Raw genomic sequence first — 115,918 nt, forward strand, 5'->3', positions numbered from 1 at the left:
AACAACAGCCAGCCAGTTTCTCCGGTAACAGACAGCAGTCACAGCGGGCAGTAACTGAGCTCAAACAGCTCTGCTTCACTTGGCCACGTAAGCCGCCACTTCCTTCTCCAGACTCTGGGCGAAGCGGTGGTTGAGGAAGAGGAGCTGCCCGTGAGGAAGCAGGCGGCTGAGCAGAGCATCCACGCGGTTGCTCCTCAGCAGGACCTGCGGGGAAAGCGTCGCAGACTCGTTTTTTAACGATCAGATTTAGTTGCAGATGATAAAAGAAACATTAACTGTTGCCTGTGTTTTTGTAACTGCTGTTTCCTGAGCGTATAACGAGCGTCTCGGTGAGCAACGCTCCACGCGCCGACAGTTCTGTGGAGATAACACTCTGCTACAAAAAGGTTTCATTTGAATAGAATATCATTAAAGCTGCACCTGTAAAATACACCATCCAGTGCAGCAAATGTTACTCAAACAGGAGTAAATAGTTCATTTTAGCCGGGGACTACTTTCAACAGCGGATTAATACACATTTATCGAGTATTTACAGCAGCAGGACGATGCATGTAGGAGAGCAACAGTGTTTTAGAGCTCACAGAGGAATACCTGCTCTACAGTGTTGGTTTTGGTCTTTTCATTGGATGTGTTGAAAATCACCAAACTTCTCCTTTAAGACCAAAAATAAATAAATTGTGTCTGAAGTAGCAGTGACAGAGCTAAACTCCCTGCTTCACAAACACAGCCAGACTCTGCTACGTGTTGAATAGAAGTACAGTTGAGCTACGAATACCTTGATCATGGCTTCTTAAGGGGTACATTTTAATGTGTCAGCAAGTCAAGCGGCTGCCTGAAGATCTCAACAACAAGGCTGAAGATAATAAGTTCTGAGATAATAACATAATAATGACACAAACATGCGCCAGAAAAAGCTCTAAAGCATCTACTGAGGAACCCTGAAAAAAGGCTTCCTAAATGTGCAACACACACTGGTTTCCCGTGTCTGTGTGGTGCTCACCTCGCTGCCCTGCCCCAGCATGTGCAGCGTCTCCAGGCAGTGTCGGGTCAGGTTGTGCAGGGTCCCCTCGGCCAGCAGGAGGTTCTCGTGGGGCTCGCAGACCAGCGTGAAGCCCAGACTCTGGACGCCCAGCCACAGAGCGCTCATCTCCTCAGAGTAGGGGTCTCCAGCTCTCAGACGCACCACCCCGCCGTCGGCCTCCTGCAGGGCGAGCGCCTCCTCGCCGGGCTCCGTCTCCACCAGCAGCCGACCCGAAGCCTCCCGGGACAGAGAGACGGCGCTCCGGACCTGCCTGAGTCGCAGAGGATCGGAAATATAGAAGCAGGCAGTTAACCAGACTTCTGAATCATCGTAATCATAATTAAGATTCTGTTCTCTTCTGATCCTGTTTTGTGGCATGTTTGTATCATTTTGTGTGTAAAAATAAAGACAAAATTCCCATCTAAAATTATTAGAACCTCATGTGACATCAAATTATGTCTGAAAATATGATATGAAATAAAGAAAAACTAGAAAAATACTATATTTGAGAACTTGTCCGCCCCACTGGATAAAGATTCCCTGCCCAGCTGCCTACTTTTGATCTCACACAGCGCAGAAATGTCTCATTAATAACTTGAGTATACATTAATAACTTAGTACAACTGAGGTCTTTTACTGTCATTCTTTCCCAGCGCACATTTCTTCTGACAGCAGTAATCAGTAGTTACAGGCTGCCATGTGGGAGAGGAGAAAACTACACACACACACACAGACATACTGTGAAATGAATCCTCTTTTGCTGAAAACAAATCAGGCGAATGCTAAAGAAGATTGACAGCCTCCACCGGCTTTCGTTGATGCTTTCGACAGTGTGTGCAATCAGTGAATCAGCAGGAAGCAGAAAGGAAGTGGATGCAATACAGTGGAAACCAGGAGGAGGGTGCTGTAGGCATTGAACTATTGCTTGTATCCTGCATCCCTTCTATTATTGATGCTGTTCAGACAAAGCTAGTTAGAACAGTTATGCAGTTGCCTACATTGAAAGTTTGTATTTCCTGACTTCTTTCTTGTTGGTGACCAGGTGAAGCAGTCTATTGGTGTATCAGTCCAACTACACTGGAGAGTAATGCAGATGGCAGAATGTAACTAAGTATCATTTACTAAAGTACTGTTCTTAAAGGTACCTAACATTTGTCAAAAGTCAATAGATTTGGAGATACATGTTTTTCAATTGACAGGAAAAGTGTGACAAAGTGTAATTCGTTAACAACGACTCACCTCGCCACCACAGAGGTCTTCTCCTTCTGCAGGAGGCGTCTCTCCTCCGGGCTGAGCCCTCGGTCCTGGTCGGACAGGATGCCCTCATCTGGACCGAAGACCCGGGAGTAGAGAACCCGACTCTCTCCGGCACCAAGAGCACCGACCGGACAGACGGTGTGGATCAGGAAACAACGAACCATGTTGTCACGTGTGAACAATTACGTCTCACGAGCAGTGTTTACTAATGTCGCTACTGATTCCTCACTTCCGCGTTAGTCAGCTGACCGCTCTTGGTGATGGTTGATACGCGTTGTTTGAACCACCAGATGGCGCTCACATTATATATTATATTACATTACATTATATATTATATTACATTATATTATATTATATTTTATCATATTATATTATGTTATATTATATTATATTATATTATATTATGTTATATTCAAACCTAGACTAACAAATGTAGGGAGAAGCAACATCTTAAGTAATATTAAGGACCTCTACAAGATGTTTAGGGCACACAACATAAAGATATTCAATATTTTTTCATAGAATACCAGAAAAAAAATGCATTTGTGAAGCTGGAACCAGTGAATTCTTTTATAATTTTTTTTCTTGAAAAATATACGAAAAGGATGAATTAATCTGATCAGATCAGATCGACCTCAATTGAATTAGAAAGAACCGAAAGACTGAAACTGATAAGAATTTGAGAAAGTGTGTCGTTGTGTGTAGATGTGGATTAAAACAGGCGAAGGCGGCTGCAGAGAGGTTGAGTGAGAGATCAGACCAGAGATTGTTTCAGGGGTCTCAGAAGACAAACAGAGGCAGCTGTTAATCCAACAGCTGCTGCTGGTCACGCTTCTGTACTCTGAGAGGCCCTGTTCAGTGTGTGTGTGAGTGTGTGTGTGTGTGTGTGTGTGTGTGTGTGTGTGTGTAGGGGGGGAAGAAAAGAAAAAAGACATTCACTCTACCGTCCTGTTAACCTCCTCACCCTCTGCCCTGCACAGATCTGCTGCTGAGACAAGACCTGAGGATGCGATGGTTCTTGTTGTTTGTGGGATTTCATTTTTTTAAGGATTAAAATCTTTCTTTATCTGACATTCTGCTCTGCTTCTGTTTTACAGCTATAAGACGAGAGCAGCAGTGCATACGGTTTAATGGCTTTAGGGATAGCGATGTCTGTCTGTCCACTTTGGTCACTGAAATGTCTCAGATTAATGGGCAAATTGCCATCAAATTAAAGACATTCATGGTCCCCAGCAGATGAACCTGAATGACTTTGTTCCTCTGACTTTTCATCGAGTGCCTCGAGCAAAGTCCTCAGCATTGCATTGAATTAACTGATTTCCTGGAGGGCCATTAGAGCTTCTTCAAGACTAATGAATGCTTAAATTGAACCTCTAAGGAGTCAAGTTTAACTTAAAATGAATGTTGTCTGATTAGAAGATTTAAATTTAACAGTGAAATACTGTACCTCCAAATCTACTAGATGGATTTGCATGAATTTGGTAACAACACCTGACTTTTTCTCCATCTTACATCTTTTGGATGGATTGCCATGAAACTGGGGACAAACATTTAGCCTTGTCTTGAATTAGGGGATGGTTAGTTGTTGTTTTTCAGCACTAACAGAGAATAAGTTGAATTTAACTCGAGGAGTCTTGTTTGTACTGCCGCAGTGACGACCGAAAAGCTCGACCAGCAAGTTCTGTCTGATGCTCGATAATTGTAATGAAATACATTTTGCGTAACATGTTAAAATGCTATAAAGCGTCTATTGCTAGAACGTAGAAGTGTGTAATCGTCAAATTTGTCACAAAAACGAACACCAGAATCCCCTTCTGTAAAAGCTACTGTCCCTTTGAGCTTTGTATCATGTTCATTAATGTGTCTAAATTAAGTCAAGAATTCGTAGCTGATGCTGATTTAAGTTTCAAAAAGACACATTTTAAAAGAGTAGTTCGACATTTTCTCATGACTGTACATTTAATATGAAGCTCCAGCCAGCAGACAGTTAGCTTAGCTTAGCATAAAGACTCTAAACAGGGGGAAACAGCTAGCCTGGCTCTGTTCAGGTTCTGCCTTCAGACAAGGCCAAGCTAGCTGTTTTCCCCCTGATTCCAGTCTTCATGCTAAGCTAAGCTACCTGCTGACCGTAGCTTCATATTAACCGTACACACATGAGACTTCTCTGCAAGAAAGCTATTATTGCCTACTTTAGATTAAGGTTGGGTTTGATGTCCAAACCTCCACTTAATGTTCAGTCTGGCTTGTGTGAAGCTCTTCATCTGAAAAGGTGTGGCCAAGAAGCTGTGTGTAATAATTAGCCCAGAGCACTTTGCAGGTGAGTAAATGAGCGGGATCTCTGGAGGTAATGATCAGCCACAAGCAGTGTGAAAATGCAAAGCGAAAGCGAAGCCAGATTTCCAGAGCGTTAGATTTTCACTGCAGCAACGGCACGTAGGTGATCAGATTGTCAAAAAGCAGGGAGCATGGAGGATGTGCAGCCGTGAACAACCACTAAAGTTTCAGTGGTTTTTAACTCTGAGTCACAGCTCCCTCTGATGAAACAAACCAGCTGAATAAGAACAACAACAGGATGTGGGCGGAGGGGAGGACCAATGACAGCGAGGCCCACGAGTTTGAAATAAAGGAAGCTGAAGACAACAACGTGCGACTACAATATCTTTCTCAGCAGGGGAAATGAAAACATCCTGAGCTTATGGTGAAATCATCTCGATGTGCAGAGAGCAGAAACACCAGCAAGAGCAGAAAAAAAAGGCTTTTAATCCTCCATAACATTCAAAAAGAAAGTTCACTTCCAAAAAACAAACAACCCCCCCGCCCTTCCTTTTGAAACCACAGAGTTGCGCTCCGTGTTTCACCGCCCTTGCCAGGTTGCTTGGGCCTTCTTTCACAGGCCGGTGTGTCAGTTTACTGTCAGTGTCAACGGGTCAAAGCAAACGGGGGTTTAAAGGTGACACCAAGGCTGGAGCTTTGTGTGAGGACACCTCTGATAGAGCCCTGCAGCTGCCTGCAGGACCCCGGGGTGGGGGTATGAAACAGAACAGGCCTGGGGAACAGAGTTTTAGGGCAACTCTGCCGGGGGTTGTTGCTGTAATGACGGATGGACAGATGGATTTGTATTTCTCTACAGGGAGAACAGCCCCCCCGATGCTAAACGTGACGCTAATCCCCATCTACACCAAATACCAACCTAGTGACTCATCACAGGTCGTACGTCAAGTTAAAAAGCTACGAGTCAAAACATGCAGCAGGAGTGGCTCAACATTCGGGGAAGATTAAGTTTAGATCAACAGGTGGAAACCATCCTCATTCCTGTATGGGAGCCATGAACCAGCAGTCGGTTAGCTTAGCTTAGCATAGGGAATGGAAACAGTTAGCCTGGCTCTGTTCCTCTTTTTTTGAGAACTTTATGAGAATTATGACCTTTAACCAATAAACTGAACACTGAAGACTTTCAGACAAAGTTTGGCTTCTCACTACAGCAAGTCACAACACTTAATATCCAAAACAATCTTTTTATATGATGATTTTAAAGTTGACAAAGTATACATGAAAGAAGCAAGTCAGAAACAGCACACATTAACAGCCTTTTGTATGTCTTTGTGGAGCCTCCAGCTCCTAATTGGATGGGTCCAGCTGTGAAACCTGGCTCGATTCTCCTTCGACAGACCTGCCAAGGACTCATCTACATTTTAAAACCAACTGTTGAAGTGGAGGCTCCTGCGAGTGTTGCATTATGTATACTTCGTGTGAAGGTGCGAGGCCCCTTAAACATCAGCAACTGGCCATTAGTGGTCTTGCTCAGACAAAGGTGGCTGCTTGACTTGAATGGAAAAGGCTCATTGACAAACAAATGTTAAGATCACGGAGATCCATCCCATCTTACTATCCTGCCAATGCTTATTTCCAGGGTTTAGGAAAGAATTAAAAGCATTTTCAGTTTAATTGCGCAACACAACAGACACTTGTGTCAGCTACAAACAGTTTGCTATAAATTAGTCTTTAAATCTGTGAAATGCAAATAAAGGCTGGCCCTCCCTCTCCCAAACCCACACGGCCGATAGGATTTCAAACTTTGGTAAAGTGCCAGAAGGGAGGGAGTCGTGCTTTTACAACCCTCCGTCCAATCGGTCACGTGTTTACAGCAGCAGGAGGTGGTGGCTCTGACTTTTGTCTTCCCTCTTCTGTCGGGGAACGGCTGGCTGCCAGGCGCCGTCCCCACAAAGCCTCCCTCTGCATACAGGAATGTGGATATGTATGCACGGGCACGCGCTGCAGCCGAGAGGCCACTCCCAAGGTCGGCCAGAGAGGGAGAATTTGAAAAAACAGGAACTGCTGTGTGTGTGTGCAGGAAAAACGTTTGTCCTCATCCTGCAGAGGAGAAGACAAAACTAAACGGCAGATGTGCCATTCTTAGAGTTAAACAGTGGAAAGTCTAGCTTACGTTGACAAACCCGCTTACAGGATTACCATCAGATCAAACCCAGAGGTGCATTAAATCTGGATCGTGGACCGAGATGTAAAGCTGGGCTACAAGTAACACGCTTTTTCATTTAATCTACAACTTTCTGTTGATCATTTTAAATCATTTAAAAAGGCCTGCTTCACTATTTCTTTACTCTGCAGTTATCCAACTAACACAATAAACTCTTAACCCGGATATATTGAGAGATGTCTGTATACAGATAAACGCTAAGGAGGATTGAAAGCTTGGTCACATTTGCCTCGTTTACTTATTCTTTGATAAAGTGTCAAAATATTTTGTAAATGTGTGTGTGGGCTGCTTGACACTAAACATTTGATGAATTAAAGTAAGCTTTCGCACAAAAACATGTTCCGATTCCTGAAGTAAGGTCACGAATAAAGATAAACATTCAAGTATCCGTATGGAGACATCGCATCTTCGTGTCCACAGTGACAGTCACAGCACGAAAAGCTCATTTCTGACAATTAAAAATAAAGATCCTGCACATCACGTTTGAACACACATTGGCTTTTTTATTTCAGCAGCTCCCCCACGAGCCTGTACCAAAATATTCAAACCACCCCATTCGTTATAAACTGACATCGTTAGCTCTGCAGAGGGGAAGACTTGTTGTCTCTGAAAATAAAAAAATAGGAATCAAAACAAATCAAACAAGGATCAAATCTCCTCTCACACTTGCTGACCTGCAGCATCAGAAACATCTCACTGCAAAGTTAACAGGTAGTACGGTTTTGCTTTGGCATCTTCTGAGTGAGAAAAAATAAAAAGTTACATGTATTGCAACCGATCAAAAAAAAAAAGCTCTGCATTCATTTTAGACTGTACAAATTGTCATTAAAATAGCTAATTTGCATTTTGGGACACCGAGAGAAAGGCATAGTTTCAACAGATTAATATCTAAATGGGGTAAACACAATTCATAAAAATATATAAAAGCAGTATCAAAAAAAAGAAAAAAAGCACCTCACCATTTCACGGTATTTCAATTAAGTGCTTAGATAAAAAGGTGAGCCATGACACATGCAAAATAAAAAAAACAAAAATATCCAGTGAGGAGACTGAAAGACGAGCTTCAGACTGGCAGTGTGGTTTGGTTTGTGTTATTGCAATCTGGCAGTGATTCGTGCTGCAAATGCCAGCATAAGATGACAAAGGCGAGACAGGCAGTAGGTCCAAGTGGTTTTTAAAAACGATCACATTGTTAATGAAATCTGGTCACTGCACCTCGGCAACCACTTCAGGTCAAGCGTTCATTCTTTCCCCTCTTTAAATTTGCATAAATAACTAACTTTGCTAAAGTTAAATGAAACTTTTAGGGACTTTATAAAATCCCCTTCTGATGGCGCAGTCCAAAAAGGTATTTCCTCGTTGGTGGGGCGAGGCCTCGGGTTGGGGGGGGGGGGGGGGTGGGGGGGCAGTGTGTTTTATAGGCAGTTAGGGAGGACGAGGAGGCGCTCAGAGCTTCTTCAGTCGGCTGTACATGTCTCTCTTGCTGCGCTCCCCGGCCCAGGTGCGACTCTTGAGGCGAAACTTCCTCAGGTCCTCCTTGAAGTCCTCGTGGTGCATGGGCCGGTAGGACTGAGGCTCACATTGTGCCTGTGGACGAGAAGGAGACGAGTTCAAAGCACTGAAGAGGGGTTTCACTCAAACAAAAACAGTACGCGGGGGAATTGCTCGCTAAATGTTCGATGAGGAAAGGTGGCTCGAGGCCACGAAATAACCACGTTACGTGTGACAAAATCATCTCAAAAAAGGTTCCCTTACGAATATTTTCTCAACTTGCAAGCGGAGAAAACATGAAAAGAAAAAAAAGCTAGTAAGTGGACCTTGACATGAGCTAATTGTATAAAAAAATAACAGTTTTACGGCTTCTATTGAAGCTCGAGTGGCAGAGAAGTGTCGGCTCACAGAGGAACCTGAAGCTAAACTGACCTGGAAGTGAGGGAAGAAGTCCTTGTATCCGCCCTTGAGGATGTAGAGCTCGGGGTAGTGGAGGTTGGGATACTCGTTGGCGGCGCGGTCCCGCTCCCTGACGAACCGGCACATTCGAGGGCCGCGCTCCGACGAGAACTCGCAGTGGAAGATGATGACGACGCGTTTGTCCGGGCAGGACGGGACGATGGGCGTTTTGAGGAGGAAGTCCTCCACCTGGTCCTCCTGGTGCAGGTTCAGGGCGCCCTGAGACCACAGAGACCAACACAACCGCTTAATTCATAGAAGTACAGGAACTGACAGAGAGGCATTCATGCAGAAACACATTCAACTGAATACAGACAATCCGCCATTATTTAAAAAACAAATACTTTCAAACTGAAGTATTCTATTGCAGTCACTGACTTGTCGTTTAAATGCTTTAAAAAACGAATATGTTGGAGATTCTCTCTCACCTTGATGTGTCCTCCGTCAAACTCGTAGGGGTAGCGGCAGTCCATGACAATAACTTGCTCGACGAGATGATTAAACTGGCTGGACAGAGCGGCCACCATCTGAAAAAACACAATATCATTTATTTAATATGGCAAGAAGACACGCTGACATAAAATATTTGTTACATCAGCTCCGAGCGCCTCTACTCACCGTGTCCGGGGTAATGTACTTGAGGTCTTGATGTTTGCCGTCCACTGTGGGAAGTACAAAAGGCTGAAAGACAAAAAAGGAAATTGGATGAGACGAGTAATTTCACAGCTGAGTTACTAGTGTGAGAAACAGCAGCGACTTCCTTACCTTGGTGAAATCTCCTATCAGCTCGTTGGAACCGTCCTCGCCGTCCAGTAGCTTCTCGATGTCTGCCTGGCAGAAGGACTTGGACCTCTGGAGCAGAGAGCAGCCCTGGAAGGAAAGACGAGGGAGAAAAAACGATTTAAGGAGGCAGTCGAGGAGAAAAATTAGGAAATTTGAGATGGTCTGCAAAGCCGGAGACAACAGCCAGTCCTGATCAATACTGGATATTGGGCTCCAGTAACCAACGCTAATGTTTACAGGCAAGATTAACTAATATCTGAATGAAGTGAGAAGGATGGGGATACTTTAATTAAGGCCCCGCTTCCTGTTGCCATTAAGTCAACACTAGACTCATTCATTAAACTAATTACACCACGTGGTATCAACACCGATCCCTCACTACAGCGGGCAGCGAGGAGGACTCACCAGTCTTGGGGATTCGGGGTTCTGTTCCACGGTGGTGACCTGTGTTCCTGCCACGCTGCGTCGCCTCTTCACCCGGACCGGTGTGTTTTCGTCTCCGGAGCAGTCGGGACGCTTGGCGCAGAGACGGGGCGGGAGCGGACTGGGCATGGAGGGGGAGCGAAACAGGCTGCGCGGCCGGCAGCGAATCACGGGCTGAGGGAGACAAAAAACAAACTCAATCAATAATTCACACATCCTTTGTGAGCTTAATAAACAGTGTTTAAGGGCAAAAGTAAACATTTCAGCTTCTAGATTCATGCGCTGTGAAACAGCACGAAGACAAACTTACAGAGTCTTCTCCTGAACTGTCAGTCACCAGCGGGGCAGTGAGCAAGCTGGCCATTCCCATCGGCATCCCACAGTTGTTCTGCAGGCGACGAGGAAACAACGAGTTAGTGACCAGTGAAATCAAAGTGTGATGTTCTGAATTCTTTAGAGGAAAGCAGCGATTCAGACCATCGGAACAGAAATCCATTTAGCCGAGCGACCGGGCCTCACCTCCATGTTGTCGTCCAGGACGTCCAGGAAGCCGTCGTCCTCGTCGTCGTTCACAGAGGACGTGGGGGAGGAACGGCTCAGGAACATGGGGCTGGAGTCAAAGAAGTCCAGCTGCTGGATTGGCGGGGGCGACGAAAACTGGAACGACAGGAGAGATGAGGCGCGTTAGCGTCTTTCCAGAAGCAGGCGGTGTGCACAAATTTTTAAATGCTCGTTCATCACAAGTTGAAGTACCATGAGGGCCGGAGCGGAGCTGGGACGGCGGGCGAACGCGTCCTTGGCCAGACTGCTGTTGAAGGAGCGCACGCGACACCGCGACACCGGCTTGGTTGGTTTCTTGAATTCAAAGCCCTCCTGAGAAAAAAGAAAGAAAAGTGTTTTAAAAGAGGGAACTCATGCTGCACTCTTCACAGCACCTCAAACCCTTTAAGAACTGAAAGGCTACCGACACGTTGAGCTACCGACACGCATCACCTGTACGCACCATAAACAAACAAGCTGCGTTTGGGTTCATCTCCTTTTAACCAGAAACCAACCATTGGCAAAACTTTTAAGACAAATAATGCAATGACTTCGTCATGGCAACAAATCAGTTTTGTGAGTTCTACGGCTGCGACCGTATCTATGAAGCGTCTGCATCACGGACCTTCGGCATGTTTTCCTTGTTGTCGCGTTGAGAGGAGGAGGAGGCCGTCATTTGGGATGGTTGTTGTCCGAATATTCCATAGCGGTGGGAATCTGTTTCCTGTCCTTTCCGAGACGGACTGTAACTCTGGAGCTGGAGCTGAAGGGGGGGGGGGGGGGGGAGAGAGAAGAGAGATCCAAGTCAGCAGACGCTCAGCAGCTGTAAACGAGCCGTCCTGTAGCAGGTTCACACTGGACTCATTAAATATGTAAATCTGCCCTCAAGACAAATTCCCGTTACTCAGTCCCAAAACAAACATCTAGCTGTGATTCTTTTAAAACTCCCCTTTGTGTGATTTATGAATATTTTGACATGTGGATATTAGTGCTTTATCAACGACCAAATTAACAGCATCAGCCAAAGTTTTGACTAATTACAAAAAAAAAAAACATGTCAAATCTCCTTACCGGCAATGAGTTGATTCTTCTGATTGGTATCCTCCTATGACTGGTAGAGGACAGAGGAAGCGTTGTGGTGAATACAAACTGTTTTAGTGTGAGGGGTAGATCACTCCTTAGAGAGCAATACTGTTCAAATAATGAGGCAATAAAACACCCGTTAATGATTTCAGGTTATTGACTATAAAAGCAACTTACTCGTTGACAACTCTGCTCGACTGTTGAATGGCCTTTTCAAATCTGCAACAGAAAAACGGTTCAGAATTAGTTGAAAAGGTCAGTAATATAAAACCGATTAAACTAATATTGTACAAGAAAGGAAAACAAGGCTGCAACTAACGATGAATTAATCATTAATTATTCACTCTAAAAATGACGGAAAAGAGTGAAAATGCCTTCACGATTTCTCAGAGCTCAATTTAATGCCTTCAAAACGTTTAAGTCAAAATTGTTGACAATCACTTTTCTGTCAACGATCTTTCTAATAAAACCTGCGGAGGAAAGAGGCAGACAGGCCTTCACTGGCGGTGGAAGAACACCGTGTGCCATTAAACTCCAGCGATAAAAGAATCTGGAGCTCTTTTGGGGAAGCGAGAGGGAACGGTTGGGACTAGAGGAAGTTGGTTGAATGCAAAGAGGCAAGAGGTGGTCTTCGCATTGGAGTAATGCCCACCTGTATGCTAAATGAGCGCAGAGCTCGGTGCGAGTGGGGGGAGAAGTGATGCAGGGATCAGCTAATCTACCATATGCCTGCTGGAGCCACCGCCGCCAACCCCTTTTCTGCAAGAGCCTTTTGTTTGTGGAGGAGAGAGCGTGTCCCATTCAATGCGGACCAGGAGAAGGGAGGGCAGTTGTTCTCCAGGGTGCCCTCATTTCTAAAGGCCGGGACGCAGAAGAAAACTCCAGCCCCCCTATTCATATTGATATAACAGTGCATAGGAAGAGTGTGCCAAACCCCAGAGGGGGTGCGCCATCATTAAACCCAAGCGCGGGGCATGTCGTCCTCCCCCCAACCTGGAAAATCGCCGAGCAACCGAGGCGGAGGTGAATGAGGTCTTGAAGACCAAATGCTGCTGTAAAGGAAGTCTCACATCAGACAGCGGCAGATGTCTGCAGAGACTCACCCAGCGCAGAGTTTAGAAGAAAGGGCCACCCAAGATTAGCAGGCCGAGGATATGCTGACAAACTGGTCAAGATAACAAGGCGGACCTGCTAATGTACAGCTCGTTGCCCGAGCACGTCTGTTAACTCGCCATCTATTGTCAAAGGAGGCAGCACAATGGTGACTGAGCCTACGGTTCACTGATGCAATATTTATCCATTTTCAAAAGTACCAACTGGGTGTCTGTGGTGACATTCCTGGAGAAAAACTGTTGTATTACAGTTTGTCTCTATTGTATACACACAAACTAATTTAACTATGCACATGATTTTGAAAACTTGAAGCTTGTGTATCATCAAAAAAGCACAAACTCATAGTTTTCACTCAAATAGAAATCCGACCAATACCCAGGACTTAAATCTGAAGGATTGCCGCTTTATGGAAAGTTAAGATCACATGTCTTTATCAGTTAATCTTCTTAGTAAAAATAATAAGTGAAGCCGTCCTCTTAAAGCCAACGGTAGAAACAATAATCCCACAGATGAGAAATAGTGCTTGGCTCAGCTGAGGGGGGGAGGCTGTGTCTGGGTAAGCAGAGCGACACAGCTCACGGGCTGATTGATTAGAACAGACACGACGAGGACAGTGCAACTTACGTGTCCTCCATTTCAACAGCATCCATGGGGCTGGGGGGGTCCATGCCGAGGCCTGGAGGAAGAGATTTGTGTCACAGGTCAACATAAGCGTCAGGTGGTAAAGTGGCCCCAACGGCCAGATGAATACCGATGCATTAGAGCTGCATACTCGGTTCAATAGCAACGTAACCGCAAGCTTGGATTTGATTTTAACACTTGAGACCGGTGCAACTGCACGCATCAGTGCTACAATTATTTTCATTTATTAAAACTACCTTTCATGAAAGGGAAAAGTCATAAAGCTCACAGGGACACTTTAAAAAAGCTTCACATTCCAAATTATATGAATACATTTAGTTAATCATGTAAGACAAAGAAAAATAGCAAATCCTCCTAATTGAGAAGTTGGGAACACGGTCATATTTTTAATTTTTGCTTGCAAAATGAACTGAATAGTTACAACTTCATTTTCTGTACTAAAAAACAAGCATTGAGCGCAATCACAGGACCACATCTTCAGGACGCGACTGTGACAGGAGGTGCAATAGATTTACATTTGGCCCTTGGGCATCAGTTCTAACAGCATCAATTAGCACAGACAATAGATTTTTAGCAGGACTCACCAGCATCAGATGACACGTCAGAAGCAAAGGAGGAAACCTTCTCAAGGGGTGCATGTTTTCTCCTTTTCGGGGTATCACATAAGCTGTGTGGGGAAAAGAATGAACATCAGTGATGTGGACATTAAATCAGACTGTGCACGCTAGGAATACATCAGGGTTCACCCATGGCTTGAACAAAAACAAACTCAGCTGTAGATGAAATACACAAGAAGAAATAATATGTCAAAATGTAATAATATTACCTTCCGAGTACAGCTAAATTGTTCATGTCCAGAGCCAGATTGGTGACGGGAGACAGCACAGTGGCGGGTTCAAGGGAGAACAGGTCCCTGCAGTGCATGTTCTTTGTGCTCAACTCGGGCAGGCAGAGCGAGGAAAGCCCGCGGATCCCGTCGGGCCTGCTCTTCAAAACGCTCTTAACAGGACTGGTGCAGCCAAAAACATCATCAGACTCCATCTTTAGCCGTCCAATGTGTTTTAAATCCAGCAGACGGTATTGCTCTGCCGAAGGCTTAGTTTGAATTGCGGGTCTGGAGAGGAACAAGTCAGCAAAAGACGGGTCCAAAACGTCAAGCTAACCAGTTAGCTAGCAACAATTTAAGAAAACATTTCCAAACATAGGACCCGAAACACCGGCTGGAAGTGACTCGGTGGTGAAATTTTGATTCGGTCCTGCAAACGACTAAAGCCACATAGCTGTTGTGTGTGTGTGTGTGTGTCAGAGAGCTGCAGCACAGCGAACTCCCTCTCTGACAGCCCCCTGGTTTCTGAGAAAAAGCAGACTGCGGCACCCCCGTTTTTATGTTCAAAATAGAAGCTCCGGAGCGGCAATCCCTGAGCCAATCAGCGCTGTTGTTACATCCAGCGGACCAATCAGAGCGCGGAACAACTCTCCGCTGTTGTCCTCTCGCCGGATGGGGGAGAGGACGGAGGACGTGACATAATCCTTTACAATTTTCATTTTTCTTCTCAGATATCTTTTGTTCTCGACTCTCAACTGTGGGCTCCATGTTTTTTTTTATCAACGGATCCATCAAAATAGAATATATATGTATATATTACTGATAAATATACCTGTTTTTTTTACATTAAATCGATTTTAATTGAGTAAATGTTCACTTGGCTGCTAAGATTTGGAATAAGATGAGTAAACAGGACAGAGTTACAAAATGGCTGCATTGCAAGGCAAATAGGACATAATAATCACCAGTAATTCATCTTAACTGTGGTTTACACATGCAAGCTGAAATCAGATATTATTGCATAATTCTTACAGTACATAGACAGATAGATAGATAGATAGATGAATAGATAAATAGATAGATGGATAGATAGATAGATAGATAGATAAATAGATAGATAGATAGATACCTCATACGCCTCCCACACAAAGTGACTCACACAAATCAGTTTTCCACTGATGACTATACTTCCTTTTTGCTGTTTCTCTCCCTTTCTGTCGCACCAGAGCACATGTTCTTCTTCTTTCTTAAATCCTGTCAAATGTATGAATGTTTCTAACTTGGTTAGACGGAATGGACACAGGGAGAAGATGCATCAATTTCAAAAAATCACAAAAGTGTTTTTGTTTAAAGAAGGAAACAATATTATCCTCACTGCTTCTTCTGGTTTCCATTAATTCAAAGCAGGGGACATATGTTCATAAAAGGAAGCAAACATAGTTTAGTTTCAGTGTATTTGTGGTTATTTCTTTGCGTCTTGCTGCTGGTCTGTAATGTCTTCTGGATAAGACCCTGATGTCTTGCTGTGTCACTACAGGTTTCCTCTTCAGGACTCCATTTTGAAAGGCTAGTTACTCTGCAAACAGGGGCCAAAACCCCATGTTTATAAAGTCGAACACAACATTGCGGACAAACAGACACACACATGCCTGTAACTAGTTGAACCAGACTGCTGAGTCAGTCCAACCGACACAGTCAGACAGATGTTACCAGTAAAAACAACTCAGAGGTTTATGAAGTGTTCATGTTTGTGCTTCTGCAACTCTGTGTTTGATTTAAATTCTCCCACCAGAAGTCTGGGTTTCTCATGCACAGTCCTGGTCGTATTCACAATGCTAAATGTGCAGTTATATGTAAGTCAGAATCTCATACCTTGTCATGCAGGCAGCACCCATTTTAGGACAACACCAGTGCTTTAGTATTGCAACGGGGAGGACTTTCAGTATCATTTCTAGCTAACCTGGAGCTGTAAGCACGGGGGTGTGTTGACCTTTGGCTTGTGGAGGAACCACTGCAACAGTCTTTGTTCGGACAAAGTATCTGCATGATTTGCATCACCGATGTAAATGAAGTTTAATGAACTTCCCCTGGAGAGGTACGAGCACAGGCCTGGGACTCCGGGCTCCACACCCCACGTCTGAAAAGAAGAGACAAGAGGAGAGGGGGGGAGACACAGACCCATCTCAAATAAAACCTCCGCAAAACCTCCCGACACCTTCTGTTCCCACCAAACCTGCACTGACGTCCCACTGCCGACCAATTTCCTCTTTACACGAGCTCACTCCAACAGACACGAAGAACGAGGTGGCAAGATTCACAATCTGTTGATGCTCCGAAGCTGCTGAAGCGACCATAAAATACAAGTGTCAAAGAGATGGAATTTCCTTCCTTAAAAATAAGAGAGACCAATAGTTTTACTAACCGGCCCAAAACAGCCATCGAACCGAAAGGCTTGTAGAACCAATATAACTTCATAAGCGTTTGTAAAAGCTGCTGTAAAAAGTGCTCCGTGAAATAAAGTCTATTACTGCGGTGTATTATTGGTAGAGCCAATCTTATCTGTATTCATCTCACAGATAAACACACAGTGTGTGGCTATCTGCGGGCAGTTTGTGGCGTTGGATTGAGGTAACCTGTAATTAGGACACTCATAATGGATTCCTCCCCGCCGATGGCCTCATACTCAACAATCTGAGCTGCTTTCTGTGAGTAGCTGCAAGGGAGGGAGGGCTTTACACTGACACACACACAAACACACACACACACACACACACACACACTCGCTGCCCACTATAGTTTTGTAAGCGTGAAGTCTCAAGGGGACCTTTCTTCGAACGCAGATGTTTTGCGAAAATTGAAAACTGAATTTGGCAACTTTCTTGCCAGAAAAAAACAAGTATTCACAACTTGTTGCTATTAAGCTCGAGACTCATAGAAGAATACAGCAGCTTTGAAAACACATTAAAAGTACAAAGAGAATACGGTTTAGTTTCAAGTTTTCCACATGGACGTTCTCTGGCTCTGAATGTGTATGAAGTAATAAGATCCTTTACTTTCTGTAAAAGAAGCAACACCAGAATTTAAAAATACGAGTCAAAGTCCTACATTCAAATGACTGTAAAGAAGTATTATCAGCTAAATGTACTTAAATGCTTGAAAAAGCAAATACTTGCGTTAGTTCGAGCTGCAGAGTAATCCACACAGACGAGGACTCAAATCATAATATTAAACGGCTTCAAGCCATAAAACAGATTAAGTATTTATATATACTCTCTCTCTCTCTCTCTCTCTATATATATATATATATAGTAATTCATTAACGTGAAAGCCATGGAGGGAGTTGGGAGGGAGCCAATTTAACAAGTTTAAGCTCTAACAATGTGTTGTACATTTTGGATGCAACATCTTAATCACTAAGTATACCTCTATAACTATACAAGTACAAGTACCTCAAAGTTGTACTGAAGTACATTATTTGAGTAAAAGTATTTAGGGAGGGACAATTGACAGACAACCTAAAACCTAAAAGTGCAGGACACTGAAAGAGCAGTTGAGTGGACACTTACTTGTGCGTTTGCATTTGTCTTATTTGTAAATGTAATGCAGCAGCATTAACATTGACGCTGGTTCAAACAGGCCATTGACACAGACTCAGAGGCAGCTACATTGCAGAGCACCCGGGCTGTGGTGACACACCACGCTCTGGGTAATTAACATGAAATATGTCTCCCGACGTCATTCCCCAGCAGTCTGTTGTCATGTGTTTTCTGTCTCTGATCTTTTTTCTACCACAAGAGCAAGTTACTGTGATCTTTCAGCATCCTTTCCCACAACAGTTCGTTATTTTACAGCCGTGGTTCCACCAGTTTTCACTGAATAAAAGTACAAACAAACCCTCTGATGATTCACTCAACGATCAAAGTTTGGCCCACAACAGCGGCATTCATTTAAGCCCTCTGACCCCTCGAGGGTCAAGTGAGTAAATAAATACTAATCTAAGAGGAAGTCTAGATGAAAGCTCCATGATAAAGAAGAACAGCAACAATATCAGAAGTACTGCAACACAAATCAATATGTAGTCGAAACTAGAAGTTTCAATATACAGTTAGATAGAGGGAGTTAGTTTCAGTTCTTGATTTCACTTCAACCAACGTATCGTTTTTTCTATTTATATTTGAGTACATTCAATGTGGGAATTAGTCTGGTAGGCTTTTTATTATTATTATGGACAGAGCCATGCTAAATGTCTTTTTGCTAAGCTAAGCTAAGCTAATCGCCTGCTGGCTGTAGCTTTAGCTTACAGACATGAGAGTGTTTTCGATCTTCTCATCTAACTCTCGGCAAGAAGGAGAATAACGTTTTTTCATACTGTTCAATGAAAACACTACCGTACCGTACTGCCCCAGCTGTTTCATTGCCTTATCACAGGATGTCTAGTTTCCCGCTGGCAGACTTTTCTGATAAGAGGCTTTTCAAGATAAGCACGAGCAAACTGAGCCGATGCAGATATGTTGCCAAATCATTGTGCTTCTTGTCAGTACAGTAAACCAAAGGAGGGTCACCAGCGCAGAGTTGACAACGCCCAATGTAGCATTATCAGTTTGATTCTATAAAGTCTACTGATACATTCTAGTTTGGGTGAAGTATCTGAGTTTGATTCCAGGTTTTGTTTTGGTTGCTTGTAGATGGGAAATACTTGACTCAACTGAGCTTTGTTAAGAACATTTGACTTGAGGACCCATGGGTGAAATATTGCATATTCTTCAGCAGTTTAACATGTAACCACACGACTTGTCTTGCTCTATATCTCCACACTCCTTTCATAGAGAACTGAAGGCATGTTTGCATGGAGACGCAGCCACTGCTCCCCCACGACACACACCTCCTCCCTGGTGTTCATCCATACCATTGTTCCCTCTTATTGTCCCCATTGGTGTCAATGCAGACTCTCCCCTGGTAAAGGTCACCCCTCCACCGGTCAACCACTTACTCCCCCCCCCACACACACAGACCTCCAGGCTCAGGTCGAGGAAGCAGACATCTGCCGGAGGAGGGAGGCCGGCCGCCGACAGATGGACAACCGCACAGAGGGAGAAGGCTCGAAGCCTCTGGCCAGGAATTCTGGAGGGAAAGGCAGACAAAAGATGAGGAGGGGACGAAGACGGGAGGCTGTGCTGGATGTATGTGGGGGTTAAAGAAAGGAAGGAGGAGGAGTATAGAGTTCAGAGGCACATTCTGACAAGGCTTTGAGTATATTTTCATGTGATGTGATGATGATTGAGAAGCATTCAAAAGTACTACAGCTGGGTATCAAAAACAGTAATCAGTCTGGCTTTAAATGCATTTTTTTCTTTACCTATTCTTAAATCAGACAATATCTAAATTAAATTGCCATTTTACCAATTTTAGGCCGTTATGTTTAGACAACGTTCCTGTATGGCTTCTTGTGTTTTGACAACATTTGAAACATGTGGCTTCTACAGACATTATTATTTCTCAAAGTAAGATATGAATCCATGTGGAAAATAGTTGCAGCCTTAAATAAAAAAGAATGAGTCTCACCTCAATCAACTACAACAGGATGCTGTTCTATATATAATGCTGCTTAACCATTAACGCTATTTAAATACCACTTACAGAGGTCATTTTTCTGCATTGAGTACTTTTGCTTTTCATTTTGTAGTACACTTTCCTGATTACACTTACAAACTCTTACTTTACAATGCAGGACTTGGAGTACTTTTTTAACAGTGTGGTACATTAGTACTTTTACTTCAGAAAGGATCTGAATACTTCTTCCATCACTGCACTTGGTCAAAATAACCGTGTTTTAGTTTGGGACAATAACCCAACCCTTTGGTTCTGGGTAAAGTTGGCCCAGTTTCTACAGAGGAGCAGCACAAAATGATGAAGATACAAATATGATTATAAACAAATACGGGCTTTATAACTGTTAAAACTGAAGCTGAATGTGTAGACATTCTGGAATACAACTAGAATAGAAAACTGAAGCAAATACATGCCACATTAAATATAGAAAAATATAGAAACGTAACAGATATGTCTCTTTGAAGTCTCTTTTGAGGCAAGTTTGTGATTGTGGGCAACATAAATAAAGTTGACTTGACTTTCATTTGCTCAATCGCAGAGATTCAAGCTCGACAGATTGTTGAGTTGTCTCATCTCTGTTCAAACGTGTCTCCGCCCGCTCTGCAGTCAATTTACAAATGTGAGACAGGGCTTCGGTGCATTCGTGTTGTTTGTGCTTGTTAAGTATCCGTCTGTTGATTCCTGCTGCAGCAAACTGAAAAAAAACCCAAAACAGGCTCCGTGTGAGAATTTGTGTGTGAATCCACTCAACTGTTTAGAGCCTTTAATTAGCTGATCTTAATCTATGCAGTTCTGTGTGTCGGGGGATCAAACTCTAAAGGAACTTTATCACCGTCATGAGTCACAGTCTTGTGATCAGCACAGACTATGTGTATCTTTTTCACTATGTTGAGATTCATGGAAAATAACTTTGTTATGAACTCTTTCTTTTATACATTCAAATAACAGAACACACTCAATTTATTTTAACACCCTTTTTAGCATTTCCAACACATTTTAATGTAATTATAAGGGCATATGACGACATTATCAAGTGTTAATGTATCTAATGTGTTTGTCAAATATCATAATTCCTCCTTTGTAGCATCTTTAAACGGTGTATAAATAGTTCATGAATGATTGATGCCACAGTACAACAAAAACTTAACTATATTTAACGGCATAAGAACAAACATGAAGAAAGTGTGTGTTTTTTAAATCGTCAGATTCGGGTTTTAAATTGTTTAAACTGTCAAATCAAATGATTTGTTTTATTCTTGATCTTGAAAATAGTGAATTCTTAACTCAAGGTCTTTCTTCCAGAGCTTTCAGCAGAATCTCAAGGCAGTGTTTGGAGTTTGTTATGTTACCGTGTGTATAATAGATGTTTTCTTACTGTTGATACGGTCGATAACATGAACACTGTACTGTTGTATACTGTGCTTCAGGTTTTGTTCACATATCGTAACTGCTTTACTTTGACTTTATTTTGTTTATATCTCGGTTATCGTCGTTCTTTCTATCACTATCCCATCTTTATATATATTCATACACTTTGTGTTTTGTTGTACTTCACTTATATATAATGACTTCAGGAATATTTAGGATGTTAAAGTGAAAATGTTTTGTTTAAGCTAAATGTACAAAAGAACGTCCTGGTTGTAAAGCTGTTTTTGTCACATAGGGTAGAAAACATGCATTTTATTTTCATAAAATGAATTAACTAATAATAATAATATCCAGTGAGATTAGTCTCAAGTTTTAATTGAACGAAACGTGAAGCTTTTCAGGAAAATTGAATGTTTTATAATATTTTTTAAGTGGACAACTACGACTTAGTTCATATTTAGTTTGATGTTTGCAGTTTGACGTGTGATACACTGACTTTAACTCATTCTCACTCTATTATATCCGCCTGCTCTTTGTATGTTAATGATTTTTGTGTCACTGTTTTACTGACGAACTAATAGAAAAGAGTTATAGCCCGTCCAGAAGTACGCCCAGCTTGTGGCAGTGACACTTCCCCTTTGTCTGACTGCTAATAAGAGTGATGGGCACACGTGTGTGTGTGTGTGTGTGTGTGTGTGTGTGTGTGTGTTACATACATCTTGAATATTGCATGGAAAGCAGTTGGCAGCGGTTGGGCTGCCCATCTGTCAGAGGCTGAGCTGGGGCCTCATTTAAAAAAAAGGATCAGACAGAGAGTTATTAATCATGGATGAGGTCAGGGATTAAAAGTTAATAAGTTCAACAAGTATCAAAGGTAACGTTATTAAATGTTCATAAACTCAACAATTAGCAGCCCTTGAATATAATGTCCCGACTGATTGATTCTTTATTAATACTGGATTAATTGAGGGGGGGTTAGGTCATTCTTCCCTGCAGGGGTTGAACATCCTGTTCAGAGGACAGTCAGCTTTCATTTTATGCTTTAATTTGTAAAAGAGTCCCTCAGCGGAGCATTTAAGGTGAGAGAATGTTTCCTCAGGGCGTTAAGATGGAACTCATTTCAGCTCATTTCAACTGTAGTTCAGCTAGTTATTATAAAACACGACCTCATCGTCATATTGCACAGTACAACCATCGCCTGAAACACTGCATCACCTCATTGTCCTTTCAGCATCTTTAGATGAGATGAACAACTTTTATAAAAACATCTAAAGGTCATCAAACCTTTTTATCTCAGAGGTTGTCTGTGTCAAAGTGGAAACTCTGTAAGTCTGTCGGCATGAAACATGAAGGTGTTGTTCTATGATTGAGCATAGCAGTGAAGACTATGTGAAGATATAGTGACAGAGCCGGCTCTGATTGTAAGAGTTCATTTCACTTAAGACTCTTGAAAGCTCGCTGCTGTTAATCACAGTCATTATTTAAAGTGAAATTCATGTTCAAATTCAACATATTTTGGCAAGTTGAAAAATGTATTAGGAAGTTTGAAAGAGGTTTTGATTTTTGACCTTCACAAAGCAAATGAAATGCCTTTTGATATTTGATCTTCTTCGACACTAATTCATCCATTTCACAGACTGTATTCAGTCCCAACATGTGACACAGTGTGTGTGGCAGCAGCTGCCAGACAGTCTTCATAAACTTGTATATTTGTAGCGCGATGCCACCTGCTGGTGATCTGTGGAACTGCAGGATGGGTACGATCAAAATTAGGACTACAACAAGTTCTGGACTACAACAATGGTGGTTCTTTTTTTGCTAAAGGAGGTAAGATCCCCATCCAGAGGACTCTTGAAGAATTACACAGATATTTAGAGATGATTATGTGTTTATGAATAAACAGCAAGAGGCTCATAGGTCCATCACATAATTATTATGAATTATAATGAGTTAATACAAATAAACTTTAAAAATCTAAGACATGTTTCCTTGACTACAATAGGCCTATGAATGAAATAAAGTGCAGTATTTGGTTCCATAGGAAACAGGTGATAAAGCATTAAAGATATACAGCAACATGCAGCATCAAGCATGTCAGTGTGGAAATACATAAATATGAACACATTCTATATTAAAGTTGAACAGCTTTGATTTAGCACCCAAGACTAAATATATGACAGGATGGCGTCATCAGTCAATGTCAATATGAATCCTACATGCTGTATATACAATATATCTTTACATGTACACAATCAGTGCGCGTATATCCATTCCGTATTAATTTCTTTGCACTATTTGTACTGTTTACAACTTACAGAATACCTGACTATACATGTTTCCTTTATATTTTATTTTTGGTCATAAATGCGTTTTAAGTATATTTATGTAAACACCTATTGTTTACTACTTGTGTACATAGCAGTCCTGTCTATTCTTTACCTTTATATCTCCAGCAATTCTGATTCTGACTGATGTTGTTCGGTATAGTGAACACATGGGGGCAGTGTCAATACTGTTTATATGGTCGCTCCTTAGCTCCTCTTTGTCATACATGACAAGGGATTTACATCCATAAAAGCAATCACAAATCTGTGTTATTGAAATGTTTCATGCGTCAGATTAATCTAATAATCGGCAAATAAAAGTATTTTATTTTACTTGTGCTGACCATCTGCAGTGAAACAAGTTTGTTCAGGTCTTTTTTATCACAGACATCTACTGATATCTTGATATTTATTCCAACATCTTGTGTAATCTGTGTGTTTGTGCATATTGGTCCTTTGTTCTCACATTTTGTTATTTCTACTTTTATTTATTTTTAGCTTTTTACTTGTTTTTAAAAATAGTTTTATGTTTGCTTTTTGTAAAGACTTTTATAATTGGTGATATTGATAAGTTCTATATCAATTTATAATTTTGGTCCATTAAAAAAATATGTGAGTATCTCTGGATGAAGACATAATGTGACTTATTTCTTGTTCAGGTTTTTCCTCACTTGAAGTGCCTCTACCTCTCTCGTCCACCAGATGTCCCCAGATGTTCATCAGATCTGCAGTCTACCTGTCAGCCTGTGTGTGTGTGTGTGTGTGTGTGTGTGTGTGTGTGTGTGTGTGTGTGTGTGTGTGTGTGTGTGTGTGTGTGTGTGTGGTCTTGTTTGAAGTGTTCAGTCAGCTCTTGTAAAAACACTAAATTAGCCACCATGTCCATGGCTTGTTGCATAAGTTAAAGGACGAGGAAGTGAGGTGTAATGTGCCTTTAGGTGGGCTGTCTGCTCTAATTATTGCTCCCAACACTCAGAGTCCATCACGGCCCGGGCATTGTGAGCGTATCTGTCTTTGTTTGGCGTTTCTCTATGGAGACCACTGCTTTGATCTGCTGTTCAGCTCACAGTTACGTGGACACACACAATAGACAACAACCTAAGGTGCGATGACAGTAAACCTACATCACTACAGAGAGGAGTGAAGGCTGAAACACAGGCCTCTCTTTCTGTTGTCAATGCAAAGAAAACTCACACTTAAAGAGAAGCAGCGGAACATGAAAAAAACATACAAGACAAAATTATGTGCGATTTAAAAAACATTAAAGTAACGAGTAAAGAGGAGCAAATTTCATAGTTTTCTTAATGTTAACAAATTTCAAGAAAAGACCAAAACCAGCACAGAATGTACTAACACGTCTTCCTCCTCTGAGCCATAGAGCTCCATTAAAAACACATCTTTGAGCCTCACTCTTTCACTGGGGGACGTGTTCCTTCATCACCATGAACATGCACACCGGCCTGCCGCCCCAAATACTCACTAGACAGCCCAGTATCATGACAGGAAACGTGATATAAATGGTTTTGTGTACATGTCGCTCAGCACGAGAACACTGCCAACGGGAAGTCAGTTAGGATCCTTTTTTTTCATGGTGGACACACAATTAAATGCATCCCTGTGACTATGCAAAGGTCAGAGTGAGGTATTAAATATTTACAAAGACCACTTATGGTGGGCATGAAGGCAGGTGGATGGGTCCAACCAACACAGGACTTTCGTACTTTCAACCTCAAGACCGGTGTTGCAGTGTTGTTGTGGTGTTGTTGCCTTAACCTGACGTTTGTGTTGTCGCTGTAACCTAACTGTGCTTAGCTATTTCAAGCCCAACCACGACGATGTTCCCACAGATAGCAGAACACAATCTCATGCCGAGGAGCACGAAACAACTAATAGATTTTGTGACATTTCAAGAACTGCACTGAGACTGTGTTGCACTGAGCACCAAATGTGGATTCATCCGCCGCTAAAAATAGTCCCCAACAAATGAGTAACATGCTAAAAACTACGCTGTCCAGCTTTTTAAGGACATTATTCAACTTTTTTGACAAATTATATTATTTGTAACCACTTTTTACAGATTTAGGATTTAAGACTAATGGGCTCAGGGAGACAAGAGGGATGAACTGTTAAGTTTGGTCTTTTCATGGTATCACGGTATCCTATAGTGCAGACAGCAGTTTGTCCGTTTCCTGAACTGAGGTTCTACGTCACAACGAAACACAGACGAGGAACACTTTCTGGGAACGTGTTCTAACTAGAACAACGTCTTCAGGCCTCTGTGTGAGCTCCAGGTGACCAGGGGGAAGCCTTTAAGTGATTTACTAGGACATGAATTACTGATCAGTGCATGTCGGCCCCATCATAAACAGTTGTGTATAATATATACTCAAGGAGTACATTATTACATCACTGTCCCTCTCATTCTATACATGCTACAATATAGAAACAGTTATACTTAGATTCAGTTTACTTATATATAAACATTCCCAACTTTAAGCACTTCAAATATGACTTGTGTTACATATATTGTCGTACTGTATTATCAGCATGTATTATAATCATTGTTTTTTTATTTTCATTTGTTCCAATGCATTTTTTTAATAATTCAAACGTTTTTTATTAGCCTAAGAAGTGAAAACAAGTTGCAACCCTTAAAGAGTATTTCATTCTTTATTTCAAGTAAAATATTATGTGATTATTATTATGTAAATTACATGATAGAGATATGATTTTCCTTTGTCAATGACGACACGTTAGAGTGAAGATAAATTGATGCTATTTGAAGAACTGCACATTGTAAACTTATAACAAAATATAATAAATATACTATTTTGTGCTCATTAGTTTTTGCTATATGAAGATCTAAAGTAACTGTGTGATATATTTTATTAAGAATGATCTATAACCATAATTTATGTCATATATTTCCATGGTATCGACAGCATTCACAGCCCTCTATCTGACAGTTATTCTGTATTTACTTGTGCCTGAGCAACGCTCAATAAAACTGAATTGTGTATTTATGTTGGTTCAACCACAGTGTTCATACAAACTCACTTCCTAAAAAAACTAAAACCCTTTTAGACAGATTTCAGTTTCAAAGAGATGTCTCGTCTGGATAATATTTAAAAGAAATAGAGACGAAACAATAAGTCTATTGATCAATAAACAGAAAATGTGTCTCGATTCTCAAAAGTTTGCTGCTTTGGTTTTGGACTGTTGGTCAGACAAAGCGATCTGAAGAAATTTGAAGAAGCCATCTAGGGCTCTAGATTTAAGACCTTTTATAGAGAGAATCATCGGTAGCTGCAGCTGTTCAAAAGCTACTGACTCTTATCATCTAAAAGAAACGACTCTCTCCATCTCTGGAAACATCGATTAAATCCCCTTTACAGAGCAGACTGACGCTGAGAACAACGGTCAGGTTGAATATGCAGGTTTGTCATCATTTTCCTATATATAAAAGGCCCGGGGAGGTGTGTGGGGGGTCGAGGAAGTGTGGCAGTAATATAAGCAAACAGAGAATGTGAAGAGAGGAAATGGCCTGTCCTAATAATCACAGCCCAGGAGCAGCAGTGCATTCAGCTCGCAGCGCCGGGGTGCTCGGCCGCTCTCTGTCTCCTTTCAATGCAGCAGAGTCCTGCGAGCAGCGCTTTATGGACAAGCCCCGACACCCACAGGAAGTGTAAACAGAGGTCAAGTGTTAAAGTCCAACCCGCCAATTCTCACCTCCATTAAAGGGGATTGATGGGGGGGAGGGGGTCTCCACAGAGCCCTCAAAGCACCTGGGAAGGGGCCCCTTTAAAACACGACAATGATTGGTTTCATAAAGAAGCTCTACAAATCAGCACACATGTGAAATGTCCACATGACATTTACATTTCATGCATTCATCAAGAAACCGATGAACCACGGTACCTCGACTAGAAAAGTAAAAAGACGAAAGGTTTGGTTTTAAAATGAAAGAACTACCATGTGAGAAAGTATTAACTTTCTGCAAAATGATTAATGAAATCCCTCCGAAGTCTCCGGCTGACCTTTGACTCTTTCTGACAAACCACTGACAGTTTTAGGTTTTACAGTTTAAAATGCACGATGAACTCCTGCATAAGCTTAAGAATCAAACCACTAAATGTCTCCTAAACATGTTTACACATGTGCATAGCAGAGAAATGGAGAAAAAACTTAAGTTGATTAGAAAATGTTATGTAAATAAAGCTTTTACATTATTTTGACGCAATGAAAAGATTGAAACCACTATATCTATAAGATACACACGGAGCTACAAGTGCAAAAGGTGCTTTATGAAGAAGGAGAACTTCTCGCCTGTTTGCACCTCTCCTCCCACCGGTGCACCTTGCTCTCTGCGCTCAACATTAAATCACAAGGTCAGAAAAATACCAACCTGGCTCAGTCCCAAAGTCAGAGAATCCACGTAAAGCTCAGTAATATACACAATGAGGTTTAATCCATACAAAAACCAAAAGGTAAAAACAACACGTTGTGCTTAAGCGAACTGGCTGTAGCTTTATGTTTATCATGCATGAGAGTGACATTGATCTTTTCAGTGAAAAACATATTCCACAAAATGTTGAACTAGTCCTTTAAATGGAATCATTTTGACAGCTTTCTACCTGGCAAAGGGATGCGTTGCCTTTCATCCAGTATGTAGACACCTGACTGTTATTTCATCCCTGCACCTGACCTAAATATAGGATTTGATGTACAACCATCCAGAATCTAATCTTCCAATCCTCTCTGTTAGCTGAGAGACAGCAGAGTACGAGTCTGACATCAGAAAACAAGCTGCGTTAGAAAAATCTGACAACTTCTGTCCTGGAAATGCATCAACACTTAGAGTCTAAGGTCATACTAGCGGCTTGGTGAGGTGGCTACAACATGCTCACATGCTGATGCTCAGCTGGTATCATTTTCATCCTGTTCACCGTCTTAGTTTAGCATGCTAGCATGCTAACATTAGACAATTAGCACAAAATACAGCTGAGGCTGATGGGAAGGTTGTTAGTTTTAGGAGGTCTATGGTAATCGAGTTATTAAAATGCTGTGGTATGTCTCTCTATCTGCAAAACACTGACGCTTTCCTTTACCAAATTATTGATACAACTTCCTTTATGAACCCTATGTAGCAAGTAAAGCTAAAATGATTTCTTTTAGTGTATTCTTAGTGCATAAACTTGACTGCAGGTATCTGTTTCTGCTCAGCTCAGTGGCGTAGTGGCTTGTATGGAGAGTCAGACAGGTCGAATACACACGTCCTCCATTCCCAGGACGGGACCGTCGTGACAGTCAACAGATACCGATCGGGGAAAAAGTAAATCCCTCATTAAGTTGGTAATGACATGGACGGTCTATTCTGTGAGAGGACTCTCTGGAACTAAGTGGCCACTATTAAGCCCCGAGGAGAGCAGCTCGTACAGTAGCACTTCAGAGCGCTGGTGTCGATGCTAATGCTAATGGCTGCTGAGCGGGAGAACCGAGCAGCGGATGACTGGAGGTCCTCCCTTCTGCCACACGTGTAAATGAAAAACACACAGAATCTGCATAGTGACGCTGCATCAATGCCGGAATTAGCCAGTTCATTTCACATTTGAACCATTTAGCTGATGGTGTTAATGTAGCCCATTTTACAGAGAGAGAGGAGGCTGAGAGGTCCCAGCTAAAGGCGCTAGAAGGATACTATTTCTCCAGCCAAAGCACATGACACAAAGGGTTAACGAGGAGTGAATAATGAATTGGTAGCCTGCTACTAAAAGAGCTTTATCAACTTGGATTCAAGTTAAAATGAGGACTTGACAGCTCTAAGGTTGGACTGTCATGAGGCTTGAAATGAAACATATTCAAGTCCCAAGTTTTGGTGCCAAGTGTGCATTTTTTCCCAGCAGCTTCAGAGCAGGTGCTTCAGTTGCAACTTTACATCAAATTCGGCTCCTCGTGCTGCTGGGAAAAAAAACGACACAACCACACACATATTAGCCCGCAGCAGAGCCTGTATGTGTATTGAAGACAGACGGAGCATACCTGGCCTTTTACTGGGCTCCCATTCATAGTCAAGGTGAGGGCCGAGGCCCAGCAGGTCCCAGTAATGAGCCCTCAGGACGGAGGCAGGCCGCTGTGGATCATCCTGTAAATGGCTTCATAAACTCATTAGCGATGGATGTGCGTGGACAGGAAAGGCCCAGATTACAGTGCCTGTTAAATGTGTCGTCCAGGTGAGAGAACGATCCCCTTTCACCTCAATAATAATAATGATGACAGTGTTTCTCCGTGCTTTTGTTTCATTCAATCACGCGTGAGCTGAGCGAGGAAGGTGAGACAGAACAGAGTGTCTCCTCTCTGATCTCATTTCTCTGTCATATGCCATAACTCCTGTATTAATAAAGTTTGTAGCATCCATTGTTGGGAGATCACGACTTTGATCTTTAAATCTCCTCACGATAAGATACTCACAAGCGTTGCATTTGGAATTCTCTCTAGATGAGAGCAGAAGGTTAAACATTTTTATATAGTTTAGACACAATACTTTCCAAACATGAATCTGATATTTCTTGGGAAACCTTAGATGACATTGAACAACTAAAGGTAATACGAATGTCTGCTTTACTACAAGTTATAAGGCACTTTGAATATTTTCCTTTTGACTCCACTTTAGTGACTATATCTTCTTTGAAAAGTTAATAAAATAAACTCTCCATTGCTGCGTGAAGTAATGAGCTCAGAACCATCCATCTACAACATGATAACATCAGTATGATCCAATAATATATTTATACTATAACAATCAATAAAATACAAGGGCCATCCAGCACAGGGAGTTTTTTATTATTTAAAACTTTGAGCGTGTTGTTCTCCTAATAATTTTTATGTGTAACATCTTGAAAACAGGACATGTATCAAAGTATTTTTATTGCTACTTTTACTAATGCAAATGGAATCAAAATGAACATATTTCCACCACGTTCTGCAGGTATGACAGTCTAATACGATAACGGTCTACTGTAATTCATTTTTTCTAATGGAACGCTTACCACTTTTAAGTTGTTTTATAAAGATATATATTCTGTATCATTAATATCCAACACATGCCAAACACCATATGGGCCATACATTCTAGTACACAAGAGTGTATGTGACCATTTGCTGTGTAGAATTTGATGTTTTTAAACAGCTTTATATGTAGTTTTGTTCGTACACTGAATGCTCAGAGAGAATAACGTTTTAATGTAACATCTGTAACCTTTAGTCTTTCTCTGAGTGATGCTCCCAGAAGAAAAAACGAATCCTAATAAGAGACCGCTTTGCATTTTGCATCCAACAGCAGATACTGAATGAAGTGCTGATGAGCAGTTTCAAGCTGTTGGTGGGAAGGATGGCCCATAGAGCCATTAGAGAGCAGCCCCTTCAGCTTCTTTCTCCTCTCAGGCCATGACTATGAAAAGAGAACTCTCTGGGACAATGGTCCGTGTATTCCTTGTCTGGCTCCAATACACAAGGAGGACGTGTTGCCTTCACTGCAGCATCATTAGAGGACACACAGGGTTCACTGCCGACATCATGAAAAAGACATGTCAGCATATTCAGGCACAATACTGGAGGAGCACTCGGCTGCAAATGGAAAAAGATTTCCCTCTTTAGTCTTTATTAGGGTTTCAGCTAATGATTATTCTAATTATCGATTAATCGTGTAGCCTCTAAAATGTTCAAATGAAATGTGAAAAGTGTCCATCAGAGGTTCCCAGAGCTCAACATGAGGCCTTCAAATGTCTTGTTTTATCCAACAAAAAAATCCAAAAGACAATTAAATGTTATACTTAGTCTGAGGCTTTACATTTTTTTTGTTAATTCCACTTGTTAAGATTAGTTTCGCTTATATTCTAAACTTGCTTCTCTATAAAAACATTATTTGATAAATGTTTTTCAAGCTGGTTTGACTCAGAAACATCTGCAGTCTTCCTCTAACTCTTGCCATTTAACTTGAAGCTTTCATGTCAACTCGAGGTTTCAACACTAAATGTGAATTGAGTGATCTGTCAGGACAGAGGTTTTCTGCAGTGCACGCCAGCAAACACCGCGCATGGGGTGGGTGGTCCGGTCGCAGAGGCATCAGAAGAAGCATCTTTATTGTTCAGGCCAGGTCGACAAAGTCTGTGTTTGCCCTCGTCATTAGACATTCTAGTGTCAGTGAAAGAAGATAAATAAAAGGCCCCGAGGTCAAAGGGAACAGGCGCTTCGCTTCGGTGTTTAAATGTGTTTTAACAGTTACTTAAGGCTCTGCAGAGCCTCTCTGCCACCTCCAAATGATGGAAATGAGGCTGGAAGGTTTGCAGAGCTGGCAATAATCCGAGTTGAAAGAGAGGATGTCTTTGTGCTGCGGTGGTGTAAGAAAGCAAATCACTTCCTTTAAAGAAGCCGCGTCTTCATCTTCAAACCTTTAATGAGAGACCGATAAAACAAAAGCCGTTTAAGGATATTATATCCGATGCAAATTTGGAATTTCACAATAAAGGTCTCTTTTCCAAGTGCCTGATGAGATTCATTTAATTCACAAGACACTTTGTGTTTGTTCACAAAATAAATCCAGCCTACAGATTTCAGGCTTTAGACCAACCGGGATTGTTTTAGGAATCAACCAGAGCAGAGGCCTTTCCCAGTCTGGCATTCAAAGGATGGGATGGATGGATCAACCTGTGGATTAACGCGCTGCCTGAGATTAGTGGAGGTGCAGTTTGGTAAGAAAGAAAGAAAAACAGCAGCACCACTCTGTCGCCACACCTGACCCGCTGAATCTGACGCCTCAATTACGCACGGCAGTTATTCCATTTCAAGAGCGACACCGCTGCTGTTAAAAAACACACTCTTGAAATAAAGCGCATTCATTTTGGACAGAATAGAAGATCATGGGCTGTTGTAAAACAGGAGTGACTCTTGATTTACAGTTTTTTTTACAGACACACACACGTCTTGATTGTCCCTAAATTATAAGGTTGGACAAAGTGCATTAAAAAGTTTGCAAGATAAAAATAAGTGGAGTTCAACACAGTAGATGCTCTGTTATTGTACTGACGCGACTTGTTACGCTGCTTAGAGCATCTGTCGGCCAGCCAGAACTTAAAAGGCTCCAAATAGGATGATTTGGTAACATCAAGGCTTTCCCAGCGGTAATGATTACATTTGGACTTAAGATCCATGCAAGAATTTGTAGCCCAGTAAATCTCCCGAGTTCCCTGCCCCCCCGACTCTTCAAAAGCCTTGTCATTCAAAGGGTTAGGATGTTTGACAATCCCAGCTTGTACTACTCCACCAATTAATTGGATACGTTGTCGGGATGTTCGTTTCTCTCATCTGCTACTTAGAAAGACAAAGGACCGATGGGGGGCTGTTGACACCTCTGTGTCCGGCCGGAGTATAAATCAGGAGCCTCCGCAGGAGGAGCAGCATTCACTTTCCTGCTGCACTCGGAGCGACAACTGGCTTTCTGCAAAGGATCAAGATCATACTTTACCGCTATTAAAAAAAAAAATACGTCTGTCAGAATGCAGGTGCCGAACAGACCAGTGGGAGCTTATGGATACTCCGTGCGTAATTACGCACCGGCATCGCTGTACCCGCAGTACCAGGGAAGCCAGTGCGTGTCAACAACGAAGCCTCCCAGTGGGAAGTCTTTCACCATCGATGCTTTGCTCGCCAAGCCGGAGCACGCAACCAGCTGCCGGGCGAGTCCGACTCCGTGCGGAGAGAAATACCAACCAGGAGTCCCAGTTCTGCCTCTCACCGGACACGCGGGCTTACCGATGGCAGCAGCACCTTACCTCTACTCTCAAAACATGTTGCACCCTGCGCTCCACACGCAGCCTGGATACTCAGTCTACTGCTGCCCTCCTTTCTCCTACCAATCCTCGTGTCGTGGAGCATTTTACGCACAAGGTAAATAAAGAGTGTTTTTTCACTATTTACTGGATCTAGCAGAGCGAGATGTAAATGTCAAAATGAAACTGTTTTCACGTGGCAGTGTGATTAAACGCGTCATCTCTTCTTTGCAGCTTCAATGTCCAAAGTGAACGCTGGGCTGCATTCGTTCAAAACTAAAGGTGGCAAGTCTAAACGGATGCGCACCAGCTTCACCAGCGAGCAGCTCTCCCGGCTGGAGAAGGAGTTTGCGCGACAGCAGTACATGGTGGGATCAGAGCGGTTCCTCCTGGCCTCGGCCCTACAGCTCACAGAAGCTCAGGTGAGAAAAGGAAAACAAATCAGAATTGTAGGAATAGCCTCAGAAACTCGTCTCTTACTGGATTTTTTTTCTAAAATACATGTTTCGCTCTCTCTCCAGGTCAAAGTCTGGTTCCAGAACCGACGCATCAAGTGGCGCAAACAGAGCTTGGAGCAGCAGCAGGCCAAGCTGGCCAAACTGGGCCTGGCCGCTCCGCTAAAAAGTCCCGGATCTCAAGGCCACGGGGACGAAGGAGATGAGGATGAGGAGTTCTCCGACCTGGACGTGGACATTGACGTGTCTGATGACTCTACTGACCACTGTTGACCGAACACCACCGGACTGTTTGAGACTTTTTGTACATGTGTTGAGAAAGGGGGCCTGTGTCTCCAACTACGGTTATTTAATAGATGTATAGTTATATATTTAAATGTTTTTGCTCTTTGATAAGCTCACTTCACCTGTTCAGTTTTTGTACATTTGAATGACATATTCAGAAATATATTTTATGACATTAATGCCAACCATGTCCTGTTTATTCCTTCTTATTTAGCCAAGTGGTAGAGGTCAAAGGTTACATTTTGTGTTGCACAAAATCAGAAATCCTCATTTATTATTTGCAACAGCTAAACTCATGGGACATTTTAAAGGCCCATTTTTTTCCAATCAGCTTCTGCTGAGACGAGACATTTTACATTAAAACACAATATTCTATAAAAGTTAGAGTTAGTATTTTACATAAGAGGTTTCTGGTTTTCTCTGTGCTATTGAAACTGGTTTCAGGCTCAGTTGGGAACACGTGACATCATGCACTTATGTCCACCAATCAGGAGTTAGCAGCAAAATCTGATGACAGTTCTGGGTTTGTTTAGCAACTGTCAAATCAGATCAAATCACTCAAACACCATGAAGCAGATTAAGCAGACTTTTTAATGTTAAACTTTTAATTCATTAAATCTAAAGATGTGCTTTTTCAAATTTGAAATCTGACTACGGCTCATTTAGTCTTGTTTCACCCTCATTTAGTGCAACTTTTTGTTAATGTTTAAGAAAAGTGTTGAAATTAGAAGATCTGGAACGGTGATTTAAGGGGCTTTGAAGAACAACAGGTTAGCCTAAATATGAGAAACCACTGCTCATAGTTACGTCAGACTCATTTTAACCAACTGACATAACATTAGTGTCAGAAACTGATTTACCCACAGAGAGTAAACCTGTCTCCTCTATAATGTATCCCAATCAAACCATCATCATGCCCTTTGACCTCCCCTTATTGCTCCTCTCATCTCACTCTGAACGCCCGGTTCCAAGAGACACGGCGAGACATTTCCTCCCCGGTTTGATCTAAGTTGAAGTCTGGGACGGACTCGGGTTCCCCTCTGGTTTGAGCTAAGCAAATAAATAACCAGCTCAGGGATTATGTGAGGATATCTGTAACCCGGGGTGGTAGGGGTCAGTCTGTCTCAGGGCCGGAGAGCTGGGTCTCACTGTTTAATCTGTTTAAACGGTCAATACGCCTGTTCTCACTGCCTCTCAATAGACGGGGCTCACACAGGCCCTCCCACCCATGGCAGGTGTCCCGTCTCTGCTTTGTTGAGAGTCCTCGTCTTTCCCTCCAGGTGGAAGGGGACTCACGCTGTCTGCTGAAGCCTGCCTGGCAGACATGAGGGATAAACCGCGAGGGAAGACAGTGTGCAGAAAGGATTGGGATGTAGCAAATTAGTCCATCAGAGCGGCTAATTGCGCTGGTCAACCTGAAAGTCCCGTCCTGTGGAGCACTCCGTCACATTAAACAAAGACATCTGAGGCGGAGGGTCCATCTCTGTAATCCTCACGTTTGTTTCACAATAAGTTAGTACGTGGATTACTTTGTGGTAATGAATGTATTATCACAGACTTTTACCTTCCATCAAACTACTTTACTGATATGTAGATTTATTATCCTTTGACAATAGAGTGCCGCATGGATGACGTGTTTTTTGTAGGCTGACCCCGGAAGTTAGCATCCCCCTGGTTCCCGCGTCAAAAAGCCAACGGGATTAGTTTTGTATTATTGTAAGAAAACAATCTCTGTGGCAAACAAACGTTTATGATGCGGATCAGCATGTTCATTTTAACAAATGAACACAAATGTTATGATTTGTGAAGCGAGAATGCGATCGCCAGATGGAAAAAAGCTAACATTGGGCTAGTAAGCTAAAAGCTAACGGCACCACGGTCACAGAGCGTGAATATAAAGAACGGAGGCTGTGAAGGCAGACAAGTCCACTCGATGATGTTTAGTCGTCTCACTTGTTAACAACCGGCTTTTTTAAAGATACGTAAAGGGTTCAAAATTCACAAGAGTAGAATTAACTGATGTGTTTTAAATCGCAGAACAAAACGTTAAAATCTCTTACGCTTGTGTTAACAACAAACCTTATTTCAGGAATTGAACACAAAAAAAACACTGACTTTGAGACGAGAGAACTGGAAGTGAAAAACTGCCAGAAACTTAAAGTTATATAAACCTGATGACTAATATTGACTTTCTGTAACCAAATAGTCTCAGTGGCAGGTTGAGTTTGATCACATCAAATAAAGCAATATGCTTTAAGTGACGAGTGGAAATGGAGAACCAATCAACAGATGCCTGTAACACCCAGGCAATGTTGGAAGCTTTCACTTTGAATAATTCTTATAATTTGAGTTCTGTCATTCTTATAATGTTTGTTTCTAAGGGTTCAGCACCCGTCGACATCAGTGACTCCCTAACATTTCTACTCCTGAACCTTAAAAATTAAGTAATATATGATGTCTAAGCACGGATATAAAGGCGTTTTGGTCACAGAAAGTTATTTGTTTTGATTCTGACCCTTTTAACAATCAGCCTATAAGCACATACACAATGAGCATTTGACATCTTCTATATCTGTTACACACTGTGGTAAAGAAATTCCATGCACTTTTTTCACTTCCACTGTTTTTGTAGTTCCTGCTCTCGGCCACTGTAAGGCAGTATACTGTACATGACAGAGTGTAGCATGTTGACCAGATTCTCTTTTGTACAGATGCAGAGAACTGCTGAATCCTTTCTTTTGCTCTGATTTATAAATGCAGTTATTTCCTGTGCACAATGATTTCAGAATAAAGGTCTCTTTTCCGAGCACAATGTTCTCCTGAAACCAGCTGGGCACAAATCCACTCTATAAAAGATTAACGTAAAAACAAATTCAGATTAAATACTGAGCAGAAGCAGAAAGATGAAAGACAAGCTCGAGAGCCTGAAGTTATTCCAGTCAGATCACATTCACTTTTATGTTCTTAAGCAATAACTGGTTGTAATGTTGGTGCACATTGGGGACGTTTGCAGGCCTCTTCTGTGTAAACACATCAAAGACATAAGAGACCAATGTAACCCCAGCATGCCACGAACGCATGCAGCAGAAGTTGCTGTAAGAGGGAGAAGAAGACGGCTGGTGACAGTATCAAAGAGGGAAGTTTAATAAACGCTAACAGAGCTGATCTCTTTCTCTCGTCCGCCACCCCCCCGCCTGCTCTCTCCTGGTGTCTCTGCTCCGTCTGATTAGGGCTGAAGGAGCAGAATTTGTGTAAAAACCCCAGAGAGCCGTTTCTGATGTGATCAGCTCCCCCTCCTCCCCTCGCTCTCCACAGCCCAACGTAATCCCATTGAGGGAAAGAAAGAAGCAGTCAGAGGCCTGGGAAAGCCTGGAAAGTCCTGGGGATGGAGGGGGGGGGGGGGGGGGGGGGGGGGGGGGGGGGGTCGTCCCAATTAGCACAGGGCACCTTAACGGCTGGAAACAAGCCAACGCTGGCTGGGTTTCTTAAGACTCTCTGCGGTGAAGCTGCTTATGAAAGACAACTGTTACATCTTCATTTGCCTCTTGACTTGTTGCTTTTGTTCCTTTGGCAACAATTTGTCTTGGAGCTTCTTCATCCACTATTAGAATATATTGTGTCTTTGCTGGCTTATACTGTATTTTCTATAGCTTAAGCAATTAGTGGAAGGGTAAAAACCTTTTGACGACTCGATTAATTGTTTCTCTAAGAGAAAGGACGACACAAATGCCCATCTCAGCCTCTCGAATGTGAGGATTTCCAGCTTTTCTTTGTTCTATACGATAGAAATGTGAATACAATTCGGATTAGAACAGTTGGTCGAACAGAACAATCCATTTAAAGACGTCACCTTGGGCTCTGGGACATTGTGACAGGCATTTTTTCACAGTTTCCCGGCATTTTACAAATCACAGAATTCTGCAGATTACTGATAATGAAAATGATTCAGTTGCATATGATTCAGTTGCATATGATTCAGTTGCATATGATTCAGTTGGATACGAGCTGACAAGTGACACAAGGCCACAACACCTCATATCCAGTGCAGACTATAAACGGCCATAATAAAGATAGTTAGCATCATGTTGGTCAGAATCATAAAACATGCTGCACACAGACTTTAACACCAAGTTATTAAATATGAATTGTAATAAGTTATTTTCATGATTGAATTGTCAAATCATTGTGAAACTTGCCCCAATAAATCATTACCCAGAATCTAAGGTGACACATTCAAACTGCTAGTTTTGTCCAACCAGCTGTGTAAAACCCAAATATGTTCAATGTACTGTCATATGTGACAAAGGAACGCAACAAACCTTCATATCTGAGAGGCTGCAACCAGAAGGTTTGGCAACTGAATAGTTCCAGCTCAATACAAATGTGTTTTAAAAATGAAAAACATAATTTTGTAATAGTCAGATGAGAATGTGCTTATCTCTTTGTCATCACTCCTCGTCTTGTCATTATTATTATTGGCTGTTTCTTTATATATTTGAATACCTTTAAAAACATTTCTCCTCCTAGGTTTAAATGAGCTTCGTCACGTGACTCAGCGCAGATGCAGCTACTGTGAGAAGGTGTGAAAGTTCTCATGGAGAGTTATAACCTCCAGCTCCAAAAGGAGAGTGCACTTCATTTGAATAACGCGCGTTTTAGGGTGGGCGATTGTAAAAAAAAATAAAATAAAAAAAATCCGTCTTTGCATTTTATTTGCAAAGGCGAGGGCCCCTCCACTCCATCTAATAGTCATTAGCTTTCATTACAAGCGTTTGAAGTAGAAGCCGCCCTTTGTCTCGTGGTGAAAGGGTCGCACTGGAGACGCACAATGACTTCTGACACGGGCACAGCTCGCCTCATCCTCCTCATGGAGGAGAACGGACTCGCTTTCTCCCAGGAAACAGAAGTTCCCGTTCACATCGTGTTCAGTGACAGAGAACACCATGAAGAACAGTTAAAGGACAAATAGAGTGAACGCGTAATTGATCCAACGTGCGTCTTTTACGCACACCACCACATGAATAAAAGGGGAAAAACAATTAAAAATAACCGAAAATGTTGTAGTATCTCGCTAATATTTCAGCACAACAGTCTCATGATACTCAGCAGTAGATACGTTTATCTGTTTATCAATGATTTAATCTCCTAATAAATCACTGCAATTTTCATTCAGATACTATTATTGTCCTAAAGCACATTTGTGATAATACAATCATCATATCTCATTTAGCATTGCAAGAATGTTCCTGTACCACTCATATGGGAAACTGTGTGTAGGATTTCGCTGGAGTAGCTTTAAAATGTGCATATAGACTTTGTATAAGGGCTCGGGTTCACAAAAGTAAAAAATTATCTTTTAGATATGAAACACAGCAGAAGAAGCTAAAAAGGCCGAGATAAATGCCTTCTCTCGATATGAACACGTATTTTGTCTCCAGGCCGTGTTGAAAGGGGGGTGTTTGTTTATGCTGAGGAGGGGTGCCGGTGTGGAGGAGCGGGGCCCAGTACAGGTGGCTAAACGACGGCACTTCTCGTGCAGGTGGCACAAACGCAGCGACGTGCTACTTTTCCCATCTCGTTATAATGGGGTGAAATTTTCCAAGTATTTAAGTGGGACAGATTAGCTGAACACACAACGCTAATGCGAAACAAAATGGCCAATTAGTTTATTAATGAACGCGGGAGGTGAGAGGGGAAACCCCCGGGCCTCAGCTGGTTTCATCTTCATCATGGAGGAAGAGACCGGAAGTTTATCTACGAGCCAAGTAACGAATAAAACCCAGAGACTAATGTCTAATAGTTTATCACATACTTTGGTCTAATCATACCAGTCATCAAATTAAAATAACTAAAGGGGCTGTTTTTAAAAGAATGCGTAGAATTTAATAATGATTTAAAAGATTTGAGATGACAAAAGGAAACAGCCTGAGATGTTTTAGGCACATCAATTGAAATTAATTTACATAATTCAGTTTAGTGAAGCCTAACTTTACTTTGCAGCAGTTAGTGATGCTATTTTTCTGGAGAGCTTAATTTGTGTCTTTGGTTGTGTTTGTCTTTTTCATTTTCTTCTGATCCTCTGCTGCCTAAATAAAACACAGCTGAGGAGATTCTGTCTTTGACATTATTGACCACTGAAACATCAGAATATTGTGATGTCCAAACTCCAAATACTACTTTTGAAAAAAATACTAATTGTTGAATCTTAACCACTGCAAGTAAGCGCACATTTCTGTAACACTGCTAATTTAGTTTTTTGTCCGTTTCCGTTTATTTTTTTAGGGTTTAAGTTTGAGTTCACACGCGCCCTTTTACAGTTTACATGATGTTCATTAATACGTCTTGTATTAACCTCCCAGTTTTGAACTAAAGTGTAATCAGGGTAATATTCCTCATGTCCCACTGAAACAGCTGGGAGGGAAACCTCTGGGAACTGGAACTAAAAACCCACTGAGGTCAAAGGTGAACTCTGCAGGAAACCTTCAATCCTGTTAACATGCTCTGACTTCCTTCAACCACTGGATGGCAGCATCGGGTTAACAACAACAACAACAACACAGGGTCGGTAGACTGGTAAGTGATCTCGCACGTCTTTGGAGGTAAAGCGTCAGACAGTTGATGGAGTGAAATGTTTCTCAGATTGAAAGGTTTTATTCAGCCACAGGTCTCAAACATTAGAAGTAAAGTAGAGTTTTAAGGTCACCGAGTCAAGTGAAGTGTCAAGTTATAATGAACTGAGGATTTATCACATGTTTTCCACGAGATGAGACACATTTCTGAACATTATTATAAATAGAACTTTGGTAACACAGATGTAACACTTTCAGAAAGAATAGAATCGTTAAAACTCACTTTTACTATAATTATGTTACTGCAATTTTCTTCATTAAGGCAAGCATCAGCAAAAAAAATCCTATTTTTCTCAATTATTATTAATCAGATAAGACTCCATTATAAGAGCATCTTGTTTCGGCCACTAGAGGGCGGCACTTGTATTAAATTGAGCCATCTGTCTTCAGATTGGCTTTTCCTCTTTGTCCCTCTCCCCTTAAAAACAACTTTGGATATTTGAAACAGACAATTAACCTGTGGAATGTATATAATATAATATATATATATATATTTATATTTATGTGCCATGTTTTAGACAATGGTGTTATATTGATTAGTGACACTTTAATGACGTTTGAAGACATGTTTACAATAGATGTTGGTTTGTTGAGCTCAGGTCAAAGTCATTTGTAACCTGTTTGCAACACTTTTTATATTTCCACATTGTTAGAAGACAAAAGTCATCAGAAATCAATTTTCGACAGTAATCTCTGGAGGCAGTGTTGATTATGAGTGGATCATCCTGAAATAAAGTGAATTTAAAATTGTATAATTTGCAGATAAATGTAGAGTACCAGAAATATGTGTGTGTGTGTGTGTGTGTGTGTGTGTGTGTGTGTGTGTGTGTGTGTGTGTGTGTGTGTGTGTGTGTGTGTGTGTGTGTGTGTGTGTGTGTGTGCGCGTGTGTGTGTGTGTGTCTGCCAAAGTTCTCAAGTCAGATGCGTTTTTAACCGTAAGCTTTTCAATGATACCTGTTGGGTAAAAAAAATATTTCTTTCCATTGTTTATATACACGGTGTGGTGGTGAAGTGTCTCTCTGTGGCTGTATCTCCCACAATGGAAACAGTTTGGCTGAATTAACATTGTTTTAACTTGTCTATCACATAGAAATATTGGCACCATGTTAAAGGAATGTTCCCTTAAAGATCAAACTCTTCATCGTCTTTGATGTTAACTATTCTCTCTTTCAGTTTCCTTGATTGGCGAATGTGTAACATGCTACAACTACTGCTGTAATCCCATAATTAATATATAATCTGAACACATTACGACATCCAGTGTGGTACAGAGGATATTAAACGAGGATTAATTGAGGTCTCAACACCACTAATGGTCACACGTGCACTAAAATGTTTAACTATTGAGGAATGCCACTAAAACGCATTTCCGCTGAGGAGGAACGTCCATCTGAAGATCACTTTCGGTCAGACTCAGGAACTCTCCTCCGGAGCCTCGGGGGGGAAAACCAACAGTAGCCTACGGAACAAAGGTAGACTGCTCTGCTTTGTTTCTGTTAATGCAGAGCGATTTGAACATCTATTAACCAGCAGCGATCAGGGTCAGTGCGTAAAGGCCCACAGGGTTCCATCGTTAAACTCAACCGGCTCTGCACAGCCCGCAACTTCGTGCTGTTGCACTCTGGGTAAAAAGACTTTCCTCAAAGACGTGAGATCTTTATTATATAAGCGAGTTGTTTTTTAATGATTCTCTCACATTCTTAATAATTATGACCACCGAAGGATTTATAACGTGACCTTCTAACCAAACTCAATTATTTTAAACCTAACATGTAAATTAAATGAAAATATTTGTATCTTGAAGCAAAACAATAAAAACTCCACAGAACGTCCTGAGGTTATTTTTTAACATTTCAAATATCATAATCGACAAAAACAGGCGTTTCTAATCGAGTGGTTTATATGGCTCTGTTATTTCTCAGCAGTCTGGGTCATGCACGTGAGGACACATTTTTTGGGTGAAACTGTATCGAGGAGTTCATGGCTCACCCACTAAATAAACACCGATTTCTATCTGTCACACAGCACTATGAAAAAAAACAATGGAGCTTTTTTTCTGGCACCGAGCGATTCCCAGAACATACGTCTGTCTTTAGGAGCCTTTAGCTCTAAACGCCTAATCAACAACTTGTTACACCTCATCATTTCCATCGGTAATGATTTTCTAATGCAACCTCGGAACAAACGAGCGTATTAAGCGGATAATTATTAACTTGGTTAGTGCACCGTGGAAGCAGAGCGCCGAGGGATAAGGAAGCCGGCGAGCTCCAAACACGATCACAGGCTGCTGCGTTCTCTCCACGCTGGTCTGCGCGCTGCGAGACGGAGAGCTGGACACCCAGACGAGTCATTCTGCCCAATAACAGCTGAGACTCATTCTGTCTGTTTTATGATGTTTAGAGCCGATAACAACTGAAACTCATCTCAAAACAACACAACCATTATCATATGTTTCTTAATTAATGCATTAGAAAAGCCTAACGGAAGGTTTTCTTGTGCGTCCTTCATCTTATTCCAAAAGCATAATCTAAATATCATAATTTGAAATAATGTAGCAATTAATGGAATAAAAAGAACAAGAGAGGCATATTCAAGAACAACATTATTATTATTATTATTATTATTATTATTATTATTATTATTATTATTATTATTATGTTGGTGGTCATTTATAGCAACAATTTATTTATAATTCATAAATATTTCGTTCAACATTTTGCATAATGCACACAATGCAAAAAAAATAAAAATGAAGCGTTACAAATATAATTAAAGGTAACCAAATATGCTCTAAAGTAAGGAAATAGGAAAATTGTTTGTGCTTGTTGATGCATGAAGATTAAAAGGATATTTCAGCTTGTATGTTTCACCTGAACGTGACTCTGCTTCTGGTTGTTTTCATCATCGATGAACAATCGCGCGTGAAATGTAAGTGTGAAATAAGGGCTGTGATAGTCGAGAACAACGTGAAGTATCTGACCTTTGCAGCCTTTCAACGCTTATTTCAGATAAAGGCCACGTGGAGCAGAGATTTAACACTGAATCACGAGTCCAAACACGTCTAAACGTTATTATAAATAACTCATTTATTATAAAACACGAGACACTTCGCTGTGGAAAGAGTGAAAATCCAACTCGTTTCCATGAGACATTTATCCAAGTTTCATTTTCTTCCATGTGTTATATTTCGTCCCTTCTAGAGAATTCCTGCTCTAACAGGCAAACAAGTGGAAGTTCCCCCCCTCCTCCCCTCCACCGGCAGATTGTTTCCCTGAAGAAAAACGAGATATTAAGGCTGAATAGGACACACAATGAGCCATTAATTGGAGGCACACATGTTTTCTCAGCGTGTCTCTGTAACTAAGCTGCCCGGTCTTGTGTGATCTTTGAAGCAGGCACTTGAGGAGACCTATTGGCAGGTGCTCTTGTCCAATCAGCTCCCTCCCTGCGCAGCGCCAAGCCACATTGAAGGTTGGAGGCGCTTTACTTGGTGCGCACTTGTGCACAGAAACCCTCCGAGTGCGTGCAGACTTCATGGATCCGGGCAATTTGCAGCACTGTTGAGTTTTGTAGCAGCATCTCTGCTTTGTTCATGATGCATCTCTGAGCGGGAGGTTGCTTTTTTCCAGCAAGAGGAAGGGGGAAAAAGACTGATCACTTTCTTCTTGGTATTGGCTTCTATTTCTGTCAAGAGATGATGTTTTCTTCTGCAGGCAAGCGCTGCTTCACGATAGAGTCTCTGGTCGCCAAAGAGAACCCTCTAATCGTGGAGGATCCCATCCGTCCGACGGCTTTAAGTTACTCCAACCCGACGACGGATGCCTTAATGAACAGTTACCAGGCTCCGCAGGGCAGGACCCTCTACCAGAGCCCGGACCTGGTGTTCCCGGAGAACCACCCCTCCCTCACCGTGGCTCCTCACCAGCTCGGAGGCTCCCACCACCTACAGCATCCGCACTTCTTCGGGACGCAGCACCGAGACCCGCTCAACTTCTACCCCTGGGTCCTACGGAACCGGTTCTTCGGACACCGATTTCAAGGTACAGGCCTAAGTGAAGTGGTGGCGATGCAAATGTGCTTATTATACACTCTTATGCAACCGATTTTGATGTTTGCAAGTGTTTACACGGAATAACTATATTATCATATCATAATTGAGTTTACTGCTTGAAAAACAAGGTTTGCATGATTTAAAATAAACTAACAGCATTTCTTGAAAATGCTTCAACAATCTGTGAGATGCTATTTGTAAGGCTGTCAACATTGAAAGTGTTTCTCAGTTGAACACTAAATTGCAGCAGGGTGTCGGCTGCTCTTACATTTCCACTCTCGTTCGCCCTGCAGCTCTACTCTCACGAAGCCGCAGCCGAGAGAAGATAAGCTCTGATGTAGATTTTCTTTTATACAAGAGAACTCGCCCTAGGTTAGACTCATTTCATTCTAAAAAAAAATCTAGCACGACAGCAGGCTGTAGAGACACACCTGATAACATCCAGGATAATACCTTGAATTTAATGGGAATAGAAAGGCTTTGAACACGGCCTGCAGTGATTTATTAACCAGACAAACCTGCGCGCGAACTATTAACCAATGAACGCATCTACATTATATTACTACCATTTATGTTTATATTGTACGAGGCAACTTTTATTTTCATATCGCTTTGCATGGCATACAGTTCTGGACAAAAAATATATTTTACAATGAAGAAAGAATGATGCAAATCCATAAAATGCCCATAACAATAAACTATAGCCTATAATGCCACACTGGCAATTTGATGTGAATATAACACATTTAGTTTGTCTCATAATGACCTCTGGTTGGGCTTATTTGGGATACAAGAGCACAAAAAATCAAAAAGTAAAGATAATGGTAATTAGCATATAAATATTAAAACAAAGCTTCAGCATCAACAAAGAACGAAAACGCTTTTTTTAAAATATTCAATCACAATGATTTACTTTGAAATAAACATTTACGTTTCTCAGAATATTTTCGGTTTCATGCCTGACAAAATGTAGCCTCACGTGAAAGCTAAAGAAGATGTCTGTTCATTCACCAGAAATGATCACACAAAACACAATATCAACTTGTATCTTATTGTATTTTTCAGTAAATTAAATTAGATGATTATAATTGTTTATCTGACTACAGGTATATTATTTGTTTGATTGTGTGTTGTACAAGTATCTGATGTCCATTTTCATGCGAGTCATTTATGTTTAGTTGGTTTAAAAACATTTTTTAAATTAAAAACAAAAACAAAATAAACATTATTATAGTTAGCTCTACATATGTTTTGTATTAGACTTGTTACAAACTATTTTCATAGGTTCTCTGTCTCCATAAGCTGTTCAAACGAGTTTATATGAACTCTTTTAAAATGCATTATTTTGCAGTAAGTCCTTTACAAAAAATAAAGCATGTAGTAAAAAAGAGCGTTTGATGGACGCACAATAGTCGCTTTTTTAAAAACCACTCATTTAACAAAAAAAACGGAATTTGACAAAAATAAATTATATTAGATTAATTTATGGGAAATATTACATTTCTGGTAAATTGTATTATTATGGCAATATTATTATATTATCATTATTATTAGGCTATTATAACTAGGCTACTTCTGCTGGATAGTAGACATAATAATGATAATAATATATTTATAAATAGACTTGAAGTTTTTCATTACCGTGACAATGACCCACAGCATCACTTGCTCACACCGTTTCTGATTAGTGCGCCTATAATACAGGTGTCCACACTTGTTTGACAGACAGCCAATTTGTGGTGTCCAGATAAAATGAGCTGTGAAAACCACGTTACCTCTGCCAGCCCCAACTGACGGCCATGTTGCTTTCTTTTGACTCCGGTCTCAGGTAACGACATGTCCCAGGACAGCCTGCTCCTCCACGGTCCTTTCGCCAGAAAACCCAAACGCATCCGGACGGCCTTCTCTCCGTCCCAGCTCCTCCGTCTGGAAAGAGCCTTCGAGAAGAACCACTATGTGGTCGGAGCCGAGAGGAAGCAGCTCGCCAACGGCTTGAGTTTATCTGAAACACAGGTACGCGCAAGAGAACACATTCAGACTGCTGTATTTGAATGTCGATTAATGTGTTCAATAATTGAAGGATAATTCAAATGTGGATATATTTTTAGCTGCGAATAAATATATCCAAATAAAGCAGCATTATATCCGGGCAGTTAAAGTATTCTCAAAAACAGTGGAACAATGGAAAGGAACATTTTTAAAATAACCTGCAGTTAACTCCTGATACTGTAATGTCAAAAAAAAATATATATATAGGTTAGTTGTTATTTACAATTAAGGAATCATCTAAATGTGAGAGGTACAATGTTGATGACAGAGGAAATGATACATTAACAGTGTGAGATCATCTTGCATTGGCTATGGTTGTATTGTACCCTTTTAATGAAATTCAAACGTTTCTTTTAAATCTATGCAATCCAATTTAAATAAAATAAAAAAATCCCAGCCACATGAGACATGACTGCAGCTTAGTCAGTTAAAGCGTCTCCTAAAAGGTGTTTAATTCATGCATGCTATAGGATAAAGCAGTGTAAATGTTATTGATGGTTATGTTTAATGAGTCCACATTATCTGGGTGTCAATTAGGCCTAATAGGCAATATAAAGAGAGGTTTCCTGAGTCAGCGAAATGGATAAATGCTGCTTGCAAGTTTTGTGTCAGTCAATAAGAGGTCTTCAATTAAGCACCAATTGCATTATGCAAATGGCGACAGTGAACTGAATGTTAAGTATCTCACTCAATTGTTATTTGGTCTTGCTTCTTTAGAGTGAGCACGTATGGAGAGACATGTGGACTAAACTGATCATTTGACTGAGGTCATAAATGGGCATTATTATTCAAAAACACTCCCACAGCTCTGGGAGCTAATACAGTAGACTGTGGCTCTTTGGGAGTTTTAGTGACAACAATTTCTACCAAGTAGAATTAGCCTAAAGCCTCGTAAGAGTCGAGAAGAATAGGGGAGGACGATAATATGAGCGCCTGTGTTGCTATTTAAAAAATGCATCCTGGCCCACGTATATGTTACGTAGTCAGCCAAGCTCATATTCCAAGATCACACGATAGCAACACTAGTCAGTCAGGAACCTGTCGACCCTCTGTGCATCACCACGCTCAGTTAACTCAAAGATGAGAGGTTTTGTTTTTACAACAGAATCCTTTTAGACGAGCATTCTGAGAGCACTTTGCAAAAGGGATGCTGGGTCGACATGATGCAGGGAAATTCAAAAGCATCAGGAAAGCTTCTGTTTTTGTGATGGCAGATTGAGACTTTGGTTGGTTGATTACAGTTTTAATGTAATGGTAGAAGATAACTGGTGTGCAGAGGGTGCATTTAATTACATTTTTGGGAAGAAAACAGAACTGTATATAATATTAGCATTGTTTTAAACAGAATAAAACAAATGTAGCATGGATTGTGAAAGTCATTTTTTTAAATGTAATTTTGATTTGGTGAGCGCCACACCAACAGACACACATTGCAACTTTGCTTTAATAGTAGAACTGAAACAATTAGCCAAATAATGGATTAGTTGAATTAAATAAAATTGACAAGTAGTCATTTCTCCTGCAAACAAATACCCATTCTCAAGATGTGCTGCTTTGTAAAGTACATGCACGTGTTTGGGTTTTGAATGGTTGAATCAGAGAGAAAACTCAAGGCATCTAAAGACGCTACCTTGGACTTCAGGATATTGTGCATGTTGTTGGTGCAATGTTCCGCCATTTTTTAGACCAAGTGATTTATCAAGTAATTGAGAAAATACTGAGCAGAAATAATGAAAACAATCGTTAGTTGCCACCTCAATCTCAGATATTATTAAAAGCATTAATGATGCTCCATGACATTTAGATAAAACCAACAATCTAGAACTAAAGTCACAGCAGTGTCACATAACACACGTCCACCTTGAGAAAGGTCTATGAAGCCTATCGTTTGTATTTAAATCAGTGCCTCTCCGAACTAACACCACTGAGCATCATCATCATCATCATCATCATCATTAACCCTGTTGATTTGCCTGTGCAGGTGAAGGTGTGGTTCCAGAACAGGCGGACCAAGTACAAGCGTCAGAAGCTCGAGGAGGAGGGACCAGACAGCCAGCAGAAGAAGAAGGGAACCCACCACATCAACAGATGGCGCATGGCCACCAAGCAGCCCAGCTCCGAGGACATAGACGTCACCTCAGAGGACTAAAGGCCTCCGACAACGCTGCCCCCAAAGCGACGCACCAGAGGACCAACACTATTTATTATGTAATATTATTAAGTATAACTAGACACATTAGAGGAAGGACTAAATATGTGATCGCCACACTTCTCCTCATTGAGGTGCTACACTGGAAAGAAAAAAAACCATCTTATTTAATGACAGATGAGGAGAGATCCGACCAAACGTGAAGGGAAACAACGTCAACCTCTATCATAGTCTGTTTTTTTTAATATTGTACAGAGGCCATGTATAAAGGTTGCTTTCAAAAGAGGATTTCTTTCATTAAATCATGTTTTTACCACCTGCTTAGGTCATTAACACCTCATTGCTCATCCACTCCGCCACCTGTGTACCATGTTAATCTAAATTTCTCCTAAATGATGAGATGATGTCGTCGCACACTTTTAAACCACCCAGTGAGTCGGTTGAACAGGCTGGGGACTATATAGCCAGAGGAACAAAACAGGAAATGAACCGTGCGTCAAAGAAGATCCAACACTTGCAGCATGATTTTTATTTTCACCGGCGACTTGACACCCATTCCGGCGCTCTGCTATGCTTCCTAACGAGGATTTGGCACAGAGAGGCGATTCACTGCCAGCTGTGCATGACTCTGGGACAGACGAGACGCTGCAGGGACCTCTGGTGTTAGGGGCGAGTTGTGCCACACAATAAAAGCGAGTTCTCCAGCTTTGTGCTTCTCCTGCGATGCCACATTTGTCAGTGTTGGGTGATGGATGAGCTCTCCATTCGTTGGATGTCTGCAGATTTCATTAAGAGCCATGTGTAGTACACGAACCATATATGAGAACATATACTTTTCAAGCAGAACGTGTAATTACAAACAGATGTTTTAGAAATAAAAACTATTTCTCTGATGAGAAAGGTCAGACTTTTGTGCAATTCAGATCTCACTTTGTACATCGAGGGTGCAGTGTTTCATTCCAAACAGCCATTACAGCTGCGCAGGTTTCACTCATTAGTTGCTCCTCTGCGGCTGGAGGTGCATGTGCAAATCAGTGTGAAACATGCTGCTGCAGTGTTTGATTGGAATGGAAAACCTGCTGAGGCCAAGAGCTCAACCAAAGAACAATCATCCACGTTCAGGTGGTTTTATGCTTTGAACTAGAACTAAACGATATCGTCTAAAAAGTATAAATCGGTCTCATGCCAGCGCCCCCTCTTAGGTTGGGAACCACTGAGGTGTCAGGAATGTTGCAGGACAGTTGCACAGGTGTCAGGTGTGTTACCTTTTGGCCGGTATTTCCTCTGAATTCCAGCAGAAGGGGGGACACAGAGATGATTCCCATCCAGAGGGTGAAACCTCTGAAAAAAAGAAGAAAGTAAAGTAGTCACTATTGTGCGGTGGCTCTTTCACCAAACCGCCTCAGTAATCACCTGTCAAAAGAAACGGAAGGGATCTCCTCGTAATGACCTCGAGGCTTTAGAGATGAGCCCTGACGTCTGACCCTGACGTCTTGTTTTGTAAGCTAAGAAACAGAGAAACAGAGAGGAACAGTGGGGGAGGTCAAATGTAGTCTCACCTTTTTTCTTGTTTTTTAACAAACATCTGCCGTAGCAAAAGGGGCCACCCTGTTTTGAGTTTCCAGGATATCCTATACTCACTGCAGGTGCAAATACACAGTAAAAGAGATTCCTTATTGTCCAAATAAACACCATCAAAAGGTAACCGGTACAGTAGCTCACTCCGACACCCAGAAGCACCTCAACCGTCTCCTTGACAAGCAGGTGCGCTTTAAGGCCAATCACAACCTCGGTCAGGTAAAAGGTCAGCACGATTAACGAGAGCTGCACCTCTCATTTGTCTGTTAGGAAAACAATTAAAGGGGAAACTCACGGCCGTCTCCCTAAACGCCGCGTCTCCTGTCGCCTGAGTCAGCAGAGAGACAGAGAGGGAGTTCAGGGATCCAACCGGGAAAAACAAGAGTCTCTCCAGAGGAGCAGAGTGCTGCGAGGTGGGAAGGAGGCGCCGCATCCCTGCTGCTGCCGCAAAGGTGTCGGGAGAGCTGAGCTGAAAGACAACGACTGGTGTGATCATTACTGTTTGATTACCTGTTTTCTGCGGGATGACAGAAGCCTCCTTATTTTATTTTTTTTCCTCAGCCAACACTACAAATTACACGTGTTTTATTGTTGGTTATAAAATTGCATGTGGAGCGATAAATCATGCAGCGTAGTCTCAGTTGTCACATTGCACCAGTCTCAGTCAAGCGGCACACTGAATTACAAATTACAGCCTCATTACTGAACAAGACAGACATTCTAAATCATCTTCAAAATGACTGACAAAACAGTCGGATTCTGCGCTCTATGGGCTGTGACTGAAATGACCTAATTTGAGATATTTGCATATGATTCTGACACGTGCAAGTGTGCTAGAGATCAGATAAAAAAATAAAATAATATATACAATATTAAGTTACATATAAATGTTTGAGTTTGTGTTGAATAATCTGGGAGAAGACATCAGGTAACATAACATTCAGTAAAACTCTCAGCATTAAAGAGTGAAATTCTTCAGGCAGAACCAAATGTGATGCTGATTACAACATGAGAAACCCTGAAGGTGTTTTTATTGGTCTCAGCCCGGGTTGTGCCATAGCTCACTCCCAGCATCCTCCACTCATCCTGCATGTGGCTTCTTGTTCCCTCACAAAACACACAGATCATGAGCAAAGATAATACTCCAGGACAGGAAGTTTATTGAAATCAAGTGCAAATACATGTGCAAAAAGCAGCATTTTCACAAAAGTGCTTTAAGAAAACATTTCTATAATAAAAAAAAAGACTTCAAAATATCAGTGTGTAAATAAAGTCTTTGTTTGATTACAAAATGCTGTAGTTTAAACAGAGTAAATGTATGTTCACAGAGGTGGAAGCAAATCTAAAAGATGAATCATTTGATTTACTGCACGACAGTGACCGTTAGAGGAAGCTAAAGCAAATATTGGGATAAGTTACTTAATTGTGAGGTTTTCAATACAAAACATAGTGTTATTGAATGATTTCAAAGGAGATATAGATATGTTATGAAACGTAATATATCAGGCAGTGCACATTTCTATTTGGCTGAATTTCTACATCCATTAAATCTCCGGTTCCCAACCTGGAGACCCAATAAGATGCACGTAGTGGGTCGCAAGATGACTGTCCAGGTAACAAAGAAGGAAAAACCAAATTCTGATCAACAAAATTATGTTTATTTAATATTTGACTCTTTCTTGTGTTATATTGTAGTTTTACCCTTTCATGCCACATGTACCTATATGATGTTCAACCTATGATATTAGGTTGTACATTGAAGTGATTTATCCTGATTCACAGTATTTACATAAACAATTCAGACCACAGCTACAATCATGACCGCTTTAAGAGACGACGCCTCATTTTTTTGAGTTTGGACTATTTTTCTTCTATAACATGTCGTCTCAAGACGAGTGAAGAGAAAATATCCAAAATACACATCTATATTCTGAAGGTTTTTACAGAGGGTTTTGTTCTTATATCCTTTATAGTATGATTTACACAACATTATATTATTAAAAGCATGGCGATAATGGATTTTCTTTTTGGCTTTTTACGGTATTTTCTGATTTATGGAGTGATACAAAGAGATATCCAAAATTCCCTCTGTAAAAACCGACTTGTGTCAACAAAAAGAAACAAGAATTTGAACCTGGCTTTATCCAATGTTCACATTTCTGGTCTGGAAATTGTGCACATATTTGAAAAGTTAATGCATCATTTCTTTAAAACATGCCATTTCAGAAAACATGTCATTCAAAAAATAATTGCATTGATGCAAGTAACGAAGTGGGGAAGTTTCACGGTTGCATCTCTTAGTTCAAACCTTTACCCTATTCACCAGTGTCTCCCCTTAATCCACCAATTCTTTGTTTGTTCATATTCATCTCCAGTTTATTGCTGCTCATTGTGAAAAAGAAAGAAAGACACCAGGCAGAGCATCTCCATACATCTTTTAGAGTGGCTCAGTTATTGGTATTATTTCATGTTATAACAGTGATAATACTGTCTGAGGTGTCGATACGATATTTTCCTGTATCGCAGTATGTCATCATGTGTTACTGCTTATTTAACAAGCAACGTCTTGGCGTAAACAACATGCATTCTGTCTTTCTCTGTAAACGTATGCTAACTTTTCACAGCCAAGTTTACCAGGATTCAGACTCTGGAAGCTTCGGGGTGGTTTGAACCATGATGAGCGGGGGGGGGGGGGGGGGGGGTGGGGGTCCCGTCTTCATGCGTCGGGCTGCAGAGATCACTCACAGGCCTTTATTGTATGTCACAATCTTACAATCTGTCGCCATTGCGATCTCCGGCTCGAGCTGACTCACACTGATCTGTGGGAATGGAAGCGGAATAAAAAAGGTCAACAGTGCAAAGAGAAACCCGTGTCAGACATCAAACGTTAACATACTGTGTGCGTACGCTGTAGATGCATCCGCAGACTTCTACACGAGCCGCATGCTCAAAGATTTGAAACCGTTTCATTTGTAGCTAAATAATTCTTAAAGGCTTTAAATGTTCTGTATTTACTACTAATGTGCAAAAAGAGCCAATTTGGCAGATGAAGGTCTAATTTGAGATTTGCGTCTCCTAATATTTGAACCGGAGACAGATGGCTGTCGGAGTTGGAGGCAGAATCCCAATCAGACATCTTGGTAGGTGTGAAACGGGGAAGTGGGACAAATTGAGTAGGCAGGGGGTCCAAGGGGAGCAGCGCATTCATGTTGCTTTTTAGGGAGTTCTTTTTTTTTTTCACCCGCTATCTTTGCGAAAGTGCAAAAAGGACTTGTGAGAGAAAAACAGGCCCCTCTGTGGAGCGGGAGGCTGCTTTTCACAGGACTGTTGGCAACACATATGTCTGAAGTTTTTCTACCATATGGCTGTCTGAGCTTTTTTCCAGTGGTAATTAAATCCTACACATTTTTAAAGCCAGAGCTGGTTGGCTTGTGTCAGCGAGTCATTTGGCAGAGGGAAGACAAAGAGAGAGATGGAGTTTAAAAAAACAAACAACAAAAACCCACTCCATAGTCATTTCACAAGTAGAACGACACTCTGAGGCAACAAGGCTGAAGTTAGATCTCAGCCAGCGAGCCGGCATCAATGAAGGAAGAGACTCAGATCATGACAGAGAGGGTCGAGTCTCAGAGGACCATCATACATACATACAGGGGTAAACATTTTTCTCTGCGCATTAACATTCGATAAAATCATAATCTATACGTTCAAATGATTTAACACGGTTGCATCTATACACAGTTAATGAAAGCTTGCACATTTACAATGGTCTGAAACTTATCTCAAATGAAATAAACAGCAACAGCTCGTACAGAGCAATAACACTGTATTACCAAACTCTCTAGCAAAGTTTCACATTTGAATCGTAACTATCTAAAACCATTCATCATATAATGTTTTATTGTATCTTAGAGGAAAGACACGTCCCTAAGTGGACGAGAAAGATTTTTGGGAGGACGTATACCTGGGACATCTGTGGGAACAGACTGATGGCGAGAGGCAGAGCCAGGCCGAAGGCGGCGAGGCACACCAGACTGTGGACGGGCAGGACGAGTCTCCGCCGTATCTGCAGGAGAGGAAGCCTGGTGGGACACAGAGGAGACTTTATTTACCTTACGGTTAACCTGGTGATAGAATGCATCTTCCACAGAGATGTTATGCAGATACCAATACCACAAACATTTTCAAAAAGCAACTGTTTCAAATGTTAAAATACAGAACAGTTAACAGGAAACAACCAACAACAGGAAGTGACAAATCTAGGCAACGCATGTCCTTAAGCCAAAATCTAAATCAGGGTTTTACTTCCTGCATATCAGAAACAACCCCCAAAATCTTCATTAGATTATTAACCCTCTGTCAGAGAGACAGCACGTTATGAAGTGAGAATGGTACATTTCCTGTGGATCAGAAGTTAAAGTTTGCTATTCAATCACAGATTCAGAGGTATCTGTTCAGGAACATTTAGCTCCAAGAACCAACAAGAAACTACACAGTTACACCACCACGATGTATTACCAAACTTACGTTGTATGACTCAACCATTCATGTTTACAGTTCAATCTTTGCTTTTATTATCATTTCTTTAGAATTCTACAAGGCCATTTGTTGTTGTGTTAACTCAAATAATCCCTCACAAATGTATTGTACAAACACTTTAGAAAACATATTACCATCAATTACAAAAGTCGCTTTTTGAACAAAACCGACTTTTTAAAGGACGTTTTAAAAGACCCATCTCCAAAAATCTATTTTCTAGTCTCAGCCCATATTCCTCCTCCCTCCTCGCTGCCCTCTGTAGGATAATCCCCTCTTCAGTGAGTGGGACAGTGAACTCAGCAGGAGCTGGAGAAAGAGCCGCTCCATCTCTCCTCCACCAGCGCCGCCTCTCCCTCTAACGAGGAGAGCTACCGCCTAATGAGGGAGCTCATTAACACATATGGCTTCTATGGTTTAATTAGGCTACACACACACACACACACACACACACACAGACACACAAACGTGCAGATACACACTTTAGAACTGGGTTACAAAGAGAAAAGTCAATGGGAGAAAAGTTGTGAGGTTTGAGAGTGACGGTTTGGGCACAAGTTTGAAAACCAGGTGAAAAATTATTCAAAATTAATGACACAATTTCACGCAATACTGGCTGCGTTAACGTGCACCGAATGACCTGGCTGCTGGCCATCTTCTGAGGTCTTACCCGGGTTTAACTGTTTACGTGAACCTCTGACACCGCGACTGAGCCTCCCTGTCGCCACGAGAAGACCAATTAATGGAATATTCCTGCTGACTCGAGTCTCTGCCAAATACAGACACAACACTACGTTATCATAGTGACCGTAACGACACATACATTTATAAATTCAGAAAAGCCACGGCAGCCGTATAGGTTCTACTCGGGGCAATGTATTTTCCTGACTAAAAAATAATTAATAGTGATTAAATATAGTTGCGTTTGCACGAAGGCCACAAATGACTGACAGGGAAAAATGAAGCATAAAATATGGTGCTTTCTGAACATTCTTATTTTACCTTTTGTTCACTTTCTACTCCTGCAGAGCCAGCTGTACTGTGTATACAGAGGGTTGTAAAGAGGAACAAACAAACTGTAAAGCAGGTGTATAATTGTGACACTAAACAAACACCTTGTGAAGAAGGTGGGGGTGATGATGAACATGAAAGGAATTAAATAAAAGCCAGAGGGCGTTCCTTTGTTAGCAGCGGAAGAAGCTAATGCTGAAGTTCTTTTTCAATAGTTAACGGTTCAAGAGTTCAGCACATTTCCGCTCATGTGCTTACGCAACATCAAAGTTACCGTGTGGAAGATCTGGCCGCTCGTAACGCTACGGAGCAATGCTTTCACATCAGCGGGTCCCGGTTTACTCGGATGTTGTGCACAGAGTCGAGGTCACGCACGGCAAAAAGATTCACATTTCATGCCAAAGGTTTCATGCTATTTCCACGAATATGGAAGTAAAACACAAGGCTACGTATTAACGCGCCGGCTAAAGTGAGGAAGAAGAAAACTGCAAGTTAGCAAACATGGATGTAAACAATGCAGAATTTAAAATACTTTTTGAGGTCTACTTTTGGTGATGTTTTTGCATTAAAGTGATGAAGCGCCTCGATGTGCTTCAATTTGCTTCATTGGCCAAAACACACATTCCCATGTTGTTGTTGTTTTTATTTCTAAACAGCTTCTCTATCAAGTTTCCAGAAAATATACACATTATTTATTGTTCTTCTGACATAAAACCACATCACATGATCACCTGTATTTCCATATAATTGGAGCGCAGAGAGAGTGTTTTTCTGCAGTCCTTCTGTAGCTTTTACGGTACGAGCTCAGCCCCGAATCCTTTTACCTGCGTCGTATTCAGGCTGACACTGGAGGTTCTCAGTGCAGGAAGGCCTAAACGAAAGCTCAAGACTCCCCAAAACAAATAGAAGTTTTGAATGTACTCATGGGTGTGCACCCTCTCACAGCTAAAGAAGCAGATGAAGGACAGAACCTGCTGTCACTGCCTTGAATCTGCTCTCAGCAGTGTAATCCATCATGGAGGGGCCACGCAGGGAGCCGTCTCTGTCCCCTTGTTCTCGCTCCATTGAGAGCCAGTGAAGCCGACATAGAGGAACGCTGAGCACAACCACTGTTCGGTCTCTACACTCCCCCACTTTCTCTCTCTCTCTCTCTCCCTCTCTCTCTCCCCGCTCAGTCATGCAGTTGCCAGGAATCCCAAACACACCTGGGGCAGCCGGCCCGCCCGCTCGGAGCGGTCGGGACAAGCGCCGTCAAGGACTTACAAAGATGGCCGCATTCCTCGGCACGCCGCAGGCACAGTCGGGCCATCGATCACAGGACGGTCCGTAAAAACACATTGCATCATTAAGACATCATTACGGTCATATCACGTAACACTGAATCTCTGTGGCGGCGGCTCATTGAATGCAATAGCAGTTCTGTGGATGAAAGAATCTGAATGATTTTATTCTCCATTTCTAATTATTATTTAATTAGGGGTCATTATAATGTCTAATTAATCTAACTTGTATTATACCAGAACACCACTTTCACTACAGAATTAATTAACATTTTTAACTAAGAAAACGAGTCTTGGTCTCTTTTACCTGTGAAAATATGCTTTTGCCCAAATCAAGTGATGCATGTACTTGAAGCAGGCAGAAGTCACAATGACTAAAGAAAAGGGCGCCACCTACAGAAACTGAATCAGCAGAAAATCCAGGGGAGAATAGAAGAATACACAGGTGAAGAGAGACAACTGTCTGATGAACAGAAGCAGAAGCGGCTCATCTTTAGGTATATCGTTCTTGTTGTTTATCAGTTACTCTAAAATCAATATTTGATGTTGTCTCTGTGGCAATAGAGGCTGTAAAACTACAAAGCAATGACCACTTTAAAGCGACACTAAAACAAGAACTGTAAGATTATTACGCTGAAGTATAACTCTGGCTACAGTCGATATTTTTCTCATAAAAAGACCAAATACCACCAACTTAAGTCTTTAAAATACACACCAGTATTGAATCCCAGGCTGCATATCAGAGTAAACAACGTTGAGCGCATTTCAAACATGGTTACAATGTAATTAAAATGTTAAATCATAATGTGGTTTCCTCCTATCCCTAAAAGGTTTGCTTCCCACAATCCGTCTTAATCTAGATCTCTTAGTAGAAGCCAAACAAGCTCATTACGTTGGAGAGAAGTGACCGGGTTCATGAAAGAAAACAATGCGGTCTCTTACTTTTCCAGCACAGCCATGATGATTGGAGGGAGCATCAGAATGGGCATGGGTAAGACCACTCTGGTCAGAGCCGTTTCTACCAGTGCCTGTCGCAAACAAAGAAACGCTTCGTAAACGAACAAAGCTGCAGCTGAAGATTTCACATCACATTTTTTTAAAGCAGCAACGTACATGCCTGGCGGCCACTTTCGACGTTCCCACCACGTTCCCGTTGTCGTCGAGCACGCTGATGCCCTCCGACAGCTCAGAGTGTCTCATGAGCACCACGTTGCAGACGTTTGCAGTCGCTGTAGGGAGGAGAGAACGTTTTTTAAAAATGAAAGTGAGGAGTCTCACCTCGAGGAAGTTGACATATTCTATTAGTTCACAAATGAGGAAATTGTCTTTTCACTTTTCCGGCTGGGGTTTAACATCAGGAAGAGGTTCAGTTCCTTGCTCAAGGGTACTGTGGTAGGCACTGCAAGAATGAGGGCTTACATCTTGAATAACAGTCGAATCATCAGACCGGTTGAACAGGAACTTTATGGAATCATTTCTGAATTTCATGATTCAAACATCACAAGTTTTTTATTTCCTGCATTTCATTATATAATTATTCCAAAATGAAGACAAAATCTTTTCAATTTTGAGTTGACAAACTACTTATTTCATTCTGTGAAAACGGGTTTGTTCAAAGAGGTTGTGCGGTTGTGATAAAAAGTAGGACTGCTTCCTCACATTGGCTGCACACATTCATGTTCTCCTCCGGATCTTTAATAACCTTTTCATGCAACACTATCTTCAAATCTGTTTTTTTTTGTCCAATATGTTGGCTTGTGACCAAATACCTTCAAAACAAATGGGTTTAGTGCTAAGGTTAGCATGCTAACACTCTGTTTGCATGCTAACAGCGCAATGACCGGTTCGTATTTTCCTGACCCTGAATTTCACTTTGAAGCAAACAGGTGCAAAGTTCATTCACATTTGGCAGCGCAAAGCCAGTTTTGGGTATTTTGTTGCTGAGAAACGTTGAAGGCGTTTTCACATCGTTGCAGAAAAACAGCTCGACAAAACAGTCTCTGAAATGTAGCGCTCTACTGCTAGCAACATTAGCATCGTAGCTAAGGTGGCAAATCGCACCTGTTAAATATGAGCATGCTTATTGTTGTCATTGTGAGCATGTTGGCGTAATGATGTTAGCATTATGCTCAAAGCACCGCTGTGCACAAGAACAGTCTCACAGAGCTGCTAACCTGTCTGTAGTCTTATGTATATTACAATCAGGAGGACACAATATCCAAGAAATGACCTTTGCCGATGTCCTCTCTTGCCTTCTATAGAAAATGATATCTTTTAGACATAAAAGACAATTTAAACCGTAAGGAAAATATCGTACATTTAATGTCATTGAGTGTTCTTTCAGAAGTCAATGGACCACTCCTGGCTTTACTCACTGAAAAGCCTTCATCACTGCCACGTCATGTGCGCCGCAATCCGCAAAACTGAACGCTACGCTTCTGTCTTAAGTCAGTCGAATGAGCAATGAACAGCGTGACCAAGGTGACCGACGGGTCAACAAACAGCAGTTAACAGCAGTGCTGTCACCCTGTGATTTATTCACGAAAGCCAAAGTGAACCCAAATGTATGTTAATATAGATGGACCTTTCTCCTTGACTCTAATAGGAATAAGAAAAACTCATTTTAGAGAGTTTAGTGGTGGCGCCGCGAGCCTTTTTAATTTAAGACAACAGCGTTGGGAGTTATCTTTACGGACGGCTGCAGGGCTCGCAGGGCGCTTTGTGAGGGGAATTCAATTGACTGAGCAAATAGCTCTTTCTACCTACAAGGGATTTATTTTTATTATCCGGACCAATTAACAGAGGGACAGATAGTGGGAATAACAAAAACTACAGCAAACAGATCAAATAAAAAAACTCAATTAATAAAAAGCATCAAAGTAATTATAAAATTGAATCAATTATTGCCAAGTCTGAGCAGTTCCATGCTTAAATATCTGGCTGTAATTTGTAACTATTTAAAATAATTACATTTATGTACATTCTAATTGCCGTCTAATACCTCGTGGTACACTGGGAATGTACTGAAGAACTTTCCACATAATTACGGAAATATTAATAATAATTAAATCATGATTAATACCTTCAAAACGACAACAAATTATCCTCGTAAATTTCTAGCGGCATGTCTTTCCCTCCGGTTAAGGTCTTCATAATCTAATTGAATGACAGGCCGCCGCTTGATTAGGTTATTACAAATAAATCTAGCCTTAAGTAAGCAAACAAAATGGAGCGGGGGGAAATTCAAACAGCACTTTACTTTCGCCCGCTTCAATTAGCCATTTAATTACCTTATATATGGCCCTACCAAAAACAACAACAGCAACAACAATGAACAAACATGAATCAGGTAGATGAGGCCTTGACATAGACGCCACTTTAGGGGTAATTATCCAATTTGTTTGCGGCAGCAGAGTTCTAACAAGCAGCCAATTACCAGGCAAAGGCTGCGCTGTAGAAACCTGTTGATTTAATTAAAAGAACCGCCATGGTAAGAGGGGGGGGGCAAACAATTTAATTATGAGCCAGCAGCATTCTGGGACACGGGTCTATGCCCCTGGGTGTGTGTTTGCGGGAGAGTGGCATGAAAATCAGCTTTGTGGCTCCACACACGTCTGACAAAGGGAGCTCACAGCCCCGCAGAGAGGACGGACTGAGAGGAACAGAAAGAAACAAATCGCTGGCTGTGGTTCTCACACGGCGATTTATGATGACCACAGAACAGTTTAAAAAAGAAAGGGATTTATCAACATTAAGGATTCTGAATCTGAAGATTTATATTCGGTCTCAAGTCTTCTTTAATTGTTTACGTCATGAAAACAGGAATTATTTTCGTTGCCCTGACTTTTCATCAGTTCATGACAAGATACCTCAAAAACATCAATGACCAAATTCTCATACACACACAGCATCTTAAATGCCAAAAATCAGCATGGTGGCATCCAATAGTTCACATGCTAACCTGAAGCATAGGCGAACCCTGACTTTAGTCCCGCTTAGTGAGCTCTTTGAACTTACCCACTGCTGGGAAGGGGATGAACCTCTGCACCAAAAGCCTGGTAGTTGGGCTGAAGCGACTCGCTTTCTGGATTAACAAGTTCAACCCGACCTGAAGGAAACCCAGACACGCATGATACATCAGCCACTGGCTTGTGTGTTATAAAGCCAATGTACACAAATGGATTCACTATTTGAATAAACGGTCTTTCAGCACTGAAGCAAAGAACATGCATACTTTTGTCAGAAATGGTATGATTAGGAAGATAAACAATTAAATACAGAACTGTATTTTAACACACTGTAGAGTGCTGTAGTCAAAAAGCTAAGCTCTCAGATAACACACCATCATGCTCCTCCAGCCTCCGGCTCTCCCCGGGCCGGCGGGGGGTCGTCACCATAGCGGACGTTTAATTGGAGAGCTCCAGCTACCCCCCCCCCCCTACCCGCCCGTCGTTCCGCCCTCCAGACACCCCGCGATTTTTTTATTTTTTTCTGTGCTTGTTGACGTTGTCAAGCCTGAGGGCAGCAGCCGGATGAGCGCCCAGCGGGACCAGTAATTGGCTCGGTTTGAGCCCTGCGTCCACACTAAGGGCTGTGTCAGGCAGGTGTGTGAACGTGTGTTATACTCTTTTGACATTCGAGTCTTTGATGACAAAAAAAAGGTACGAAAAATAAAAAAAAAAGGTTCAACTGATAAGGGTATTGTGATGGCCGGTACGCTTGGATTTGACCATTTTCCTGTCAAATCAATTGAAAATATTCGGCGTTTGACCCTAAAAATGTTTTCCTGTCAGGGTGGGAAACAATATTTCATTTTTAAATAACTTGCAATCATTAACATCCTGCTGATATATTGGTCTGTCCCTGGTGTAAAAGAAAGCATGGATCAATAAGTGACTCAGCTATTGTTGCCGATGACTTCACCTCTTTGGAGTCACAGGGACTGTTCAGTTAGACCAGATGCATTATGGGAACTCACAGCAATGGAGACTGCGCTGGTCACTGCACCGAGGTATCCCTGGAAGAATTTGGAAACTGGAGCCGGCTACCGGGAAAAATGAGCAAAATTACAATATCAACACATTTCACGCAGCTCTGTTTAAATACAGCATGTATGCGTCACAATGGGACTGTGTCAATTGACTAAGACAGTACCTTGGAGGCGTTACGGTTGCTGTAGTTCACACAGGCATTGTGACTCTGGTTTAACCACTGTAAGAGTCAAAAGAAGAGGAGCTTGTTAGTAAATGTGATAAACCTGAAGTATTACTCTGTGATTACAGCTGCTACATTTAGCATTTACAACATTATTAAGTCCCCGTCTGGTTAATTAATGTAAGCAAATGGGACTATGGAGGTTCTTGACCATGAGTAAAATAGCATATAGGATTTTTTTTAAATACACAAATGCAGAAGTAAAACATAAAAATGTGCATACAGCAGCAAAAAAACAATTTCCTCGTCCCTTCCACAACATGCCCACCACCCGACTTCCTCAGCTATTTAGCTATTTAACTATGATAAACACCTGAAGCTGAAAATCATAGTTTCAGTTATCTTAGAATGAGTCCTTGATATCTACGTAGGGGGCAGGTCCTCTTCACAGTCCCACTTCTGTTGCTCCTATAGCAGTGTTATTACGGTAAGACTGGCCCGTGAGCGAGGCGAACGGCACCTCCACCGTATTTGATTACGTTACCACAGTCTTGGGGTATTCAGTTGGTTGCAGTCTGCAACCTCACCGCTAGATGCCACTAAATCCTTCACACTGTACGTGAAATTGAAAGGACGTCTTGATAACATGGTGTCACTGAGTACTACAGGTCAAGAAGTAAGTATTTACCTGCCAGAAGATCGTTGACACCAATGTTTGATTTGGTAGAAGGAGGCCAACAACCTGCACAAAGATACAATTACAAAATAATAGATAGACTATTAAAAATAAAGGTTATATTGGCGGAACAATATTCTTATGAAAGCGTACAATATGTGTGGATGAACTTCTATGAAGCCAAGTAATTACAATAAATATGACGACTGGATTTGCATTACTGAACTATATGCAATAAAAGTCTTACCACTGGTGTGCCAAAGGGGATAAAACCTGTTAAAAAAAAAAGAGTCTGTTCATCATCTTACATTCATAATTGAATAAGACTGATCTATACAGAGCTTGGGTCCAGGACTCCTGCCTCATTCGTCCTCTCTCCCACCCTCTCCATGACACTTCAAAATTGCCTTGCAAAAAAAAAAGGTGCTTTGAGAGACCGGGAACAGAATACTTGTGTTTGCTTCTTCAGAGAGCTTCGAGAACTTCTCCGTCACCGTGGGAGAGCGGTTTTAATCAGCGCCCAGCTGAGTGTGACCTTTTTCGGGCCCGAGACAACCTGAAGAGCCCCGTTGAGCCGTGACAGTTCCCAGGGTGAACGACGCCTCCATGTTGGACCACATAACAAGCCCCCAGATCCCACTTCCCCCCGAGGCTTCCACACCAAGCTACTGTACCTGACATCCGAAAGGGCATGAGGATCTTCTCCCCCGTGTCAGGGTGGATGATGGCCTGTAATAAGAGCCTAATTATTAGTATCAGACGATGATGAGCGCTGATTTGGGTTAGTTCAGTTCAAATGTATTAGGAAGGGAGTTTTTCTGCAGGGTTGGAGCAGCAAAGGATTACTTCTTAACTTAATTATTAGTTTATCGTTTTCATCCCTTCAATGTGAACATCGAGATACTGGGCAACTTTCTAAAGAGTCTTCAGTTCTTTGAGAGTATTTGCATGCTGGGTGAGATTTGGGTGTATTTACGTTAGAGCTTATAATCAGATCATGCAATTTTAGAGATTTGATGGCTTTTAAACAATAATATAAGCTGAAGCTATAAAGAGTACAGAACTCAATTTCACACTGTTAAAAGACAACTCAGTTAAAAACATGATCATTTAAAGTCATTATGTTTTCTTTAAATTAATCATAAACACCAGCTTTATAACTGTTACTGTAAATCATTTTCTGTTGGTTTGACCAACTGCACCTGCAGTTCAGTGACAGTCAGACGTCTTTCGAAGCTGGCACTTACCAGTTAGCGCCACTCGCCTGCTTCAGCGTCTTTGTCATTTCTATATATTGTAACTTCATCATTAAAGCCTGTTTTTAACTCTTCAACATGCGGAGACAGTAGGAGCTGAGGATCAAACCACCAACCTGATGGTTAAAGAACGACACGCTCTGCGCACTGAGCCACAGTCTTGTTAACAGGAATGTTTTGACCTTAAGTTTAAAGTCTGGTATAAGTTTTGTTGGCCAATCCACTGACACCATAACGACCAGGGAAGATAGAAGGTTGTTGTCGTAGTTTGTGCATGTGCATGTTAATGATAAGAGAGAGACAAAAAGGGGAATGAATAAGAGAGAAACATCTTACCTGCTTTATTTTTTGAGCTTGCCAAAGCTGTAGAAACAAATAAACATCTTTCATGGGGAAAAAACTTTAATTTGTAAGCACTAAACAGTCTATAGTGGAAATATTCGGCTGCTTTTAGCTCCATCTCCCTTGCTATCCTTTAAACGCTTCACAAACACCTGGTTCTTTAACCCTTCTGTCGACCAATCAACACGCTTTGATTAATGTTAACGTCAACTCAAGTTTTTTGTGTCTTTACCTGAGCGTCTGTCACTCCGGGCGGCAGAGTTCCTTGTTGGAAGCGGTCGAGCAGCTCCACAGACTCCTGCAGCCGTTTCTGATGAGACCAAATGGATAAAAGTCAGTAAAATGTTAAGTGAGCTGAGGTGAGGGAGGTCTGTCCTGGAGGCTTAGAGGTGTTTTTTTATACTCTACTATTGAAGCCACACGGCTCAATGCATGATAATCGTGTTTCACTAAAACTTTCATGCTGATTTTCAGTTGACAAATGAGTTTCCTGAAGGGTAATGAGCAGCTTACTGTGGAGTGATCATTGTCTAATGCTGAGCCAAATACAAGATCATGTGGCCCAATTTGTTCTAATGATCTTGCAATCTGTATGTGTGTGTGCACGTTCCTTTCCCCACATTTGTGTGCGTTAGTGTTAGGTGTGCACTTTTGCCTGTGCGCACATGAGGTTGTGTGTGTGTGTGTGCGATTGTATGCAAAATCATGGCCATCCTTGTTCCACTCTCGTCATTAGGGGCAAGTTAGGGCTGCGCCTGGCTCAGCAGGGTGCAGGGTGTGTGTGTGTGTGTGTGTGTGTGTGTGTGTGTGTGTGTGTGTGTGTGTGTGAGCGTACACACTCTCCACCCCTCACAGCTGCCCCACATGTCCACACCTCATCACATCCCAGGAGCCGCTGCCGCTATTACTGTCACCAAAGAGCTCGCTAACAGCTTCATTACCCAGAGCACCAGAGCCCTGATGACTCCATGAACAAAATTACCAAAACACAACAAAGACCCGGAGAAACATGACGACACGAAAGACCAGAGAACGTGGCGTCAGTGGCCCCAAAAAGGTTTGATCACAGATGTGTTCCCGGTTACAGAGAATCCTCAAGTATGTTAATAAATCAGTCATGTTAAAATGACATTTTAGGGATTTAATTCCTCCGTCAAATTCAATGTCTTTAAGGTTCCCTTCCATTCATTTCTCTCCAGTAAACATTGGCTCTGTGTTGTTTCATGTATCATTATTGTGCTGCCATTTGTTTGTCTCTTCTCTCACTGTATTAAAGCTGGAGTTTTGCCTCCTGCGTACATGTTTCGTTCCATCCTTTTTCCAGACTTCAGTGTTAAAATTGCTTTGCAGTAATGGCATCTTTATATGCGACATTACAGAACCCGTAGCAGAACTTTATGTTTCTTTATAGTTCCTCTATTTTGTAGTTCTGTTATTCAGTTGTTTATAGTACTTGTAGTTCTATCTAGACGGACATCTACTGCATGTCTGTCTGTCCTGGATGAGAACTCTCTCCTCTGTCCTGTACTCTGAGGTTTCACACATTATTATTATTATTATCTTATTTTTAGATCTGAGGACAGAGGGTTCTGTATGATGTTTAGTGGTAAAGTCATCTGGGACAAACCTGCGACTAAATAAACTTCACCATATTTCAAGTCTTACTCCCAAAGTTTGCAGCTACAATCCCTCAAATGCGAAGCAAAAGCTAGCTTTATATTAAAAAAAGCAGCACTCTGATAAACTTCAAATCTCCAGACCAGAAGAAACAACAAGGAGACCTCTTCGTGAGTGTCTATCCCTTCCAAAATAAAAGTAATATTGACGTGTCAATAAAGCCAGGGTTGGTAATCTTCTTCAATGACATTACTGCTACACTCTCATTACATCCTGACGGCAATCAATAAATCAAATGCTCTGACAAAAATAGAGATTGTTTACATTGATAATGATAATTTTTGGGGGAGGCATGAAGGGAATTTAAAAACAGATTAAACTATGATTCATCAGACCGAATCCATCTAATAAATAAGTACGTTTGTGTACCTCTGTCACGAAGAGTGTGCTGGGGTCAATCACATCCAGGAAGTGCCTGAACCGACCAAAGTACGTGTTCTACGAGAAGGAGAAGAAAGTACATCACACAAACAATATCTTACATTTTTAAGAGTCTATTACCTAAAACATCACTAACAGCGAGACATAAACCAAAAGATATTTAATGCAAATTGTGGTCTTTAAGTTTGCGTTTTCAATGTGTAATCACTGGAACACCTGAGTCGGGATGGGAACGTTCAGAAAATCTTTCTATCTGCTATACAGGAAAAATTAAAATGCTCAGATAAGCAGCCAGATCTGACTCTGGATTGTGTCTTTAAGCGAAGAGAGGCAGAAAGATTCCAGCTGTCACGCAGTAAACAGTCGTTTTACAGCGTGCCAGCTGTTCTAACACACCAGGTGGAGCCCCCTCATTAATACCTCAGACAAACTGTTTCCTATCTGCATCTTTTCGGGACCCGAATCCACTCGCACTATTTGCAATTAATTTCTATAATGACTGTGCCAGAAATACCTTTTCGATCATTTATTCATAACCGAGCATAAGGAATAATTTCGGAGAAACAGCAAACACACCACGCAGCACCGAGAGGCCCCCGCCGTCCCTCCCCTAACTCCAGTTTAATTACACTAACTGCTAATTTGGATGAAAATCTGGTATCTGACTCACTGCTGTGCCTTGTGACATCCTGAACATATGGATGGTTGGTAAAAAACACGGCATGAGGGAATAGTTTTTTAATCTTTTTAATTAAATTAGTCACCAGTGCCACTTGACCAGTTTGAGCCAAACAGTGGAAGAGAGAGGACATCTCTTTACCTGAACTGCAGGCTTCATCGGTGTTACACTGTATTCTGTGACTCGTCAGATTATGTGACCTGATCTAGAGCATGTTAATAGTCATTGGTCATCCTACGTCCTATAGAAATACTGCATTTCAAAGTAATATTGATCACTCTCATGAACATTATTTTTGGTCTAATATTTGTGCTTTCATTATTGATCAGGAACGTGTGTTTTATGTTTTGAACGTGTGTTTCATTTCAAAGTCTATGCCATGAATATAGTAAAACGATATGCAAACAATTCTCACTTCTAACAATGCAAATACTGCAAAGGTATGTAGCTCCAGCATTTATTTATGTAATGTATCTATCACTAGCTTATTTATTATAGTATTTACAATCAAAGGGTTGTTTAAAATTGCACTTTCATAAAGTTATGACAGCTAATCCGAGGTTTTTTAATAAAAAGTATTTAAGGTATTCAATACTATTAATGATGCTGCATCACTAGGACACTTCATGGTACTGAAACATTGTTTGTGTTATTAATTTCACTTGTGCTTTTCCTACTATTACATGACAAAATCTCCTCCCTTAATACGGTCCATTTGAATCCTTTTGATAAATCATTACGTTTAACATAATTAAAAATCAAAAAGGAGAAATATGGTGGAGTAAAAAGTACAAGATTTGCCTCTAAGATATGGTGAAGTAGAAGCATAAAGTTGCTTAAAATGGAAATACTCAAGTAGATTACAAGTACCTCGAATGTGTACTTCAGCACACCAACAGTTACTCAAGTAGTTACATGTTATGTGTAGCTACATACTTGGCCAATAAGTATTACTCAGAATAAAAACGTACTGTGTGTCTGTAGAATACTCCATGTTGACAGTCCGTTCAGAGTCCAGACTAAGTGCACATTAACCTATAAACTCGGTCACTGCTGAGCTTTCGATTCACAGCTGATCAGTACGCTTAAAAACACGGAACAACGTGCACGTTTTCAAGAGTGTGCAGCACTAGTGTGCAGGAGCTGGAGCTCCACAAACTAGTGTTGCACACTCGGGACATAAGTCTGTTAACGAAAGACAAACAAACAAACAAGCCTGGTGCTTGAAGTGTGCACATGTGAAGTAAGTGGCAAGCTTTCATCAAAACATTGTGTTTAAAAATAAAAGTACCTGGTCGAAACGTGACTTGCCATGCTGGAATGTGACATACACAGACATACTGCTGCAAAGAAACAACACAAATCTACAGCAGTCTGTTTCTGCTCTGCGACGATAGGACCGAGTTCACCAACACTTCATGAAACTACAAGCTGTGGAGCTGTTCATGTGACGACCAGCCGTTCAGTGGCCATGTTGCATTGTGGGTAATGCAGTTTTTCCGGGCTGCATTGCGCAACCGGATGTGTTTTGAACCTTTGTTTAGCGGACTACACTTCCCAGGGGAACATGCTTCGTTTACCGTGTTTTAAAAAGGCAAGTTAACGTGTTGAGCGTCAGTCTGGAGCACAGCAGACGATAATAATGAGACGCTTTGAGTTATATTGTTGTTGGTGGAAGCACTGAAGGAAGGCGTTTGGGTTTAAAGAGTATAACATAGCCCTCTAGTGGTGGTTCTGTATTAAAGTCAGTAGTAAAGATGTGCAGGGGTTGGGCAAATTAAGATGAACCCCTCACGTGCATGATAGTTAATAGTATTTATCTGGAAAGGATGCATTTCTCCCTGGAATATGGGGCGTTTAATGTAGGGGGAGTTACATAATATGAATAAAACCTCACACCGTATATGTTGGGAGACATATGCTGCTTCTCTTACTTTAAGAACGAACCGTATATTTAGCCTTAAAGCACACATGAATTTAACCTATCCTGTGTGTGAATATACAGTGACTGTAGAGACGTCACTTAAAAAAACAAGGTACATTCTAAGTATTAATTACTGTTTTCGTAAGTTATATTATAGATGTAAGAAAACCAGCTATGAAACTGGGTGAGTGTTGCAGCTTCCATTACATTAAAGTGCTTTTATCAAATGTGTTTGTTAAGCTGTAGAAAACAACAGAATTATAAATAACATTTAAAACATCTGCACATCTATTTTTGCTAATACGAAGAAGAAAAAAAAGAGCTAACTATCAAAAACACAAACCCTAAATGCAAACATCAAAATCTGCTGTAAAGAAAGACACAAACACCCCAAAGAAAGATTTACAACCAAACATACGGTGAGCAAGAAACACAAAATATTCTTTATTAAATATACAAAATTTGTGAAACAGAATTGCGTCACGAATTGTAAACTTTCCAATCTCACATACTACCTTAAGCACATTCCACCGGCTACATACTCAAAATACAAACAGTTTAAAACCAAATGAAAATGGAAGACACGGACGAGGACTCTTAATTCTTGCGCTTCATAAGTGCCGAGTCACATTTAAATACGTCTCTACAGTCGTCTATGCACTCGGTATTGCGATCGCACTGCAGAACAGAGATGACGAGATGGTCGTGTATGCTTCAAAGCTCACTGGCAAATCATCGCTGTGGTGTCGAAGTAGCTTAGATCAAAGCTGAAATCGCAGAGCGATTAGAAAGTGCAGTACGGTGTAAAGTAAACCTAACTATACCGATATCAACAGACGGGTACAGTAAAGTTATGTTCTGACGATTAAGTAGTGCAAGAACATCCACAAACAGCTGTTAAAAGTGGCATCATATCAGAATACTTCGTGGTGAATCGATCTGCTCCATAGATTAAGTTTCAAGGCTTTTTTTTTTTGGCATTTCACAGGAAATCACTGTTACTGCTCATTTTCTATTGGTATGCATACAATTCAGTTTTGTGCAGTGATCTAAACAATATCAAAACAAAAGCATCAGAAGAAGTACAAATAAGTGAACTCTCTCTCAGTGAACAGATGGCTTTTCCTCTTCAAAAACCTGCCTCCAGCCCCGACAAGTAAAATGAAGTGCTAGATTCTTGACGAACGTCAAAACAAAAAATAAGGCAGCATTTGGCATTTCAACACGGCATATATATGCTGTAAAATGCGGTATATATCCCTTTGTAACACCTGAAAGCAGGAGCGATGTGCGTGCTTGAGCAGAAGCGGATGTGACACACGGACACCGAGGGAGGGGGGGGAGTTAGCAGGCATTTTGTCAGCAGTGGCGCTGTGTTGAGAGAACACACACGTAGGAAGGCAGAAGCATGAGATCAGAGGAGCTGCGATGGCTGATCTTGATACTGAGTGATACTGTCTTCACCTGATAACACATACCCATACAAGAATCAGTTAGCTTATGTGGCTGAGCATTATGGGTAATTTCAAGACATGCCCAAAGAACAGAACAAAGAAAAAAGGCAGGAGGGAGGAGGACGGGGGGGGGGAGCAAGCAAAAGATAAACGGCCCTTATCGTGCGTATGAAAGAAAACCATTCGCTTGCTGGCTAAGAACACTTTTGAACATTCAGATGCTACAATCCAGTTCCCAGTAATGTGCACGCGACAAGGCCGAACCCTGGCACCGCTCATTTGGTTTGCAGATTCAAAATCACGAGTCAGAGCTCTCGATATTCATTTGGGAACATTTGTAGAGTGTCAATCCAAAACAACAGCAACACCAGGAGGAAGGAGGTGTAAGTCATTCAAGTACATTACTGTAATGACTTACACATACTAGTGGTTTTGGCATGAATTGACCTCATTAACCAAATATTGCATATGCTATAAAATAACGAGGCTAATTTCCAAAGCGTACTTAATTATCGATGCATTTTCTACCTTGTAAGCAGCCATTGGTTTCAGTTCATTTCAGGAATGTCTCTACGGTTATTCACTAGACGAGAAGCTTCGACTCTCAAATCTGTACTCCAAGTATGGATCATTAATAACCGGGAGGCGATTAGCTTAGCTTAGCATTAAGACTGAACTGGTCCGACAAAACAGGAAATATGAAGACGTCACCTCAAATGAATAATCCATTAATCAAGAAAATAATCTGCAGATTAACTGAAAGTGAAAATAACAAAACTTGCAGTCCTCTCCATCTGCTCTCTCTGCATCACTGCCTTCATAACAACTATGGAATAAAAGCAAGTGGTCACTGATTTTAGCCTTGAGCAGGTTTCAAGTCTCTGCAAGTTGAGCGTCATGCTGCATTGAAACGGAGCTAAACCAATGGCTGCCTCCAAGGTATAAAATCAATCTAAACCCTGATGGTATGCTGCAGAAATGGCCAGCATTGATTTAAAGTATGCAATTTGTAGTCAATGGTCTGAAACATGCAAAACCACCAGAGTGGCCCTCCAAGTCGTTCGCTCTCCTTTCCCTAAAGGACTGCAACACCTTTTAAAGAATGCGGTGCGGGGAGTTAGTTGGATATTCAGTGTTGTGTGGACTGACACTCTACCATTTCTCTTGTGATAAGGTGATAGAAGTGAGGTGAGGTGAAAAGGAGGAATCACTGTTTCCACAATCAGGAAATGGAAGCATCTCAAAACCAACTGGCTGTGTGGACCTGAAAACAACCTGAGGACCCGCTACATTCAGAACCGCCCGAACCCAAAGCCTTCTACGAGGACGCGCTTCAGCACAGTTAAGCATGCCGGCTGGAAAACATCGCCTCGACATCTCTCTCGGTGCCGACATGTTTGTATCAAAAAGGACAGCATAGCAGTGAAAAGACTAAAGAGCTGTTGTGGAGGACGGAGTGAACAGAGCCGAGAAAACCCCTTTTCCCGCCTTTTCTCCGTCACTTTAACTTGGAGCGCACTTGCAGGAGAGTGGGCTTCTGCTCCATGATGCGCACCAGCAGCGTGTCAATGTAGTCCTCCAGGTCTTTGACCTGCGGCTTCAACCTCCTCAGCTCCAACTCCCGCTTGGCCAGCATAAGTTTCTGACGCTCAAACTCCGCCTTCTGCCTCTCCAGGTCGGCCTCCCGCTTCACCAGCAGGGCGACCAGTTCGCGGTGGTTCAGGTGGTAGTACGAGCCCGCTCCCTCGGTCACGGACTGAAGGCAGAGACAGAGAGGAAGAGGAATGAGAGCGTGACAAAGATAAGAACAGCGGCATGTCTCGTCAGTGGATCTGTTCAGCTATATTGGCGTTTGCTGCTCATGCCAATTATTATTTAAATACATGTAACTCTCTGTGCTCCTGAGGATTTATCCCAAGAAAGATGGGTTCCAACAGTAAATGCAAACTCATTCATGAACAGGGCTGATTTCTAACCTTTAGGCCATCTCTGCCTTTTGTTAGTACTTAAAACATCTATAATTGCAAACAAATTTTAGATAATGTATGTGAATTTGGTATCATCTCTACCCAAGATGCAGGGTTTTAATACATGTTTCCCTTGTTTTCCAAATCACCTGCTAGCCAGCTGCTGGATTCTAACAAAATTCACAACAATAAACAAAATCTCATCACTTTTATTTAATGTAGTGACTCACTGCATCCTTACTGAGGGAACACAATGCTGTTATCAAACTAAAATCCAACTTTGAATCTGCCTAATTGTACATAAATCTAAACACAAGTCATGATCATTCAATCTCAAAAGACAAACACATAGTTCCTGTTGTTTGCCTCTGAAGGGCAGCATTAACCCGCTGTTACCTTCTTCCTGTCTGTCTCCTGCTCGCTGAGCTGGCTGCTCCTCCCCGGGTGGATGGTGGACTTGAGCTTCTCCAGGCCGGTGGCCAGCACTGACCGGCCCTCGGTCCGCTTCTCCTCAGCCGGTGTGGCAGTAGTCAGGGGCTTCACTGGGTGGGGGCTGGAGGGGACGACAACAAGCAGCACGCATAGTATACGGTCAGGTATCCCCTCCTCCGGGGCTTTCTGGTTTTACATTGAAGACTCTGGCGGTCGTACTGGAGGTCCAAAGCATCTAAAATTCATTTAACTAAGAGGACTTCAATTCACAGTTTGTGATTTTCAGAGTAAAATCCTTTAAATGGCCGATTACACAGTTTTAGCTCAAATAAAGCTCGACATGCTTGTGGCTGTGGGTGATAGAAGGCTTGTTTTAATTAATGAACGATATAACACTTTTAGTGTTACTTATAATTAATGCCAATTAGCATTTAAATGTATTAAAATACCACCAAACTACAAGCATGTGTTGTCATTAATTAGGTTCAAACTCAGATGTGTAGAGATTCCCAACCTTGGCTAAAGGAAGTTTCAGGGGACCCCAAGATAAATCTGAGGGGTCTCAAGATTATAGAAATGGATAAAAATAGATATTTCTGCTACAATAAATTTCTGTTAACTTTTTCTTTGTGAAACAATAGATTCTTTCACTTCATCGGGCCAAATAAATCCTTTAACTGAAACAATGTGAGAAAAAACAAATCACTCTTTAGTTCAAATGTTGTCTCACTATTAAATTATTAAATTAAATTAAATGAATTTGCCTGCTGGAAAGTTTCGAGGACAAACAACCAGAAACTAGCTCTCTGTTCAGGTCAACTTGAAGGATTTTCTCAACTCTACAATAACACAGGAAAGACAGTTTCCTGTGTCAGTGACCTACATTTTACAAGGAAACACATCATCTATCAGAGCACTTAATTACTTACTGCAGCGACTTGCACTCATACACCCCCGATCTTTGTCACATATATCTTTCTTTAGCCCAGGTAATGTAGGTTTAGACATTATTAGAGCACAACACATTGGACCTCCAGGCAGACCTGGATGCTGCAGATCAACCTTTTTAAAATCCCCCAGAAAGAGTAAAAGGAGGTTAGACGTGTGTAAGAGCCCTCATTAAAAGGAAATACTGGTGAAAATTGAAAGACTTAATTGCATGCGTTGGTGCAATCAAACATGTAGAATTGTGTTAAATGTGTTATTACCCCAAGGTGAAAAGGAAATGCTATCAGTGACACAACAACACCTTCTTTGCCTGGTTTCTGGTTGAGATTTTGGCAAACAGTGTGGCTGTGTGAGAACACTAGTTGGCCCTGTTGGGAGGGGCCGTTAGTGAGTGTGTGTGTGTGTGTGTGTGTGTGTGTGTTGGTAGGGAGGGGGTGTGTGGTAGGATTCAGGGCAAAATAATAACTGCTAATTGGCCTGAGGCTCCGTTTCCCTTCCCGTTACCACAGAGCCAGGACACACACAAGACACCTGCAGAGGAGTCCTGTTAACACCAGTATATACTGTTTGTGTGTGTGTGTGTGTGTGTGTGTGTGTGTGTGTAGGTGTGTGTGTGTGTGTGTGTGTTATCAAAGTGATAAAAAAGAGAAGGTCACACCACGAAGGAGAATCCCCTCGAGAGTCTGCTGCACAGAAGAAAAGCAGGCGGAAGCAGAGCGGCAGAGGGAGACTGAAGAGACGACAGGATAGAAATTTCTGGAAGTGCGGAAAAAGTGCTTCCTCTCCACCATTTTTTTTTTTCACAGAGCACTGAGCATGTGCAACCTCACCTGTTTTGCTGATTGGCTGCCTGCTGCTGCTGCTGCTGCTGCCAAGGCGGCGTCTCCTGAAGCATTGGCTTTGGCGCCGCGCTGGGTGGTGACCTCGCCGCAGCGTTGGCAAGAAGAGGGAGGGAACAAAGCGCGAAAGGGGAGCTATTGCTTTGAGGAGTTAGACAGGGAGCAAAGGAGGTCAGAGAGGGGAGGTGAGGGCCAGGCTGAGCTGAGGAGGACTCTTGTATCGCACCGGGATCGCTCCCAAAGGAAGTCAGGAGGAGGAATTCGTCAAAAGCAGGTGTCAGTGTGCCTTCAGAGTTGGAGCGGTGTAGTGTAGCACCTTGTGGATCGGGACTCGGAGACAACACGTGCTGATTTTCCAAACCTCCCTCGTTGAGCTTCCTTAGATCACAGCTCGCGTAAGAGTTGGTAGATGCCGGGGCGAAATAACTGAAGTCATTTGCCATCATGAAACTTGGCTCGAGAGTCGGCATCTTGTCCTCAGCTCCGCAGACGGATCCTCCAGATCGGCCCAAAGCAGCCTCAGCAGTTGTATCCGTGTCATTCAGCTTGCCGCAGAGCGTAGAGTTCGCAGAGTGCAGCGTCGCGTTTGGCTCCGAGCCGCTGGAGCACTTTGAGGTCTGGTGAGACTCGCAGGTTTGGTAATCCTGCGAGTCTGTGCTGACAGAGAGGCTTGGGAAAAAGCTGCTGGCGCTCTGATTGGACCACGGGTTGGGAAACAGCGTGTCGTCAAAGTCTCGGCTGGGACCGATCGCAATGTGACTAGTGTTGAAGAAATCGTCAAAAGGGTTGAATGGTATTGGGGAACGCTGGCTTGCATCCTGCCCTCCTACATCTGTGCTCTCAAAGGGCGAGTCCGACGAACTCCGCCTCACCTCAGGGGAGGAGGTTATGATGTGTAGTGATGGGGGTGTGGAGTAGAGTTTCTCATCTGGAGTCGTAAAACTCATCATATCCGTAGTGTCGCTTACAGATACAGAGGAATCATTGAACGCTGTCGAGAAATCCTGCAGAACTTCACCTGTGTGTTTCTCTCCGTTTTCATTGTCAGACTGTAAAGATTCTTTGGATTCCGGCTGTATTTCTGGTAACAAGTCAGTGCTTGAAAAGTTTGGTGACTGAGTACCAGCGTCCTCACTTGCATTGATCACCGGCTGCTGATGCGTAAGCACTGGGGGCTGCTGTGCCAATGACCGCTGTAAACCGCTGAGATCTGCCTCTTCATCAGCGTCACCGTGCTGAATAACTGTGTTCTGAGCTCCATCGACTAAAGACAGATCAGTGGACCTGTCGGTGATGTCATCTTCTGATTCTGAGTGCTTTACAACAGATGAATTAGAGGATTTCTCAAAGCAGAGGATGTTGCTGTCAAAGTGCTGTGCCTCGGCTTCCTCGGAGGAGGATGCAGAGAATTTGTCTGAATAAGACGAGAGGCAGGAGAGGAAATCCTTTTCTGCTTCTGAACTGCCGATACCCGAAGAACTGGGATCCGGGGAGCTGCTGTTGAGCTTTACAAACGGGGAGGGACATGGCGCCTGATGCCCATTAGTGTCGGTTAAATCGTTTGTGTTAGTAGCACTGTTAGCTTGATTAGTTTCAGAGGAAGCATCCAGTTCTGGTGTGTTACTCAAAGGGATGTTGTCAATCTCAAAGCTTGCGTGCTCCGGGATTGTCTCGAGGAATTGTGCAAATGTGTCAAAATGACTTGTGCTGGTCGCCTGGCCGAGGGCTTTTTGTGCATCGGATGCAAATCCCGTGTAAGGTTGGTGATGTAGTGCGTAGTTCGAATTTGTGTTTGGATCTGTTATAGGTAGTGATGCTCCTTTATCAGCGCAGTGTTCCAGTGGATGGTCGCCGGCGTTGAGGAAATCGCCAAAAAGGCCGAATGGTATTGGGGAACGCTGGCTTGCATCCTGCCCTCCTACATCTGTGCTCTCAATGGGCGAGTCCGACGAACTCCGCCTCACCTCAGGGGAGGAGTTTATGATATGTAGTGATGGGTGTGTGGAGTCGAGTTTCTCATCTGGAGTCGTAAATGTCATAATATCCATAGTGTCGCTTACAGATACAGAGGAATCATTGAACGCTGTCGAGAAATCCTGCAGAACTTCACCTATTTGTTTCTCTCCGTTTTCATTGTCAGACTGTAAAGATTCTTTGGATTCCGGCTGTATTTCTGGTAACAAGTCAGTGCTTGAAAGGTTTGGTGACTGAGTACCAGCGTCCTCACTTGCATTGATCACAGGATGCTGATGCGTAAGCACTGGGGGCTGCTGTGCCAATGACCGCTCTAAACTGCTGAGATCTGGTGTGTTACTCAAAGGGATGTTGTCAATCTCAAAGCTTGCGTGCTCCGGGATTGTCTCGAGGAATTGTGCAAATGTGTCAAAATGACTTGTGCTGGTCGCCTGGCCGAGGGCTTTTTGTGCATCGGATGCAAATCCCGTGTACGGTTGGTGATGTAGTGCGTCGTTTGAATTTGTGTTGGGATCTGTTATAGGTAGTGATGCTCCTTTATCAGCGCAGGGTTCCAGTGGATGGTCGCCGGCGTTGAGGAAATCGCCAAAAAGGCCGAATGGTATTGGGGAACGCTGGCTTGCATCCTGCCCTCCTACATCTGTGCTCTCAATGGGCGAGTCCGACGAACTCCGCCTCACCTCAGGGGAGGAGGTTATGATGTGTAGTGATGGGTGTGTGGAGTCGAGTTTCTCATCTGGAGTCGTAAATGTCATAATATCCATAGTGTCGCTTACAGATACAGAGGAATCATTGAACGCTGTCGAGAAATCCTGCAGAACTTCACCTGTGTGTTTCTCTCCGTTTTCATTGTCAGACTGTAAAGATTCTTTGGATTCCGGCTGTATTTCTGGTAACAAGTCAGTGCTTGAAAAGTTTGGTGACTGAGTACCAGCGTCCTCACTTGCATTGATCACCGGATGCTGATGTGTAAGCACTGGGGGCTGCTGTGCCAATGGCCGCTCTAAACCGCTGAGATCTGCCTCTTCATCAGCGTCACCGTGCTGAATAACTGTGTTCTGAGCTCCATCGACTAAAGACAGATCAGTGGACCTGTCGGTGATGTCATCTGCTGATTCTGAGTGCTTTACAACAGATGAATCAGAGGATTTCTCAAAGGAGAGGATGTTGCTTTCAAAGTGCTGTGCCTCGGCTTCCTCGGAGGAGGATGCAGAGAATTTGTCTGAATAAGACGAGAGGCGGGAGAGGAAATCCTCTTCTGCTTCTGAACTGCCGATACCCGAAGAACCGGGATCCGGGGAGCTGCTGTTGAGCTTTACAAACGGGGAGTGACATTGCGCCTGATGCCCATTAGTGTCGGTTAAATCGATTGCATTGGTAGCACTGTTAGCTTGATTAGTTTCAGCGCAAGCATCCAGTTCTGGTGTGTTACTCAAAGGGATGTTGTCAATCTCAAAGCTTGCGTGCTCCGGGATTGTCTCGAGGAATTGTGCAAATGTGTCAAAATGACTTGTGCTGGGCGCCTGGCCGAGGGCTTTTTGTGCATCGGATGCAAATCCCGTATAAGGTTGGTGATGTAGTGCGTCGTTCGAATTTGTGTTTGGATCTGTTATAGGTAGTGATGCTCCTTTATCAGCGCAGGGTTCCAGTGGATGGTCGCCGGGTGTGTTTTGCTGTGTTTTGCAGTCTGTGGTCAGATCCTCAGGAGATTGCAGCCTGCCAGCTGCAAACGCTTCAAAGGATTCGTCCCACTCTGATTCCGGGTTCAGCTCCCCGGCGAACGAAAAAGGGCCGGGCAACGTCATGCTTAAAGGTTTCTCCCCTTTAAGAGGTCGTTCCCGAGCTTCGCTCTTTTCAACTGCACCGGTGACGGCGTCCTCTGTGGGCGGGTTGTCGTGAGTCAGGGCGGGGTTACCCGCCTGCGGAAAGAGTTGAGCTATGGGGGGCCGGGAAGTGGAGAGATAGGGCAGAGGAGGCAGCGAAGGTTTTAGGGGCTGAGGGGTTAGCGGGTCGTCATAGAAAGGATTGTGCTGGAGGACAGAGAAGAAAGGGTTGCAGGGGGATATGGGAGGCGGTGGGGTCTGTAAGTGGGAGAAGGGGTTAGTGTGATGCAGCGGGGAAACCGGAGGGGCGGGATCTACGGGGGGACCCGGGGGGTGGTGACTGGGTGGTGGGTGGGGGTCAGTGCTGGGCTCTAGTATAGGTGACACCACCAGGCTGTGAAAGGAAGGGCACACAGTCCTCTTGATTAGTGTGGATAGTTCACACAGCTCAACCTCAGGCCTGCAGGAGGTTTTTCTGTCTCAAGTTACATCGTAATCACACATTTCAACAGAGTCGCTCTCGTTTAACACAATTTATTCACAATCGTTTGTCCTTTTTATTCCTTTAAACCCCGTTTTAAATCATGACCTGGAAAACACCTTTAAACCTGCAGTAATGTTTTGGCCACTTGAGGGCAGCACAACAAGCTGTGAACCCAACTTTGGCTTGTCATACCTTTTATAGTGAACATGGTAGAAAAGAGTTGCCAGTGTGAACGTCCAGCAGGCACACAGTCCGACATTCACTTGTTTTTAGCTCCATTTTTAGTCCCTACTAATGAGGGAAATATCAGCTGTTAAATGCTCCACTATGGTCTCCGTCTGTCTGCTGTTTGGTGCCTTTTCACTGAAGTTGCAGGCTGAAAAACCAAAACAATGAGCTGAAAGACACTAAAGCGCTTCATCGAGTCTGAGGGGAACTTATGACTCTCAAACAAGCTGTGGGTTCATCACTACTAATGACCGCTTCACATTACAGGTAGTCATTTAATGTATTGTTGATATAAAATATTGATTAGTGCAACTTTAAAGCCTCTATGTATAACACATTTTGTATTTTGGCAGACAACAATACTGGCTGCTGAGATGAATGGGCTGAAATCAACACCTAAACTACACTAGATTTTCTATTAAAACTAAATCTTGCTGCCAAAATAATTAAAAAAGAATCTTAAAATCCCATGAAAAGTCTTTAAAAGCAACTTCTGTGCAAACTTTAACAATGAAAAATTGCATATTAATTATTTAAATCAATCAAACTCTGTGCCTCTTGTGTGTTTTCAGTGGCCCATGATGTAACATTTAGCAAGAAAAGTTGATGCAGCTGGGTGTAATGATTACTTGGAGCTGCTGGTGCCAACTTAGCAATTTTCCCCAAGGATATAAAGGCATGTGGGTGTGTAGGCTGTGAAAACGTATAGTTACAGAGCTGGCAGAGAGGTATCGAGTGTACTATGGTCCAGAATAGCTGACCTCGCCTCGATCAGCAGAAGCTCGTCGGGCCAATATTGTGTTTACGCTCAGTGTTGTTTCTATAAACATTACGATACCTGCGGTCAGGTAAATGGATAACATTTTAAAAAGGAGCTGGTAAAGGGTTCCTATAGAGCTGAATTAAAGATGACTTCTTATATAAGACAAACTGCAGGAGCGATGCGCTCAACACGTCAGTGAGCAGCACCAGAGAGAGTACAGTACAGCAGGTGACACCCTCCAGATAAATTACCCACTAAAGAATGTGCTTGTGTTCGAAGTGGAAATAAAATGAGATGGGGTTTTCTTGCCTCCCCTCTCTCTGCCCACACACACACACACATTACAAACGCATAGACGAAACACACACACACACACACACACACACAAAATCTGTAAGAGAACAAATATTGTTCCAGCTCGCATCGTCATCTTTCCATTGAAATCATCGCTGAACCATGCAACGAGGCTTCAGCTTGATGGAGCTAATTTCACCCGAGCGGCTCCCCTCCTGCATCTGCATTGCAGATACCTGCTGTAACCAGAGACTGAGACCAGGAGCTGAGGAGGGATGTGTGCAGCGCCGGAGGCGACGTCCAGCAGCCATGCTGGTGCACAGGAAGTTAAAAGTAAACAACGGCTCAAGATTTTAGAATTGAACCCTCTTGTGTTGACTCCAGTTTAACCTTCTGTAGGTTTTATTGGATATTCTTTACTTGAACCTCTAAACAGTTAAGATATCATGTGACCTATGAAACAATAAATACTACCTTCTAAAGGAATATCACAACATTTAGGGAAACTAGGCTTATCTTTGGAGAGAGCAAAGAGTAGATCGATAGCGCCCTCGTGTCTGTGCGTTACATAGCTGGAGCTAGGAGGCCATTAGCTTAGCATAAAGACTGGAAACAGGGGGAAACAGCTAGCCTTAATCTGTCCAAAGTTTAATAAAATAAAACTGGGAGATAATTCTTCGTCCTTCGACAATGAGAAAATACTCAAGAATAAAGAAAACCATGTGGTTATTTCATATAGACTAATTGAAACGTGCTATATTGTGATATATATGGTTATCGAGGTATGAAATAACCTGTATTTCGTGATAGAAGACCTACCTACTATCTCTCTGACTCATTGAAGGCACTCCCACTTGGCACAAAAGGGAGAAGTACTCGCTTTAACTATTTCTGAATGGAGCAACAGTTGGGCGCAGTGACCTCCTGGAGTTTTGTCGTCACAGTGAGGTTGCCAGGTTTGGTTGTTGTTGTTGCTTCGTGCCTGTGCAGAGGCCATTGTGAAAACCTGTGCTCACCGGCCATATCTGGCAACCATTTCCAAAATACATGATAATTACTTGGTGTTGGTGGTTACCTACGGACTCCGTACTTTTCATGTAACCCTCAGAAAGATGACAAACGAGCATGTTTTTGCCAAATAAAACCAAAGTAAAAGAGGCGCCTGCAATAAAACACCTCAGTCTGTCACTTCCGATGCAAATAAATCTAAACCGTGCAGTTTCTTGTCTCCTAATTCAATCCACATTCATCTTGAAATGATAATTCATCACCGGTTTGACGTAACACATCGGTGCGTGTTCAGTCATCTCTGTGATCGCAGTGTGTATCTCACCTGGGTTTGCTGTGCGAGTCCTTTGATCCAAACCATCCCTTGTGTTTCTCCTCGGTGGCAGCAGCATGGGCCTGTTCAGACTCATCCTTGGACTGACTCTGCCCTCTCCCCGCAGACTCGCTCCTCCCCTGTGAAAACAAGTTCCTCCTCTGCTTCTTCCCCTGGCTCTCCGACTCCACCGTGGAGGAGGAGGAGGAGGCGGACTTGGGCGGAGCGGGCCGTCCCAACTCCTCCTCCTCCTCGTCGCCCAGCATGGGGCCGCTTTGCTCCAGGGCCGCCGCTATGGCTGCCTTCTCCTCCTCGCAGGGCTTGTCAAAAGACCAGCGGCGCCCGTCTCCGACGGGGCCCTTGAGGAGGTCCGTGGAAGGCCTGAGGTTCTGCAGAGACACGGAGAGAGGCAAAGACTTCTGCAGCGGGCCCAGGCCTAAAGAGTCCGCAGGTTTTCCTGAGCCCGGGTCCGGGGGCTGGACGCCGTAAGCATGGCTTCCGTTAACGCACACAGTGAGCTGAGGCACTGCGATGGTGATCTCACCGTCCTCATCACCGAACTCGCATATGAGAGAGGATGTGTGCTCTGCAAAAAACCAGAGCAGAGACACAGAAAGGCAGCGTTGTAAATATGACATTAATAACTCACATTTGCAGGTAACCTAACGGGTGATAACACCTAGTAACAGCTTAGACTGACAAGACGTTTCACAGCTAGATGGATTAGCATCACTAGCAGAGACACAATAGATGTTAGAATAAAGGGTTTCTAGTATAATGTTGCTCTGAGCTTCACAGTGCAACATCCCTCCACTCAGGTGATTTAACGATGGAGACGGCACTCAGGGGAGCGAGCGCCTGCCTCCATAAAGTCCACACAAAATACAGCAGCTTCACATGTGGGATTTTCACTTGAAGTTAATTAATCATTTGCAACATTATTAACTAGTATTATGCACATATACTTTAGTTTGTTAGCTGAAGGTGAATGATACGGATAATCACAGCATTTTTAAGACGTCATTATATTCACCTAAGTATTCAAAAACAAGCTGAAATATATATTTTTTAATCTATAATAAAATAATTTATGGTAAGAAACAGAGACGTGGCAACGTAACCCGTCCATTAACCTTTATTAAGATAAGATAATTAAAGGAAGAAGTATATTTCTGTTTCATAATCACCACTCCTGTAGCACGTACAAACTAAAAAACAGTTTCACAGTCATCCATTTACTCAACAGTGGAGCTTCCTTTTTAGACATAAATACAAGTGACAAGCAACTTCATAAACGAGAACATAAACCAAATTTCTTAAACCACTCACACAGTTCTCACACTCAGAGAACTAGAGGGAAAGAGCTTTAAAGGGAAGTGGTTTATTTAGAAATATTTGACATAAATTTGAGAGAAATTACCCTGAAACTATTTATCGATTGACAGAAAAAGAATCCGCAATTAGATTAGTTTATTTTTTCAAGATTAGTGGAATAAATGCCAAATATCTACTGCTTCCAGGCTCCACCATGAAATAATATGTTGCTTTTCCTCGTCAAACAAAACAAGACCTTTAAGATGTCTCATCGGACTGTAGAAAGTAACAATGAGCATTTTATTACAATGATTTGATATTTTATCGACTTACAATTACTTGATTACTCAAAAAAAAATGGTTGTTTGCAAAGAGGGGAACCTGAAGCATTAAATATGAAGAAAAGGAAGGAGGACTGTGAATGTGTAGTGAGAGTAATACTCAGTACGTGCTCATTCTCACCTGGGCTGTTGTCGACCGTCAGGTTGCTGCTGTTGCTGGGCGAGTTGGAGAGGTCAGAGACCACCACGCTGATGCCGGCCGTGGGACTCAGGCTCCCTCCCCGCGACGACGACTCGCTGCTCTCCGAGCCCAGCGACGTGCTGGAACGAGTGTCCGACGACTTCCTCAGCTTCCCTCTCAGGAAGAAGGTCCTCATCTTGCTCCGCCGGGCCTCGCCCCCCTCGTCGTCCTCGTAATCCTCCTCCCCGCCTCCATCGCTCGGCAGCCGCTGCCGCATGCGGTGGAGGGACCCGTAACCGCTGGGCAGGACGGCCGACGCCGAGTCCTCCTCGTTGGATCTCCTCTTCCCCTTGATGCGCTCTTTGAGCTTGCCGAAGGTGGAGGCGCCCTTGTCCTTCATGACCAGGTCGTACATGCTGGCTGTCAGGTTGTTCCGGGTGAACTGGACCGTGACTTGAATGTCTCCTCGTTCCTTCTCCTTCTTCCCCGACTTGGAGTTGAGCTTGTACCACCTGCAGCAGACACGAGATTACTCATGAGATTAACAACAAACACATTTAGCAGATAAACAACAAGTCATCTCATCAATTAGTTGGTCGACAGAAAATCTATTAATTGTGGAGGTCATTTATCAAACAAAAATGTAGAACTGTCGGTGGTTCAAGCTTCTTAAATTTGATATATTTGCTGCTTTGTTCTGTTTAATATCATTGTTTTTTTAATGTCTTTGCGTTCTGAACTATTGGTCAGATCATGTAGTTAAAAAACACCATCTTGGGCTCTGTGATGGATGTTTTTCATTCTTATTAGACATTTTATGGCTGAAATGATTAATGAATTAATCAAAAACAGTCATAAATTGATCACCACTTGTTCCTTTCAATGTCTGAATTGGGTTTCTGTCTACGTTTCTTGCCCTGGATGGAGTTGGAGGAGATATTTTGGTCCCATAGACGGTGCGAGGGGACTCACAGTCGGAGCACTTCTACAGCTTGGATCAACATGAAACTCTCTCGACTAAATCATCAGTAGAAAAGATTAACAGCTGCGTTAAATAGCTGGTTCTTTGATAATAATAAAAATAAATAGACAAAAGGTACAAGTCTGTGAAACAGCAGCCGAGGCTCATGGGTATTGTGGTATCTATACCTGCCTGCCATATCAAATGATGAACAAAACATCTCAGGAACAAAGCCTAAAATAAACCTCCAGGATCATTGCATTACTCATACTCTCTATGATAAGTAACATAGAGGAAAATCGTTAAAAGAAACATTTAAATGAGTACAGAACGGGCAAAACAGCGACTCCTCCCACTTCACAGCTCTACAAGACAAAATGGACGAGCACATTCAAATCCTCAGTGGTTCAATTATTTAAAGAAACAAGTGTGAATTAGGATTCAATGTGGGAAAAAAGTATTGAATCACAAAATTAAACATATTTCGACAATTTGCAAACTAATTGTAAGGTGCACTGACAAAAACACTTGACTGAGTCAGTTATTTCAGCGTTGACATGAAATAATGTGAACGAGTGTGTCGTTATGATGATCGGAGCTAAACTGTCCTCAAAACAGGTTGAGTGTGTGTGTCTGTGTCCTATTAACAGCGAAAGGCTGGCCAGACATCCCATAATACCTCGGGGAGGCCTCTTGTTTTTTTGTCATCAGACCGGTTATAAGCAAGAACAATGAAGTAAAGCAAAAGCTGCTTTCCGATTCAACAGCGAGTGTCCTACATAACTATGACTGCAGAACAGATCGCTCCAACTGTAAAACCGCTTTACTGGACGGACACGGAGGAGCAGTTCTTAGAAACGCTGCGTACCGGTGGGGGCGTAGCAGCGCCAACACGTCCACCACACCGTGACTCATGGGAAAGTCTCATCTGCTCTGTTTCGACCGGTTCACAAAGATAATGTGACTGAGAAGAATTCCCCCTGTTAACATGTGTTTTTTTTTTTTAAACTTGGCTGAAGTCATCAGAGCAGGGAGCAAGACTGAACACTGGGCCTGAAACCAACACCTCCTTTTATTTTCTCACTTCCTGTGCTGTTGGGCTACTTTCACCTCACACCACGACCACAGCGCCTTTGTTCATAAATAAGATCTGTGAGGTTGGGTGACACGTACCTGCCCAAATTTCACAATTCTTTTTTGAAAGAGTACAATTCTACTTGGTTTCACAGAAAAACAATCTAATAGACATAAAGACAAAAAGAGCGCAGCGGCAAAGCTACATGCTTTAATGTGCAAATGCTGACATCTTTACCGAACACAGATCGTTGCTGGAAATAGAAAGAAAACACGTGTCTTTAACTGAATTAAATGCAATTAAATGTAGCTGACTTTGTAATCCCTTTAAGTGGTTGTGAAATACTGATAAACAAGTGATTTCAGTCTTAATGCACGAACATAAAACAGGATGTCAGAGGAGTTAAAGGAGGTAAAGTACAACTAAAAAGCCCCGGTCTGTCGAGTCAACAAGAAAACCTAAATGTCATGCTATGGAGAGACAAACGTGCGACTGAAGGAAAGTCAGAAGAAATGAGGTTTCAACTTCAAATACGAGACATGAAAGCTACATACAAATGATGTAAGAAGCATCTGAGAAAGGAACCTCACACATTTACTGCACACCCAGAAAACACAGTACTTTTCATTTCCTCCCCCCAAAAAACAAGATTTCCACCTTTTTTTCTGTAAACCTTCAGTGTGACTCTGCAGAAACTCAGCGAGGCAGTAAATTAACACGAGGCACAACCCAAACACTTCTAAATAAAGGCTGCAGACGGTTTGTTCACTGAACTCAGAGGCCCGTTAGACTGGTGATCTTTCGGATCAAGCATTTAAAAAAATGATGCTATGAATTAATACTACTTATGGCTGCTATTATTTGTTTTCATCAATGTCATACTTAAAAGTTTTCCATTTATCCTCCACAGTGTAAAGAAATGTGAGAACAGCATTTAGACTAAACTAAAAAAATAAAATAATGAAATCCTTTTACTTAACGCTGCAAATACTGTGCCTAACAAGACTGTTAACTGTTCCTATTTAGTATTGTAGCATGTTAGCATGCTAACGTTAAGACGTAACATGATCACGGTTAGCATGCTAACGTTAAGACGTAACATGATCACGGTTAGCATGTTAGCATGCTAACGTCAAGACGTAACATGATCACGGTTAGCATGTTAGCATGCTAGTGTATAATGTTTAGCAGGAGAGTGGGGCTGGGCGTTGTGGAATCATTATCAAGACATTAATAAAGATTTATTTTGTCTGACATCAACATTCAGTGTTCTGACCGTCTGATATTTATTAAAAGGCCATTAGCATTACACTCTTCTGAGCCCAGTGTTTTTATTTCCAGGTCCTGTTCGCGTATGCAGGAAAAGAGTTCCCTTCTCTAGCAAAAAAATAAAAGCATTGGTGTAATTGTAGGCTGCAGGACAACACACACACACACACACACACACACACGCACACACACACACACACACACACACACACACACACACACACACACACACACACACACACACGTCATTTAATTCACAGCACAGACTGTTATGTAATCATCATCATCATCATCCTGCCACGGACCTCAAGTTCAGCCCTGAAAACACGGTAACACCCCAGATGAATGCCAGTGAAAACAATTAGCAGACAAACTGCTTCCAGAACAAAACACTCCGAGAGCCACAAATAACAAACAGGCGGAGCCCCGAGCCCAGAAGAGGGAGGAATGCAGATGCTTTTTAAAGCTCCACAGGAACAAAACATTACACCGTACGTAAATAGACAGCGATGGAAATGTGCCAGGTGAGAAATGTGAAGTATGTTAACTCATCCACATTTCATTCAAGACGGCGGAACAAGTGGCCACTCCCATGAAGCTCTGGCATTTGCATAAAAATCAGTTCAACAGAGGCTCAATTATTCTAATCTGATTTACTTTGGAGCATTTCATTTAATCACATCATGTTACCGGATTATCAACCTACATGTTTTTCTACGTTTGGAGGCATCCAAACTCTCTCTGCTCTAACGTTGTAAACCAGTGCTTCTACCTCACATGCCTTTTAGGTGTGGACTCAAGTTTCACACCCATGTGCCAACAATAGTACCAGTCCTCCTCCTGACTCCCTGCAGGAGGGACGGATCAAATTCCAAATACAGGACCAGCACGCTATACATTTCTTCTTACCTACAGCTGCTACTACTACATCCACCGTGCAGGGGTTGTAATTTAGGGCGCAGTTCATGAAGGAAGTCCCTCTTTGCCTCTTTTTTGGAGATCATGGAGCAAATATGATTGTGGTATTTATTTGACTGAGGCAGACTGACTTACATTAAAAGATTGTGAGAAAAACTAACACATTTCAGAAGACATTTTCATGACACAAACTGTCTTTTGGTTTGTTTTTTCGAAGACGATGCAAAAAAAATTATTAATTACAGGTCTATTTACGTGCATGCACCTGTGCCTGTGGGTCATGTGACCCGTGAGAAAGCCTGACAACAACAAATGTAAACGTAAGTAACATGAGGCCTAAATACAGAAACTGCAACACAGACAAAAACAACCAGCAGCCTACATTTTGAAGCCCACGTACTCTGAAGAGAACAGACTGAAGAGGACCCAGTTTCCACACAGACTCCTGTAGAGCTCACTTTTTCATAAACAGTCCCATTCCAGAGCTGCAGAGCATGACTGCATATCTGCTTCCCTATCTTCCAAAACAGGAAATCACAACACTCCACCCCAACCCAGCATGACACCATCTCCTCAGCGTCTTCCCTAAGCTCCCTTCTTATTCTAGGCTTCGGCTTCTTCTGTGGAACAAGTCGATCCCCAGAAACCGCCCTTCACGGCAGTGCAGGTCTGAAAATTACAAGACAAGTAGGCTGTCAACCTATTTTATCCAGCATGTAGTCAGTCTCTGTGGGACTCTGTGAGCCTGGGTGGTATCTGAGCCACGCAAGAAGAGACTCCCTGAAATAAAACTGGTGCCAAGGGCGCAGGATCTGTGTCAACCTTGGGACTTAGTGGCGCACTTTACTCACCAAACATATTGTTATTTAAGATTATTTCACCCTCAGATACTTTCCTCTCAGGAATCACAGGGGCCTCTACAAGGGCAGACAGAGCTTGATGCGCTTCACTGCAACTGAAGAAAACATCTTAACCACTCGGTCACATTTAGAAATGAAACAAACATGTTTGAGTGAGGTTGTACTCGGGCAGAAAGAAGAATGTTCTGTTAGTAGATATCCTACCAAATCAATTTGTATGTAATCCACGTAATCATGAACCAGGAAGTATAAAGATTGCAAATACCCACACAGAGCGGGTGGAATGGGTCAAACAAAAAAACTAGAATATTACCCAGGAGTCCGTTGTAACATGCAGAAAGTGACAGGTGTTGCTGGCTTTCGTAGAAAAATGCACAAAATGCTCAGATCTGCATGTCTATGAAGGTAAATGTTTACCATTTTCAACATCTTTGTTTAGCGTGTTGGCATCCAAACATTTGCTAATTTAGCGCTAAACACAAAGTACAGCTGAGGCTGATGGGGAAAAAACAAAATATAGGACAAGTTGAAATTTTAACCCGGACGAGGGAACGTCATCACCAAAGTTTATTCTCTGGGCACACCGTGGATATGTGGACCAAATATTAAGAGTTGTTAATATTTCAGTCTGGACCAAAAGCAATGGACCGACAGACATTCCCATCGATTGATATTGACCTTCCAGTGGATCAAACCACTGGGCATTCCATGACGCTAACACACAAAAACAACTCAATAGCAAAAATACTAAACATATTCTAAAACAGCAGGAGGTCAGAAAAACAGCAAAGTTCAACTAGAGTCAACAGTGCTGAGCACGCTGCAAAAACTACAATCCACGCTCAGCTGAAGACGCTCGTCAAGCCACTTATAGAGGGCGCTAGGTAGGTGAGTGGTGCTACTTCATTTTAATAATCAAGTGGATGCTTCCCATTTCATCTCTAGCTTTGATACGAGCCAACAAACCCTCCAGGAGCACGGTGGGTAATGCCGGTATTGTGGCCTGCGATTCCTGCCGTCGTCAGCAGAAGTAGGAGACGGGCCGCGAGACCCAGACCACATTCCACATCTGGATGTGATGAGCTCTAACCTCACCGCCAACTTCCCTCCAAAAGCTTTCACACAACCGAGCATTGTGTCTTAAAACCACACCTCCTCAGGCCCAAAGTGATACAAAACCAGACAAATAGTCATTTTTTTGTGAAAAGTTGTAGAAAGAAATATCAAAAATAAACAAAGGTCGCCAACCCTTTGCAGACTGAGAGGACAGGTCAGCTAGAAAGAAATATACTTTTACAGATGAACTACTTTAGTACTCAGTTGTACTGTAAAGGACAGTAGTAGATAGTTTTTCTGTTGACAAACGTAACCCTTGCATCTCATAAAACAAGCTGGAATTCTTAAGAAGAAACAAATGGATTATTATCAAATAATTATGTCGCGAAAATAATGATAACAAACACAGGATGATCATTGTGTCAATTCAACAGAATGACCCCGATTACAGAACCATGATCACAGGAAAAATACACAAAAATAAACAAATAAATTGTGGTCACAAGAAAACAACACAAGATAACTAAATACCTGCATATCCTTAGTATTAAGCAACAGTAAAAATGAGCCAATAAGCAAAAGTAGATCACAGACAGAAGCTGCAGCTACATCCTGATAACAAGGCTGCTGCTGTCTGTTCACTTTCAAAGCCTGCAACAAATGATACAACTTTCCTTCTATTAGGCTGTGCTGTTGTTATACAAGGTCATCTTATGAGAAGTTCAAGGCCAATGTCTGCATTTCAAAAGGCAGATTCCTGTTAACTTTGTGTTAAGATTCTTCAAGAATGTAGAGCACTGTGAGACAAAATGTGGCTTTAAGCAGACTTCCATTTGCTAGCATCCCTTAGCAATTAGCTGCTTTGCATAGCATGCTAGCTTACTACCTAGCTAGCAGAACAGTCATTTCCATGTGTCTTCTTCTCGTCTTTGCGTCACTGTATCTTCATGATGATGCCACAAAGGCTGATGGGAGATTTGTGATGCGACTGCACGGCCTCTACATGACCCAGGAATATAAGTTACCAATACGAGATGAATGTAGGCTGCTATATACCCTTTGATTATATAACATTGGAGTTTATAAATAAATAAATCTCTTTGTTTTCAACAAGCGGAGGTACATTTGTGTTATAGGATTGTCCGGTCACACCGTTATGTAACTTCTAATGTCCATTAGACCATTCTGCCTCTGCAGTAGCTACTGAAAGTCTGTCTGCACTTAACAGAGGATTTGGCTGGATGTACATCACACACACACACACACACACACACACACACACACACACACACACACACACACACACACACACACACACACACACACACACACACACACACACACACACACACACACACACACACACACACACACACACACACACACACACACACACACACACAGCTCCCAGGCCTGCCTCAGTAACACTCACTTGCCTGAAACAACATCAGAGCTTTGCCTTCTTCAGATAAACAACACGACAGGCGACGTAAAACTGAGACAGTAATGGCATTAAAAGCAGCGGTTGTAAAATATCAAATCTAACATCTAAATCACAATGTCGGCGCTTCAAGAACCACCCGACCGACACCGAGAAGAATCCCTGGACTGCAGAGAAAAAGAGCTGAAACTTAAAAAGTACTCTCTTGGGAAGAAACTAGATTATCAAAGGGAAACAATGTGCACGACAAGTTCAATATTCAGCAAAAGTGTCGCAAATTATTTTATTTTTTTTGTAGATAACGTGGGTTGCTTGCTTGTTTTGGTCCACTGACAGACCCTGCAGGGGAATTCACCCAACGCCCACCTTTCCGGGAATCTGCTCTACACCGATAGTTCATCATGCAAATGCATCACGGTCACTGCATCCTCCCATGCCACCCATTCAGTGGCAGCTGCTCTGCCTTCATGTAATGAAGACATCGCTAACTAAAGATGAAATGTTAGGAGAGTAAAAGCATTCGTGGGGTTGTTTTGCTGCTTATTTATTCTTGTTGGTTTTAAAACTGTCCTAATTCAACACTGGTTATTTAGAGTCCTTTAAAGTTACACTTGGTTACAACAGCTGTGGGTAGTAAGCTAGTTAACCACGCATGCTAACATTTGCAGCTTGTCTTAGAGCAGATATACACACTGTTTAACTTCCTCTTAACACATTTTGGGGTTTTGGAAAGGCTACCAGAGGCACGACTCGAGTCCTCACCTCTGGCACTACCTCGCTAGATTAATCATCACTTTTTCCTTCATCCTCTCACCTGCAGAATTAAAAACTCATCTCCTCCAACATCCCCACAACCTAAATTTAAACCTCATCCTTCATTTCCACTGACGGTGACTGGAACACGCTGATTCAGGAGTACACTGTGTGGAAACTGATGAATCCTAGAGAGAATAAAACAACTCAGAGGCTCAGAAGAAAAGAGCCATTTCGACCTGACGTATCTCCTCCATTTGCTGAAATATACGACCCAGAGCACTACATCACTGTGACGCCCCCAACCTCCTCTAAAGGGCTTTATAAATATTAGAAACTGTAAAGTGAAGGAGTCTTGGCACGGTCCCCTCAACATCTGCAATACTAAGTGTCACACTACTGTCACTGAAAACCACACACTTGAGATGAAAAATCATGTGGTCATCTGTATGTAAAGTGACTTTTGTTGTTGTTTTGTTTGTGTCGAGTTTGTTTTAAAAGCGTTTTTTTCTTTCCTTTATCTCACTTTAGCAGCTAATTCACTGCACTTATATTATCAGATTTTACTGCCACCATCCACCCCTCCGTTTATCACCATGCAAATAAAGCTTTGAACAATATAAGAGCCTCAGAGAACCTATTATTTACTGAGCTCAAAGATAACACAAATCAGACAGCTCTACTTTCAAAGGGTGTTACTGGGAACAGCCCAAAATCACAAACCATCCTGAAGTGAAAACTTAAGTTTTATAAAACTGAAGAACTGTGCAGTCATGTGCTTTTCTGAATCAGTTGACATTGTTAAAGATGCAAAAAGATAAAGCCAATCATCCATTTCTACTTGTGAACAATGTTCTGATCCAGAAGTATTTTCATCTATGAAACAAAAATGACTCTACTTCTCTCTTGATTTATTACCTCAGTAAACATTGTAAACATGAGTTTATGGTCTCAATCTCTAGCTTCAAGTCTTCTTCAATACAGCATGATGTTCATTTAGTAAATCATGGTCCTGTCTTAATGTCAAATAGACCATAAAGCTGAGTATGCTTCAGGGCGGGGCTAATTTGTGATTGACAGGTTCACTGGTTGCAGAAAGCCAAGATGGCGACGGCCGTAAACCAAGATAGCGACGGCCAAACTCGAGGCTTCAAAACAACAGTCCACAAAGCAATGGATGATGTCACGATGACTACGTCCACTTCTTATGTCTTTGGTTCTGCTGCATACATTTTTTCAGGTTTCAAAACACAAATGTAACTGTAGAGTTGATTCTGACTGGTGAGAATGTCGGAGCTTTTGTCTACAACAACGTATAGTGTAGCATCTGGCATCAAGTAGCACGAAAACAAAAAACATGGTTTCTCAATGCTGCGCATGTTTAGGTGAATGTTCTCTGTCAAACACAAGATGTTTTAAGCGTTTCGACCTACGTGAGCAGTGTTGACTGTTGGGATGTGTTGCTATTGACCAGCCCAGATTCATTGAATACCACACGGAGACACTGAATGTACCATGACACCAAACTGCTGACACGTCAACATCACAGGCTGACTCTAACCTTCAGGTGACCAGCTCCGACAGAAGGAGACTGGTTCCCCTTTCAGCTCACATTCACAGGTCTATCCGAGTGAAAGCGCCGGCGTGGTCGTCCGCTAGTTATTATTTATCAATCTGCCATAAAGGACACAGAAACTAAAGAAGGCTTAGAGTAACATTTGTGTTCGTCATTGAGCTAAAATATTCAATCTGTGCTGAGGGACGGGGGATGTCCTGGATCGAGTACCAATTCTGATTCACACTGGAGCGGAAATACTCTGGCACTTGTACAAATACACCCACCGGGTGATGCACATGTTATTGCCAGGTCACAATATGATGATGCTTGGGACAAATTTGCCTTTAGAAAGACAAACGTTTTGATTTTGCTCTGCCTGGGAGAATGTAAACAAAGCGCCATCACATCTCGTTATGATCTCATGGCAGGAAATGTTTCAGCTTTCCAAAACATCAGCAGCCTTTTTTTTCAACATCTTTTCTACATCAAAAAACAGGAAGAAATCAATTATTGAAGAAGCAGAAAGTCCAGTATCTGGACTCAATTGACCATAATGCGTTGCTTCCATGCAAAATTGAGTTCAGAATACAAATCTCACTCATTTTCTTGCTAATTTGTATGCAAACAATATCAACCCTACATCTGAAAAGCAGATATAACTACATAACAAGAAGTTTTAGGGACAGTTGGTGCAGCAAAACATGTCTGTCCTTCACCTCTAAACAACTCTAACTAAATCACATATTGGTCATTAATTCCTGTTATATGAGGGCGGAAAACTTCCTTTAACATTTTGCAAATGTTTAAGAAGATGCAACGTCAAACTTTGCATCGGCCTCTGTGCATCCTGTGCTCCAGTGGGTGGGTCGGACTGTTGTAGAAACAACATGTTATGCTTAAAATACCTTGGAGCTCTCGGATCATGAATCGGTTAGATAATCCCTGGAATTGGGACAGGCATTAATCCCCCTCCTGCTCTATACGTCATGCCTCGGCTATTGGGAAACAACACTTTAAGGGGCCCACTCGCAACAAAAGCAAACACCTAATGTGGACCAGCCTGGAGGAGGTGAACGTGAAGTGTCTAGAAGGACTGGGTTATTTTGGAGGGGGGGAAGCCTTCTGCCTCAGTAAGGTGAATAGTGGTCACATGTGCTCAGAAGAGTTCTGTGTCTGTGGGAGGAGGGAGGGTGTGTCTGCAGGGCCCTGATGCAGCACCAGAGACTTGACAGCTGTGTTTATATCTGAGAACAAACTGTGAAGCAACAAAAAACAGGACAAATGCATACTAGAAACACCCTGATGAGTTCAATGAACATGGGAAATGGCAGCTCAAGCTGCATGCAGGTTTTGGTAGCCCTCATGCTGACACACACACATGCACACACATGTATAGGTAGCTGAACTTACTCGTTTTTCACGCATCTAGTCTCATGAAAGACCTTATCCAGCTGGATCACCGCCTGTCCGAGGAACACGTCCTGGACCATGAGCGCCCGGTGCATCACGATGAGGACCAGCTCGTTGCTCCCGGCCGGACAGCTGCTCCGCCCGCCGCCGGTCTCCAGCACGCCGGGCTGCAGCTCGAACGAGCACTCCTCCCTCCACTCCGGCTCGGTGGTCTTCTCCGCCACGCAGGTCGAGTACTTCTCCTTCGCCAGCTGGATGATGGTGTACACGTCGCTGGTGCCGTGCTTGCCCTTGCCCCGTAAGCCCCTGCCTCTCAGCACCGTCACCTGGACGTGTGTCGGTAACCATTTCTGGTCCTCCTCTACGGTTAGCGAGGACATGTCCTCTCCTCCCCCCCACCTTCCTCCAGACCAGACAGTCCGACCACGGGGCGAGCGGTGGTGTCCGCCGCTTCCTCCCTTGCTCTGGGTTTGCACAGTCACATCAGCTCCGGGGTCGGCGGGCGGTGCCGCATTATGGCTGTCTGTCGTCTCTGCAAAGTTGCCGTGGTTTGTTTTCTTTTGTGTGTGTGTGTGTGTGTGCCCCCGGCAGCTGCTCCTCCTCGAGTCTCTCGCAGCAGCAGTCTCTGCTCTGCGGCTGCAGCAGCGTCCCGTGTCCCTGCCTCTCTCCCGCTGCCGTACGGGCCTCTCTGCGGGCAGCGACGTCACGCCTCCCTCTTCTTCTTCTGCAGGACGAGGAAGTTCAACTCGAGAGACACAAAACACACACGCGCGCTCACACGCTGCACGCACAGAGACTACAGTGCAGGCGCACGCTGGAATGTGGCGGGTGTTGTATTTCAACCAAATAAAGTCCTCTCCTCTCTAAAGAATGTAAAACTCGCATGCTACCTGGCTGCGATGACTCTGATGAAGGCTTCGGTACTACAAGCTGCAAAAATATTCCTTTAAATTACACATTAAAGCCAAGTGAGACTGCCTGAAGCCCATATACAGTGACACATGTAGGCTTAAATAAAATCTACATGCTTACAAAACATTTTAAATAGTATTAAACATCTTATGAAGTGCTGTGCATAATGATTTATTTCGTTGTTAATCAATAAAACACCAGAAAACTATGAATTATACCCACTACAGTACCCCTACAACCAAGGAGATAGATATCAAGTGTCTTGTTTTGTCGAAACCTCAAAGACATTAAGTTTCCTATTGTATTAAGACAAGGAAAGCAGGAAATTATCACCTTTAATAAGCTGAAACACAAGGATATTTTACATTTTTGCATTAGATTGATTAACTGATTGATTAAACTAGTTGTTGATTCATATATAAATAATGGATCATGTGTTTGAAAGCTGACAACGTGTCTTAATTTGTATTTTTTGTGCTAAAGTGCACACAATTTACAAGGTAGTTGGCCTTTTTCAGAGCAGAGTGTTTTATAATGTGGGCTATAGATTTTAATAAAGAAATGGCTAACAAATGGCAGTTTCATTTGACAAAACAACTGCAACTCGGTTACTAGCTTTCAGAGCTTTCAACCACGTGATCTATTATTATCAATGGATGTTAATGTATCTGTTCATATGCTCGGTAGCTGCACTTTTAGGACTTCTTTTCCACGCAGGCTTAAGAGTTAAGCATACAAATTCATCCTTGACAAAGCAAGCTCAACTCAACATCCACTTACTAGCTTTTCACTGTGTCACATGGCCTTAGTATGGGGGTTAAGGGGAATCTGTGAGGCCTGATATGACACACATTGGTACCATTTTCTTTGTCAGCACTGCGTGACATTAAGTCACCCACACCTCACATGTACTGGGCTGATATTTTGGGCACATCCTGTCAGTTTCTTTTGTTGCGGTTTCAACTATAATAGAAGATGACAGCAAACAACATGACAGCAGATATATCACATATCGTGTAGGTTTTTAAAATCCCCTTTGGGTGTTGAGTAAAGTCAACTTTATATTCATGTAAAAGAACAGATGGGACCGTTTCTCTCTGCCTTATGTTTGCCGCATGTTTGAATTGCTCGTAGTAGTGTCCTTGTGGTTGCTTGTGTCATTTATAAAGCTGTTTTAAATTCTATATTTTGCATGCTATAGTAGTCTTTTACTGCCCTTGTTTTGTTTTTTGTCCCGTTTGCCTCCGTCCGGCTGTCACTGTGAAGAAAGAATTTGTTCCCAGTTGAATTGCCTCCTTTCAGTCTGTGCCTGAACTTACTTGACATGCTGCTGTGAAAGGCCTCGTACGACCGGGGGGGGGCGTGTGAGGTTACGTCTGCCTCCCAGTGACTGATGGGAGGACTGGGCCAGTTAATGTCGCCGCTGGTGTTGGTGTTGCAGTGCTGAACGTGGTGCACAGCTAGCATGTGAGAAAATCAATAAGTGAAGGGAAGAATTTGCTGCTGCTTGAGGATAATGGGCGGCCTTCACTGAGCGTCATATCTGTTTATTGACTGACAAGTTAAAGGGGTCATTCATTTAGGTTAGAACTACTTAAATGGTGACTTTACACTCACAGTAATGACATTTGTATCCTTCCTGCTGTAGATGTGAATGTGCGTTGAACCACAGGCCGACCGGAGTGCAGGTTTGTAAGCAAAGCAGCAGGACGGGGTCAGTTTGAGGTCTACCACCTTGCCTAAGGGCACTACAGCAGTGTTGTGAGGCACTAAACACATTGCTACAATCATTAAGCAGCTGTATTGAATTATGCATAACATACACCACAGTGAAATAAGATTTTTAAAAAGTGAAATACTGATAAAGACATGGGAACTGGAAAACTAAACCTTTAACATGAATAAAATGCTTTTATTTATGCTCAAATAAAATGTAGCCCAATTGTAACAAAAAATGTTTACTCACTTCTCACTAAACTAATAAGTTGCACCACACAAACTAGTAATTTAGAGATTAGACCAGTTGTTGGTTAAATATTTATATGTAGCTAGCTGAACAAGCTAGCTTGCTCACATATGACCCAAATAGATAGAAGAGTAAAATATGGTCAACACATCTGACACTTGAATGATGATGTAAACTGGGAAGATTACTTTAGCTTTCACCAAAATAACACAATAATATAGGCTACCTCAAAATACAAGCGCTAACGTTAGCCTAGTGTCCAGTGGTAACGTTTAATATGTAGCTAGCTGACAGTTAGCTTAGCTTTATATGTATCGGACAAATATGATAGTGGTATTGATCCTCTCAGCTGGTTTCCAGTAACTTCTCCTTAATACTGGCTCATCCACTGATATTAATAATATTTGGGAAAGTTTTAGTCTGTGAATGTGTGTGTGCGATTCACCCGGTAGATGATGGACAGTAACTAAGTACATTTTTACTCAGTTAAAAGTAAATACTTTAAAGCAATTTTGAGGTATATGGGTATAATTTACTTGAGTATTTCAGTATTCTCCACCACATTTCACCGGGAAATATTGAACTGTTTACTTTACTACATCAATCTGATAGCTGGAGTTATATGACAGCTGTTAGAGATCAAACACAGCAATGAAGGGGTCCCACAAGTTTGTGTCACCTATAGACTGCAGTAAAGAACACCTATTATTATATATTATATTACACATATTATAAAATTCACCGATGATTATGATGTAAATGGCCTGCAGACATTGTGCTGCAGTCACATTGGATGATACCATTTGTGAGTTGGGAAGTCGTTCTTCCAACTTTGATGTGTTCATATGTTCATTAGAAGAGTCGCTCTATAGCTATGAATATAATTTCTTTGTTATGCCTTCCGTCCAGCTGCTGTAAAGAGATGGGATTCAAATGCCACAGAAAGTTCAATGGAAGCGGCCATGGTTGTCCACCTTAAGCATGCACCTGGAAGGAGTGGAGGAATGGAATTTGGATCCTATTAAATAGGATTTTCATGCATGTATTTTGTTCTTGTTTAAAGACGATTGAATTTCAATTTAGCCTAACATCCCAAATCCCAAATTTGCCTCAGAGGGCTTTTCAAACTGCACAGCATACATCATCCTCTGTCCTTGGTCCCTCGCATCGGATCAAGTTTCCCTCAAAATCACCATCCCGAATATGTTCTTGTGTTGGCAAAAGGTCAAAATAAAGTTAAATTGTGACTCGACGTCCATTGGTCTCGTTAAAATACTCAATTATCAACAACAAAAGCTGTACTTGTTGTAGGGTTGGTGTGTGCGCCATTCATTTCCAATTTTATAGGCGGCAATGGAAGCTGCACTAAAATCTGCAAATTGGGACAAACAAGGAAACTGTGAAATTTTGCTTAATAGAATTTTTTTCATGAGTATGTGCAGAAAATAGTAGAAGTTGTGTCAAAAAAAGAAGTACATTTTGTATATAGGTTGAAATGTCGTTTGTGCAACGTTGAAACAAGGTGGTTTGATCTCGGCTATGAGCCATTGAATAGAAGTCGGTCGCAAAAAACATCAGAAAGACTTTAATATCCCTCAACTAGACAAGGTGGCAACCACCAGGACCAATGTTGATTTGTCTGATCTACCTCAAAATGTTTCCTACAATAGTTCAAACGGTATATGTAATTTACAGTAACTTACTGTATTTTTAAAATTGCAGTAATTTACCGTTTACACAATAGAGGTAGTGCTATAGTTTTACTTTGCACGGCAGCTAGATTCTTGGGTTGTCACAAGATTACGGGAGAATTGGGGGAATCACACAAAAATGCATTTTTTAATGTCTTGTTTTTTCCAAACAGTCTCCAATGATGGCTTTGATGGTTCTGTGTAACAAACTATCTGGTGGGTCAGGCTCCCTGTATTTAGGCTATATGACGGCAATGTGGTGCCCAAATAAGGATTTAACTTGATTTTAATGGTTCATCATGAGCTGTTTAGTTAACATATAGTCATACAAACCTTCTCCTCCACTATAAGCAGCTCTACTAAAGCAGGTGTACGACTACTGCCGCCCACCTATGAATTACGACTTATGGACCAGTTTGTGCTGCAGGAATTTTCTTTCTTTGATGGTATTTTGACAGAAGCACTTGAGATTTTCCACTCAGGTAAAGACCGAGTAAACAGACTGTTCTCTGAAGTGGAAACCAAAGAAAAGGAGGCACTTAACAAACCTTTTTATCCACGAAATCTGAAGTGCAGGGACAGTTAAACTCGGACTGACTTAAATTCCTCCTTCCTTTGTCATTTCTTTCCCTCGACGAACCTTTACAAATACTCACCTTTTCTGTCCTCTCACGATAATGTATCATCTGCTGCACAAAGAGAGAGAAAGTGTCAATAAAAGAGTTTTCATGAGAGAACGTTATGATTGTAATATTAAATGCTGATCTGAGGCACACACGTCCGGTATAACGCGTCTCTCTCACAGTTTCATTTGTCCACTGTGGTCACACAGTATTTCAGATACCAGGAATCTGTCCACGACGTTTCACTGGAAGTTAATTTCAGTGAAGCAGTAATGAGGTTTGAGAGTAAATTAGTTTTAAGCAGAAGCTTGTGTCAAAGCAAAGGTGTGATTTCTCTAAATTAAAAAAACTAAACAAAAAAGCAATTAAATGATGAGGGAAAATCTCTTTGATAAATAGTCCAATCTGAGTTTTTATGGAATTTCTGTGACTTGGAAGATGCAACCGAAATATTTTAGTGCTGCCATGATGGAGCTTTGGCTGTGGAAAGGCGACATTTTGGCAGAGAGATGAAGCAGGTTTGGTTGGTGGAAGTCCAGAATTGCATTAAACAGCATTAGCAAACAAATCCTAATGTGGTGTTTTTACCTTCCTCCGACTACCAGTTGGGTTGGAAGGAAAATGTGGTAGATTTTAAACAGGCGAGGTGTTACTTTCGAGTGAATTTATGTGCAAATCTTCTGTGCGTCTAAACTGTAATAACTCGGTGTGACCTTGAGTACATCTTATAAATCCCTGTGCTGTGTCCATGCTAATCAAAACACAGTGAACGTGCAGGAATGGCTGACACGGTTTGCATGAATTATGAGTGCTTGTTCAGGTTTTTCAGAGTTGAGAGATTTAATCGACATTTGAAAGTATAACACCCAATTTATAGGAAGTTTGCTGTTGTTTTTTCTTTCCCAGTTCTGTAAAGACAAGCTCTCCAGCCAGAAACAGAGAAATTGGGTTGCACCGATAGCAGCTGAGGCAAACAGCGCCCTCTGTTGGTCATCACAGGCAACAGCAGTTAGAAGTTTGACTTCTGTTTGGCAAAGTGGACATTATTCTCTTCAAGGCTGCAAACAACCAGTTCTCATGATCAATTAATAATGAAATATCCACTCGACAGTTGTGAATCGATTCAGAATCTTAGAAGAAACTTATCAACATGACGTGAGGGAGTGGATTCATTTAGGCTGATGTATTTTTCATGACATAGCCAGGTTTTAGTAAGATAAAATAGATCAATACATTTCTCCAATTTTGTTGCAGTGGTGGTGGCAACGACAAAAAACAAAAAAGTTTTGTTTTGTGAAAGTTTTGTTTCATGAGATGTTGTGTTTTGTGAAATGATAAAGTGCCAAACTGCTTATTATTTCCTAACGCAGACCAACGTGAGGTTTTCAGGCCGCTGAACATCCCTCGACGTCCTCTAATCGCTCGAGAGACAAAACTTGAGAGCCATAAAGGCCTCTAACAGGCTCTAAATGTTTAGCAATATTTTTTTACAAACTAATCTGTCTATTTAAGATATTATCCCCGCCAATCACGAAGACGACACAGAGATGCCTAGAAAGCCTCGCGAAGAGCTCAGGGCCTCATCAAAGAGAGATTCCTCATCTATTCTGGGAGCCGAGCTGCCAATCATCCCCTCATCAGGCTCACAGATTCATATCAGAACAGCTGTTACATAACCACCGCTAATCCACATGTAATACGGATACACACACACAACCACACACATATAAACACACAATCTGGTAGACAATAAGGGCCGGCAGCTGCCACACACACTCCAAGAGCAACAGATATAGACAAGGCCCTGAGACGGATCCAGTTCAAGCACCGCAGTGCAAATGGCCTACTTAGAGTTTAAACTGGGTAATTAGAAACCTAATCAGGGCTCACTTTCTCACCCCCCCGATGAACGTAATGAAATGCTCCCGTACTCGTACAGGTGACACTGATTCACGGGGCCCAAAACAGCTGCGACAGCTCACATCGGAAAATGTCAACACGTGTTCAAACACCACAAGAAGTGATTAAAACAGAGGAAGAATGAAGTATTTACTATTGTCTTTGTGCATCAGGTGGTTAATATTCAGTATTGATATTAATTGATACCAATCACGAACAATGATTTAGTATTTTAGAATAGAACAGAACTTTATTGTCTAGAGGGCCACATTGGGTGAAAGCAAACTAAATTGCTGTGCTCCATCATTGGCGGTCCTAAATTGGATTTACAGTCCTGAATGTTCACGTTTTCCCTGATTGGTATAAACCGACAGACACTGCTGTCAGTAAAACGCACGTCTGTCACATCACTCTGCTGGTGAGCAGCAGCTGTTACCGAGCAGTGAGCACTGGTGACACTGGGCTTTATGTAAATCCAAATGTTTAGACTGTGTGGAGGGGATCGGGTATCTGCAGGACTGTAATGAGTTTTTATCTGGACCTCAACAGGAGATCATGGAGCGAGTGACCCAAACTAAAGCAAACTTCTGAATTAGACGCTCTGTCGTTTGCTTTTACAAAGACCACTGTGAACGAAATATCAGCAGCTGAAGCTCGGATTTATTCATTTCAGGTGTTTTAAGGTTATTTTGGAGAGTCTTTCCTGATAGAAACCGTAGGACAGAGAGTATCGTATATGCTGTACAGATTGTAAAGCACCTTGAGGCAAATTTGTGTTATTGTGCTGTATGAAAAAAACTGACTTGCATCGTGATATTTTGCTGTAGTCTCAATCTCTGCATAAACAGTTTTCTTCCTCCATATTAAAAACACTTGAACATCCTCACTGTCAAGCTTCAACGATGCTACATGTTGTCTGTATTTTCACCTCTGTGATGATAATTCTGTTCACCTGCTGATTAATTATTTAAACGCCCAATCTAAAGACACAGGAAGTGATCATCTCTGTCAAAATAAAGGCAGCAAAGTGTTGTGTTTTCGTCAGCTGGTAAACGGCGTACACAGTGTTCTTTGTTCTCGGGAATAACAAATGTTTTCATACATTTTGAGAAGCCTATTAATGCATGTTCATGTTCAAGTACAAAGAATAAATGCGTACAGGTACATGATTACAGGTATTAACAATGTTTCTTTGTCTTCCCATGACCGCCATGAGGCTTTTATTCTGCACGTAATGTCAGGATAGAAGGTTTGAACAGTATTTAAATATTAAACTCTATTCAGTTGTATGAAGGGAGAGGAGGGTTATTCTTTCTAAACAGCACAGGAGATTAATTCAGTGCCACGGAGCAGCAGAGCAATGCTGCGTTCAGGTGCATTCAGTCAATTTTAAAAGCTGCAGCTTCCAAGATAAGGGTTGGACGCAATGAGAGGAAACCTTGAATGTTAAGTCTGTAGTAACTTTCAAAAGCAGTTTCAGCAGCAGAGAGTAGATGGGGGATTAATGTGCATAAGTTGCAGGTTGTAAAGAATGTATTTTTCCAAATATCACAGTATTGCATTCAGACCACAGTTTAAACTTTACAGTAATGCCTGAGAGGTTCGTGCACATTAGTGGCTACAAATGTATTTGACAGGCAAACTTCACCTTTAACATCTGAAAATACTATTGAACATATCTGCTAAATGTAACCTGATATCATTTTATTTTACTTTAATTTCTCTTGCATGGTTTCTATTTTATACACCAATTATTTCTTTTTTACTTTCCTCGGTTTATCTGTACTTGAATTTCCGCTCTGGCTAAACGTTATCTTATCGTGTAAATTTGATTTATAGATAAAGAAGTTGGTCAACATAACAATTATGTTAATCAGAACAAGAAATCTCGTCATGCGCTCAGTGGTTAATCTTTCCATAGTAATGTAAACATGATTCATCATTGATCATGTGTATCATGCATCTATCAATACTGCACACTGTTTATAGACAAGCGATACATGACCACCCATTACATGTGCATAAAGTAACCTAATAGGATACTTTACCCATTCAATACTTATACATCTGCACTATTTATATTTGTGAACATCTACAGACCACTCGGTCGTTGCTTTCTCGTATATATACATTTATATGTATATTTATCTATCTTCATGTGAACAGATCTGTGTGTAGGCACATTGAGACCAATTTAAAACCGGAGTCGAACACCTTGAATGTGTTCACATACATGGCCAGATAAAGCGGATTCTGATTCAGCTTAATGCGCATGTCAACGGAGGGAATCCCGGTGTTCCCGACGGCCCCTGAACGCAGCGTGTGTCCCGCGGCCCGCAGACGGTTTCCGCGGCCCCGGCGCTCCGACGAACACTTGCGGTCGAACAGCTGGCGGAGAGCGGCGTGTTTTTCTTTGCGGGCTCAATAATACGGTGTTGGTTTACCAGCTCTGGGGATGTGGGCTCTCCCTTTGTAACGCTTAACCAGCGACTTAGCGGTCTTTGTCCGATTTATATTTTAATTATCTGCTAAACTGCGGCTGAGGGCCATGTGGGAAAGAGCCGAGGACTGACCCCAGCAGCTGTCAATCACCCAGCAAGGAGGAGGGATTAATATTCATACACACGACATTTCATTCAACACAGAAAAAATACTATATTTAATCAGCATTGTATTTGATTCATGTCGATACAAAACCAAATGTTAACAAAGAGGAGTTTCATTTTCCACAATAATATCAAAGGTAAGTGTTCAGATATTTTAAAAGTAGCAGTACAGTGTAGAACAAGTACAATATTCCCTCTGAGGTGTAGAAGTTTAAAGTATAAAATGGAAATACTCAAGTAAAGTACTTCGATATTGTACTTAAGTGCAAAATGTGATTAGTTAATTTCCACCACTGAATAATACTGAGTTTCCCTCCAGTCAGTGTCTAAAGTGGTGATCTAAGAAACAATCAGTTCAATCTAAATACGTTTGTATTTGACGCCATCTGTTGGTCATGAAAGGAAAAACACTCAGGATGACAAAGATCTTCATTTTTCTCAACTTTCAAAATGCCATTTTTTATAAATAAAAAAAATAAGAAACCTCTTTGTGAATTCAAATATATACATTTTCTTGCTTTTTTCTTTTCTAAATATCGAGCAAAGTTTCTTATCTTGTTTTCTCTTGAAAAGAAAATATATCAAAGTAATATAAGCTCTAGATTTGAAGATGCCTTCCTTTATGACGTATATAAAAGCTTGTTTGGATATAGTATTTATTTTATCTTATTGTGGTGTGGGTCTCTCACTTTATTCAGTTTATTTATTATATTTATTTATTGTTGCATAAACACCGTACGGCTCTTTTCATTTTAAAACATATTTGTTTAACATATTTTTTATTGTAAGTTTCTATTTTATATTCATGAATCTTGACTTCTGTTAATGTGTTTCTTCTTTTCTCGTACTGTGTTTATTGTGACCGTTACGTCAAAATCCTTGTGTGCGACAATAAACCTTTTTCTGATTCAATATAGTATTATGTCCTGTTATAGTCGACTCCTGCAACCCTGAACTAATACAAAGATGTTCTTTCTACCTTCTTAATAAATCTATAAAACCTAAAAGAAAAGAAAAATCATGAATTCATCCCTCCTTTGCTGTGACTTAAAACATTTCTGCCTCCATAGACGACCAGTAGCAGCTAATAGAGATCACAATGTGGGGAAAACAAAGAAGAGAAGAAATGGAAATCTCCGTCTCAAGCTCAGAGGAAGCCCTCTCCTGCCGTCTGCTCGTCTGTGGTGAATATTAAGTGACGGCCGGATGATTTGTCCTTGTGTTTGTCCTCCTCTGATACTTCCTCTCTGGGCGTCACATCCCCCATGAAGAGGCTAATCTGCTCCCAGCGGGGCTCCTCTCAATGAAGAGCTGAGCAAAAAAACACTCAGACGTATACAAGCTATTGTCCCCCGAGTGCACACAAACCATCCAGCCTTTTCACGTCAGCAGAGAGCAGTCACGGTTCTCACTGTATTTAACATACAAGCTCATGTCTTGTGCTGATATTTAGTGCTTGTTCACAGAACGGTACCTTCATATGTGTCGTATGGCTAAAAAAACAGGTTGTATGAACTCAGGCAGGAAAAATAACAAAACATGGGAATATGTTCGACCATTTCATGCTTATAAAAATGTTTAAAAACAAACATATTCATACTTTGTAATTTGGGGAGAAATAAAATGTGCTTTTAATCATAGTTAAACCGGACTGAGGCATAAGAAGTCATAATAAACAGCAGTTTGTATGATGAAAACCCCAAAAAGTGTCTGTACACAACAACAAAAAGTGTCTGTTGAAGATGTAGCTTTAGGTCTTTTGTTGCGTTTGATGGCGCGACATCCTTTTTACAAAACATTTTATTACATTATATTTACATTCTGTGCAGGCTGGAGAAACAAAATTGACCCCAAAACATTTGTGAACAGCAAGAAACATAATCGTATTAGAAAAGGTACCAACATTTTCACCCAGAATGCAACACGTTAACATTTGTTCTGTGGGCAAAAGGTAAAGTAGTAAAATTAAAATAGTAACTAGTAGAAGTAGATGTGGTACACAAGTATGCACACGTCATGACATAACATCTTATACAGGGACTTAATAGCACCAACAACACACATTAAAAAGGCTTGAATCTGCATCTATTCTGGATTTATTCTGAATTGTCCTCTTACTCCTTAAAATGTATGTTTTTTTTAGCCACATGAGCCGACAAACCAACCAGAACATGTATTCTACCAGGCGAGTCTGTGGTCACCAACAAGCCCATTTTTAAAACAGCTTAATGAACAGAACGAGAAAGGAAAGCGCGTGGAGAGCGAGCAGCCTCCCCGCGGCCTTTAAGGGATTGAAGTAATACAGTGGAACAAAAGAGAGAAGCAGATCTAAAGTGGAGCGAGTTTAACGGAGCCCGTCTGACTGTTTGATGTCCCCGGGGGAACGCAGGAATCATGTAAGCTCCCTGTAATTTACTGTTTGGGGTTGCCTGGGTAGGGGTTAATTCCCACGAGGACCTTCGTCCCGGTGCTTTTATAAAGTCAGGATTTGTAGAGCGGCTCTCGCTGACCCCCTGCAGGTCATGAGGGCAGAAGAGCAGCGTGACCCTCCTCAGGAGACACGGTGCTGGAAACACTATACAAACAGGGAACCGCAATTATTCACGACGTTAGCAACAATTTAAAGGTCCCATGTTGTAAGAAGTGAGATTTGTGTCTTTTTTTTTGTTATAAAGTGCTTTATAAATACTGTGAAAGTATTAAAAGTCTCAATCCAAGGATTTTGAACAGAGCGTTTTCAGACAGAGGGTGAATACAGGTATTCAGACAGACAGTATGAGAAAAACAAAGAGTTTTTTTTAACATTAAATAATGTAAACATGTTCTAGTAGAAAGTATGAAGCTGGAAATGAGAATATGTCCCCTTTAATAAACAATCTGTTACATTTTCATGTGTGTAAACGTCCCCTGATGACAAAAGACCGTTGAATTTACCGTTGGCTTTTGGATAAGAGCAGAAAATAAACTCGTTAAATGATACTTTCACATTTTGTTCAGCAAGATAATCTTCACACACGAACTGATTTTTGAAGCGGGATACAATCACCAGAAGTAAACCGCTAACGTTAGGCTATAAACAATATACATCTAGCGTTCATGTGTCTTTTTTAAAGACACATGAAAGCTTCTAAATAACGTATTTTGTATCGTAGAACAAAAAGTAAAAATCTCTTCAGCTTGTGTTAACCACAGATCTTATTTCAGGCATCTTACTATAAACCCATTAAAAAAACATTGAATTTAGAATGAAGGCAGGGGACATGCAAAAGAGCTGACTCATTTCCATGTTTCAGGATTCCTACAGCACTCCATATTCAAAGCATAGAGCGCCACCTACAGAGCCTTTAAGTTCACCAAGAGGAACATCAAAGGGTCCTGTCACAACCTTTTAGATCGACAGATACAAATCTCTGCATGCAGAAAACACAATAACATGTACTTGGTACCAAAGTTGGAGACAAATTTAATCCGATTGTTTCCCGTAAAAACACTTTTAATCGCACCAGATCCGTGCCTCTGGTTTCTGCTCTGATGTGCATTGTGAGCCGTAAGACCTCATACAGACAGGTGTGTGTGTGTGTGTGTGTGTGTGTGTGTGTGTGTGTGTGTGTGTCCAAATCAGTTGAATTGACGACAGGTGGACTCCAATAGAGGTTTCAGAGACGTCTCGTAGGGATCAAGAGGAATGGGAGACACCTGAGCTATAGTGTCAAAGCAAAAGGTCTGAATACCTTCGTGACATTTCAGTTACACGTAAAGTATACAGTGGTGGAAGAAGTACTCCGATCCTTTACTTGAATAATAGTAGAAATACCTCAGTGTAAAAATACTCCACAACAAGTAAAATGCTAAATGTTACTTAAAGAATATTTATATAAAGTATCAAAACTGATTATGCAGACTGACTCCATTAAAAGTGTTTTTTTATTATATAATATAATATTATTCTGTTATCACTAACAAATGTGAGAGTATTTTAATGCTGTAGCTATTTAGATACATTGTACAATACTGGGTAGATTAGAAGTATATTGCATCTTATTTTAAATCATATACTGTGTTTTTATATGTAAATGTGATGGAGATCAAATAAATGTAGTAAAAAGTACAATATTTCCTTCTGTAATTAAAATCAAAAGCAGAAAATTCAAATCATTTCAAACATTTAAGTACAGTACATGAGTAAATCTAGTAAAAGAAAAACGCTTTTTGAGTGGCGATCAATTTAACGTTTCGTGATGTTTTGCGAATTCTAATTTATTTTCAATTAATCTCGGTTGGCGTTAACGATACCTTCGAGTCATGAGTATAAAATCGTGTGTCACACTTTTCTCCTAAACTCTAAACAACTGTCTCAACAAGGAGTTCAACCAACACGTCAACAAACCCATGAAGGACTTCTGAAAGCCTCGAACGACACCAACATACTTTGGTTTCACTCTGTACTATAATATCATTTTAACAAAGGACTTAATTGATCAGCTGACAGTGTAGACAAAGAAGAGTGTGACACGCTGTATGTGGAACTGTGGACGTTCCCGGTCATGGTACTGTAGTCGTCTTAGATTTGAAGTTTGAAGTTATTAAGTTATATTTAAGGTATAATATCTACTGTCGTCTCTCTTGTGTATTTATTGTTAATCTGACCTCAAATCACAAAAATGTAGCTTTAATTATCTATGTCGCTGCAGGTTGATAACCCGTCCTGCTACCCTGCACATTTCCCATGATCCGTCACGGGATCTGTCTCCGTCCCCTCGACTTTGAGGGGGGGGGGGGCGTCCAGACGTGCCCGAGGAGTCACGGCGGTTCTTAGCCGTCACGGTCAACTCCTGGCTGCAGGAGAAAGGGAAGGTCAGGATTACGAGGGACTGTTTGCTCTCTGAAACCTTCAACCTGCCCTCCAAACTGAAACACTGACCGCTGCTGTTGATGTCAAACCCCCCCTTTATATCCGCTGTGAGACCATTTTAATCTCACACTTTATATCCCTGCAGAAGTAGAGACGTGTATTTAAGACATTAGCATCTGCAAACAGCAGCATTTGGTCAAATTAATCCTCATCTGTCGCACTTTTTCACGACAAAAACTCAGTTCCTTTTGTGTGTTTGCAGATGTATGACCCAGTGGCTGCATCTGATGTTATGCATTTCATGAATATAATGAAGCAACATTTCGTATTTGATCCACACTCACTGAAGTTGTTGTGTCTCTTAGAGTCAGAATTAAGAATTCTTATAACTATCTGATTTTTACACAACTCTGTCCTTTCATTACTGTGTTTTATTGTCTTGTAATTTGATGTTTTTTGTGGTTCAATCAATTGTCTTTTCAGTACCTTCTTTACTTCTCTCTTCTCGTCCATCACACAACAACAAAGAACATTTTAGATAAATCACATAGCTGTCACGTCTCTTCTGAATCATTTCATGTTTTATAACTTCTCCTCTTAAAACACGGCAGTCTTAATATTACAGTTAGTTGGACTGATGAAGCTTCTGTTCACTCACCTGATGAAACAACTAAATATCAAAGATAAACGTCTTACTGGTTCGTTAACATGAATTGGAAAGAGGTTCTGTGTACCTGCGTTTAAACACTAATTTAAGGCTAATTATTAATTTTTTCTACCGGTTTTGCATTAATTACAGCAGCCAAAAATAAACCTTCAATAGTTTAGTGATTCATTAAAAGCTTGTTGATTCATATTATCTTATTGTCTTAATTGACTCCAGATGATTTAGAATTCCTGCCACATGGTGCATGTTCATTGTCTTTGTAAAGCTGCAGCTCATTATGTGTTTATTTGTGTGTCTCGTTCAAGAAAACACTTTTTTTTCTTAACATTTAATACATGTTTTCTAAGTGAGATTGTTTTCCCTTGTCCTCGTGCAATTATGACGTTATTAGAAAATGTGGTTGTTGTGCGTGGAAATATATTTTCCCAAAAAATGTGATTTGTTGACAAAGTGAATGTAACCTGGAAGCTTACAAGGACATAATTGGCCGTGCGGGAGCCTGTGAGGAGCTTAATGCAGCTGAAATGACAACAGAAATGATTGAGCAGACATAAACAGCACTAATCTTCCGATGAGATGGACTCTAATCTGAATTTCAGCAGTGGCCAGTGTCAAAGCCAAAGGCGTTTGTCCGTGTGCATTCATTGACGGGATCTCCGAGGTTATTTGTCAACACGACTCGTATAGCCTTGGTAATCTCCCCCCGCTCGCCTATAGACTGATTGATAATTGATCCCTGTTCAAACAGGCTCTCGTTGGGCCACAGTTGCCTTTGAATGCCAAACGAGTCATTCCGCCTCACAGCGGCCTAATCCGATAAACGAATGGGAATGAGTGTCGTCCTCTGCTGATGTCAACCTTTCACTCTGCCATTTATCTCATATTGTTTACTGATGAGGCCCTCAGAATGGACGGGGTCACTCGCTGAGGCCTGCTGCTTCTGTCAGAAGGAGAAAGTCTTACTTTAAAAATGAATCTGTTTTTATCACCAACAAGTATTGTTGGTGACAAAAACTGTATTTTAGTGCTATATTTTTTGAGATACTTAGTATGGTAGCATATATAAGCATATGATTTTGTTTTCTTAAGACATTTTTGGGGGGCATTTCTGTTTTATTTCAGTTTTTTTATTATAAAAATTTGCTCTATTAGTGTCAAATTAATGTAGTGGAATACAAATACAATATTTCCCTTTGAGATGTATAGTGGCAAGTATCATAAATTGAAAACACTCAAGTAAAGTACAAGTAGGCTAATTTAAAACAGTACTTAGGTGCAGTACTTGAGTAATACATGGAGGAATTATAGAGCTAGCTAGCTAACCATTGGACAGCTGGCTAGTTAACTAGCTGGTTAATTCTGCCGTGCTTTAATGCTACACTGGTTACAGAAAATGAGCCAAACAGCTACAGCTTGTCCTCTAGTTCCTCCATGACGTCAAAAATGTATTTGGTTTTATAACCACGTACCTGCAAAACGCATGGCGTTCCCATAAGTGCTAATTAGTGAATGTAAGCATGCTAGCAGAACAAAGTTGGTAAACATTGTTAACATTAGCGTGTTAGAATTGTTATTTTGTTGCATGTTAGCATGTTTCTGTTGTTTTTTTCATTCGTGTGACTTGAGTTTCGTTATAAACGTCCTTCATTCATTTGAAGATTAAACCATTAACGTTAAGTAAGAAATAATCCTTGAAGGTGTAAAAGAAACAGACAAGCAGGTGCCGTGTTGGTGAATGATAAAAAAAGTACAGCCTCGCTAGCTGTTTACGCTGATACGACATATGTGTGTGCTAGCTAACGTTAATAGTATCGGCTAACGTTTATAGTATCGGCTAACGTTAATAGTATCGGCTAACGTTAGATGAGTAATATATCACTGATTCAAACTGCAGGCATTGGAGCATACGGTCAAGTCCTGTTTACCTAACTCTGACAGGCCGGCCAGTTATAATCAGAGCCACTAGTGAATTGATCTGGTTATAAGTCTGGTCACTAATAGTTTGGTCATTTATCATGACAACTTAAGTTGAGTTATGTGCAGCTGCTGGTCCGAGCAATGAACTGTTTGGAGGCCAATAACAAGGAAAACAAACTCACATATTTAGATAAAGAAACATCAGTCAACATCGCGTAATGTTTGTGTTTTTGTTTGTGTGAAAGCCTTTTTCATTCAAAAGTGAGACAACACAGATTATGAAGGGTTATAATGGGACTTGCCATGCCCGACCCATTGACTTCTATCAAACTGGTACCAAAGTCTGGCACCAATGCAAAGCTGCTGTTTATATTCCTTCACTACAACAGTAGATAAACTGCATGGGACACATTCACAATGTTCACATGCACTTTATTTATTATTATGGGGCAGTGATGCAGGGGTCAGTGCAGGTTGATTCTACAGATTCTAGACTAATTAATGCACAACAATAACGTAACGTGCACAAATTAAAGTGGACATGATGCTCACGGAGAATTTTAAGAAAGTTAAAAGTCTCTATAATTTAATTTTAATCCCGTGTAGAAATTCAGTTATAAAACAAGGTCCGTTCAGAAGCTTTTTTTGGATCTTCAGATCATAACACATATATAAATGAATTGGAGCCACGCAGTAAGAGCGGCAGGAGAAGCAGACTATACATTCATGTTGTTATAACTCATATTACATGTATATTTACGCTTGTTGTATTCTGGTGCAACCTGCCTTCACCCTGCTGTGTTATATTTCTCCTCTACCTCCACGGTGAAGAGGAGAGGTCAGTCAGTGATCAGCTCAGGCCCTGAGCAACACACCTTTTTTTTTTTCTTTTTTGTAATGCGCGACACAGGAATTGACATTTAACTTGTTATTATTTCCCGGAGAAGATTAATGATAAATTGTCCATTATTTTTCCTTAAAAGTGAAAGATAAGACCACAGTCATTTGCCCTAAAGCCAGAGTGCCACCACTATGCAAAATGACAGCCAATTATGGGAGCCTAGTTTGGGATAATGACTTTACAATGAATCTTTTGATTGAAATGTAACTCGGTTGGCCCTGGGCAAAGAGCAAAAAAAAAAAAGGAAAAGGAATGAATACAAAAGTTACAGAAACAATGAGCACTATATAACTGTGTTCATCTCTCTCTCTCTCTCTCTCTCTCTCTCTCTCTCTCGCTCTCTCTCTCTCTACTCCTCTTTAGAAATAGCTATAGGAGAAAGCAGTTATGCATATATTGATGGAAAAATTATTAAGTCGCAGAGGGCTTGCAGCAAACATAAATTAGCATATTCAGGGTAAATATGCAGACTATTTACGATAATAAGACCGGATTATTCAATTCAATGAATGTTAAATAGATGAGGAAATGGTATGTGTCTTATCTAGTCAGAGCTTCTATTCATTTTAATCGCCTCCCAATTGAACTCTTCATTTTATTCTCTCGTGAGTTATTGTTCCCATTCCAGCCAGCGATGGCACATTATGGGTCCTGGGAGATTTCCGCCGGTCACGTGGTTTAAGTGGCATTCACCTTATTCTCGGCGGAAATGGAGAAAGTCGACGTCACCCCGAGGCCAGCATCATGATAAGCCCCATTTCATTATGCACAGGGGCCGATGGAGAACAAGATTAGCGGGGCCTTGTGTGCATAAAGGCGGGAACATACATCAGTCATCTAGATTAAATAAAAACAGCACAGGTCCATAAACAAAACACATTTGCTTTCTTATTGTGTACATTAAAACTTTAACTTTAATCAGTTCGACTATGTGTGTGTGTGTGTGTGTTAATATAATATAGTCCTTCTGATACACAGACTGCTACTGCTGCAGGCTTTTCTTCTCTTTCAGCAATTTCATAAAAACATCACGACAGACACATTTGAACTAATTATTAATCCGCCGACATGTGGAACTGATTGAATATAATTTCCAGGTCTCAGAGAGGTTTCAGAGAAGTCATTTTGTGGCAAAATGAAGTGTAATTTGGTTGTTATTTCTCACTCAATGCACAAACAAGTGATTCAAGGAACACACAGAGGATCAACAAATCCCATTAAAACACCAAAACTAACAATGTTTTCATTCGTCTCTCAACACTTTAAAATGTGTCTCTGTCAGTGCTACTAATGGAGTTAATATAAAAAAACAGGTGTGACGACCCCTCCCATCCACTAGGGGTCGATGTCCTGTTTGTCTTTCTGTCTTTCAGGTTGTTGCTAATCAGCTGCCAACACACACCTGAGCCTGGTGGGAGTGCCAGGTATAAAGGCCCCTAGGCCCAGGCTGACACTTCATTTGATTGTTGGTTTAGTTTAGTTTGTTTATTTGTTCGTTGAATAAATGTCTATTTATTTGTTTTATCGCTCGTCTTGTCTCCGTTATGTTGCAGCCTTTGAGCCAGGTCGTAACATATGGGGGCTCTCCATTTCTGGTTGACCCGGTGTCTGTGTTGATTTAAAATCAGCAGCTGTAGCCTGGTAGGCAGGTGCACCTCCGTTTAAGTGAGTGAGTCAGCTGTTGAGGGCTCTTGTTGGCCTGGTAATGTTTTTCTGACTATGAATAGAGTTTAAATATGAAATGGCATCATGAAAGTATAAAGTGGCTACCAATGAGTCACTCTGGTGCTGTGATGTTGGAACTTAAACTAGCTGACAAACCAACAATGTCCAGGTAACACAATCAAAACTCAGGTCGGTAGCTTAACCACATTTAAATCACCGCTACGATACCTCCAGACACCTTGGCCAACACTTTCCTGGCTGCGTTCCCTTCCTGTATGAACGCTGTCCCGTTATACTTGACTGCCACCCAGTGTAGAGAAAATGTTTTACACCAGAATGAACACAAAGGCAAACAAATGAATAAATGGAACAGAAAGCTCTTTCATTAGGCTTTAACAGACGTGACACCGGCTTTTAAAATAAAGATGAACCTACTTTCTCAATATTATAGTAGTTAATTATCGTGTGTTAGAAACATTATTCTGGTCATTTTTTGACTTTGTCTGGAGGAGCTCCTAAATGGCTCAAAGTATAGAGAAATAAATGAAACCTCTTTATACTTGTTTTTTGTAATTGTAGTTTTTATTAACCTTTCTCACAGGTGAGTCCTATTACCTCGACTGCAGCAATCCAGACATTCGAGCATGGTTTGGCTTGAAAAGGAACTTGAAATGATCAATTTCAGCCGTCTTGATTGACCAGCCAAGACGGCTGAAATTGATCAATAGAAAGAACAAATCCCCAGTGAGACCGGAAGTTTCTGAGAAAATTGGCATATCAGTCAACATGCAGAATCAAGCACAATTTGTTATCTGTTTCTTGATCTTCTGATGCATTTGACACAATGATGTTTTTAATGATCCCAGTCTTGTCTCTTGTGTACTCAGGTACTGTTTGCTGCCTTACTGGTACACTCTGTTCCACCTGGCTCACACCTCTGGTCTGCCTCCACTCGGGTTAGTGCTGCCGCCATCTGCTGCTCAGTGGAAGTACTGCAGGTCCATCTGTCGTTAAACCCTCTCTAGTTTACCTTGTTTTCTGACACTAGAGGTCAATGTCTGTCATGTTCTGACAAGAGCATGAATTTAACTCAAACCTACTAAATTAAAACATCAATAGATAGACTTTTAAAGAAAATATAAAGCTGTACAGAAGCTTATAGAAATGATATTTTGTGTTCAATTCTGTACAGACCTCTCTGGGTGGAGTTCCCAGGAGAACAGAGCACCTTCACTGTGGACAACCAG

General features: G+C 41.7%; 6 protein-coding genes across 6 annotated transcripts in view; 2 read left to right on the forward strand and 4 right to left on the reverse strand.

Annotated features, from left to right (window-relative positions):
- ap5s1 (adaptor related protein complex 5 subunit sigma 1) overlaps positions 1–2,488 on the reverse strand; it is a 3,311-nt gene extending 823 nt beyond the window's left edge. Inside the window, exons 1-3 of the mRNA XM_079174202.1 lie at positions 2,261–2,488; positions 1,001–1,292; positions 1–204 (exon numbers count right to left, since the gene is read on the reverse strand). The exon at positions 1–204 is cut by the window's left edge and continues 823 nt beyond it. Coding sequence (XP_079030328.1) covers positions 76–204; positions 1,001–1,292; positions 2,261–2,442 — 603 coding nt within the window. The 5' untranslated portion in view covers positions 2,443–2,488 and the 3' untranslated portion in view covers positions 1–75. The remainder of the gene's footprint in view (positions 205–1,000; positions 1,293–2,260) is intronic.
- Positions 2,489–7,279: 4,791 nt separating this feature from the next.
- cdc25b (cell division cycle 25B) lies at positions 7,280–14,630 on the reverse strand. The gene is made up of 15 exons (XM_079175279.1): positions 14,134–14,630; positions 13,892–13,974; positions 13,290–13,341; positions 11,730–11,771; positions 11,541–11,580; positions 11,095–11,232; positions 10,683–10,802; positions 10,449–10,586; positions 10,240–10,317; positions 9,912–10,103; positions 9,489–9,593; positions 9,342–9,404; positions 9,152–9,250; positions 8,697–8,942; positions 7,280–8,360 (listed from the first exon to the last, which is right to left on the reverse strand). The coding sequence occupies exons 1-15, from the start codon at positions 14,346–14,348 to the stop codon at positions 8,220–8,222; spliced, it is 1,752 nt and encodes a 583-aa protein (XP_079031405.1). The 5' UTR covers positions 14,349–14,630; the 3' UTR covers positions 7,280–8,219.
- An 18,353-nt stretch (positions 14,631–32,983) lies between these two features.
- Positions 32,984–33,984, forward strand: noto (notochord homeobox; the record flags this gene model as incomplete). Its single annotated transcript, XM_079175018.1, has 3 exons — positions 32,984–33,374; positions 33,491–33,678; positions 33,778–33,984. 3 exons carry the CDS (start codon positions 32,984–32,986, stop codon positions 33,982–33,984), a joined length of 786 nt encoding a protein of 261 aa, XP_079031144.1.
- A 10,335-nt stretch (positions 33,985–44,319) lies between these two features.
- On the forward strand, positions 44,320–48,874 carry emx1 (empty spiracles homeobox 1; the record flags this gene model as incomplete). Its single annotated transcript, XM_079174999.1, has 3 exons — positions 44,320–44,665; positions 46,505–46,689; positions 48,707–48,874. The coding sequence occupies 3 exons, from the start codon at positions 44,320–44,322 to the stop codon at positions 48,872–48,874; spliced, it is 699 nt and encodes a 232-aa protein (XP_079031125.1).
- A 2,729-nt stretch (positions 48,875–51,603) lies between these two features.
- sfxn5a (sideroflexin 5a) lies at positions 51,604–68,863 on the reverse strand. Its single transcript, XM_079174450.1, has 14 exons — positions 68,736–68,863; positions 66,754–66,822; positions 64,940–65,017; positions 64,702–64,728; positions 63,784–63,838; positions 63,357–63,382; positions 63,122–63,175; positions 62,434–62,490; positions 62,258–62,323; positions 61,297–61,387; positions 58,393–58,508; positions 58,222–58,307; positions 54,417–54,534; positions 51,604–53,271 (listed from the first exon to the last, which is right to left on the reverse strand). The coding sequence occupies exons 1-14, from the start codon at positions 68,781–68,783 to the stop codon at positions 53,194–53,196; spliced, it is 969 nt and encodes a 322-aa protein (XP_079030576.1). The 5' UTR covers positions 68,784–68,863; the 3' UTR covers positions 51,604–53,193.
- A 920-nt stretch (positions 68,864–69,783) lies between these two features.
- Positions 69,784–95,679, reverse strand: rab11fip5a (RAB11 family interacting protein 5a (class I)). The gene is made up of 6 exons (XM_079175446.1): positions 94,973–95,679; positions 83,672–84,183; positions 81,908–82,481; positions 75,000–79,199; positions 73,186–73,342; positions 69,784–72,578 (listed from the first exon to the last, which is right to left on the reverse strand). Exons 1-6 carry the CDS (start codon positions 95,350–95,352, stop codon positions 72,321–72,323), a joined length of 6,081 nt encoding a protein of 2,026 aa, XP_079031572.1. The 5' UTR covers positions 95,353–95,679; the 3' UTR covers positions 69,784–72,320.
- Positions 95,680–115,918: the final 20,239 nt, after the last annotated feature.

This window comes from Pholis gunnellus (genome assembly GCF_910591455.1).
Source record: "Pholis gunnellus genome assembly, chromosome: 15".
NCBI classification, from domain to species: domain Eukaryota; kingdom Metazoa; phylum Chordata; class Actinopteri; order Perciformes; family Pholidae; genus Pholis; species Pholis gunnellus.

Excerpts from the sequence above, each read along its gene's own strand:
- cdc25b (XM_079175279.1), bottom strand. The coding sequence starts at position 14,348 with ATGGAGTCTGATGATGTTTTTGGCTGCACCAGTCCTGTTAAGAGCGTT. Across the intron at positions 13,342-13,891 it reads TGACGTGTCATCTGATGCTG|GCCTCGGCATGGACCCCCCC; the intron begins GTGAGTCCTGCT and ends CTCTTCCTCCAG. Across the intron at positions 11,233-11,540 it reads GAAGAATCAACTCATTGCCG|CTCCAGCTCCAGAGTTACAG; the intron begins GTAAGGAGATTT and ends CCCCCCCTTCAG.
- sfxn5a (XM_079174450.1), bottom strand. The coding sequence starts at position 68,783 with ATGTCTGTGTATGTCACATTCCAGCATGGCAAGTCACGTTTCGACCAG. Across the intron at positions 63,839-64,701 it reads AAGCTCAAAAAATAAAGCAG|GCCATCATCCACCCTGACAC; the intron begins GTAAGATGTTTC and ends CTCTTATTACAG. Across the intron at positions 58,308-58,392 it reads CGAAAGTGGCCGCCAGGCAT|GCACTGGTAGAAACGGCTCT; the intron begins GTACGTTGCTGC and ends TGTTTGCGACAG.
- rab11fip5a (XM_079175446.1), bottom strand. The coding sequence starts at position 95,352 with ATGTCCTCGCTAACCGTAGAGGAGGACCAGAAATGGTTACCGACACAC. Across the intron at positions 84,184-94,972 it reads ACTAGATGCGTGAAAAACGA|GTGGTACAAGCTCAACTCCA; the intron begins GTAAGTTCAGCT and ends TGTCTGCTGCAG. Across the intron at positions 73,343-74,999 it reads GCAGCCAATCAGCAAAACAG|CCCCCACCCAGTGAAGCCCC; the intron begins GTGAGGTTGCAC and ends CGTCCCCTCCAG.